Genomic DNA, 144,179 nt, shown 5'->3' with positions numbered 1-144,179 from the left:
CTCAACTGCCTACTACCCTCTATTGTGTAGATGAGCAATTAGACAAATGTATGCATGATGCTTATCAAACCATCACTCATGCCGTCCTTCTCTTTGACCCCCACATGATCAGACCATGACAGCGAGGTGTGGGACTCACCCCCACAGCCAACCACACCCCAAAAAAGGCCATGGAATGAGGCCAACAGGCCTTCGACCTCAAAAGCCCAAAACAAGGCTTGCCATGCACCACAGAGGAAACCACCTCTGGATGCCACGGCAATGGTGCCGCCAAGGGCCGTCGAGACAGAACCCGCAACACCAGTCACACTGGCACAGGACACAGCTGAAGCAATACTCTCAGTAGAGTCCAGTTCAGTCGGGGAGGGGGCAGCCACAGCACCCCTGGCTGAGCAGGAGGCTCAGGAAGAGGTGTGGGTGCCCGTGGAGGATGACTAATCCGAACTGCCTCGCATCCCCACAGCTCACATCATTAGACTCCGACCACGCCACACCACGGAGCATTCTGGGGGGAGTTCAACCAAGGGGTCATGAGCCGATAGAAATTGTACATGACACCCAAGCACCCTCCAGCTCCACAGGTGTACCAGCGGGGGCGCAGCAGCAGGAGGAGCTAACTGCCCTGGTGCCACAATTTGTAAGTGACAATGCCCAAGCAAGGCAGGAGGGGCACGAAAACACCACCTCTCTGGGCAAGATCATTGCCGATAACACCACCTCCCTGGGCAAGATCTTTGCCGAAAACACAAGTAGACTGTGCGAGGAGGTATCACCCCTGTGGCAGGTCCTCGACTGCATTGCTGATGCATTGAGGCTGAGCGTCAGCCCCCCCAAATGGAGCAGGCGGCCTCCCCATCTTCCTCCAGCTCAACACAGACAAGCCCACTCCGCAGGGTGTCGCGCACCCAGCGCTGCCCGGACATGCCGCCACCAGGTGCAGGGAGTGGCAGGAAGTAGACTGGCCAGCCTGATGAAGGCATTATACACTTTTTGGGACATGTGTGGGGGAGTTGTGGGGGGAGTGGGAGGGGGCGAGGGTGTGTGGGGAGTTGTGGGGGGAGGGGGCAAGGGTGTGCGGGGGAGTTGTGGGGGGAGGTGGAGGGGCGATGGGGTGAGGGTGTGTGGGGGAGTTGTGGGGGGAAAGGGAGTGGGGTTAGGGTGGTGAGTGTTAGTACACTTTCATTTTCATTGTACATTTCAATACATCCGTTGTGTTAGAAAATGACTTGAGTGTACATTCATCATTGCACATGTGTCATTTATTCATATACAGTGCATAGTGTACATGTACCCCACATCCAGTGCCCTCTATCCAACTATCATGCCACCCTCTGCAGCCATGTGTGTCAGATATATTGTGCAATGACTGACTGACTCACAGCACGTTCCTCCTGTGCATCGGCACCGCGATGATGTGCAGCCACATCTTCTTCATCCCCTTCATAATCACCAGGTGGTAGCAGTTCAATGTCAAGGGGCAGGGGCACGTTCCATCGGATGCACATGTTGTGTAGCACGACACATGCAATGATGATCTTGGCCACCTTCTCATGCCCCACCCAACCGGCTAAGGGAGTGAAACCGTGCCTTCAAGAGGCCAAATGTCTTCTCGATGACCACATGGGTACGGGTGTGGGATCGATTGTAGTCCTCCTTGTGCCTGTTCTGTGGGGATAGCCACTGTCACCTGCATGGGAGGCAAAAAAAGGTATATGTCAGTGGATTCATGATGGACAGCTGTACTAGTCACACATGCCTGCAGATTATTGTTGGTCACATGCACATGTCCCTGGTTGTATGCACGCCATGTTTAGGCCCGCAATGTGTCCTGTCCCATGGAATAATGTTGTGGGTTGCATCTTCAAGATGATACACGGTGTGCACTGCCGTCTTGTTGGTCATGCATTGTGTACGCATACAGCTGTGTTTGTGTCAAATGTGTGATGTGTTGTGTTCTATATGAATTTCTGGCTGGGAGCGTTGACAGTAGGCTCTGCGATATTAGGCATTCAGCGCTGATTTTTCCCATGGTGGCATGCAGCATTCCTGTGGTTGTGGCGGCCCTGTGACAGACAGTGGATTTCCTTGGTGGTTTTGTTCAATGTACTCCCATGGATGCTTGTCCTGTGTGGTTATTTGCTGGAGACAGCAACATAGTGCATATACACTGCATGTTGCTGGATGGTGTTACGGAGGGTGAGGTCCGCCGATGAATGGAGCACATGTTGTGGGATGTGGGGTGGTTTACTGATTGTCATGTTGTGATACGTTTCGACCTTACTTCATTCCTATGGGATTTGGGTGTCATGTTCTGTTTGGGATGCTTTGAGGCACAGTGTTTAGTGATGTGCACATCGTACTGTCACATCAACATTGACACCATGGTGGTGTGTGCATCTCTCCCCCATTTAAGTGCCATGTGCCTGTCATGCAATTTACCAAGCAGCTAGGAACGTCGTCTAGCATGTCGCTCCATGAAGTGTGGTAGCGTGGATTTCCGCAGGACCATAGAGTCATGAGTTGATCCAGGATATTGGGCCCAACAATGTGTGATGATCTTGCTGGCGTTGCATACCATCTGCACATTGGTGGAGTGGTATTGCTTGCGGTTGTGGTACACCACCTCCATGGCATGTGGGACCACCAACTCTACGTGGTGCAATCGAGGGCACCTATACAATTTGGCATGCCTGGCAGTGCATGGAAGCCAACTTTTGTATCAAAAATCTCCTGGGGAGTCCATGGTAGGGATATGTAGTCCCTTGTGTGCTTGAGGAGGGCATCTAGCACTTGGTTCAGAATGTGAGAAAATAAGAGTTGTGATATGCCATGCATGTGCCCCACTGTGTGCTGGTAGGTGCCTGTGGCAAGGAAGTGGAGCACCGACACTACCCTCAGTAGACGGGGGATGGCGGTGCGTATTTCAATGAGGCTGCAATGTCGTTGTGTATCATCTCCACGATGGTGGTGAAGGTGTCCCGGTCCAGACGGTACATGGTGTGGATCTGCTCTGGGGTAAGGTTGAAAGGACTGGCTCTGATGCGAGGGAATGGGGGCTGCCTGCGTGGTCCCGCTGGCTGCACTGGTGGGGCATGCTGGGCATGTCTCACCCTCCTTCTCCTCCTGCGTCTCCTCTGTGGTGCCTGTTGTTGCAGTTGTTGTTGTTGCTGGTGTTGCAATGCAAGCATGTCCTCCAGCTCCAGTATTGTTACTACTATTGGAATGATCTTGGTGTGGGAAGGGGTGTGGTGTGTGGGTGTGCTTCTTTTGTACTGGCCCAGACTCCATTGCCTCCACCTGGGCTGATTGTGTGCACCTGTGGCAGTTGGGAACACTGCACATAGCATTTTAGGGTTGGTTTGTGATGCCGGTATTACCGGCATGTCAGTATCCCCTATTAGCGCCTTCATGATGCCGGTAGTTGCTTGTCCGCCTGACTTGTGATTTCCTCCCATTAGAGGCATGGCGGTATTGCCGGTATGATGGGGCGTGTGCCCGCGCCCATGCTGCTATTAGAGGCACCATTTTTAACGGTGCCTCTAATAGCAGGGTAATAGGTAGGAATAGCCCGGAGCGGTATGCAATGTCCGTGATCCTTTACCGGCATCATTTTTCCATTACCTCCAACCTCGGAATGACCCCCATAGCCCTGATAGTCCTTTTCCTTTCATAAACCATTTGGACCCCGCTCCTCAACTAACAGAGCATGTAGCTCTTTCTAGATCGACCCAAACGTATGATATGGAAAAGAGAAGCTTTCCTTTAAAGTGAAAGCATTCCCCTACAATTGCCAAAGGTAACGAGTGGATAGAGGATGTAGTAACCTTAATTGAGACATTCAAGAACATTCATCCAATGGCTTGCAGACTCTGCGGTTAACCATAAAGAATGTGGGGGCGGGGGGAGCGCGCTCTAGAGCTTGCAACCAAGAAGGCCACTGGTCACTGAGTTCCGAGAGTGAGGACCAAGAGGAGGAGGCCTGGGGTCCACTCTAGTCCAGCGGTAGATGCTCTGGTTGGCAGGAAATGTGCAGATGGCTGTGGGGCTCCTGCCACCAAAGTTGGCGAGCTTACCCTTGCCGAGATGGTGGCCAGCTGACAGGGTGCTCCTGTGCTTCAGCGAGGGAGAGTAGGCTGTGTGCAGCTGAGCTGCTGGAGGAGTGGGGGCTGGGTGCGGAGGCTGTGGAAATACAGGGCCTCTGTGACTGTGGTGCCCCCGCAGTGCAGTACAGCCAAACTGCTTCAGGGCAGTAAGTGGAGCAGTGAGGCCAGTGGAGCACCGGAGCACAGAGCCTGTTGAATCGGGTGCTCCTCCCCCACCCAGTGTTGGAGCTTGAGCTGGGCTAAGGGGGGGAGTTGGTCGGCGGAGTAAGGCCTTGCTGGTTTGTTCTCTATTGTCCTGCTTCTTCAACGTCTCAGTGTGCTGCTGGGCTTGGAGCTGACTTTTACCCTGTGGATGGTTGGATCCCCGGCAGGGTCTACACAGTGTTTCGGGGCTGAGGCGGTTGTGGAGCCATATGGGGTCAGTGAATTGCAGAGGACAGCGCCCCATCTCATTGGCAAAGAGGCAGAGGCAGGGCCTGGTGGAACAGCCTAGTGTGTGCTGGTAATGAAGACAGCCTGAAAACTCTATTTGCACCATTGTTACATGGGCTGGGGCTGCTGTGCTTTGGTGTGGTGGGGCAGCTCCACTGGCTGACTGGGCACACTCCCTGAGACCCCTGTGGGGCAAGCAGAAGGGTCATTGTCCCATGTGCCAAGCTGTTGGGGGACGCTTAAGCCCAAGTGTCGCTCTGGGCATAGCAGTGTGAGGCCAGGCTTTGAAGCTGATGCTGAGGGCCAAGAGTACTGGCAACGGTGAATACAACTTTCTGGCTGTGGGGCACTGGGCAGATTTGCTTTGAAGACCTGTTGGTATCTGTTGGAGGAGGAAATAGCGGAGCAGAGTGTACTGATTGCTAATGTACGATCACTCTGTGCCCCTGCAGTCTCCATCCCCTGGCTGAAGACAGTGTGGAGTGACTGTGCTGAGGAGGTGGGTGTCAACTGTTGGAATCTGTGAACAGCTGCTGGATGGCCAAGAGGAATAAGAAGCAGGGTCGTCTGCAGTTTACGCAGAAGGATTGATTAGCTTTGTGCAAGGGCACTATGGCTGCCTCCAAGCCGTTGGGGCTGGAGGAGGTGGCGTTGCCTGTTCCGGCTCCGACTACACCTGGCAGTGGCAATTGTGCTGAACTCTCCCGTGTAATCAGGGCAACAGACAATGGGGTAGTCAATGGGGCTCTGAGGCACTCCGAGCATGAGGATGCTGGACCCAGATGAGGTATACAGGGGATCACCAGGATCCCCACACCAAGGCAGGTGGCAGTCATAGAAGGTTTTGCAACATCACCTTCCCTATAGACACCCATGGTCACTTTTATGGGCCGGCACCCCTCCTGCATTGTACGTACAGCACAAACACAGGAGCGAGTGAGTTGCTGTGATAACTGGCAGACGGGAAGCCATGCACCCCTTTTATTGAGACCGTGAAATGCAGTACCAGGTGATGCCAAACACGTGACACGGCGCAATCCCTGGGAGAGGTTGGAATCACAACATTCCATGCCATGGATACATGATAAGAACGTTATTAATCACCACACATTACAATAACCAATACTTCGGTGAAATGCACTGGGGTTTCCACATACATCAGTATCACATACATTTAAACTTCATCCCCTGGGCATTGACACAACACACAAAATCCACCTTAAGTTCAGGGTCGTTGGTACAACAATAGCATGCACCTTTTTTAATGGGCACATTTTAGCAGGACCGCAGCTTCAGGCTAACACTTCACTGTGTTTCAATTTAAGTGTGCCGCGCATATGCCTGCACTGAGCTCCAAAAGTATGTCACTGCTCGCAGGGAACCTTGAGTCAAACCTCTTGGGGCAACGACATTTTATTAGTCCAGAAGGATTGAGATTAACAGGCTGCCTGTGTGGCAAGCAAAAACCTGCATTTCTTTTTTTTTGTTATTAGATTTATAATTTGAAATCAAACTTTTATCATTCAAACATATATACAATCCACTCAACAAAAAAATAGAAAAAACAAAAAAGCAAAAAAGAGAATTCAACCATTTACAAATGTTCGAAAGAAGCAAAACAAGCCATCGTGCCCAGGCCCCGCGCATAGAGCGCGCATAGAGCGATTTTCCTCTTGGATTTCATCTCACATAATTTTGCTAAAGCAACCCCCCTTTATTCCTGGAGGTTCTTCTGGAGCAGTGGTCGAACTTAGTGGAGCATATTTTAGAAAAGCAAGTAAGGCCAATGTCAATGATAATTTTGTCCCTGTTACCAATGTGTACCGCAGGAGTTCAGCATATCAAATTCTGTAGTCAGTAAGAAATGTTCCCAACCACTGGGTACGCTGGACCCTTAAAGCTTGTCAAAGCACCACTAAGTGGTGAAGGGTTTCATTGTCTATACCACACATGGTATGGCTTGAACTGGTGTGGCATTAGGCAAGCTAAGAACCTGCCTCGAAAAGAGCCCCTCAAGTTTGGGCCAGATGGCGTAAGGTAGAGCCAAGAGTGCTTCTGAACTGTAGGTTAAGACTGGGGTGACCTTTTTTTAGTAAAATTCAATAACGGGTAGGAGTGAAAGTGTGCAGTACCTTCGCAAGATGACTTTGGCCTATGCAGCTAGATTTCGCATACCCGGCTCTGCAGCATATTTTCGTGGCGCACATCCGTCTCGCTGTTACTGAGTTCAACACCAAGGTATTTAAGTGAGGCAACCTCCAAAATTATTTCCTTTTTCAGGTGCCAAGTGTGACGTTTGGAATTGCATCCCCTCCTTCCCCTCAAGGTCAAAATCCTTGGCTAGTCTATGTTGCCTTTTAGGCCATTTGCTTCGATGTAACATTCCAAGACATTTAGTTGGCGTTGGAGTCCAATCTGAGTTTGGTCCATCAAGATGAGGTCGTCGGCGCACAGAAGACAATTAAGACGGACTCCCATGTTCATGAAGGCTGTGCCGATGTCAGAAATATACATATTGAAGATATGTTTCGATTGGGGGAGACAGGTTGCCAATATTGTCCAGTCTGACTACAATAGTGGTTTTAGAGTGTAATGCCTTAATAGGTTTGAGTATGCTCATTGGACATTGCCAGCGGACCAACTTTGACCATGGAATACTTCTGTCCACTCAGACGAATGCTTAGGCGAGGTCTATGGATGCCAGATATATTTGACTTTTGCCTTCCTTTTGGTCCTTATTTTCAACAGGTATATTATAAACAAGTTGAGTGCCGTTCCTACACCTTTGATGAAGCCGGCCAGCCAGATGTCTTGATGGTTAGTAGAGAAGCTCCATTCTGTGAGATCTTTTAAAATTGCTGCAGCAAGTAGTTTGCCAATAACATCCAAGAAGGCGATAGGCCTGTAGTTTTCAGGATCAGATCTATCGCCCATCTTGAAGATTGGTATGATAATGGAATGGGACCAACAACTGGGTATACTCTTTGTGGCTTTGATGGTAAAAAATAATTCCACTATAAATGATGCCCATTCCTCGGAGCAGACTTACATTTTTTAGTGATGCCATCAGGGCTGGCTGCCCTAGATGAACTGGCAGAGTTTATCAGGCTCATGATCTCCTTTTTGTCGATGTTAAATGTCCAATGATCAGAGGAAGGTCGAATTTGCAGCTGGTGACCTGGCCCCGGAAGTGCAAATAATGCCTTAAAATATTCTCCAGTTATTAAGACTGTTAAGAATGTTAAGGATTTTATATCTTTCCCCAGTGTTTTTTGAGGCTACCAGTTTAAGCATCTTCTCCACAGCTCTTTGAGTGGTAAGGTATTTGTGCGAGCTGATCCAATTGTTGTAAGTTTGATTCCGTTTTTTTAATCTCTTTCATGCCATCAAGTGCACCAGTCTTCCTCAGCTGCCTCACTTGTCTGCAGAGGTTCAGTTTCCAGGTTGCCACCTCTGGATCGAAGGAGTGGCATGTGATGAATGTGGGCTTCATGCCACCAGCTGTTTATTCTACATATGAAGAAAGAACAGATGTGTATTCTTCTGCTTTTGTTAAATCGGTCTGATTCTGAGTTGGGTATCCTTCATGAGTCATTGTTAAGAGGTTCGCTGAAGTGAATTTCAGCCTCGAAAGGCTTGTGTTTGTTTCCATGGCTTGCATCATTTGTGTTAGTTTATGTGTAGGCCAGTGGTCGAAGAGATTTCTAGGATGTTGTGGTCACTGTTCTGGGTTATCACGACCTCCATGGACTTGAGTCTTTCAAACACGAAGTCTGAGGTAAAAAAGTAGGGCAGTATCTTCTCGTCGTCCCCCTCTTCTAAGTCGGTCCTGGGGGAATATCACCACTCAGGTGGCCATTCACCAGCCAGATGATACGAGTGGCCAGTTCCTCTCTGCATCTGAGTCCTCTAACTTCCACAGGACTGGCTTTCAGGGTGAGAGCTTTTATGGGCTTTCCTGAAGGTTGAAAACAGCAAATGTTCATGTCAACACATACAAAAAAGTCCAAGTTCGGCCTTTTGCCCAATGCTTCGTCTATAAGTTGTAGAACCTGAGTCTGATATGAGTTCACTAATATTGAAGTGAAGTTCCAATACAGATTCAAAGCCATGATGGTTTTCAATGGGTGTCCGTAAGTGTCGGTCAATTGTAACATCAGTGCCTGGATTAGGGGCGTCGGCTGCAGAATTTCCAATACCTTGAGTCCCCCCTTGTGTCTAATTGTTGTCAGGAGACCTGCCATGGGTCTGCCCTTAACACCCTTTCTAGCAGGGTTCAAATAAGATGTAAAGTCCTCCCAGACTGGTGTCTATCACAGCCAAGTCTCCTGTAGGAAGATGATATCAAAGAGTTCAAAGTTGAGGTCTCTCGGTCCAAATAGATGCCAGAAATCTCTGGTGTTCCAACATCCCAAAGTAAGGGCTGATTACTCACTCAATGACAGTGGTCAAAGTGAGCGGGAGCGGTTGGGAGCGGTGCTCCTCTACATTTTTAGATTAAGTTTTACCGGAATGGTTTCGTTTTAAAATAAAAGTATTGGAAGATGTTGAAACTTGCACTTTCACTGCAACACACGCAACGTTTCCTTAAGAAGCAGGTACATGTGTTTGGGTTTGTATTGTGTGTGGGAGAGGGCGTGGTGATGGGATTTTTCGGGAGTGGGATCAGGCCTGCAGGGAACATAGTTCCACTACTTCTTTTTGTACACTTCGATCACTGCTCAACGATGAATGCTTTTGGCGTTATGACCTCTAATTCCCCAAAGCTAAGGCTCCCGCAAGCCATCTTCAGTCTTCTTCTTGAGAGCCTCTTTTATTAAGATCTTACTTGGGCCTTTTTTCTTTGCACACATTGTGACCTACCACAGTGATGTTCAATTCGAGCTTAGGCCTATCCACTGATATGTGGTTATTTCTTGTTGGCACAGTGACTCTTCTTTGTGATGTTGGTCCATGTTTCATATTAGTTTCAAAGGAAGCTTTTTTCATTGAGGACTGAGTGCTTCATTGCCTAGATGATCCTCATCGCTTGATATGTACATTGATTTTACGTGGGTTTTAGCTTTGAGTAATGGAACATCTATCTTTGAGGAGTGTCTGCCTCGTTTCGCCTGCGTTCCTGGATCCCCTTGCTTGGATTGTATAATGTAACTGAGAATCCATACATTTTTGATTCTTTCGGAGGATAATAAAGAACAACTTTATCCAAGTAGTCTTCCTCTAGGAATTCTATCAGATGCATCGCTCCTGAGTCTGCTACTCTTAAGGCTGGAATGGAGTGTAAGAGTCTTAGGACGTTAGTCCTGTTCAGGGTGAGATCCTCGTTGATAATGAGCACTCTTTGTAGGAGTATTTGATGTGTTTCACTTCTGTTTTCGGTTTGCTTGTCCTCCAGAACGGTGTCATGTTTACTTCTTTTCCGATGCCTAGTGGGCAAAGAGGGTGTTTTCTATTAGACAAGGCCATCATTCTTTTCTCTAATGTTAAGAAGGCATCGCCTGGGTGTGTAATCGCTTTAACCTCTTTGGTACTGTTCCCATCACCGTGCCGGTGTACTCTGGATACATATTTTGTCGTAGATTTTCGCCTTGTTTCTGTACTCCCATTTAACTTTTTGGGTGGCCATTTTTCCTGTTTCTTCCATTAGATCCTTGTGCCAATGTGATGTTCTGTTTCACTTTTGCTAGACAATGTGTCATGTCCAGTGTGCCCTACTGAACCCATGTGGTCGCTGATGTTATTTGAGGATATGGATACAATAGATGCATCAGATTCATTTAGGTCAACTTCCTCCTGGTAGGATTCATCCATGTTGGAATAGGTTGATAAAATGATTAGCTCCTCGAAGACTTTATCGTTGGTTTGTTTCACAGAATTCTCTTGCCCCTGAGATACTAGTTTCAGGGGTACAAGTGGTTTGGGTGAAGACCCCTTTGGCAGGCCATTTTTTGAAGCAGTGATTGCATGCATCTGAATGTGGCTACAAGCAGGAGGAGCAAGGTTTCTGAGAAAGCTTTTTCTTCGTAAGAGCTTACAAATCCGGTGGAGAAGGGGGGGTCAGAGTGCAGATGGGTTAAGCCTTGTGTTCTGTTGTTGGAAAGTTTGGTTTTTAACGCCCTTCTTTTTGTGAGTGGAGACTCTGAGTCGAATCCATCGCGTTGCCCATTTTCGCTTTTGCAAATATGTTGAATTGTTTCACAACAGGGATCTTTGTTTTTGTCATCACCTTTCGGTGGCCTGCCACTGGGGCCTGCTCTATGTGATCGTTCAAATCGATAGGTACTGTACTCGTTATCTCTGGGCAGGCACTCAAATTCTCCACACAGGGTTCTTGCTCTGCCTGTTCCAAGGCGATATTTGCGCTGACTTTGAGACTTTTGCAGGCCCTCCTCCCATCTGCCTGGAATATATGTCTTCTTTAGTCAGAATTGCAGCGTTGTCCAAGCCAGTGAGGATTATAATTTCCTCACCAACGGTGATTAGTTCCACCATGTTATTTATGCGCTCTTTTCTGCTTTCATTTTGTCCTATATAATAGGATCTATTATAGAATCTGTGGTCTCTGTGATCTTGGTTTTGTTATTGTACAAATTGAATTGTATGGCTGAGACAAAGCCTTCTAAAAAGATCAGTTTGGAGTGGAGCATGGATGTCACTGTTATCTGATCTTTTAGTGCGTCGTTAAGTGATTCGTAAAGCTTGATTAGTGGAAGCATAGAAATTGTAATGGCGGCAACGCTGTTAGGATTGATTCCAGTATTGGAGGAAGATTGAATCGAAGGCTGAGCCTCTACTTCGTCAATCTACAAATCCATCAAAAGGTCCTTGTCTGTCGGTAAAGAATCTATTACAAGCTGGGAGGTTGCCGATTGATTTTATAGACCCGTTTCAGCCCGCTCACCCTAATGTAACTTGTGGGCGGTGTGATCTTCATTATTCAAGCCCATTTTTACTCTATTGCCTTTATCCTGGTTTTAATGGATGAGGTCTGAATGGGTTGATCGCAATCTTTTCCTGGTGGCGTATGGGTCTCCCGCCCCTTTCTTTCAGGGCTTTTAATGTATAAGATTCGCCACAAGGCCGTTCGCCTTGGCCTCTCACACCACATTGGCTGTAGGTATGCTTCTCAGTGCCTCTTGCTTCTGAGTCGGAGTCTAGCCCTAGTGGCCCTTCAGTGAAAGGCTGGGCCTCATTAAAGGTCGGAGACACTTCTGCTATGTCCTCAGACCTCGTATCAGAGTCCACGGTACTCAGCCTTTTATCAAGAAGATAATCAATGGCCACAAGGCCATCTTTCAGTGTGCCTGGAGCGCCGGCTGGTGCAGGATATTTGTAAAGGATCCTTTGTAGTGTCGAGTGTCCCATTGAGAGGCCACTCGGGCACTACAAGTTTTTTTAGGAAGCCTGGTGATATTATATTTTTTGAGGAGACTTAATCCTACATTGAACGGCAAACATAAATGGCCTTGTGTCTACTGCCCTTTTTTCCATAGAATCACTTGAATTGCAGGTTGTAAATCTATATTGGACTGGAGTAAGTCTGCGTCCAAAATCGGGAGCAAATTAGTGAACACCTGATCTTTTGGTGGCTCTTGCTCCGTGGTGGAACATGTTGCTTCTGTGGCTAGTGTGAAAAGGAGACCAAGTTGCACAGTGCTTAGAGAATGCTTATAGCTGTGCGCTCTATGCGGAAGCGATTAAGGTGGCTGAAAATGCCAAAAGGGCCGAAAAGGCAAAGGGACCAAGGCTGAGTGAGCCATCAATGTCAGAATGCTCACCTGGGCGTTGGCACAATCAGACCCAGCACACAAAAGTGTGGGTGGGCGCAGGAGAGTATGTGTCGTCAGGAGCCCCAACAGACCGGCACTGCCTCAAGTCTGTGTCTTTGAGCCCCCAGTTCAACACTCCAGGTTCCAGGCTCTCTGCTTGAATCTCTGAATCTCTTCTCCACTCCACTCTACTCTGCTCTCACTCTTGCTCACTCTTGCCTGAACTGGAGACTGAAGACTGAAGACTGCAGAGAAAAGGACCCATGAAGCATAGGAAAGTGTGCCTTTGGAACCAGCAAGCCGCACCTCGTTGAGCACAGTTCAGTCACGTAAAAATCACGTTAAGAGGCCGCTTCCGACACCGCTTCCTACTCAGAGGTCTTCTTCTTATTAGTCCAGAAGGTTTGAGATTTACAGGCTGTCTTTGCTTTGTGGCAAGCAAAGACCTGCATTTTTTCTGCATCAATTGTCAATGGCAGGCAAAGTCGCACACAGGTGTACTGGGTCCCCATCTGCTGCAGGGCTTGGTTCATGGTGGTCTATCCAGCAGTAGTTCAGGGTCCTTGATTACCCTCACTCCTCGAGCCAGGAGCTTGTGTTAAATCAGGGCAGCAGCAGCTGAGGCAGCACCACCATCTCCTCCAGGCAGGAGCTTTCTTTTTGTCTGTGCTGTTGCGGAAGCAGCAGCGTGCCACTTCTCAATCTCCCTCACTGCGGTTGCTATGCCGATCATCTCCCCCAGGTAGGAGACTTGAGTGGACAGAGGCGCGTGTCAGCCCCCCCCGAAGCAGGGCTCCCCCAGGCCACGGTACTTACCGGATCATTGTGTGGAGTGGGTGTGCAACATTGAAGGTAACAAACTTGGCTGCGCCTCGTTGTTCTCAGTCAATCGGGAGCCAGCAATCAACAGGACCAAGTTCTCCTGCAGTGTAAGTCCATCAAAGACAGGGCATAGCCGACAGTCATCAGGCTGGGCTCGACCTCAAAGGGGAGCTGACCTGAATACAATGTTGGTGCTCTCCCAGAAATCCTGGGGACTCTGGGAGCAGGAGCCCACATTGCACAGGTCCTCGTCCCTGTAAGCAGCCGGTCGTCGAGGAAAGACCGGACAGGATCTGTGAGATTCGCATGGGGAGCATGTGCAGTGGCGTGCTCCAGCACGGCTGGCTGCACGTGGGATCTTATCTCGTCCCTCGTTGCTAGTTGTTATAGGGCCGGGTAAGGCAAGCACCCCTCTTGGAATGTGACCGAAACACAGATACAGGAGCCAGTGAGTTGCTGTGATAACAGTGCACAGAAAGACACGTACCCCTTTTATTGAGACCATGACATGGTGTACCAGGTTACACCAAACATATGACATGGCACGAGCCCCAGGAGCGGCTTGAAGTCAAAACAGTCACCTGGGGTATGGTCACATGAGCTTTCATGCCCCCTACCACTCATACTAGAATGGAGAAACCCCAACGAGAAGGTTATACATGCATTTACACCACACTATTCCTACCAATGAGTGGGACTACTGAGGTGGCAGCCACAGGGGCATTCACCCCCTTCAGATTGTGCTGAGATGAAGGACCCCAAAGGGGGTAGTCACATAGGCATTGACATCCCCCTGACTGCTGCCTCGTCCAGTGACCTACACAAGGGGATAGGGATCCCCAAAACCTCTGAAGACAATCCTTTCCATAGGGTGAACACACTTACAGAGCAACTCAATCTCTCTAGTCAGGTTCAAACATCCAGCATAGGAAAGGAAGACTCTCCCTTTAAGGGAACACATCATTGCACCATTTCAAAGCACCAGATGAGTAAGGAAATACATGTTTTCCCTTGATGGAAGTGATGCTGAACATTGAGACATCTGCTCTGGCAGCTCACTAAAGCCCCATGTTATAAAGCTACACTTAAATAATGAGGAAGGAACGTGTAAGAACAAGAAAGCAAAGCCCATTCTGCCCGTGTTGCATGTAGAATGTTTAAATGTAACAGACATCATCCAATCCTAATGAGAGGATTTTCTAACCCTAGATCACATGCTGGAAGACCAAAGGCAGCAGGGGCTGCTGATGGATGGAGGGAGACTGCACCTGTTCAAATTCTTTCTGGAATACAAGATTGTAGCAGGCCTTCATGCAATCTTAGGTTAGCACCCTTCCAAGCCACATGACTACTGACACCTGGTCCAAACACAGAACAGTGCACAGGTGTTCTCAGTATGATAAGGCACTACCCAAGCAGAGAGATCAAACTATAAAAGCAATCAGATTGGTCTGCCAGGATGGGGGAGTGGGTGTGTGATAGGAGTTGGAAGAAGCAGTTTGGCAGAGATTGGTGAGGCAACACCAGGAGGATGGCTCTTGGTGCGAAATATTAGTGTCAGTCCTGTACACATTTGCAAAGCCAGCTGTTTTGGATTTCTTTTGGATTTCTTGTCAGTATTGACCAGGCCTTGCCATCATATACAGTATTACTCACAGTACTTACCTGCTCTGGGAAACTTTGTATCTGGTAGTACCATCAATTGTCATGCTATGTGTAGGTACTCACATCATATGGCACTTTGCATGCCATTTAGTCTTACTATACGATGCAGTGCTATCATATACTCAGATGCTAACAGCAGGGGTACTTATTGTAAATGAATGTCAGGTTTCCACACCACTATAATGTAAATGGCCTTGAGCTAGTTCATGAACATCGCAATGGGTGTATGGATGTTTTATGCTGAAGAACAGTGCATTCAATTTCTTTAAAGGTTTTAACACCAATTTGTTATTAATACGTTAATTTGAGACAGAACACCACCAGACATTCAAATAAAATGCACAAGGTTCAAATAGTAGGTTTCACAAAGTTCAAAGGAGAGGGAGGTTTTTTTGTTACAAGAGCAACATCTCTGCAGACACCTTAAGATATTAGTGATCTCCAGTAAATGGCTCCTCTATAGATGTCCGTGTTGCTCTAAGGAGATGCTTATAAAGTAGGTGGAGGGACTCATAACCCCAGCAGTGTCACTTTAGAGGACGGTGCTAAGAGACCCCTTTGGTTGCACTTGAGTACAAAACATATAATTAGAAATACCCATTAATTCAATAACATTGATCCCATGGTGGTAGATAAAAATATAATTTTGCAACATGTTATAGTATTTTGGCACCTGAATATGACAACTTGTCTCTGATTGACTGTTAGAAACTTTGGCCATCAATTAACACATGCTATGTAAAACGTTGGCCTTTGAGCTTTGTGCTTGCCTTCCCATTGTGTCAATATGCCCGTCTGTCTTCTTTAGAGGGCTTTAAAGTAAAACATTATAGGTACTTACTTAGAAGTAGGGTATATATAGTTGGTAAGAAATCTATTGATTTTGATGTATTAAAAGCATTACACTGAAGTAGTAAAGGATGTTACCTGTAATCATCAAGCTAAGCAGGTTTCCAAGCCCCGCTAGACAGGATATCCCGCCCATCTGAGGTCACAGGCCAGAAGAAACGTCATGCGGATCGCCCCGGAAGTTCCGCCTGAGCGAAAATCCCATCCTGGAACTGATGTAGTGGTGTTTAACAGGAACTTGGGCCATAGCGGGAGTGTCCCACCAGATGTGACATCGTAGGGACTAGCAGGAAGGTCCCCCCAGGGCCTGAAGTCCCTTGGGGTCCGCATGGGGGCTTCCCCCAGATGTCCCCACAAAGCCCACAAGTGTGGTGCAGGGTTTTGCATGATGGGGCGCATGTAGATGATGGCAGTGTGGTGTCCATCTTTAGGGCTGTGCCGTGCAAGGTGTGCATATATACAGCAGGGAGTTTGGTCTGTAGGTACAAGTCACTCCTGAAGCCCTGGAAAAACCTGAAAACTCAGCGACCACATTACTGGGAATTATGAAAAGCAACAGCTACTACTCGAATAATGCAGAGGCAGATGACTTGAACACCCTTCAAAAACACTACAGCCCTGAAAGTCTGCCGGCCACTTCGATGGCCATTGACGGGGAATCTGATGATGCCGCGGCTATGCATAAGACTTGTGAAAGCCAGCTGGTGATCACGTTTGATTACCTGACCGTGAATATTTCTACTAGCAAGACCTCTGTTGGATGTGGGGATGTTGTAGATGTCCCCTACACCGATGCAGACTATGTGCATATGGATGAGTCTGTTAAGGCTCTTGAGGAGTCTCGGTATGAGGATCTGGATGTTTTAGAGCAGCTTTTTCCAGAGGCCGCAACGACACAGGCATTAGACACAGCAACCGATGAAGACAAGTTGTTTATGGACGCCGAACAAATCTTATTCTTGAGTGACTAATTCTGATATATGTTTAATCCCAATTGCCATTGACACTTTTTAAAGCATTTCTTTCCTATTTATTCTGTTTTTTGATGAAGAGACTATTGTGATTTGATAAGTTTGTCTGGCCTTTTTCTTGGATTTTGCAGACCAGCATCCCTTTGACTCCAGCTCGCATCTCCCTACTTCCAAACAAAGTGAGCACGAGAGGTGTTACCCATCATTGATATCACATTGAGAAAAGTACTGAGGTATTCAAAGGGCATGTGCTTCAATGGAGATTGCCAAGCAAGAGTTGTGAGATTGCCTAGTGAAACCTGGTGAGGCAGGTAGTTCTTGTTAAGGTGGCTATGATATCTTGGAGAAGGTTGATCAGTCTTAGTCTTGAGTAGATATAGAGGCAATAACAATGATTGCTGCCTATTCATTAATGACGTTTTGCATTTTAAGTGTATTTTGTCTAGTGAACATAATGGTAGCAATGTTTATTACTTATTCCTCATAATTAAAAGATTTACATTATGCATGAGAGTGTAAGACGCATTCATTGAATGTTCTTTACTGAGCATTTTGTCAGAAATAGTTTAACATGAAAATTGTATGTATGGCATTTATTTGCAGTGTTATGTATTAATATGTTACAGTTGATGCATGTCCTTTTTACATATATAAAGGGTAACTAAAAGGCATGAGCAGTGTACTATCAATTAAATATAATGTGACACTGGTAAACCTCTCCTGTGCTGATGATTTGGAGAAGTCGTCCACTGCAGAGAACTATTGCCTGCTCTCTCTTTACTGATACACATTGACAGGTGTATGCTTTCCCCACCTCTACTCCTACCAGAGCCCCTGCTGGTGGGAGGGGCTGGACACTGCCCTGGGTTTGGAGGAAAGGCTCTGAGACAGGGCTTATTTAAATCACGTCACTATTGGGTACTTGGAAGCGGAAGAGGGATGTGCGGTAAAGGTTAGATTACAATATAAGTTTCTCCAAACCTAAACTCTTGAAATCCACCTGCTCACAAACTGCTCAAACTGAGCTACAACTGTAGGTTACAATCTATTCACATGGGCCATTATATTGTTACTCAATGTTCACACATGGGTACAAACGATAAAAAAGTGCACACATATATCATATGCCCACTTATAGTGCATTCCTTAACCTTGAGTCTGGGTGTTTTCAAAGTTCTCCTTATACATATATTTGGATAACATTAAAGAATTTAACTACATGACATTAAATGGTAAACCACAGGTGGTGCCCACCTTTTATAATTTGTAAAGGTTAGATTACCATTAAGTACTAGGATGAAGAAGATGAATGTGGGAATAATGAGATGGATTTCTGTTGGCTGCTGGGACGAAGCAGTATAATTGTTAGGTACTGGGACGAGCAAGGGGGAGTTGAGGATAATGCTAGTGTTTATGATTGTGGTACTGTGACAAGGAAGCATGAGGTGTGTGTAGTTGGGTACTGTGATGAGAAGATTGAGGTGGGGTAGAGGGAGACTATGATGGGGAAGAGGGTGATGGGTTTACTGTGATGTGGATGAGTGAGGTGGGGTAGTGTGGGACCTGGATGAGCAAGAAAGAGGTGGAGTAGCAGTGGACTGTCACAGAGAAGAATGAGATAGAGATAGCAAGGGACTGTGATGAGGTTGAGTGAGGTGGGGTAGTGGGGGACTGTGATGAGGAAGAGTGAAGTGGAGGAATGGTGGGATTGTGACATGGATGTGTGATGGGGTATTGGGAAACAATGATGAGCAACAGTGACGTGGGGATAGTGCAGGACTGTGACAGTAAAGAATCAGGTTGGGCAGTGGTGGGCGGTGGTGAGGATGAGTGAGGTGAAGGTAGTGGGGGACTGTGACAAGGAAGCATGAGGTGTGTGTAGTTGGGTACTGTGATGAGAAGATTGAGGTGGGGTAGAGGGAGACTATGATGGGGAAGAGGGTGATGGGTTTACTGTGATGTGGATGAGTGAGGTGGGGTAGTGTGGGACCTGGATGAGCAAGAAAGAGGTGGAGTAGCAGTGGACTGTCACAGAGAAGAATGAGATAGAGATAGCAAGGGACTGTGATGAGGTTGAGTGAGGTGGGGTAGTGGGGGACTGTGATGAGGAAGAGTGAAGTGGAGGAATGGTGGGATTGTGACATGGATGTGTGATGGGATATTGGGAAACAATGATGAGCAACAGTGACGTGGGGATAGTGCAGGACTGTGACAGTAAAGAATCAGGTTGGGCAGTGGTGGGCGGTGGTGAGGATGAGTGAGGTGAAGGTAGTGGGGGACTGTGACATGGAAGAGTGTGGTGTGTAAGTGGTGGACTATGATGAGGAAGAGTGAAGTTGGTTTATTATGGGGCTGTGAAGAAGATGATGGGGGTGGGGGTAGTGGAGGGCTGTGATGAGGAAGAATCAGTTGGGGTAGTGGCAGACAGACAGTGATAAGGAAGAATGGGGAGTGGGTAGTGAGGGACTGCAATGAGGAAGAGTGAGGTGGGGTAGTGCAGGAATATAATGAGGTAGAGTGAGGGGGGAGACGTGAGCCACTGTGAATGGGGAGTGGGTAGTGGGGGACTGCAATGAGGACGTCTGAGATGGGGTGATGGGGCATTGTGATGAGGAAGACTAAGATGAAGGTAGAGGGGGACTGAGTCAGGGAAGACTGAGGTGGGGTATTTAAGTATTGTGATGAGGAAATGTGGGATGGGGTATTGTGGAACTGTGATGAGGAAGAATGATGTGGGGAAAGGTAAGACTGCAACTGGGTACTGGAAAGGGGACGAGATTTGTGGGATAAAGTTTAGATTACCCTTGCGTACTGGGATAAGGAACAGGGATGGAGGTGAATATATGAATACCACTGGGTACTGAAGCTAGAAATTGGGATGTGGGGATAACGACATAGATTACTACTGGCTACTGGGACCAAGAAGAATTACTAATTATGTACTGTGATTAGGAAGAGGGAGGTTTGGGTAATGCTAGAGATTACGATTGTGGTACTGTGACAAGGAACAGTGATGTGTGTGTAGTGGGGGACTGTGATGAGGCAGAGTGAGGTGGGGTAGTTGGAGACTATGATGGGGAAGGAGGAGGTGGGAGTAGTGCAGCTTTATGGTGAGCATGAGTGGGCTGGGGGTAGTGCCAGAATGGGAGAAGCAAAAGTGAGGTGAGGTAGTGGTAGTACTTTGAAAAGGACATGTAAGGTGGGGTATTGAGGACAGTGATGAGAGTAAGGTGGGGATAATGGGGGAATATAATATGGAAGGGTGAGGCAGAGGTAGTGTGGGACTGTGACAAGGAAGAGTGTTGTGGTTAATTGTGGACCGTGATGAGGAAGACTGAGTTCACTGTAGTGGGTAACTCGGGTGCAGAAGAGTGATGTGGGTTAGTGCGGGACCTTGAGGAGGAGGAGGGACATGGAGTACCAGGGGACTTTGATGATGAAGAGTGAGGTTGGGTTAATATGGGACTGTGAAGAGGAAATGAGAAGTGGGGTAATTATTATAATTCTAATTGTTTTTTAATAACATGCTTAATACCGAAGAGCACAGACCTGGGATTCGAACCAGTGTTGTTCTGTGTCATCTTGCTTCCAAGACAAGCGCATTCCAACTGACCTATACTACCTGCGCTGGAGAAAGTTGACAAGTAAGAATGTGCTGGGTGTTTGAGGGCCTGTGATGAGTAAGGGTGAGATTTGGATAGTGGGGGACAGTGAAAAGGACGCATGAAGTATGGATAGTGGAGGACAGTGACAAGAAAAAGAGTGGGGGGAAGTTAGTTGGGGACTGTGATGAGGAAGAGGGATCTAGGGGTTAATGTAGTATCACTAAGTACGTACTTGCACGAAGATGAGGGAGGGGCAGTAATGTAGAGATCTTCACTGCCGAGATCAGGAGAAAATTGACTCGTATGTCACATGAAAAGCTTTTCCAATCAAAACAATGGATATAGTAAACATGCAATGGCTACTCTCGATTTTAAGTTGAGAGCTTTTATTTCAATGTAATTAAACAATGAAACGTTTTTAAGCAAATGTAACATCCCAAACACGTATAGTCCCCTAACACCTGCTCCCACACCTTTTACCTTAATTTAGGAAGCAATCACTCTCACTCCTTTCATATATATTAAACACACAATGGCTTCCTACATTAACTTAAAATACTCCTCTTCCCCTAACTAGCAATCAGTGTGATGCCACATCTCAATATATTATAGTTTTAAAGTATTTACTTTTTTTTGTGCCAATGATGATAATGATTAGGAGTGATGACAGAATCATCCAAGGCAGAGGAGAGTTCTGTTCCCTAAACATCCCAGGGGAATCATGGAAATCAACTGCGTTGGGACATGGCCTAATTTGATGGGCCACTACAAACAGGACCTTTTTACAGGAGGTGAATGAACCCTGTAGTCGCCAGCCAAGGTCCCGGGTTTGGGAGTGCATCAGAAGGACTCATCTGAAATGGGACTCACATCAACCCAGAAGTATAGGAGCAGCTGGTATCCTGTTTCAGTTTCAACCATCTTCAAGCTGCTTTGACACATTTGGTGCTGACACAGAACTTAGGGAGCTGTTTTCGGCATTCCACAAACTTTACCCTTCTTACTTGAGTGTTAAGAGCCGACGCGTATGAGACTTTGAATTACAATCACGGAAACACAGGGATTTATCCCTTGATACAACAAGTATCTAACAATCCTTTGAAACATAAGAACCACGATTACGACTATGCCCTAATTTGAAAAAGGCTGTTATCAGCCGAAACACGTGTCAGCGCAAGGGCACTATACAGTGAATAAAATTGATTTATCCAAATTTATTAAGATCTTGTGATAGCATTTTTTTTGGCGCAGTCCCGAAGAGCCATCTCTTTCTTGGTTGTTTGTTTGTTTATTCATTTATAATGCACGCCAGACCCAAAGGTATCAGGGCGCAACAGAACAGAATATGCGAGGCTTAAGTTACAAAGTATGAAAAGCAGAGGTGTATATACATAGCAATAGTAGGTCAAATAAATAGATACATATGAGAAAGCGTACATGATAGACAAATGGATACATGTTGTATATACAAGCAAGGTGCAACAGGGAGTCTTGTATACACTACATCTTCTTCCTCTATCAAGACGCGACAAATCATCAGTTTTTATTAGAGACCAAATACGATTTTGGTAGCTACATATTGCAAAAGGTTCACTAAGGAGTCACTGTTTGACCAGCTTCCACCAAAGTCAGCCTCTACTCTATTCCCCTAAAATCCCTGTTTAGAGTGAGAGCCCTTTTAATAAAACTTGACATTGTATTAACTTGTATGCAACATTGTATTAACTTGTATTAACTTGTATGCAGAATCTATTTATGTGTGCTCCTCAAATGTGAAAACCTGTTGGAGTTCCAGAAAATGACATGGTAAAACAGGAAATGTAAGGGTAATTCCTTGGCTATGTGCATGCAAAATAGCTTGTAAAATATGAGAACATTTGGGAATAGGATGCCAATCGTAATCCGATGATACATCATGATTAAATTCTGACGAGTACATTTGCAAAAACGGATTGTGTTAATCATTATATGATTGAAAATGCATTATTAGCACATTGCATCATTGACTCATGTTGCTGAAAATGAATAGATCAGGCTTGTAACACCCTAGCAACAGGATGAAAGGTCAGCAGATGCAAAGTTGACAGTGATGGTAACCTGTCGATAAGCACAACGAGATGCAGAGACAAGATGCAGGATATGCTGGACAATTCTAAAGTGATGACACCAGATTCATTATGGGGTGAATTGTCATGGCTGGGCCGAGGAGCGAAGGCAGATCTGGTGGCATGAAGGGGCTTGAGGGTGTTCCCCCAATTCTTTAAATATGGTAAATAACCACTGCTTCTGTGGGATCTAAAGGAACACTGTAAACCTACCAGGGTTCATTATTCCCCTACTCGCAGCCCTATGTATTTGTTGTTCCCTAGTGAGCCATTAAAGTAGCATAGGGATAAGATTTTCTCGATAAGGATAAATTACAGCCTGCTTGAAGCTTATCCAGCTTTGTCACAATTTATTAGGTGGTCACTCTGGAATCAGGGAGTTCCCCCCCACCCTAAGCAAGTGGTTATAGAGATTCAACTTTAGTGAGTCCTCCAACCTGTCTCACACCACCCCAACAAATACCCTCTAGACCACCAGAGCTAGGAACCATGCTGGTGTATAGTAAGAATATATATTTATTTAAGGGTTGAAAATAATAATAGCAGCCAGAACATCAGCCACCAATGCCGTGGCACAATTAGAAATTACTTGCACCAATTGACTGACTTGTATTTCTAATGAATTTACAGATAATACAACATGCAGGAACAATTTAGAGACTGCATCAAACACACCCAGAGGATTTTTTGCACATTAACAATTATGAAATTTGAAAAAAAAAAGTGATTGCTTGGGTTATCACAATGCTCTTCTCTCGTAGCAACCCCCAACCCCAGGCATCAGTTATGTATGACCCCTTAATTTGAAGGCAAGGTACAGGGAGTGGGAATACAGTAGCAACATTGTTTTGATTTTTTAGTGAGATGCTGCTTTAGACAAATAGACACAATGATTTGATGGGTTTTTTTAATTGAAAGGTAAAGCCTGGAAAGGAACTCAAATGGAAAATTGTTTTGGGCTTTTTATTTGCATGAAAGGCAGGGCTTTGGGAAAATCGTTTTGGCATCAAAGTAAATACATGGGACATTTCATCTTGCACACACTACATTCACTTGAATGGCAGAGTTTTGGGATTACTTACTTTGGGATTATGGACACCCACCTTCGGTACAGAAGACAGGGGTTTCAGAAAGGGAGAGTCATCCAAGTACTTTATTGTCTATACTGGCTCTAACACAATGGCCATGAACTTTGTTAGTTTTGAACTCTAACAACAATCATCCTGTGATTTTCTATGTGGGAATTCATTGATTTAACTTCAATTCAATGCGCTAAGTATCTACACAGCTTCCCCCTCCCCACAGTTTAATGGAAAGGATTAAGGCATGCAGTTTCTAACACAATTCAATTTAATTGGATAGGGTGATTTTATATAGTTGAATTAATTTGAGTTGGATTTAATATAATGTGTCAAAGGTCTCCAGAGTTCCACCTCCGTACCCACTATGTGAGATGCAGGTTATTGCTGGCAGACCCCCCCACACTTTTGGTGGCATTTAGATGAATCTACTTACATGGGAGGCCTTGGTTATGGGGCATCCAGGGAAACAGCAGGGCTCCTCTGAGGACAGCACAGATCTGCTCAAAGGCTTCGGTCAAGGATAGTCCGCAGCATCTAGACTTCCTCTGGCCCCTCAAATGGCAGGCCTAGCTAGCTTCTAGATTTCCCAGTCTCCATCTCCCATGCAATGTTTAAGGCCTGGGTAGCTCTTCCTGTCTCTCTGTTAGTTCTTTGCTAGAGTCCAGAAGCAGACTAACTCCAGCAATAGAGTGGGAAAGTCAAGGGAAAAATCAAAAGTCCCAAAAAGATCCCAAGAGTCAAACAGTCAAAGAAAGATCAGACAGTCCCTCTCAGATTGAAAACTGACATTGTATAGGGTTGGTAACACTCTATTATTATCATAATTCCTATGTTACCAATTGGCCAGCTCTCTCCCTCTCCCTCCTCCAATACGCACACTGCCTGATAATAGGACAATGAGTTAGGGGGGTGAATGATGGAGGCTGAGGGAGGAGAAACATTCATCATCCCAAAATGACAAGTGGGTTTAACTTTTTCAGTGTCCTTAAAATCTAACAACATGGCCGTTACCCTAATTTTTCAGATAACTGCAGGCACATATATATTTTTGAGTTCTATATTAAAAATTAATAATCATATCTCTGCAATCTGTTTTATACACAATGTTTGATCACCCATTAGTGGGTCTGAAGCCATTTCTTGAGGTCGAGTTGGCTCTGAAAAGGTGATTTCTGTTGGCCACTAATGCACAGTTAATGGGGAAGATTGACCTGAAAGGTCATTTCTGCTGGCTCTATTATCTGCAGCTCCGACAATTTTGATCTAATGCTCTGTTAATTCTTTGTGTGTATAACTGAACTGGGCCTGCTTTTCCTGGTGGGCCTAGCCCACAGGTCTTGAGGTCAAGGTTTCATAGGCACAGATATTTCAGTTCAGTGGGAAAGACACCAGCTGCATCCATAATTCAGAAAATACAGCTTTAAATCGACAAGATGTGATTAGATGTAACATTTTAGCATTGTATATGGGCATGTTGTTTGAATTAAATCTTTGTTGACAGGCGGTTTGGACAGATATTAGTTCACTTTAGGTATGATTCACACATAGGGCACAGTTACATATACATGTCTTTCTCCGAAATATGTCATTTGACTCCACTTTTTGCATTTAAGGCATAATTATTCCTTAGTATCCTTTTCATGTACACTTTACCATGTGTACTGCTGCAGTTTTGTATCTGTCCAAAGGTGCCTTTTCCCAGTTTACACAAAGTCAGCGTCTGCAGCAGCACAGGTTATGTCACATTCATTGTGCATATGCAGCAGTTTTAAGCTCTCAGGTAAATTCCCTTTCACTTTCGCACCGGTCCATTTTAGTGGCGCTGACTAGGCCCATTTCTTTCCATTTCACTAGGCATTATGTCGAAAATCATTGTTTTGTACTGGCTTTTATATTTCAATGGAACTCTACATTAGCCAGCTTCACTTTCATACCAGGGCCTAGCATGGACTCTCCATCTCTGTCACTCTGGGGCTGTATTTTTACCCCATAGACTCTAATGTATGTTTTTATGTTTGAACAATATATTTGGGGTGATCTCTTTAATGATTACTTTTGTAAATTAATCCACAGATGAATCTTCCAATAATCTATTTTGGAGTAAGCGGTTGACCGCTTGTGAAAAAAACCCAGCGAGTACATGAATCAAACTAATGTCTATACATCTATTAAAACTATTCACTTTGCCGTTGCTTGTTTAGTATAGTTTCCTTATATGGTTAAATATTGGCTGTGCAGAACTGTTAGGCAGAATCATATGCAGTACCCTTAGGGAACATGACATAAGATTAGGACTACACGTGATAGTACAATTTCACCTTTGGTACAAGCCTGTACTACACAGTAAAGTGGTAGCGATGGCTGAGCAGCCATCCTTATCTCAAGAGTGAATGAGCAGTAATAGGGATTACACAAAGGACTACAATTACTGTGACTCAAGCAAACACTGAATCAAGGTTTCTGGTTAGAAAATATAAGTACATTTATTTTTGAACCATCTGTTCACAAAAAACTTCACTTCTACTAAATTAAAGCACACTTTAAATATATTACACACAACCAATTCCTTTTGTTCAGGGCATTTCAAAGTAAGTGCATTAGGATTTGACATAGCAGTGTTTTGAAACAAAGACGTTACCGGGAGTTAATACGCAATCACTTTTTGACAGTAATGATAGTTTGGCCTTACGAAAGAAAAACTTAACCACGGGAAGAAATGCAACCGTAGTCAAACACACTTAGCATATAGAATTAAAACAAGGGAGTAGTGGATAAAAATCATAGGCAATACTTTTGTCAAGGCAATAGAATCAGAGAACATGTTCTAAGAGGCAGATAAAAGTCAATAGGTCTGCGCCAGTGTCAAATGGAGTTGGGCTCTGTTGTCAAGGATCAAACGGTGAGAGCAGTTCAAGATTAACATTGCCAGGAGTACTGGGTATTGTCAAAGGGAGGCAAAAGTTATAAGACGGAAGGAAGAAAGGACAAGCCTTCGGGAAGGAAAAAGGGTTCACCCCAATTCCTCAAGGTCGGACGTAGAGAACGACCACATGGACACAGTACCTTATTCGGATGAAGAAAGCTGGTGCTACAGCAGTTGTTCCTGGTAGTTCCTGCAGACTCACAGTTCCTGAAGCTTCAGTCGTGGGGACAAGAAGGTGGACGCCTGGAGTGATCTGCACTACCCAGAGATGAAGCCAGCTGCAGCAAAGCAACAATGAATAAAAGATGCACTCCTTAAAAAGAGGAGCGGGTTCTTCTGATGGTTATCCGGACCAGTACAGCTCAGTCCAGTGATTTAGACCCAGAAGAGGATTCTCTGGCTGTAAAAGGTGAGCTGGTTGATCCCACCAGGCTCAAGGGATGCAGACTCCGGACTGGATCTTCTCTGTCGTTGAAGAGTAGATAGCTCAGGACTGCTGCAGGGCTTCACCAGGTTCCAGGAGTTTCAGCAGCCGTCTTCTTCTCCACTTATCTTCGGTTGTAGTTCCAGTGGCGACTCTGACTTCCAGCCCAAGAGTCAACCACCTCAGCCAGTCGACACAAAGTGCGACTTGGGTCTCCAAGGAGACCCTGTGCAGGTGGTGACTAAACCCCTCCCTCACATTCAGTCCACCTAGACACCCAGAAGCCAAAGGAGGGCTTCTTCGCAGAAGCCCGCCAAAGGACGGGGTACAAGGAAACCAAACCTGGTTTGGAGGGAAAAGCAAACAACAAGAAAGACCTTTCCAACACGAAATGGCAAAAACCACACTAGGACCCAAGATAAAAATGATATGGGGTAGTGGGTTTTATGTTCAAGTCTGTCACCACGCCCAGAACTCCTTCACTGGAATCAGTGTAAAAATTATAGTTACCACTGCCACCAGCCATGTCGAGTCGGGAAGGGGGACACAAAAGTGCCCCTTGAGGTACAGAAGGACAGGAGAAATATATTCCCCTCCAGTACTCCATTGTACGATGGTTTGCACTGGATCTGTATTTAAAAGGACTAGTAAAGCCAATGGTGACATCCCCAGAAATGGATTCATAAGGGAAGTCTAAAAGACATACCTGTGTCACTCCACTAAATGTGCTGTGTGACACATAAGTAACAAGATGATGCCTAGGGAGTTGGTGACACTCCATAGCCCATGAGCACAAAAAAGTACAACACACACAAAATTACACTGTAAGAGTGGGAAAAGGGCTCACACTCTTACCAGGTGAAAGACATAAAAAAAACAGAAATCCAGCAAAGCTGCTGAGGGACTCACTAGGTAAGGGAAATTAGCCATAAATGAGAATTCTCCCTAACAAGAATAATAACCCATTTTGTGAAAGAAAGCTGTTGTCCTTAGTTCCAATAAATAAGCATAATCAGCACTGTTAAGGAGTGCTCAGTCTCCATAGCAGGCTTAATTGGGGGTTATGGACACGAAGCACATTACCACTATTGTAGCAGGTTTCATTTGCAAGATTTTGAGCACAAGGTTAATACATCATAATACATCATTGCACCTCTTGGGATATGTGCTCTACGAACAGAGAGAATGTACAACTCTGTAACGCTGCCACAGGACGGCCAGCGTCTAAACACTGCAAAGCTATCTCTAGATGGCAGGTGCCTCTTTTAGAAGCATAATGCACTGCTTCTTAAAATGAGAAGGGGGCAGGTGGCCTATTGGTTTAATTGGTTTAGCTCTAATCCCAGTTTTGGTACTTTACCCACAATGTGCGTGGGTGAGCAGGGGTGGACTGGTTGATATGGCACTCTAGAGATTTCCCTGTAGACCTCTGCAGCCTGGGCCTCTTTTGTCTGTTAACTTATTTTATTTCCACATTTTCCCATAAGAAAATAGTTGGGCTTGCTGAAAATGTGTAATATAGGGCCAGATTGATAATTATTTACAGGGCCTCGTTTCCAGTCCACCCCTGCCTATGAGAAATCTAACATAAGTGTCTTAACCCAACTGTATAGTGTGACTTCTAGTGCTGCACTTTCACAAAAGCAAATGTACAATTATTTTCTCTGATAGGTAAAGATTCTGCAGCCTGGCCCCCACCTGTTGCATACTGTTTCATTTCCCCATACAAAAACCTCACGAGAGGTTTACCTCCTCTCACGCGGTATGCCCTGATCTGTCCATGTATTGACAGACAGCCTGCCAGCACACAAGGCTGAATCACTGTAACCTCCCTCCTATTACTTAATTCTGTGCACATACACCTGCACCTGCAGCTATGCATATTTACACATCAGTGTGGTTTTTCCTGTTCTGGGCTACAGTCGTCAGAGAAAAGATGGCTCTCCTCACTGTGGTCGCCTGTGTGTTAGCTGCCTTTCTTCAAGGTCAGAGGTGTTCAGAAAATTCTGGCTTAAATCGAAAAGAGGACTGTGTTGTCTATTGTGTGCATATTCTTTTTTAACTTAATCCAATATGCTTTCCCTCTCCAGGAATCAATGGAGCGATTGTTGCGACTCAGAATCCGGATTCCTTATCTATGACTCTTGACGAAGGGGTACAAATAAACTGTGACTTGACTCTCACCACCAGCGGAGCCCCAGCAGAGGATCATGCAGATTTCTACTGTCAGGTTGTTAACCCGCTCACTTTCGGAAGCCGCAACACACTTGAGAAAAAACGTGAGCATATTTCTTTGCCTTCCACGTACAATAACGATTCCTAGTTTATTAATATTTAATGTTTCTGTAGTTATTTCTGCTACATGTCATTTTTTCTATAAGAGCTTAATTGCCAACAATGAGACAGTGATTGCTTTGTTCTTATGGACATAAAACTCCGGACAAGTTCTTCTACTATATTTATTTATTCATATACAGGAGGATCACAAAAGGAACATATGCATATTGTTATCCCTGGTTTAGGAATAGTGATTGCATTATGATTTGTAAACAGTAGATTGTCTACAGATGGGCTGCAGGTAAGTAAAAAAAGTCAGAGCACACTTGCAGTCAAGGAAACACTTGCACACTGTAGTTATATACAACTATGGTTATTTATCATATACTCTAAAGCAATACTAAACACAATACTAGGCTTTAGGTAAGTAATGGTTCACACATATATATATATATACACGGTAAGATATTTGCATTCATTACTCGGTTTTCAATAGTAGACCGTAGATGGAACGAAGGTAAGCAGTCAGAGTAGCTTAAGGTTAGCAAATTGCAATAGTAAGTATCGTGGCGTGGGAAGTGTATGTGATTTTCATGCTATTTTGAACTATATTTGCCAGTCTGAATGTAACTTGTTTTAATTGTATTTGCGCATCCTTTACCTAAATGTCCTATTTGTATGTACAGTGGCATTTCATTTTAAACCTCTGTTGGCTTTGGATTTATTTGTGTATTTACTTCTAGCTTCTGTCTTTGCCAATGTTTTGCTGAGGTAGTGCCAATATGCCTCTTTTGGTGAATGTTGCACTTCACAAATATTGGTAACATAGCAAATGATATCAACCAACATTTGATGCAAGAGCAGATCAATCCTGGGATAACCTTTAAGCAGCTAATACTTAGGAAGTCAATCCCTATCTGGGGATGAGAGGCTCAAAGACAGTCAGATGGGGCACAGGGAGACCAGGGGCTGTGGGCAGGAGAACAGAGGAAGGCAGACACTATGAAAGTATTCAGAAGATTCTTCTGCGTTGCAGGTTAGTAAATTTGATGGAATAAGGAGGTTTCATGGAGGTTAGATAGACCCCCTGAAGGATCGCAGCCCCAAGGACCACTGTCCTTATGTCAGGCAGAACATGATTGGGTTGTCCACCCCAACACGTCTTGGGATCCTCGGGAGGAGCATGAATCAACATAGCAAGCACCCAAGTAAGCCTCTAGGAGCAGAACAATACCTTTGGTGAAGAAGAAGCAATGTCACCAGCGGTCCCCAAGGAGAGGTGACAGCATGCTCCGGTTCACATTCCTTGGCCTTGGCAGCTGAAGAAAAGCTTTTGGCAGGAGCAGATAGTCACCTTCTTGCGATGGGATATCCAGCAGATGATCCTCTACCCCTTACATTGCGTAAAACGCATTGTGTTAATAATTATATAATTGAAAATGCACTATTAGCACAGTGCATCATTGATGCATTTTTCTGCAAATTAATAGATCAGGCTTGTAACACCCTAGCAACAGGATGAAAGGTCAGCAGATACGAAGATGACAGTGATGGTAACCGTCGATAAGCACAACGAGATGCAGCGAAAAGCTGCAGGATATGCTGTAAAATGTTAAAGTGAAGACACCAGACAGGTAGTGGCACAAATTGAAGCCAGATTCATTATGGGGTAATTGTCATGGTTGGGCCGAAGAGCGAGGGCAGGTATGGGGGCATGAAGGGAGTTGAGGCTGTTGTTCCAATTTTTCTAATATGGAGAATAACCACTACTTCTGTGTGATCTAAAGTAACACTGTTAACCTATCAGGGTGCATTATTTCCCCCTTGCAGCCCTATCTATTTGTTGTTCCCTAGTGAGCCATTAAAGTGGCATAGGGATAGGAGTTTCTCGATAAGGATAATTTACAGCCTGCTTGAAGCTTATTTAGCTTTGTCACGATTTATTAGGCAGTTACTCTCAACTCAGGGAGTGCCTCCCCCTCAAGCATGGTGGCACGCACCTAAGCGGTTACACAGATTCAACTTTAGTGAGTCCTTCAACCTGTCTCGCACAAACCCAACAAATAGCCTCTGTACCACCAGAGCTAGGATTCAGGCCAATGTATAGAAATAATTTATATTTATTTAAGGTTTGACAAATAATAATAGCAACCAGAACATCAGTCACCAATGCGTGGCACAACACAATGTCACAATTTCCAATTACTTGCACCAATTGACTGTCTTGAATTTCTAATGAGCGTACAGATCCTACAACACACAGGTCAAATTTAGAGGCTCTACATCAAACACACCCAGAGGATTTCTTACACATTAACAATTATGAAATTTGAATAGCCCCCAGTGATTGCTTGGGTTATCACAATGCTCCTCTCTCCCAGCAACCCCCTCGCCCCCAGGCATCAGTTATAAATGACCCCTTAATTTGAAGGAAAGGTACAGGGAGTGGGAATACAGTAGAAACAATGTTTTGGCGTTTTATTAAGAGGCAGGGTTAGACAAATAGACACAATGAAAAAAATTGTTTTGGGTTTTTTAATAGAAAGCTAAAGCCAGGAAAGAAACTCAAACAGAACATAGGTTTGGGCTTTTTATTAGCATGAAAGGCAGAGCTTTGGGAAAATCATATTGGGATGCAAGTAAATACAGGGGAAATCTCATTTTGCAAACTCTACATTCACTTGACTGGCAGAGTTTTACGATTACTTATTTTGGGATTATGGACACCCACCTTTGGTACAGAAGACAGGGGTTTCAGAATGGTAGAGCCATCCAAGTACCGTATTGTCTATACTGGCTCTAACACAATGTGCATGAATTTGATAGTTTTGCAATCAAACAACACTCATCCTGTGATTTTTTATATGGGAATTAATTGATTTAACTTCAATTCAATGCGCTAAGGATCTACACAGCTTCCCCCCTCCCCAGAATTTAATGGAAAGGATTAAGGCATGCAGTTCCCAACGCAATTCAATTTGAATGGATAGGGTGATTTTTCTAAAGTGGGATTAATTTGAGTTGGATTCTATAAAATGTGCCACGGGTCTCCTCAATTCCACCCCCCTACCCTCTATGCAAGATGGAGATTATGGCTGGCAGATCCACCCACACGTTTATTGGCATTTAGATTAATCTACTTACATGGGAGGCTTTGGCTATGGGGCATCCAGGGAAACAGCATGGCTCCTCTGAGGACAGGGCAGATCTGGTCAAAGCTTCTAGATTTCCCAGTCTCCATCTCCCATGCAATGTGTAAGGCCTGGGTAGCTATTCCTGTCTCTCTGCTAGTTCTTTGCAAGAGTCCAGAAGCAGACTACCTCCAACAATAGAGTGGAAAAGTCAAGGGAAAAATCAAAGGTCCAAAGAAAGGTCCCAAGAGTCAAATAGTCAAAGAAAGATCAGCCAGTACTGATCTTTTATGGGGCTGGTGACACTCCATTATTATCATAATTCCCATGCTACGGATTGGCCAGCTCTCTCCCTTTCCCTACCCCCAATATGCACACTGCCTGCTAATAGTACAAGGAGTTAGGGTGTGGGAATGTTGGTGGCTGAGGGAGGAGAAAGATGCATCATCCAAAATGACAAGTTTTCAGTGTCCTTAAAATCTAACAACGTGGCAGTTACCCTCATTTTTCAGATAACTGCAGGCACTTATATGTTTTTGAGTTCTATAATAAAATACTAATCATAACTCGGCATGCCCTTCATAGGAGGAGCTACTATTTTTATCGATTTACTCCTGAGCCGAAATAGTCACAAATCTGCCCCTTCCTGATTCAAACCATACTTCCATAACCTATAATCACACCAACTTTCTATTCCCTCAGAATTATGGGTAGGCCGGAATCGTAATTGGCTTCATAACTTAAATTGCATACATCACACAGGATTCATATTTACATGGTACCAACAGGCTTTTTCTCCCCTTTACCATGAGTCTGGGTTGCACTGGGAAAAATGATTCTCTTTTTATTAAATAAAAGGTGGCCCAATGTTAATCGTATGGCAAGGCATCACATGGGTCCCCAGTTTCACATAGCCCCCAAGTATTCCTAAGTTGCATTTCTCCATCGTCACCTGGCCCGAATATCTGCTTATCAGCAATCTGTTTTATACACAATGTTTAATCTCCCATTAGTGGCACTGAAGCCATTTCTTGAGGTCGAATTAGCCCTGAAAAGGTAATTTCTGTTTCCCACTAATGCACAGATAATGGGGAGGACTAACCTGAAAGGTAATTTCTGCTGGCTGTATTATCTGCAATTCGAACAATTTTGATCTAATTCTTTGTGTGTATAACTGAACCGAGCCTGCTTTTCCTGGTAGGCTGAGCCCACAGTTCTTGAGGTGAAAGTTTCATAGGCACTAACATTTCAGTTCAGTGTCAAAAACTCCAGCTGCATCCAAACTTCAGAAAATACAGCTTTAAATCTACAAGATGTGCTTACATGTAACATTTTAGCATTGTATCTGGGCATGTTGTTTGAATTACAACCTTTCTTGACAGACGGATTGGACAGATATAAGTTCACTTTAGGTATTATTCACAGATAGGCCACAGTTACATAAAAAAATCCAACAAGTAGGCCTTTTACATTTGAATCTCTGTTTTTTTGTGAAAAATAAGTGTCTTTCTCTGAAATATGTCTCTTGACTCAACTTTTTACTCCTCTTTGGTATTTTTCACATGCCTATCCTTTTCATGTACATTTCCCATGTGTACTGCTGCAGTTTTGAATCTGCCCAAAGGAGCCTTTTCCCAGTTTACACGAAGTCAGCATCTGCAGCACCACAGGTCATGTCACATTCATTGGGCATATCAGCAGTTTTAAGCTCTCAGGTAGAGTCCCTTTCACTTGCAACCGGTCCATTTAGGGGAGCTTGCTAGGCCCATTTCTTTCCATTTCACAAGGCCTTATGTCGAAAAATGACTGTTTATATTTCAATGGAACTCCACATTAGTCAGCTTCACTCTCACAACAGGGCCTAGCATGGCCTCTCCATCTCTGTCACTCTCCGGCTGTATTTTCACCCCACAGTCTGTAATGTATATTTTTATGTTTGAATAATATATTACATTAATGATTTATTTTTGTAAATTAATCCACAGATGAATCTCCCAATAACCTATTTTGGAGGAAGCGGTTGACCGTTTATAAAAGAAAACGCGGTGAGTGACATAAATCAAACTTGTCTGTGCATCAGTTAAAACTATTGACTTTGCAATTTAGTATAGTTTCCTTATATGGTTACATTTGGCTGTGCAGAACAATAATCCATTTTGTGGGTGAAAGCTGTTGTCCCTATGCCCAAAAAATACATATGATCCGTACTGTTAAGGAGTGCTCAGTCTCCATAGCAGGCTTAAATGGGGGTTATGAACGCGAATCGCATTACCACTATTGTAGCATGTTTCATTTGCATCAATCCAACAGAACCTAGATTCGACCCGACTCAACCACACAATTGAACAGCTGGAAGCTATCTTGTCACTCAGGACTTGACCCAGCAGAAGAATCCATTTAACACGAATCAACTGCCAACTGGAACCCTTTGTAACCTATCAAACGGCGTTGGCTCAAATGCTTACTTGTTCCAAACTGAGCCCCATCTCAATGCCAACTCAGTATCTACTAGTTGCTGAACCAGTGTGATGTGAACCCCCCACAAGACTGCAAGAAAGCGCACAGATAAACTACTCAATACTTTACAAACCCCCATGGTCATGAAATAAGATTCAATGAAGAGATGTTGTCCCCCTGTTCCACGATTTGGACTGTACTAATGTATAAGCTCCCCATCTCTGCGTTTGTCTTACAAGACACGTTCTTGAACACTGACATTATGGCAATTTAGTACCTGAACACCCCTTCTCATCTATCCAGTGTGCTATTCTACACTTGAGTTTTGTTTATGTGTTTCTTTACGTGGGTGGGTTTGTGCAGGTGTTTTGGTTTATTTAATTTCATTTCTTTTGTTTTATTAGAAGTCTTCTATTTTATCATTTTATAGACTACTGCTATCACCTCACAAATCGTTGAACCGTCTAACATTGGAATCAGGTATTTTCAAGTGAATCTCTTCTCCTGGTCTGCCTTTGTGGATCTAGACAATGATTAAAGCCCTTTTGCACCTTTTAACATCAAGATATATCTTTTTGGATTTCCTGCCTGTTTTCCTCCATGCCTAATTTTCCAGAGAGCTTCTACACATACCTATTCTGCATCTTGTGTATTCTTTTATAGGGATGGGTTGTTGACACAGTTTTTAATAATTATAAAATTGATGTATTTTATTAATGTATACATATTATTTATTAAACCTTCAATGGACAGTTTTTTATTTTCAAACTGTTGTACTATTGCTTTTTCGGGGAAGTGTAGCCATCCCTTGGCTAACAGTATCGCAAAAGGAGAAGGATATATATCTCTTAGCTATGCCCATTGTACCTTTATGATTGGGATCACTGTTAGTTTGTAGAGGTGCGGTGGCTATTATGCAGTTCAGAGTCTACCTTTCCTTGTGTTCTTGCAGACCAGACGTCATTTTGTCACAGCCACCTTGGTAGAAACCCCAAAAAATCCCTGTTTATAGTGAGAGCCCTTTTAATAAAATTTGACTTTGTATTAACTTGTATGCAGAATCTATTCATGTGTGCTCCTCAAATGTGAAAACCTGTTGGCATTCCCAAGCCGGTTGGAAATCTTCCATGGTGGATGATAGATGATAGCAATCATTTTCATATGATGGGAGTTCCAGAAAATGACATGGTAAAACAGGAAATGTAAGGGTAATTCCTTGGTTTTGTGCTGGCAATAGATTGTAAAATATGAGAACACTTGGGGATAGGATTCCAATCATAATCGGATGATACATTATGATTAAATTGATTTCTGACCATTACATAACGAAAAACGGATTGTGTTAATCATTATTTCATTGAAAATGCATTATTAGCACATTGCATAATTAGCACATTTTTCTGCAAATGAATAGATCAGGCTTGTAACACCCTAGCAACAGGATGAAATGTGAGCAGATGCAAAGTTGACGTTTACCTGTCGATAAGAACAACGATATGCAGAGACAAGCTGCAGGATATGCTGTAAAATTTTAAAGTGATGTCACCAGAAAGCAAGTGGCGCACATTGAAGCCAGATTCATTATAGGGTGAATTGTCATGGTTGGGCCGATGAGCGTGTTAGGCAGAATCACCTGCAGTACCCTTTCGGAACACTACAGGTAATTAGTACTACAAGTGTAAGCACAATTTCACCTTTGGTACAAGCCTGTACTTCATAGTAAAGTGGTAGCGATGGCTGAGCCCGCAGACTTATCTCAAGGGTTTAAGTGAGCAGTAGAACAAGTTACACAAATGACCAACCAATACAGTGATTCAAGTAAACACTTCCTCAAGGTTTCTTAGTAAAATAATATACATTTATTTACTCAATCATTTATAAAACATTACACCAGCATAAGCAGCTCAATATCACACACTAATGCACCACAAAAATCCAACCGGTAAGTAACTGAACAAGTTTAACTAAAAAATGAAGTAGGCCTTAAATCGAAAATCACTGTTTTGTACTGGCTTTTATATTTCAATGGAACTCCACATTGGCCAGCTTCACTTTCACAACAGGGCATCGCATTGGCCTCTCCATCTCTGTCACTCTGGGGCTGTATTTTCACCCCATAGACTCTAATGTATGTTTTTATGTTTGAACAATATATTTGGGGTCTTATTTATTTTTGTAAATTAATCCACAGATGAATCTTCCCATATCCTGTTTTGGAGGAAGCGGTTGACCGCTTATAAAAAAAAACCTAGCGAGTGACATCAATCAAACTAATGTCTCTACATCTGTTACAACTATTGACTTTGCCATTGTGTGTTTAGTATAGTTTCCTTATATGGTTAAATATTGGCTGTGCATAACAATAACACATTTTGTGGGTGAAAGCTGTTGTCCTTATGTCCAATAAATACACATAATCCGCACTGTTAAGGAGTGCTCAGTCTGCATAGCAGGCCTAGTTGGGGGTTATGGACACGAAGCACATTTCCACTATTCTAGCATGTTTGATTTGCAAGATTTTTAGCACAAGGTTATTACATCATAATTCATCATTGAACCTCTTGGTATATGTGCTCTACAAACAGAGAGAATGTACAACTCTGAATACGCTGCCACAGAAGGGGGCAGGTGGTCTATTGGTTTAATTGGTTACCTTGGACATTTATCTCCAATCCCAGTTTTGGTACTTTACCCAGAATGTGCGTGGGTGATCAGGGGTGGACTGGTCTATATGGAAATCTAGAGATTTCCCTGTAGGCCTCTGCAGCCTGGGCCTCTTTTGTCTGTTAACCTATTTAATTTCCAAATTTTCACATAGGAAAATGGTTGGGCTTGCTGAAAATGTGTAATATGGGGCCACTTTGATAATTATTTCCAGGGCCTCATTTGGCTCCCAGTCCACCCCTGCCTATGAGCAATCTAACATAAGTGTCTTAACCTAACTGTATAGTGTGACTTCTAGTGCTGCACTGTTCTATGCGCAACACCTCATACCCACATGTTCCTATTGTGTGCTCTATCCTTATTACTCAGCTGTATTAATGTGTGTAAGAAAAGACGCTTTTTTACAAAAGCAAATGTATAATTATTTTCTCTGATAGGTAAATGTTCTGCAGCCTGTCTCCCACCTATTGCATACTGATTCATTCTCCGATACAAAATCCTCACAAGAGGTTTACCTCCTCTCACGCGGTATGCCCTGATCTGTCCATGCATTGACAGACAGCCTGCCAGCACACAAGGCTGAATCACGGTAACCTTCCTCCTATTACTTAATTCTGTGTGCATACACCTGCACCGGCAGCTATGCATCAGTGTGGTTTTTCCAGTTCTGGGCTACAGTCGTTAGAGAAAATATGGCTCGCTTCACTGTGGTTGCCTGTGTGTTAGCTGCATTTCTTCAAGGTCAGATGTGTTCAGGAAATGCTGCCTTAAATCGTAGAGAGGACTGTCTGTGTTGTCTATTGTGTGCATATTATTTTTTTAACTTAATCCTATATGTTTTCCATCTCCAGGACTCAATGGAGCGATTGTTGCGACTCAGACTCCGGATTCCTTATCTGTGACTCTTGGCAAAGGGGTAAAAATAAACTGTCAAATGAGTAGTGGATCTATCTTTGACTTCACTCTCACCATCACCAGAGTCCTAGCAGATGATGACGTAGATTACTACTGTCGGGTTGTAAACCCGCTCACTTTCGGAAGCAGTAGCACACTTGAGAAAAAACGTGAGTATATTTCCTTGCCTTCTACGTACAATAACGATTCCTAGTTTCTTAAATGTTCGTTTCCTGTATTTATGTCTGTTACATGTCATTTATTATATAAGAGCTTAATTGACAACCACGAGACAGTGTTTCTGTTGTTCTTATGGACAAAAACCTCTACACAAGTTCTTCTATCATATTTATTTAATCACATACAGGAGGATTACAAAAGAACATATGCATATTGCGATCGCTGGTTTAGGAATAGTGATTGCATTATGCATTGTAAACAGTAGAGTTTGTACAGATGGGCTTCAGGTAAGTAAAAAAATCAGAGCACACTTGCAGTCAAGGAAACACTTGTACACTGTTGTTATATACAACTGTGGTTATTCATCTATACTCTAAAGCAATACTGAACACAATACTCGGCTTTAGGTAAGTAATGGTTCACACATATATACACAGTAAGAAATTTGCATTCATTACTCGGTTTTGAATAGTAGACCCTAGATGGAACACAGGTAAGCAGTCAGAGTAGCTTAAGATTAGAAAATTGCAATAGTAAGTATCATGGTGTGTGAAGCACATGTGATTTTCACGCTATTTTTAGCTATATTTGCCAGTCTGTCTGTTAACGTGTTTTAATTGTTTTTGTGCATCCTTTACCTAAATGTCCTATTTGTATGTACAGTAACATTTCATTTAAACCTCTTTGTTGGTTTTGGATTTATTTGTGTATTAATTTCTGACTTCTGACGGGAGTGAACTTCTTCTTTGCTCACTATCTCCATGCCCTCGCATTGCAGGTCACCTGACTCCTTTATTCAGCATTCATGTAGCGTAAGTCCTGAATGCACAGCATTAGCAAGTATCATGGTGTTTGAAGCATGTGTAGTTTTCCCACTATTTTTAGATATATTTGCCAGTCTGTTTGTTTTAACTTGTTCTAATTGTATTTGTAAATCCGTTTGCTAAATTTCTCTAAATCTCCTCTTTATATGTACGATGACATTTAATTTTAAACCTATCATTGTATGTCTTCTCTATTCACTAACCCCACGGCCTGACTCCTTTATTCATCATTTATGTCCCGGGAGCCAACACTGTGAGTAATGCATATACAATGCTTTTGCGCAAGCAGTTGTTACTACTCGCCCCACCTGCTACTATAGTCATTAATGGCTTTTCTGATATTGATAATATTAGCTCTATTTCATATATACCTGATCTTTTATGAAGTGTTTGCTTTTTAATGCACTCTCACTAGTGGCGCAAGCTAGACAGTGTAAAGATGTGTTATCGGATTACAGCCCTGATTTTGTGTATGTGACAGAAACTTGGTTGTGTAATACTTCGGACCCTGCCCTAGTCCAACTATTGCCCCTTAATTTCAAGATCTTTCCCTAGTTCAGCTATTGCCCCTTAATTTCAAGATCTTGCACCTTGTTCATCGTAAACCTCATATTCATTGGTGTGATGCTACGTGTATCCACTCTCGCTTCACTGGCTCATTGTGAACACTGAATCACCATATGCAGATGCTGCTCGTTCGCTTTTCAGTGTTCTCTAATCTTTGTATTCACTTGCTGGCCATGTATTCCCCTCCCCGGCTAGGATCCAATCTTTTGTGATGCTTTTCTTGATCTAGCAGCCGACCGACAGTTTCGGCACGGCCATCATCATAAAAATAATATCATGACATTCATAGTGGTTCTCCTAATTACAAAGGGTCCTTGTCTTAGTTTTTTTCTTGTGCCCTATTGGATTTCCTTTGCTTGATATCTCTGAGGGGCAAACGCTGAAATAATTCAATGATTATTTACCTACGAGTTGTAGTCCGGAATTTATCTATCACTTATCTTGATGGTGATTAAGAATGGATTAGTGCTTTTTCAACAGATAAATTGCCCACTTATGGCCTAGGAAACACGATGGGCCTATTATGTGCACATGTGTCTGAGGTCTCTGTATATCCTGCTCTCCCAATCTTCTGGTCTGACCATTTTATTGTCCATTTTCTTAGGACTTAACACACATCATACTGGTGCCCCAATTACAGCCCAGGGCTGGCACTCAGTGTTAAAGTAGTACATTATTGACCAGATAAAAGTGTGGCATGTTGACCCCAGTTTGGTGGATTTAGGCACCTTTGTGAGAGAGGCCGATTTCCTGGCTCCTCTCAAAATATTTCAAACCAAAAGCTTGTCCGTCTGTGCCCTGATTCTCTGATGATCTACATGCTCTCCACCCTCAACACAGGCAAATTCGGTTTCAATGGCATCCTAGCTAAGATACAGCTAATAAAAAGTCCCTTCAGCAAGTCTCTGCTGCTTACCATGAAGCTATTTCCATGCCCAAAGCAGACTATTTTTCATTGGACATAGAAGCATCTATTAACCACTCTAAAGTGCTGTTCAAAACTGTGTGTTCACTATCTTCTTGTACACTTGATTCCATCCTGCTTTCCAAGACTCTGTGTGACTCCCTTTTGGTCTATTTTGTCGAGAAGATTGATATAATCTGTTCCGGTTTCCATTCGTCTGGAGCCAGGACGCAACTTCTAAAGCAGCAGTCATCTCGGCCTCTATGACTCTATGGTCATTGTTCCCTATATCACCTACTGAGGATAGCATAGTGTCTGTTTCCAAATGGAAATCTACGTCCTCTATGGACGCTATCCCACTTGGAATTCTTAAGGACATCCTGCCATAAATGGCACCTTTGCTCAGGGAAGCAATGAATGCCTCCTGTCAAAGTGGAACAATTCCAGCCTCTCTTATACATGTTACAGTAATCTCCTTGCTGAAAAAAACATCCTTGGCCCTCTTATTCCTACCAACTTCCAGCCCATTTTTCTTCTTCCATTCTTAATGAAGCTCTTAGAATCTTTGGTCTGTCCACTGCTTAGTTCCTGTCTTGAAAAATACTTATTTTTTCAGTCACAGTCTGGGTTTCACCAAGATGCAGAACTGAGTGTGCTGGTCTCCGCTGTGGATGATCTGGCATGGATTTATAATCCAGATGGCATTGGTGCTCTTCTGTTGTTTGACTTCTCTGCCGCCTTTGACATGGCCTACCATTCCATCTTGCTCGACCGTCTGACAGGGGCTGACCGCTCTGGTACCGTATTAACTTGGTTTTCTTCTTTTCTCTCTGATCGCTGTCAAACTCTCTCTCTTCCACTTTTTCGTTCTAAGCCTATGGCTCTCACTTGTGGTGTTCCTCAAGGGTCTGCCATCTCACCAGTGCTGTTCAATGTGTATATTCAACCTCTGGCAAAACTAATTTTCTCCAATGGCTTTCTCTGCTATTCATATGCAGCTGACACCCAGATACTGATTCGCCTTGACCTCTCTCTTCCTGAGTCAGCAGCCAGGTGGTTCAGGAGACTTCTAGAGGTGGGGGAGCCCAGCGATTTCATGGGTAGGGCCGAGCCAGGGCCGAGCCTGGAAGCCAGGCCTGGCTCTAGGAGTCCACCAAGGACCAAGTACGAGAAAGGTTTGCACAAAACAAGGGAGGCGTGAGGGGGCCAGAGCACAGTCAGCTCAATGGTGTTCCACCACGGCATGTGCTTGACTTGTAAATATAACTTTCATAAATAGGCATGCTAAGCACACCTGCAAAGCATAAACTTGTTGGACATCTGAAGCAAGGCAGAAAATACACAACAGTATATCCAGAACAGGACAAGATCAAAGACAGTCCTTTCTCTACAAATGCCTAAAAGCAAAAGCACGAAGCATGAAGGGCCTCTTTTTCTAATGTTTTTCACACTTGTTTCCTATTGCTGTGACTCTGCTTTATATCGCACCTTTACTAGATCCCCATGATACTGGCAGTCAGGCAGCTGGAACAATTCTGCCTATGCCTCTCTGAAACAGCACAAAACTTCATTCATAATAGCTTCTTCACCGCCAGCCATCGGACTGTAGTCCTTTTATTTCAAGACAGATTTTATCCATTCATTTTCCAAACCTTAACTGGTCAGAGCCACATTTCATCTGGGCCCAGTAACCAAGGCAGATTCTAGGGGAAGCAAAGCAGGCAGCCACCAGCGGAGCAGAAGTGGAAGTCTCTGGAGCAGAGGTGGAAGTCTCTGGAGGATAGCTCAGGGGTAACATACTCACCTTGGAAACAAGACGACATGGAGCAAAACAGGTTTGATCCACGGGTCTGCTCTTAGAAACCTCTGGGTATTAAACGCGTTATAAATAACCTATTTTTTTTGTTTTTATTTGGTTTATTACAAACCTTTAAAAGAAAGAAAAATATATAAATTTATAAAGACCATCCCAAAGAAATTACAAGCCAACCATAGTATGTCCAGAAGACTTCATCTGTTTTGATCCAATCCGTGAAATACAAGGCTAGGTAAATAGGCTCAGTACATTGATTGTTTCCCAACAAAATGTTAACGCTTTCGTCAATTTTCGATCAGTTTCATCGAAACGAACTTGCCACCAGTCTTCTAAGCTTAACGATGGTCTTGACCTAATAAAGTTCCATAAGTGGTTTGACCGTTCAGTAGATAATGCACTACACAACATTATTTTATGTTTAAGTGTTTCGTCCAGAATCGTTGCACAGTCTACATAGTTCCGTAGAAGGAGCATCATTCACCCATAAGTTTGTACGTTCTCTGGACTGGAAAAGGTTCAACCGAAATTTCATATAAAGTTTCTTTCGGTGTTGATCTGGAAACTTTACTAGATAGTCCTGAATTTCGTTTACACCTCTTTTTTGCATTCGCACATTTTTCATTATTCGATGTTTGCAACATTGTTCACCTGTTAGAATCCAATCCTGCCTCCACAGTTTTTTCTTAATGTAATTAGGAATAGTCTGCAGGGTGATCAGATCAGTGCCCAGATCCACAAAAATTTCTTTGGAACGCTCAACCCACATTGAAAGAACAGATGAGGTCTTCATTTTATTTGCTTGATTCAGTATCTCGAATTGTGGGCATAACAAGGCCATTGACACATTTTGATAGAGATTAAGCGTGAGCCAACAAACTCTTGCATTGAGTGAAGTCAAGCTAAGCTCGTAGCTAATGCAAGCTGTCAGGTACCATTTGGAAGACAAAGAACCCATGACCAAAACATGTTTTCCAGACTGTTCCATATCTCGGAGGAACATTCCAAGGCACTTTCTGTGCCATACATGAGAGCAGGAACAGCTTTTTGTTTGTAGAATAATAAAACTGGTAAGATTGAAAATGCACCATATTTTTTGTTGAGCCAGGCGGCTTGAATTGCCAATTTCTTACATTTCATTTTGATGTTATTAACCCAAGGGCAATCATTAATGTTTGAGTTGAAAATAGTTCCCAGATATTTAATTTGTGATGTGGTTGCCAATGTTTTGTCACCCGAAAATGTTGTCGACTTTGAGTATAAGATCTCTGTAACTTTTGTAGCACTATAATCTCGGATTTGGTGATATTTACTGCAAGGGCGTTTTGTTTGACATATTTTTCGAGAGCGTTTAAACGGTATATATCATATGACCAATATGGAAACCGTTGATTTTAGGAGGAAATGAGGTGGATTCCTTTAGACTTTGTTCGACATCTGACAAGAATAGGTTAAAGATTATAGCAGCAGCCTTGTTTGACCCCACAAAAGGTTTGAATGGTGGTTGAAAGCCTTCCCATCTTGTCAAGTCTAATTCAAATGTTTGTATTTGTGCGGAGGTCATTGATGGCTAAAAATAGACTTGCTAGACAATTCTATTTCAACAGCTTGTTCCATAATAAGTGGCGGTTGATACTATCAAAGGCATGTGATAGATCTATAAAAGCAATACAGACTTTTCCACCAGTTTGCATATTGTCCATTTTTAACAGGTTGATTATCAGGAGGTTCAGGCTACAGCCCACACCCTTTATAAACCCAGTTTGTCTGATGTCTATATGCCTGCTAGACCAAGGCCACCTCTGCAGATCGCGCTCCAAAAGCATTGTGTAGATCTTACCCAAAACATCTAATAAGGCAATTGGGTGGTATTGACTTGGATGTACACGGTTGCTCCTTTTAAAGATGGGCACAATGATTGCACTTTTCCACGAAGTTGGTTTTGTGGCAGTAGAAGCAACCTTTGTGAAAAGTTGATGACAAAATTCAGCCCACTCCACAGGATTTTGCTTCAAGGTAAAATTGGTCAAACCGTCTGGTCCTGGGGCTCTAGATAGACTTAGTTTTGTGATAATCTCTAGGATATCAGATTTCTCAAATTTTAGGTCCCACTGGTTTAGATCTTGAAAGGATAATTCACTCATTTCACCATTCTTGCAGTAAAGTTTGTTTGCCAATTTGGACATCATGGCCTCTGCATCTTGTTGAAAGAGGTGTGCTCTGTGTACTTTTAACCAATTTTTGTAGGACTGCTTTATTTTTTCTTTTGCAAGATGTAGACAGTAATCGGAACTCTTGAGCAACGTCGAATCTCCATTCTCATCTTAAGTTTGCGTTTCAAGATGTTCAAACCAAATGAAAGGGTCCATTGAAAGGTTTGACGCTGGGAACCTTTATTAGTTTCCTTATGTTGCTTTAGAAGGTGTTGATATTCGATTTGGTTAGGTCCGCTGAAAAGGCTTGGTTTAGTGTCCTTTGTTTTCAAGACACAGACAAATTCTACGGGATTCTTCTGAGACTTTATGTTCCCAGTATTCGCATGTTTTATCACCCAAACTGATTATCAGTTTTATGAGGTTATGGTCACTCTCTTCTTTATCGATCACATTGAGAGACTGGACACGAACATGCAATTCATCTGAAAAATAGAAATAGTCGAGGTTGGATTTCTGGTTTTGCCTTTTCCAGATAATTTTTGGGCCAAGCAATACAACCAATTCTTTTTCAGGGAGTGGCATAGTTTTGATAATCTGATCTTAAGGAGGCCGTTTATCTTCTCTACAATCCTATTCACTTGCAGGTGATGAATCGAGGAAAGTTTGTGTTTAACACCCAGCAATGTGGTTACTTCTTTGAAGAGGTAATTTACAAAGTGAGTGCCATTGTCTCAACATATTACCTCACAAACCCCCCACCTGGGGAACACCTCCCTCACCAGGAATGTTGCTGTGCACCTGGCTTCTGGTCCTGCTTCTACCAAGCGTGAAAAGGGGCACACTACAACTATGAGATATCTGGCCCCGTTCTCCCATATCGGCATAGTCAATGAGTAATCCTTGGAATGGCTATGATCAGCGTGGCAGTGTTTCTCGCAGCGTTCAGAGGGTCATACCTGAACTATATGTTTGGCATGTCATGCACTCTATCATGAATTTTGTTAAGTGTTCCTGCAAATTGGGGACAAACCAGACCTCTTGAATATTTGCTTCCACGTGTTACGTTTGCAGGGAAGTGACGCTGTTGGAATGCAATTTGAAAGAACTCTAGCAGCATTACTACTTTCCCTGTCATTTCCTGATGCCAGAGGAGGTCTGTGGGTGATTGTTTGCACCCTCTCTTTGTCCATATTTCCTGCTCATCTGATGAGGTGCGTTTCTGTAACTCTATTATTTGAATTATGGGTGTGGCACCATACCCTTCTTCCTTGTCGTCTTGTGTGGGTGTCTTTACTACACATTCTACTACTTGGGGAATGTTAAAATATGCAGCTTCTTTTGCAGCAGTGTCCAAATCTTCTCACTGTACAGGGGGAGGTACGGGCAAATATGGGTTAATGGTGTATTTCCCCCCATGGCTCCCCTCTTTACTTTTGGGTTCACTCGTGTACGTGTTGTGCATCAAAAATATATTTGAGAAATACTTCTATTTAGCTTATACTACTTCAAAAAATACTTTTCACTTACACCTCCTCAACTCCGCATAAACAAAAAACACATTTTATACTACTTTGATATATAACAGTTACACATATACTTTTTGGACACACCAACATAATTAACTTTGAGAACAATCAACATATAACATAGAATCGCTTTGTTTCTAGCTGTACTCCCGCTCTATCCTGGTTCACACTATCATAGTCTTCTCCCACTCACTCTCCCTGCCCCCTTCCCTGAGCCCCTTCAGGCTTCCCTCTAAAAGAGTTATGCTCACAAGACAGAGAATTTGCTAATATCTCCTGAGTCTATTCACTACACAAGGCTCCTATGTTTTTTTCGATTTTATCGCCACTTATTTCCTGCACTGCTCGAGACAATGCTATGCAGCGCTGCCTTCCACCCCCTTTTGGAGCTAGCTTCCCGTACTCTTCCCGTATTCCGTTACTTCTATATTCACAACCTAATGGCCATATAAAGGAAAGAGAAGAAAAAAGCCTACCAGTTACACTCACACGAGCCCTAGGCCCTAAATTTATTCCCCACTATTCTTTCACCTTTACCCTTACACCCATTACCATCTTTTAAATTTCCCTCCCTTGAGAATCACGCAACCAATACTCAGTTGTCTAGTTTGATCTGAGAGCTTCCGTTCACAGTCTATCCACAATCGGGGCCGCATCTGACCTGCCCTGGCGAACAGTCAGGTATTCACAATGGCCGGGAGCCTTGGAACCTCTCTTTGTGTGCGCACTGGTCAGCCGCAGTGAAAGGGGCCCCTATGGGTCCCTCGTGCTATGGAAACAAGGCAATAACCATACACAAAAGATGTGCCAGACACAATGTTCAAATTCCCAATGCTAGGGTTTATTGCAAGCAAAAAATAGTATGAATTGGCCAATTCTGATCTCACGCCCCGCGACGTGAGTTTCCTAGACCTCGAGGGACGCAAGAGAGCAGTTACATATATACAAAAAGCATATAATACAATCAGCAATGTCATGTTTAACACTCCTCTTTATTAAGTTCCTTTGAACTTGGGATGACGATGGACATATCTGACAAGTATGACGATTATGACACTTTCGATGTCTATTCTAGTAACAATGTGCAATTAGAAAGTGCGGAGGCATCTTTTAGTTGTTGAACAGAACACGATGGTTCTGTTCTTGGAGCAAGCTGCACACGGGGGAAGAGCCACATTCCAAGCTTTGCTATCTATGAGGTACTATTCGTGTCCTGGGAGCTGACACGTTCTAAAGGGTTTTATAAAGGGGGGCCGTAGGAAGAGCATAACTCTTTAGCTGTTTTATCCTAACATATTCTACCATCGTACGAGACTGGCTGGCAGCTGTGAAGTGATTAAATGCCCTGCAGCTCTCTCCCAAGGCTACAGAGAGGGAGCGTGGGCATTCCTCTCTGGGCTACTCATGAGGAGTTTCAACAAACTCTTCAGTCCCGCAACCTTGTCCTTTCATATTCAGACAACAATGTTAAAAGTTGAGCAGAGTAAGCAGAATCCGCAAGAATTGCAAGCTGCAAAGCAGATTTTAGACAGAAAGCAATGAGCAATGGTTAACAAGCAAAATGGCGATTCTTGCTACATTTAAAATGGCCGCTCATTGGTCAAGCATAGCAGTTTATATTTCTATAATTCGGTGCATAAGACGGTTGGCCCACAGCCATCAAGTTACGTCTATCATTCAAATGAAGGGTATTAATTTTTCCAGATTGACAAACCCTCCCTTTGGCCGTATGCCAAACATCTTATTTATTCATTGTATCCTCCTCCAATGAGGATAAGTCTGGGGTATCTATGTCTGAACCATCTTCATCATTAATGTCTATCGCCATGAATTGTTTTACTGTTTTTGTTTCCTCAGTGTCTCTGTTATTTCGCGTTTGTTTTCCTCTCGACACCATGTGCATACATCCCTTAGTACATCCATCAGTTATTTCAGTGCAGACTATTGGTAAGCATTGTATGCAACAGCAGCATGTTATGAATATCCCAAGTACCATCATTAGTATCGAAATTAACTTCCATCCCCAAGACCGCAATAATCCCCAAAACCAGGATCCTATCCCCCAACCCCCTTGTTTAGTAGAGAGTCTGGAACTTATGACATGTAATTTCCGGATTGCTTTAAATATCATAGGGGAGTAGTCATCTATATACACACAGCATGCAGTTTTTACGAGTTTGCAAACTCCCCCACAATCAACTAATATGATATCGAGAGCCATTCTGTTTTGAAGTGCATTAGTCTTCTAACGTCATATTCAATAAAATATCCGTTGTGGAATCTATTGTTTTTGTAATATTCCAGACAGTTTTCTTATATTGTAAGAATTTTCTATTTGGGACAAGAACGGTATAAATGATTTGGCTATATCCATTGCTATCATTCCATCTTCGCTACTCCTTTGAGTTCTACCTTTTGTTCGTTTGGCTACTTCTGCTGTCTCCAAGAGGAACACTCCTGGAAACAGTAGACCTAGATAGCATGTTCCTCCCCAGTTCCTAGGTAACCATGGATATGCTTTTTCTCCACATATAAAGTAAACAGGGTCTCCTACGTACACAGGTTCTATTTTGTGTTTTAAAACAACTGTGTTCAGGCAGTTGCTAAACGTTCCTTCTTTATAGGAACCCTTTTTCTGTAGACATAGGGGAGCAGTTTTGGGGCTGTGATCCACTGTATAGGCAGGGGGCACAGCATCTTTGTTCCATTCATCCCTCATTCGAAATGTCATTACTGATGTTTTTTCTGCTGGCGGGGTTGGTCTATTTTGCCTATGTAATCTATCTAGTCTTGTTATCTTTTGTGTATTCTTTCTCATGGGTTCTAGTGCAAACACGCGAGCTTTTTGGAATATGGAACAACCAACAGGTCTCATGATCACTTCCTCTAATTCATTCATATTGGTCTCATCTAGCTGACCCGTATTACTCTTGTTCCATTTTCCAAAGAACATTGCACTTAATGTTACCGCACATGAATAAATCAATGGCAACGGTTGTACATACCAGCCTATCCCTTTCCCACCATGCTGTGGTAAATGGGCGCAAACTCAGCAAACCTTTTTCTTTAAAACCGCATGGGTCATGTTCATGATGAGCAACAATGTATTGTTGCCATATCCTTCTCTATGTCTCTCTTCCATTGGGGGCAAAGTACAAGTGATTACATGAACCGGGCTTTCAGTAGCTGCTTTTGGCAAAAGTGTTTCTAATGGGTGTACGTACTCCAGGAACCATACTGTAATAGCTGTTATTGTTGGTACTATCATACTTAAGAAACACAGGACCAATGACCAAATCAGTACCTTATTCCTTTTACCATGCTTTTTCCCTAAATTTACAGTCTCTAAAACTATCATCTTTTCAGCAGGGATGCAGGAGGAAGCTGAAACCGGTCTTGACTTGTTCTTCATCGTCCTTCTTCTTGCTGGCAAAGTTTGTCGCAAATGTCTCTCGTTCTTGATGCCAGAAAAGTTCAACGAAAAATGCCACAGTTCAATTCTGCCAGCCTTTTCACAGCCTAGATCATTTATCCAAATCGAGCAAGATTAGTTGTTCTTTATCCCACTGCTCAGACAATTTCTGAACAGTTATTTATTGATAGAGTACTATGTGCATCCAGCTTGTCCCGCTCTGGCTTAGGACACATGTACTCTATCAGCCTTAGTACTTATGTGCGTCCAGCTTGTCCTGCTCTGGCTCCTGACACATGTACTTTTATAAGTGCACTGAGGAGCCGTGAGTCTTGAATTGTCCGACTTGCACAATTCTCACACTTCTCTCCTCTATGCCCCTGGCTCCTACTCCATCCGTGAGTGGAACCAAAGGCAAAAAGAAAAGCACCAAAGATCTGTGGATCACTTTGCCTGTCGAGGCCGCAAATTATACCGATTCACTCCTGGTATTGTATGATCCGTGAATAGTGCCGTTGCATTTCCAGTATTAGGCTCAGAGTCAGCCTGTGGAACAATAATGGGTAGCGATGAGCGCCGTGGTAATAATGTAGTTTCTTTTTTGGCTTTGGTGCATTTGCAGAAACTGGTGGGCGCCAAAGGGGTACACGCGTTGTTTCTGCTTGTGTTTGCCATCCAGGGTTTGTGTTGCTCGGCAGTGATGTTGTTTCTGTTGAGCACCGTTGGGGCACTTTTCGCCCTTTCCCCTTACTGGCAGCCTCCTCAGGCTCTGTTTCGAGTTTCACTTCTCGCTTGCGCTTTGTTTCAACTTTCACATCTCGCTCAGGCTGATGCTGTGGCATTGGACTGGCAACAGTTTCTTTAGTTTCCGGGACCGTTTCCTTTCTCTGGTCGTCGGAAGTTGTCAGCAGTCCTGGGAATCTTTTTGTATGTGTTGCATGGATCCATGCCTTCCGTCTGTCTACTCATATGGCCGTTTGCGTTGCCAAAAGTACTTGATAGGGGCCGCGCCACCTGGGTGCTAATGCTGTCTTCCGTTCGAAGTTTTTAATCAAGACCCAGCTTCCAGGCTCCAGCGAGTGCCCCGGTCCGGTATATCGCACTGGTAACGCCTCCTGCACCTGCTGACGAATCAAACGCAACTTTTGTATTAGAAGCCCACAGTACGTGCTTAACATAGGATGCTCAAACTCACATAATCTTTTGGGCTGTGGTGCGCACCATACATTTGCTGGTCCCCCATTATAATCTCATAGAGGGAGAGCCCAGTCGTAGCCTGCACAGACGTGCGCATACACAACAGCGCTAGGGGTAATGCATCCACCCAACTCCCAGCGCAAATTTTTGCTATCTTTGACTTCAAGATTCTGTTATGTCTCTCCACAAGCCCGGCAGAACTGGGATGCCTGGAACTGTGGAATCTTTTCTCTATCTGCAGACCTGCACAGATCTGTAGCACTACTGCACCCACAAAGTGGGGGCCGTTGTCTGACCACAGGACACAGGGCAACCCAAACTGGCAGAAATACTCTTTTAACATTACTTTTGCTGTGGACATGGCAGTACAGTCTTTTAAAGTATATGACCCCACCCACTTGCTGAATGCACAAATTACCACTAACACATATTTGTAGTTCAGGCACCTTTCCATTTCTATGAAATCAAAATGGACCACCTCAAATGGCATGGAGGGAGGGCTGAAACTACCTGCTGGAGTCACGTTCCCTTGCCTACATTGTGTTGCAGGCACGTAATACAATTCTGCACTAGTCTTTCTGCATTCTTTTTTATGTGCTCATTCTTCCATACTGTGGATAAATGCTGTACCATCTTCTTTGCGCAAATGTGGGTAGGGCTATGCACCATTATAACCATTGCAGTCATGTAACAATTTGGCAGCATCCAGTTCTTTGTTTCCTTGTCCACCCAACATCCTTCCAAATCTAACTCAGCAGAGCCCTCAGCCCACCCCTAAATCTCTTCGGTCGTGGCCTCAACCTGCATTTCTTTGACTGTGGCAACTCCATTCTCTATCACACAAGGTACTTCCTCAGTCTGTACTGCCATAATTTTATTCCCCAAATCTGTGGCTGTTTGCTTCGCAATCCTGTCTGCAAATGCGTTACCCTCTCCCACTCTACATGTTACTTTCTTATGCGCCTCGCACTTCATTATAGCTAGGCGCTTTGGAAACGTGAGTGCAGACAACAATCGCACAATCAAAGGGCCATGCTAAATCCTGGCCCCATGTGATGTCAAGAAACCCCTCTCAGCCCAAAGTCGGCCAAAGTTGTGAACCACGCCAAAGGCGTACTGGCTGTCAGTATAAATATTCGTGTTCAAATTCTCAGAGAGTTCACAGGCTCGGGTCAGTGCTATTATTTCTGCGGCTTGCGCTGAATTGTAAGGGATTCTTCTGTATTCTACAACACTCTTTAGGGTAGTAATTGCATATGCGGCCGTTGATGTGCCATCAGGTAATTTAAAACAAGAGCCATCACAAAATAACTCCCCATCTGGCTCTTTCTGTGAGATATCACTCAAATCAATCCTTCCCTTTGTTTCTTCTTCAGTGTTCATTAAACAATCATGGGGTGGTGATTCGTTGTCATCAATTTCTGCTATGGGCAGTGGCATTCATTCTGCAGGATTCAATGCACTACACCTCATAATTTGGATGTGGGGTGCAAACAAGATGAGCTCATATCTTGTCATTCTAGCTGAGGTGAGGTGTTGCGTCTGTGTCCTATTTAATATAACTTCTATAGCATGTGGCACCATCAGAATTAAAGTGTGCCCCAATACCATTCCTTCCGTTTGTTTCACTGACGCAGCAGCCGCTGCGACAGATCACAAAGATCGTGGTAGTGCGCGTGCTACAGGGTCCAACGCGCAAGAAAAATAGCCGCACGGCCTATTTCTTCCACCTTGTTCCTGTGTCAAAACCGCCAATGCACATCCTTCACTCCCACTCACAAATAGTCTAAAGATCTTTTTATAGTTAGGAATGCCTAAAACTGGCGCAGCACACAATGCAGCTTTCAATTGTCCAAACGCTTTCTGACATTCCTCATCCCACTGTAAAGGCATCTCTGCATCCTTTTTAGTCAACATTATCATCGGCTTCACAATGAACGCAAAATTACTGATCCACTGCCGACAATAAGAGGCCATGCCTATTACAGCTCTCACTCCTTTTTCAGTTTTTGGAATAAGCATACTAGAAGTACTTTCTATGCGTTCTGGTGTTAATCTTCTCCCTTCTTTCGAAAGTAGGTAACTCAAATCAGACACCTCCTTTTGATTATACTGGAATTTCTTCAAACTTGCCTTATGACCATGGGTCGCTAAGTGTGTCAATAGTAATAGGCCGGGAAAGAGTTGCCCCAACAGAGGCATGAATGGGAGGAGGAGATGGGTGGACTCATGATGGAGGGTCAGTGGGAAAGGGTCCTGGGGTATCATAAAAAGGTGTCCCGAAATGCACGGCTCCAACAACTCCAGTTCTACATTACTCACAGGGCCTACCTGACTCCCCAGAAGATCGCACGGTTCGGAGGCTCGATCACTCAAAAATGCCCCAGATGTGGGGAGGTGGACGCTGGGTTGCTACACATGTTTTGGGCCTGCCCGGAAGTGTATAGATTTTGGGAGGAGGTTAAGATGAAGCTCGCAGGTGGGGGAGTGGTGTTGGACGTGGGATCTGCCTGGTCGTGTATGCTTGGGATCTTCCCCAGGCCCAGACACTTTAGGCACCTGAGTAAGCTGAGGGACCTGGCATATGTTCTGGCCAAACGCAGGATCGCCATGAACTGGAAATCGGCTAGCAGGCCGAGAGTGGAATTATGGTGGGCGGACCTTATGAGGTGGGCGGAGGCTGAATCCGTGGTATGGTTTGAAGCGGTCACTAGAGGGGGCGAGGAGGAGATAGGGCCCTTGCTGGCCTGGCGACAATTGGTGGCCTCTCTGACCAACCCACAACAGGGTTTGGACGAATCTGAGAATTCGGAAGATGAGCCTACGGACAATGTTCCACCTGACAGTGCCCCGACTGAGGATACAAGGGAGCCGGCTCTGGCTTGATGGGGGGTGGGGGGAGTTTTTTCGTATTTTCTTTTGTGTTTCTGTAAATAATTAACAGTTGTATTGTGTTGTGTGTTGTTTGTTTTTCTAAAATATAAAATCAATAAAATATTTATAAAAAAAAAAAAAAAAAAGTGTCAATAGTAATATAGTACTTTCTTTACAGATCTCTTTCGTGTCAGCAGCTAATAACAAGTCATCTATGTACTGCAAGAGTACGCAACCTTCGGGTAATTCTAACATGTTTAGCTGCTCTTTTAGCGCTCTGCTGTAAATGCTCGGGCTTTCTGTGTATCCTTGTGGAATGCGTGTGAATGTGAATGATCGACCTCCTAGAGTGAACGCGAACAGATATCTACTGCTTTTATCCACTGGAATGCTAAAGAATGCGTTCTTCAAATCAACTACACTAAAGTATTCTGCAGTGGCTGGTATCATTGTCAGTATTGTTGTGACATCTGGGACCAAAGGGAATTGTGGGTCTACCACTTTGTTTAATGCACGCAGATCAATTATGAAACGATAGGGTACCTCATTGCCTCCTTTCTTGTAAACTGGAAGAATCGGGCTGTTGCACATGCTACCTGCAATTTCCTCTACCACCCCCAATCTCACCAGGTCAGTAACAATGCTTTTCAATCCCTTCTCACCTTCAACAGAAATTTTATACTGGGGAATTTGTGGTAGTGTGACACCTTCTTTCAAAGTTATTTTTGCTGTCTCTATTTTCAAGCATCCTACATCGTTATCATGCATTGCCCACAGACAGGTTGGTACTCTACTTAGCTCTTCTGGCAACTCTTTTGACATAAATTCCATCACTGGTGCATCGTGAGGCCACATCGTGAGGAACACCCCGTCTGCCGTGCAATGTATGACTGCCCCCAATTTTCTCAGCAAATTTAATCCTAGCAAGTTCCCTCCACAATTTTCTGTCAAAAGAAATGGACACTGTTCCGTAAATGGTCCTATTGTAATTGGGACAGCTTCGGACATGGGGTTATTTACTGGTGTACCTGCGAACCCTACAGAAACATTCTTCTGCCCCGACAGTGGTATCTCCGGAACCAAGTGGTGGTCTATCGAGCACTTCTGTGCCCCTGTATCTACAAGGAAACAGTGCTCCTTATTCCCGACTCGCATTTCTACGTAGGGTCCTCTCTGATTCACGGGAATAAACACTGGTTCCAACCCCTGCCGTGGGCTGTCCTATCGCGAAAATAACACATTGTCTGATGTGTAGTCACCGCTACTGCTATAATACGTGTTTGGTTGTGTATCAAAAATATTCCCATTTCCCCCTCAATGTCCTCCAATCTGATCATTTCTCTGTTGGCCCTGCCTGCCCTGATTTTGGTTCAAAACACTTTGGTTCAATGCCTGGTTCTGTTGCGCTTGGTTTTGACCATAGGATTGGGTTTGAGTAGCTCCATTGGTATATCCCTGCTGCTGATGCTGCATGTTATTTCTGCTTGGGCCGTTTGACTCCTGATGTCCTCGATGAGGCCTTCTCTGACCAAACCCACCTCTATTCTGTAGGTATGGGCATTGCACTCGCCAGTGTCCTTCCTCCTTACAATACGCACATTGATTTAATCCCAATGACACCCCATGCATATTATTCAAATTTCCTCTGCCTTGTGCGTTTCCTCTACCTCTATTGTATCCAATGACCTGCTGCAGTAACACCCTTGTTTTTAATTTACTCTATCCTTCACCTCTCTTTCTTTCGCCACATTTACCCTGTTCTCGTAATACTGGTCTATGTGTAATATCTCACTCACCGGTTTTGCTGCCCAGGAACTTTCCGACGTCATTAACATATCTTGAATTGGTGATATTAGTCCCCTCACATATTTATCAACAAATAGCCTTTTCCCCGACTCCGTGTTCACATCCTGCCCACTGAACTCTGTGAATACTCCTTCAAATCTATTGAAATAATCCGTTACTGGCTCATCCTTGCCCTGTACACATGTAGTTAATTTGTCCCACTGAATCCTTTTTTCTGGAATTATTTCCCTCAATCTCTGCGTTATCCGTTCTGGGAGGTCTGCCATGCGGGTTCCTGGATTTTCCCCTACTTTCCTATTCTTGTCCTCCAAAAGTTACTCCGCCCATGTGGCGCCAAAAGCCCTTGCGTCATCTACCATCCTCATCTGTTTCCATATATCTGCTGGCAAAATGACTGGGAAAATCAAATCTATATCGCTCATAGTAAGCACTGCTGATCTCAGGGTTGACTCTACTTCCTTGTAGAAACCTGCTGGATTCTTTCTTAAATCGGGAATCGTCTGTTTTATAGTATTCACCTCTTGCCTGGAAAAGGGGACATGCACATACTGAGCGGTGAAATGGGCTGGTGTTATCTGCGCTCCTACTGTACCCGTCGCAGGTATCTCTACTTTTGGTACAAACGTGGGCGGGACCTCTCTCATTGGAAATGCCCCACTCACGATCCCTCCCCCTTCTCTTAAGTTCAATAGTATTCCTAAATCCAGTGATAAGTCCGTTTCTCCTGTACTTCGCTCGAATGCTCTCCTGTATACTGCTAGTAACTCAGGTGGGCTAGCCTTATTATTTTTTATATCCTTCTCCATCAAATGTTCAGCCATCGATTGCAGTGCTTTTCTTTTCATTGGCATGGAATATTCGTCAAATATATCATGTATAACCATTGTTGGAATACTAGGATTTGATACCCATTTTACCGCTTCTCGTATACATACTTTCAACTTCTCGCCCTTCTGTACAGATGACGTTGAATGTCTCCGCTCTATGTATGATTCTACCGTCCCTCTCCCCTCTCTTCTAATATCCCAACCCCTGTACCCAGGTGCAGCAAACATTTCGGCATATTCATTATCCAACTCATTTTTAAGATCAAAAAGTCTATTCACATGTTCCTTCACTTCTTCATCTTTTATCCTACAACATGCTAATTGGTTCAAATCTAACAATCGTTGTGGTGGTAATTTGTCAAGTAACTTTTTCCATTCTCCCACCAAAAATTTCAGCATGCATTCCAACACTACCTGTCTCTCGTTGCTTCTTCGGTACCCATACAATGAGGCCAATGCTGCCGTCTCATCATTTCCTTCTATGTACATTTCTGCCTCTTGCCGTAATTCAATCTTTCTTTCTCTGCTGATCGCGCTTCGAGTTACCCGTCCAAATCCTGTTCCTTCAGCCCCGCCTCTCGCCTCCCCGGTCTCAATTTCGACTTCGGGAGGGGCGGATGGTGCTGAATCTGTCTCTGGAGCGGGAGGTGCAGATGGGACAAGTGACACAGGTGGCATCTGTGAAGGGCCTTCCTGGATGCTGGGAAATTGTGTGTCCGCGGTCTGCACTTGTGGGAGTGCTCGCGCTGTGGGCGGGGTTTGGGTTAATGCTTGCGTGAGGGGAAGTGCTTGGGCTACGGGAAGGGGTATGAGTGATACTGGTTGGGCCTGCGCAGTCACTGCTGGCATGTTTGGTTTTGATTCTGGTTTTGGGCCTCGATCCGTGTTAGTTAACAAATGTTCCATTAATTCGTATGCTATGTGTAGTTCCCGCTGCAGGTATATTCTTTCTATGTTCATCTGGTCACGTCTCCCTTCCCGTCTTAGACTTGCCGTCCACTCTTCCTCTTCCTTCTCTTCTGTTACCTCAAGCTTCGTTTTGTGCCTACACGCATGCTTCTCTCTACTCCTACATCGGAGCATTGCTTCCCTCCTCCAATCTTTGAGTCTCAAAAGCTGCAGGTCGCGCTTTCTTTGTAATTAGCACCCTTTCTAGGTTATCTATCCTCCCAATCTCAAAACTACCATTAATCGGCCACTGATGGTCGGGTTGCTTTCTAGTTTGCCTATGCCAAATTTCACAAAATATTATCGCACCCACACATATTTTGCATACATATCATAAGCCGGTGTTCCCCCAGGCGGTGCACTTTGGCCATATTCCAAGGACTGTCTACCGCAGCTGAAAAGCCTGCTAAAGTGGACAGTACTCGAGGCATGTTTCTTTAACCTTCCCCTTTGGTTAGCCAACTTTTACCTGGACGTTTGAGTTTGCAAAATCAACACTCTACCAAAAATCAGGTTTCTCTTTGAATCGGGGAATGACTCACCTCATAAAACAAGTCACCTGTTCTAACGCAACCTCTCCCAATGTCGTGTTTGCACTTCTCTGGCTTCTGCCTCGTCTCGGGACCCTCGCCTCCTTTGCCCTCTGTCCCGGTACGTCGATCAGGGATCAGATGTGTGCAGATCTGCGGAAGGAATCTCTCCTCACTTCTACAGGGCGCCCCGCACACTTCTTCCGCCTTACTCCATTACAACGTATATGATGGGGCAAGTGGGGGAGGGTCCCTATTCGGGCGCCATCTTGAAAGGGGTCCCTAGGGGTCCCTCGTGCTATGGAAACAAGGCAATAACCATACACGAAAAGATGCGCCAGACACGAGATTCAAATTCCCAATGCTAGGGTTTATTGCAAGCAAAAAATAGTATCAATTGGCCAATTCTGATCTCACGCCCCGCGACGTGAGTTTCCTAGACCTCGAGGGACGCAAGAGAGCTAATTACCATCAGTTACATATATACAAAATGCATATCATACAATCAGTAATTTCATGTTTAACACCCCTCTTTATTAATTTCCTTTGAACTCGGGGATGACGATCGACATATCCGACAAGTATGACGATTATGACACTTTCGATGTCTATTCTAGTAACAATGTGTAATTAGAAAGTGCAGAGGCATCTTTTAGTTGTTGAACAGAACACGGTGGTTCTGTTCTTGGAAGCAAGCTGCACACGGGGGAAGAGCCACATTCCAAGCTTTGCTATCTATGAGGTACTATTCGTGTCCTGTGAGCCGACACGGTCTAAAGGGTTTTGCGAAGGGGGGCCGTAGGAAGAGCATAATTCAAGCCTTTAGCTGTTTTATCCTAACATATTCTACCATCGTACGAGACTGGCTGGCAGCTGTGAAGTGATTAAATGCCCTGCAGCTCTCCCCCAAGGCTACAGAGAGGGAGCGTGGGCATTCCTCTCTGGGCTACTCATGAGGAGTTTCAACAAACTCTTCAGTCCCACAACCTTGTCCTTTCATATTCAGACAACAATGTTAACAGTTGAGCAGAGTAAGCACAATCCGCAAGAATTGCAAGCTGCAAAGCAGTTTTTAGACATAAAGCAATGAGCAATGGTTAACAAGCAAAATGGTGATTCTTGTTACATTTAAAATGGCCGCTCGTTGGTCAAGCATAGCAGTTTATATTTCTATAATTCGGTGCATAAGACGGTTGGCCCATGGCCATCAAGTTACGTCTATCATTCCAATGAAGGGTATTCATTTTTCCAGATTGACAGCAGGAGGCAATGTTTTTTTTCTGGGGGCCATCATGAATCTCGCCGAATGACATGGGATAGTATCTCGGTGCACCCTCAAACCACGTTCCAGGGGTCACCAGAGAACTCTGCTGCCTTGAGAGTGCTCTGGTTACATTTCCCTTGGTCAGGGAGGCGGTGCACATATAGTTCTGTAAGGGCCGGCTCCACCTGATTGGCTGATGATTTGGCGGGAGGTTGGATATCACGTGGCTCAGCTGGGCCGGTCCGTGCAAGGTGAAGATTGGGTCAGGTCTGGAGAGGCGGCCTGTTCTAGCTAAGATAATACATACTCTTATTCTAGACATGCAGTAAAGAAGGATCATCCCAATACCTTTTAAGTGTGTAATAATGACCTATAAGTCGTACATGGAGGTGGGCACCATCCCACCTAGGGTCACTTGTGGGGTGGTTGTTATGGGGGTCTTGACTCTGAAGTAACCTGTGGGACGTCTGGATTGATAGCTTTCAGGTCTGGCACATCAGAGCAGGAATGGGGTGGAGTGATACATATTAGTTTAGGACAGAACATACTGTGGCAAGGGTCTGGTTTTATTGGGGGCACTCCAGGGTGGTCAGCAAGGAAGGGTCACACTTCTGGCACATCAAGAGAATAGCTTAGAAGGGGCGTAAGGTTGATCAAGCAGTAATTTTCCAACAGCGGGAGGGAGAGGTGCAGTAGCAGGTTTGTTGAGATGGATGAACTACAAGTCATGGTTCAGCCCGGTCACACACAGGACAGTGATCTCAGAGGAAGAATGAAATGAATACTTTGGTTGTTTGCAATGAGAAAGGGACTTGGGAGGCACTGGCGCAGGAGGAAAAAGGTGGGGGCTGTCAGTGCACACTGTGTGCCTGGCGCTGCTTAGGGGAAAGGAGGGACCACCCTCTTCGACTTATTTCTGGACCCCTGCATTTTGGGCATCTTTCCTAAGTCCCATTCCTTATGCTGTTCCTGTAGTTAAGGATCTGATAGTGTGAATATCTGCTTCACTGTCAATGGAGCATTAAGTTGGTGCAGGGTGTCAGCAGGGATATTTTCACTTCCAAATGCCCAGCAGAGCCTTACCTTTTATCGCAGTTCATTTTTGCTCCCAGTTGTCTAGGCTTTGAGTACATCTTCTATTAATTAGTGCAATTCTTTGTTTCTGACCCAGCATGCCTACTTATGGTGACATCTACAATTTATTCAAAATTCAGCAGCACGAGTGGCTACTTCTATATCTTCTCATACTTATTTACTTCTCATATCTCGCCTGTACTGCAGAAACTACATTGGCTTCATGTAGTGAAGTGCTTTAAATTTAAAGCATTATGCTTAGTGCAGCGTTCCTTCTATGTGTGCGGTGTTGAGTACCTCTAGATGAAATTTCACCCATATGGTCCTGGGTGAGCACTGCAATTGGCGGATGCCTGCTTTGTTCCCATTCCTAGATTAAACGTAGCCCCATTAGTTGACATTCTTTCTCTGATGCAACTGCTTCTTTGTGGAATTCTCTCCCTTGCGCACTAGGGATACTTCTAATCATCTCTCTTTCCATCAGGTGCTGAAAACATATAATTTTAGTATGTCTTTCCCAATGTTTTGCTGAGTAGTGCCAAGATGCCTCTTTTGAATGTTGCACTTTACAAATACTGGTAACATAAGAGATCATATCTACCAACATTTCATGCAATAGCAGATCAATTCTGGGATAAACCTTAAGCAGCTTATACTTAGGAATTCCAACCCTATCTGGGGATGAGAGTCTCAAAGTCAGTCAGATGGGGCACTGGGAGACCAGGGCCCGTGGGCAGAAGAACAGAGGAATGCGGACACGGTCAACGTGGTCAGAAGATTCTTCTGAGTTGCAGGTTATTAAAGGTGTTGGAATAAGGAGCGTTCATTGAGGTTAAGTAGACGCCACCTGAGTGGGGCATTTCATCACCCACGCTCTTGTACCCGCACACATGTGTAGGGGCTAGGAAGCTTTTTATTCCTGATTACTGTTCATGCTATGCTGGGGCTGGAGCGCTGGGAGGAAACTTCAGGACTGGGCCAGAAGGTATGTTTATGCTCATTTATTTTTTAAATATGTGTATGGATGAGTGTATGCTAGTGTTATGAGTGAGTGTATGATGGGTTTGTGTGTGAATGAGGGAGTGCATGCTGTGAGAAAGTTGTAGCCCCAAGGACCAATGTTTTAATGCCAGGGAGACCACAATAGGGTGTCCACCCCAAAACGTCTTGGGATCCTTGGGGGGTGCATGCATGAACATAGCAAGCAATCAGGTAACCACGTAGGAGCAGAACAATACCTTTGGTGAAGAAGAAGCGATGTCACCGGCGGTCCTCAAGGAGAGGTGACAGCAAGCTCTGGTTCACATTTCTTCGCCTTGGCAGTTGAAGAAGAGCTTTTGGCAGGAGCAGATAATCACCTTCTTGCGATGGGATGCCCAGCAGATGATAATATGCCCATTACATTGCATAAAACGCATTGTGTTAATCATTATATCATTGAAAATGCATTATAAGCACATTGCATCTTTGATGCATTTTTCTGCAAATGAATAGATCAGGCTTGCAACACCCTAGCCTATTCGAACAAAAAGAGAAATTAAGGCTATATGGCACCAGCCTACCCTAAGTATGAAGGGGTTAACCCTTAAAAAATTGCAACAATCGAACTGGTGCTAGACGTCACTCTATTCTCTGTGTGGATTATATTCATATGTCCTTATTTATTTTCGGGCGAATGAGGAACAACACCATCTACTTAGACATAGATTTGTAAAAAAAATATATATGCATATTTTATTGTTCATTTACACACAAATATTAAAACACGCACCCTTAAGGTGCAGAATTAAAATGATTTTGTCAGTTCCTATATTAGGAGTATGGATCTCACATTAACAATCATGTATGCACAACACTAGATCCCTTTCCATCAGTGATTCAGTTAATTTGAATTTTGAACCGTTAGAGTGTTTTGTGCTGTGTTGTTTTAGAATCAATCCTTCTTCTTAATCAATCCTTGTCTTGCACGTCCCACTCGAACACATTCCATTTGTTCTTTCCATCAATCACTATTATCATCTCATTCTACACACATACACAACTAGTGCCCGACATGTTTCTTTCCGTTTTAGTGTTTCTGTGATTAATACTCGGAAATTCTTCAGGGGCTTTTTTAGTAAAGGGTTAGTGAAAAGTGCACACTATTATGTCAATGTCGTAACTTAAAAACAAACATCAATTACTACAAGCAGAGTCATGTCCACTATTTGTGTTGGAGTCTTAGTGGTATCTTCTTCTTACGGGTTTAAATTACCCTTGCCTTCCACCTGTCAGAGAATAGTGACAAAAAAATAGGCAATTACTAACCTATTTACTATACTCTTTCAAACATCTATAAACAAATGATAGAGTTTTAAACTTCAGTCTGAAAATATCTACATTATCGAGGAGAGTTTTGGAGATGTTTACTATATCAACAAGATTATTGGAACCTCAGACACATAACTAACTGTGCCGTATCTGGATTATATATTCTTGGTAATGTGACTTAGGGGTAGAGATATGATCTAATTACAACCCCCGTTAGTTAATAGAGCATGAGATACACTGACACTCACCCGTTTTGGTGAATGTTTGGTCCATGGCTTTTTGGCCTACGTGGTCATGGGATGAGAGTTGTTTCACTCGTGCGGATAGGTCCGTTTACGCTAGTTCGGGAAAAAGGTGTACAAGAAAAGGTATGTGATGATCTAAATCATCCAATCCCATGTTATTAATTATACAACTTCTCCTGTCCGCTTACCCTCGGAGTGTGCTTCGTTTCCATAGTTTTCCGAAAGTGTGTCTGAAGACGCTGTTGCCTTCTACTGGGTTTTCTGTATGGGTGCTAGTTCCATCCAGCTCGGATTTGGGGTTTCTGGGGAAACAACAGCACATGGATTCTTGTTGTTAAGTTTATAAGTCGAAAATATAGTCTACAAACGTATTCAGTTGTGTAACTCACTTTGGTTACTTCCCAATCTGGGCATCCTGCTCATGCGCGTTGTGTTGTTTACACTCGAAGCGATCTACGGCGCCAGATGTTTTCCCCGTTTTCATTCGTCAAGCAGTTATTAATTAAACAGGTTTGTTCTCACCTGCATGGAAGGAGTCAGAGAGGGGATATGTGTTAGTTCCTTCTGTCTATGGAGAGTTGACTGAGTTATTAAGTGAGTCATGCGTCACAGACTTTTCATCCCGTACGTAACAAAATTTGATATTTACACATTTTTGTTGTAATTCAGTTGGTAAATTCAAATTCCTGTATATTTGAGTCTGGCCTACCAACAATGAAATGGAACAGTGGACAAATTCCATTTTTTAGAGCATACAATCATGAACATTTACGATCCCATATGCGTTTATCGTTAATCAGGGGCAAGTCCTCACGCATTCTCTTACCGCCGTTATTGGATGTTGATTCCTCGTTCAAGTGTGGCTACGGCGCTGTGTTTCGGTACCCGTTCCGCGTTCGAATGTAAAAGGAACTTCTGCGTTCTCACTGCCGTCAAGCACTTCCGGGTTCACGTCTGTTCATTTTCTGGCATGCCGGGTTTTTAATACGTCAATGTTGGTGATTGACGCATGCGCCGTGGGCTTCGGCATGATGTTCGATTTTTTAAGAGATTGGTGTTGCTCTAGTTCATTCATTATGTCTGTGATCTTTTCAAGCAGGTAAATGCACCCTATTTCGGCATTATTTTAACATATCCATTTCGTTCACGTTCAGTTGCCTCATGATGTTATGATTCTAGTTAAGGGGCTAAATTATCATGTTGATGTTTTCTGTGTTTCAGGCCCACCAATCGATTTTCTCGTTGAGTCCTGTGTTCATACTATTCGTGAGAAAAATGAGCTGTTGTTCTTTTTTCAAAAGGGCCCTTTTGTCTTTGTTGCTGTCCAGCCCTAACTTTTGTTTGTATAGAACTGTCCAGCTTATCTCTTCCACCCTATAGTTGTGCTCAATCCAGTTTTCCACCAGAGGTGCATTTCGAGTTTTATTTCTTATTCAGCTTTTGTGTTCCCCAATCCGGATCTTGATTTTTATGTCAGTTTTTCCCACATAGATTGTTGTGGTAATGTCATTTGTTTCATTGGTTTTTTTACTGATGTCATTTTTAGATAAGTGTTCTTTGACATTTCGACTTCTTTTGAAGTCTATAATGGGTTTTGCGATTGGGTGGTAACTGTTCTCCAGCAAATGCCAATTATTGCCAATGATTTTTGTTGATTCCATTTGAAAGAAGGTTGTAGGTGTTAAAAAAGACAGGTCTTTCATTGATGTCTGTCTGTGTCCGCTGTTCCCTATATTCCAGGAGGGCTTCTCTGTTGTTGTTATTAGCCCGTTTCCAGGCATTCTGAGTGATTTTTCTAGGATAGCCTCTGTTCTCCAATTTGCATTTCATTTTAACTGCTTCTTTCTGGTAGTCTGTGGTGTTTGTGCTATTCCTTTTCAGTCTAAGAAACTGACCCAGTGGTAGATTATTCCGTACATGGCGAAGATGAAAACTGGAGTAGTGTAGCAAGGAATTCTTGTCTGTTGGTTTATTAAATGGTTTCACATGTAGTATTTTTGTCTCTGGTTCAGCACAGATGGTAATGTCTAGAAAGTTTAGAGCGATCGTGCTGAATTGATATGTACATTTCAGGAATCCGTTCTGCAAGTTAATCCACTTGAAAAAGTCTTCCAGTTCTTTTTTACTGCCAGTCCAGATGATAGAAATATCATCTATATATCTTCGCCATTTTCTAATCTGGCTTTTAAATGGGTTGGAATCTTTCATGATGATGTTCATTTCAAAACCCTCCTCATAGAGGTTAGCCACACTAGGTGCCAGGATGGTGCCCATGGCTGTTCCTTGTATTTGTTTGAAAAACTCACCATTAAAATGGAAGTAGCTTTCCACTAGGGCCATTTCCGCACACCAAACGATGAAGGAGACGGGGGTGTTCTTCACGGTGTGGTCTCGTAGGAGGTTTTCTTCTAGCACTTCCAAAGACAATTGTTGGGGAATGCTAGTGTACAGGGCCACTACGTCTAACCCCACCAAAAACTCAATTAGTGGATCAAAATCCAAGTCTTCTACTTCAGATATGATTTGGGTGGTGTCTAGAACGAACAAAGTCATCTTTTTCACCATTGGTTGAAGGAATTTGTCTGAAAATCGTGATAGAGGTTCTAAGACAGAATTCACTCCTGAGACTATTGGTCTCCCTGGTGGGTTGATCATCGCTTTATGTATTTTTGGTAACACATAAAATTGTGGGATTTGTGGTTTGTCTTTGATGAGAAAGTCACTTTCTTTCTGACTGATCCAACCTCTTTCTTTTGCTTTTATGACTTTATGGGTAATCATTTTCAAGAGGCGTGGTGTAGGGTCCTCTGTGAGTTGTTGGTAGCACGTAAGGTCTAGCAGTTGACGGTCGCATTCCCTTATGTAGTCTGCTCGATTTAGAATCACTGTGGCTCCTCCTTTGTCTGCTCTACGTATTATGATTTCTTGATTATTAGACAGTTGTTGCATCGCTTGGGATTCGTTGTTACTGATATGTTGGAAGATCTGTTTTCCTTTGGCTTGTTGTTCTAAAGTTTTAATCTCTTTAAGTACCCGTTTGTGGAATACTAGTGCTTCTGGAGTTTGGGCTGCTGTTGGCACACAGAAGGTAGATTTATTACTGAGTCCAGAATCAGAGGTTTCTTGTGCATAAGCATGGTCCTCAAAAAATTGGTGTAGGTGGATTTTCCTCATAAAGTCACTGAATTCCTGTCTGAATGTGAAAGGGCTGTGCAGATTAGTTGGTACATAGCCCATCCCTTTTTCCAGAACTTGCATTTCTTGTTCAGTGGGTTGGTAATCTGAGAGGTTCACCACAAGGCTGCCATGCTCCGAGTGACTCGGGGTTCCAAATCCCAGGCCTCTGCACCCTTCTCTAAAAAATGCTGCTGTTGGTTATGTGGTCTATTACCCTGATTGCCTCTTCCTCTATTACCTATCTGGCCTCTAGAGTTGTTTCCTCTCCTCATATTGCGCCGGTTGAGTCGGCCACGGTATGGGGTATTATCACCAAAAGTGCTTCCATCGCTTGAGCTGAATGAGGTGTTTTTGAAAGAGACTTCATTCCTTCCTTGCCCTCCTCGAATGCAACACCCTAGCAACAGGATAAAAGGTCAGCAGATGCGAAGTTGACAGTGATGGTAACCGGTCGATAAGCACAACGATATGCAGAGACAAGCTGCAGGATATTCTGTAAAATGTTAAAGTGAAGACACCAGACAGGAAGTGGCGCACATTGAAGCCAGATTCATTATGGGGTGAATTGTCATGGTTGAGCCGAGGAGTGAAGGGAGTTGACGGATATTCCCCCAATTTGTAAATATGGTGAATAAACACTGCTTCTGTGATATCTAAAGGAACACTGTTACCCTATCAGCGTGCATTATTTCTCCACTCGCAGCCCTATTTATTTGTTGTTCCCTAGTGAGCCATTAAAGTGGCATAGGGATAGGATTTTCTCGATATAGATAATTTACAGCCTGCTTGAAGCTTATTTCCTTTTGTCATGATTTATTAGGCTGTCACTCTCGACTCAGGGAGTTCCTTTCCCCCACAAGAAAAGTGGCACACACCCAAAGTGGTTATACAGATTCAACTTTAGTGAGTCCTCCAACCTGTCTTGCACCACCCCAACAAATACCCTTTGTACCACCAGAGCTAGGAAATAGGCCTGAGTACAGTAAGAATATATTTTTATTTAAGGTTTGACGAATAATAATAGCAACCAGAACATCAGCGACCAACGCCGTGGCACAGCACAATGTCACAATTTCAAATTACTTGCACCAATTGACTGACTTGAACTTACAGATACTACAACACATAGTTAAAATTTAGAGACTGTACATCATAAACACCCAGAGTATTTCTTGCACATTAACAATTATGAAATTTGAACAACCCCCAGTGATTGCTTGGGTTATCAAAATGCTCTTCTCTCCCAGCAACCCCCACCCCCAGACATCAGTTATATATGACCCCTTAATTTGAAGGCAAGGTCCAGGGAGTGGAAATACAACAGAAACATGGTTTTGGCTTTTTCTTAGCAGGCAGGGTTAGACAAACAGACACAATGAATAAGTAAAATGTTGGGTTGTTTTTAAAATTGAAAGATGAAGTCAGGAAAGCAACTTATTTTCACAAAAGGCAGGACTTTGGGAAAATCGTTTTGGGATGTAAGTAAATACATGGGAAATGTCATTTTGCACACTCAACATTAACTTGAATGGCAGAAATTTAGGATTACTTATTTTGCGAATATGGACACCCCCCTTCGGTACAGAAGACAGGGATTTCAGAAAGGTAGAGTAATACAAGTACTTTATTGTCTATTCTGGCTCTAAAACAATGGGCATGAACTGTGTTAATTTTGAGCTCTAACAACAATCATCCTGTGATTTTCTCTATTGGAATTAATTGATTTTACTTCAATTCAATGCATATGGATCTACACAGCTTCCCCTCTCCCCCCAATTTAATGGAAAGAATTAAGGCATGCAGTTCCCAACACAATTCAATTTAAATGGATTGTTTGATTTTCTATAGTGGAATTAATTAATTTGAGTTGGATTTAATAAAATGTGCCAAGGGTCTCCCCAGTTCCACCCCCTACCTACTATGTGAGATGGAGATTATGGCTTGCAGATGCCCCCACACTTTTGTTGGCAGTTAGATCAATCCACTTACATGGGAGGCCGTGGTTATGGGGTATCCAGGGAAATAGCAGGGCTCCTCTGAAGACAGCACAGGTCTGGTCATAGGCTTCAGTCAAGGGTAGTCTGTGCACACACACCTCCTCTGGCCGCTCAAATGGCAGGCCTAGCTAGCTTCTAGATTTCCCAGGCTCCATCTCCCATGCAATGTTTCAGGCCTGGGTAGCTCTTGCTGTCTCTCTGCTAGTTCTCTGCCAGAGTCCAGAAGCAGACTAACTCCAGCAATAGAGTGGGAAAGTACTAGCTTTACGCGTTTACCTATCAGATCATTATCTACTCTCAGTATCAGTTCTATCAGTTCTATCCTGAATCTCTCAGAGTTCCCCTGCCCTCTCTCCTCCAAAAACATTTTTTGGGGTGATGTACAAAACTTTAATCCTAAACTATTTAATGCTACCTGTACTGCTATTCTTCATCCTCTTTCACTCCTCTCCACCCTCAATGGGCAGCATCTGCTATTTCCTCATCTCTTTCTCTCTATCTTGACCAACTCTATCCTTCGTCTGCTTTCCATCATACCTGGAAACCTTCTCAACCTTGACTATCCCCTTACCTCCGCTCAATGTGGTGTCTTCTTCACCGACTTGAAAGGCATTGGCTTAAATCTAAATCCACATCTGAACATTCTTCCTATTTCTCCTATCATGCTTTTTATGACAACTGTACACTCTCTGCAAAGTGTGTCTATTTCTCTGATCTTTGTCCGCTTGTGATTTTGCAAATTTCTACTCATCGAAAGTCCTCTCTCCGTCAAGATACTGAACCCTCTGAAGCCTCTCTTCCCCTAGACACATAACCTCCCTCTCCTTCTACTACTATTTCTCACTTTATCCCTGTTTTTAATACTGATGTTCTTCTTCTACTTGCCAATGGCCACCCTACTGCTTCTCCCAATGATCCAATCCCCTTTTGCTCTCATACCCAAGGTTTATCCTCTTCTTATAACTTATCTTGTCCATTTGTTTAACAAAGGTGGGGATTGCCTTTTTACTAAAAGATACTTGGCAACATCATCTTGGACACATGAGTCCCTGGATGAATGTGAATCCTTGGTAGTTAAAATTAAGATTAATGATAATAGAACTCTTAAGGTTATTCTCATTTGCCATCCTTCTCGCAACTTGCCTATGTTTGAGGAACAACTCTTCATTTGCTCAGCAGTGTTACCAACAACAAAGCCCTTGTGGTCCTGCTAGGAGACTTCAATCTGTGGACCAAAGTTTTTTCTGACAAGGTTGCTCAATCTTTTCTGGCTGCCTTGTCTGCCATTGGCTAAATTCAACAAGTCACTGAGTCCAATCATGTGGGAGGTCATACCCTCAACTGGGTCTTGTTGCATAAGGTTACTGCATCAAGCCCTTTCATCAATTCCTTATGCCGCTAGTCTGATCATGTCTGGCTCACCTTTTCCATCATGATGCCCGTTGACTCTATTAGAATTGACGTTCCACCTAGACTTTCTGTCACAAATAGATTGTTTAAAAAACATACTCCTGATAGATTATCTCGGGAGCTTGAAGACAGATTAGGCAACATGCTGAACTTTGAAAATTCCTCTGCCATATCATCTGTAAGTGATTTCAATCCGGCACTCCACCTAAGTCAATGCCTAGCATGTGGTGCACACTTGGAACCCTTAATTATATATTTTTGTCTATAGGTTCTTTTATTTCTGAATGATGTACCCTTATATCGCGCCCTTCTCTTTGAACACCCCCCGGTCTCACTGAACCAGGAAGCAGGCTGTTTTGCAAAATTAAAAGCTTTATGTTTATGAATTTGAACAAGATACATATCTACTTTTATGAATTTGAACAATATATATCACACTATTAATATGTATACAATGATCAGCATTGGGTGATATCACAACAATTAACAATCTCTTTAATCAGAATGAGTATGGATAAGAAAAATAATGCAGCATGGAATAATACTTGATATGGATAGGAAAACAATGCAGCATAAAATAATACTTGATATGGATAGGAAAACAATGCAATGTCACTTTTTCCCCCCTGTACACTGCCCAATCCCCCCTAATATGCAAGATGAAGAGATGGAAGGGGAGAACACAGATTTCAGGAATAAACAATGTCAACCAATGCAGTTTCAATCCCAGCCCCCTTCCCCCAGCAAGCAGAGAGAAACAGGAATGATTTAAAAACAGTTCAAATGCTTTTGAATGTGGTTTGCAATGAATGGGAAAAATCACTGAAAAATTGATTTAATTCTCTAAATTGGATTAAAAACTAGTGGGAGCCGCTTTGTATAGTTTCAGGTAAACACTAGCAATGATGATTGAATAACTAGCAGGTTGAAAACTGAATTCTGAGGTTGGATGCAAAGAATACCTGTTTCGGAATAGATTTGTTTGAAAGCTGGGGATGTTAGCTTCAATTTGACACTTAAATTTCATTTCTAGAATGTACGGTTCAGAAGTTATGAAGGTTTTAGTAGAGGTTGGTTTTTCTCAAAAAGAGTCAAGATTTTCAAATGAAAGATGCGCTTTTGAAATACAAACAATGATTTTCTTTACACTAGGGAGTCTCTGAAGCCACAAGCTACTTGACAGCACAGACACCAATCCAGTCACGACCCCGGGTGGTTTCTACCTGCCGAGACGCTTGCCTTTCTTCAGCAAATATATTAGCACAAAGATGAATTCATCACTACAATTAGCAAGGACTATATGGATGGGGGAAAAGACAAAAGAGATTCTAAAATGCAGTTCTGGATATGATAGAATGGGTTGGATAGGATTACTTAAGGATAAGATACTGGCTATGGACAATTCTATGCTATGGATACCCACAACTATTGTTTGGAATAGGCCCGTCAGGCTCTGGTCAAAGGGTTCTGGACTGGAATTCTGCTAGCCCACCAGACAGGAGTCAGGGCACCTGGATTCTGCACTCGGATTGTTACTCTGGACTATGCACGGCCTCTGGAATGGATCTGACAATAGGCAAAATGTGCCTATTAAAATAATCCTATAGTCCAAGCAAAATCGAGTTCAAAGGAGCTTTTTTCGATCCTCCAGGAATTCAACTCCAACACACAGACCACTGTCCAGGCATCACCCGATGCCACCTGGTATCAAACCATTCACAATGCCGTTTCTGCAAAGATTGCTTCTCATTTGAAGGCGAATGTCTCACCACCGACCAATGTCATTCGGGTCCCTTCTTTGCCTGCATCAGTTCCTATGTGCACCGCCATCCCCGAACAGTTCCATTCCCCGCCACCAGCCACCAGCACTAGCGCTTCCTGAGCAGCTTTGCTCCAATCCTATGTTCCCACCTTCCTCTTCACCCTTGCCTGGCCTAGTTGACACCACTTCCACTGATAAGCCCTCCTTTTCTTTTACCTCTTGTACTGTATCTGAAGTGAACAAGATCATTCTCGACATGAAACCAACCTCTTGTAAGTGCCATGGCAGCCCTTCCAGGCTGTTGGTCCAGTGCCTTGATACCATTGGGCCATGAACAACCAAACTGACGAACAAGGCCTTTCTTGAGTGTCGGGTACCTATTGATCTAAAGGAAGCTTGGATCACCCCTTTGCTCAAGAAAGCTAATCTCGTTCCACTTCTACCTAAGCATTATCGGCTGATAACCAATATCCCTTTTTTACTGAAGGCTATGGACCGTGTTGCTGACCTTCAGCTAAAAGAATTCATTGAGGACAATGCTGTACTTGGACCTCGCTGATCAGGCTTTCGTGCCCATCATGGCACGGAAACAGCCATGCTCGATTTAAAATCTAATCTGTCCTCTATTATCGATCGCGGCCACCGGCCCTCCTTATGTTGTTAGATCTTTCCACCGCGTTCCATTTAGTCAACCACAAGCTTATGGTCTCTAGGCTGCAATTCCTTGTTGGCTGCACTGAATTAACCACCCAATGGTTAGTTTCTTTCTTGGAGCCCCATAACACCTGTGTTGTTATTCATAACTCCTTGTCTATTCCATATTTGTTGACACGAGGCATTCCTCAAGGATCTTCCCTTTCTCCCACTCTTTTTAACATTTATATACTCCCTCTCCTCTGTTGCTTGATGACCTGGGTGTCTTGTATACCAGCTATGCAGATTGATACCCAGGTCATCCTTGAACATTCTGGCTATTACGCAAAGGCTATCTCAGCTATTTACTCAGTCATTCACTCTGGATGGCTCAGAACTCTATGAACTTGAATGCTGATAAAACTGAGCTTCTTATAGCTACCTCCAGTCACATGTTAAAGAATCTCTCTGTGGACTATGGTTCATTTCTAATTGCTAACGTTTGCATTCCCGTTGTTCAAAGCGGCAAGGCGCTTGGGGTCACTATTGACGCTGAACTCTCTATGCGCTCTCATGTGGCTAAAACTTGTGCCACATGTGGCTGGATTAACAAACAGCTCTGCTCACTGCGCCCCTTCTTATCCATAAACTATATGTCTCTCCTTGCTTCTGCCCTTATTAACTCAAGGCTAGACATTATCTGGTTATTCCATCGAAATTACTTTCATCTATGACTGTTCCATTGAGTTCTATCCAATGAAAAGTATTTCCATCGAAATGCCTTTTCATTGAATACAATTAGATGGAAATTCAATGGATTTTTTAAATTTCAAATTAGGGTTAGGGTATGGGGTAGGGCAAGGGTAAGGGCAAGAGTTATATTTAGGGTTTGGTTTAGGGTTAGATTAAGGGTTAGATTAGTGTTAGGGTTTGGGGTTAGGGTTTGGGCTAGGGTTAGATTTAGGGTTAGAATAATGGTTAGAATAGGGGTTAGTTTAAGGTTAGGGGTTAGGGTTGGGGCTAGGTTTAGATTTAGGGTTAGATGTAGGGTTACATTAAGGGTTAGATTTAGGTTTAGGGTTGGTTTAGGGTTCGGGTTAGGGCTAGGTGTAGGGTTATGGTTAGGGTTGGAGTTAGGGTTAGGGTTGGGGTTAGGTTAGGGTTAAGGTGGGGAGTGCGTTGGGGTCAGGAGGACTGGGGGGAACCCTCCTAATATACAATAAACATTAAAATGTTACAAGGTGCTGACCAGTTTCGTAATTTCAGCACTGGACGTTTTAACGTTACAAAAAATGCATCAAAATACTATTTTTTACATTTTAAAGTGCATATCCATGTAAACTTGTCCACTTATATATTCGATGGATTGGTTTCAATGGAAATGCACCTTTACTTGTAAAAGATAGCATTTCGATGCAATGGCATTCGATGGATTTCCATCGATGGATTTCCATGTTGATGCATTTCCATCAATGGAAAGACCATAAACCAGCTCGACTATTGTAATAGTCTTCTGGCCGCTACATCTTCCGCCAACATTGAAGCTCTTCAGACCACCCAAAATGGCACGGTAAGAGCGGCGCTTGGTTTATCAAGGCAGCATTCCATTTCTGAAGCTGGAAAAAATTACACTGGCTTCCAATCAGGCATATGGTATCCTTCAAGATACTCACACTCACGTTCAAATGCCTGAATGACCTTGAACCTAGTACCTCTCAGCACAGATCCAACGTTACGTCCCAGGACGTTCACTCAGGTCAGTTAAACAGGCTAGAATCTCCCAGCCTTCTGCGGTCTTGCCAAATTTGGAAAAAAATATTTTGACGTCATCGCTCCAGCACTGTGGAATTCTATCGCACTTCACCTCAAGTCCCCTCCTATGGTTGACTTTAAAAAAAACCTGAAGACCGTCCTCTTCAACGTCCCTTAGTTTTGTGCTCTTGGATCTTGATTTTCTTACTCATATCCCACTGTCTGTCTTGTTTTTGTTTCATGTGCGCCGTGTGGCCTGTGGGCTATTTGGCGTTCTATCAAGAATTAAAATAAATAAAGAAATAACTCTGTCTCTCTATGTCCATTTTTCCTGCATCCTTTAAACATGCATCTATTATTCCTATCTTAAAAAAAACCTACAGCTAATCCCTTGATTGTCTCCAATTTCCGTCCTATTTATCTTTTACCCTATCTTTCTAAACTCTTAGAGCCTCTTGTTTATTCCTCAGATCTCGTCATTTGTCACTGATCTTTCTCATCTTCCTCGATTTCAGTCTGGTTTTCATCCCCTCCACTCTACTGAAACTGCCTTGATCTCTGTGCACAATTCCCTTCTCTCAGCTCGTTATTCCAAACACTTCTCTTTTCTTATTCTTCTTGATTTATCTGCTGCATTCAACACTGTGGATCACTCTTTGCTTCTGGCGTCGCTTTCTTCTTTTGGTCTTAAGGTTTCTTTTCCATCTTGGATTAACTCCTATTTGACTCATTGAGCTTTTTCTGTCTCATGAGCGGGTAAGACCTCTACGTCTCTCCCCCTTGATTGTGGGGTACCTCAAGGGTCAGTTCCAGGCCTCTTTCTTTTCTCATTATACACATCAAAGCTTACTGTTATTATCTCCTCTTTTTCTCTTTTACATCATTTCTATACGGATGATACTCAACTATTTCGATCCTTTTCTTCTTTCACTCCGGATATTCATCACACCTTGTCTCACTGCTATCAAATCTTGGATGTATTCTCATTTTCTCACCCTTAATGCAGGGAAGAAGGAGGTCCTGATCTTCCCTGCAAACACTCTTCCACCTCGTCTTCCACCTCCGTTCATATTCTTTCCACCCTCTAACTTCCCAATTTCTACTACAGCTCGTAATCTTGGTCTCCTCTTTGACTCAAATCTTTCTTTTTCTCATCATATTTCTCTCACCTCGTGTTACTGTCATTTCCATCTTCACAATATCCACAAAGCGTGTCCCTTCCTCACCTTCCAAGCATCTAAACTCTTAATTTCCTCACTGAACTTTTCCTGACTCATAAACTATTCCACTACTCCATTCGGTCTTCCAAGCTTCCGTCTTACCCCTCTAAAATCAGTGTTTAACTCTTCTATCCGTCTACTCTGTCTTCTTAACTATTGAAATTCTATTTCCTCTTCTCTCGCCACACTTGGATTGATGCCTTTCCACTCTCAAATTAAATTTCACTTCCTTTGTCTCATTTTCAAATCCCTCTGTGGACTTGTTCCTAGCTACCTTTGCTGTGCTCTTATCCTTCTATATTCCCTCTTGTTAGCTCTGGTCTTCTTCTATCTTTAGACTTGTGGTTCCTCATCCCCTATATGCCCAGTCTTGTTTCAGATAACTTGAGCATCTTGCTCCTCTCAACTGGAAAGCTCGCCCACTTTCTCTTAATTCTATTACTATCTACTCTCTTTTTCGTGCCTCTTTAAAAACTTACCTACTTCAACATCCCTGACTGATTGTTATCTGGATTTGATTGTTTGATTGCTTATCCATTTTTATTGTACCGTATTCTATTTTAAATGTTCAGCGCTTTGGCTTTAGACACTTTAAAAAACACAAATAAAATGAAAAAGTCCAAAGAAAGGTCCCAAGAGTCAAACAGTCAAAGAAAGTTCAGCCAGGCCTTCTCAGATTGAAAACTGATCATGTATAGGGCTTGTGACACTCAATTATCATAATTCCCATGCTACGTATTGGCCAGCTCTCTCCCTCTGCCTCCTCCCAATACACCCACTGCCTGCTAATTGGACAGGAGTTAGGGGGTGTGAATGATGGAGGCTGAGTGAGGAGAAAGATTCATCATCCCAAAATGACAAGTGGGTTTAACTTTTTCAGTGTCCTTAAAATCTAACAACATGGCGGTTACCCGACTTTTTCAGATAACTGCAAGCACATATATGTTTTTGAGTTCTATATTAAAAATACTAATCATCTCTCGGCATGCCCTTCCTGGGAGTAGCTGCTGTTTTTATAGATTTACTCCTGAGCCAAAATAGTCACAAATCTGCCCCTTCCTGATTCAAACCTTACTACCATTACGTATCTTCACACCAACGTTCTATTCCCTCAGAATTATGGGAAGGCCGGAATCATAATTGTCTTCATAACTTAAATTGTATATATCACACAGGATTCATATTTACATGGTACCAACAGGTTTTTCTCCCCTTTACCATGAGTCTGGGATGCACTGGGACATACCATTCTATTTTTATTAAATAAAAGGTATCCCAATATTAATAGTATGGCAAGGCATCACATGGATCCTTCAGTTTCACATAGCCCCCCCACCGATTCCTAAATTGCATTTCTCCATCGTCACCTGACCCGAAAATCTGCCTATGAGAAATCTGTTTTATACACAATATTTGATCATTAGTGGCTCTGAAGCCATTTCTTGAGGTCGAGTTAGCTCTGAAAATGTAATTTTTGTTGGCGACTAATGCACAGTTTTTGGGAATCTGGCCTGAAAGGTCAATTCTGCTAGCTGCATTATCTGCAACTCCCACAATTTTGATCTAATGCTCAGGTAATTCTTTGTGTGTATAACTGAACCAGGCCTGTTTTTCCTGGTGGACCTAGCCCACAGGTCTTGACGTCAAAGTTTCATGGGCACAGGCCTTTTCAGTTCAGTGGGAAAGACACCAGCTGCATTGACATCTCTGAAAATACAGCTTTAAATCGACAAGGCGTGCTTACATGTAACATTTTAGCATTATATCGGGGCATGTTGTTTGAATTACAATCTTTCGTGACAGACGGTTTGGACAGATATGAATTCACTTTAGGTATTATTCACACATAGGCAACAGTTACATAGAAAGATCCAACAAATAGGCCTTTTCCATTTGAATGTAGTTTATTTGTAAACAATAAGTGTTCTCCAAAATATGCCACTTTTTACATGTAAGGCACAATTCCATCTTGGCATTTTTCACATGCCTATCCTTTTCATGAATATTTTCCCATGTAAACTGCTGCAGTTCTGAATCTGTCCAAAGGTGCCTTTTCCCAGTTTACAGGAAGTCAGCATCTGCAGCACCACATCCTACAGTTTTAAGCTCTCAGGTAGATCCCCTTTCATTTGCGCACCGGTCCATTTCAGTGGAGCTGGCTAGGCCCATTTCTTTCCATTTCACTAGGTCTTATGTCGAAAATCACTGTTTTGTACTGGCTTTTTTATTTCAATGGAACTCCACATTAGCCAGCTTCACTCACAACAGCGCCTAGCATGGCCTCTCCATCTCCATCATTCTGGGGCTGTATTTTCACCCCACAGTCTCTAATGTATATTTTTATGTTTGAACAATATATTTGGGGAGATCATTTTAATTATTTCTTTTTGTAAATTAATACACATATGAATCTTCCAATAACCTATTTTGGAGTTCACTGCTTACAAAAAAAAAACAGAGTGACATAAATAAAACTAATGTCTATACATCAGCTAAAACTATTGACTTTGCCATTGCTTGTTTAGTATAGTTTCCTTATATAGTGAAACATTGGCTGTGCAGAACAATAACCCATTTTTTGAGTGAAAGCTGTTGTCCTTATGTCCAAGAAATATGAATAATCTGCACTGTTAATGAATGCTCAGTCTCCATAGCAGGCTTAAATGGGAGTTAAGGATGGGAAGAACTTTACAACAGTTGTAGCATATTTCATTTGCAAGATTCTGAGCACAAGCTTAATACATCATAATACATCATTGCACCTCTTTGGATATGTGTTGTAGGAACACAGAGAATGCACAACTCTGCATATGATGCCACAGGACGGCCATCCTTTAAACACTGTAAAGCTATCAGTAGATGGAGGGTGCCGCTTTTAGAAGCATAATGCACTGCTTCTAAAAATGAAAAAGGGGCAGATGGCTTATTGGTTTAATTGTCTACTAATCCAAGTGTTGCTACTTCGTCCACAATATGAGTGTTATTCTCCCTGTGAGCAATCTAACATAAGTATCTCAACCCACTGTATAGTGTGACATCTGGTGCTGCACTGTTCTATGCACAACACCTCATACTGACATGTTCCTATTGTGTGTTCTATCCCTCCTTCTCCGTTGTATTAAAGTGTGTAAAAAAAGATGTTTTTTCACAAAAGCGAAAGTATAATTATTTTCTCTGATAGGTAAATATTCTGCAGCCTCCGATCCACCTATTGCATACTGTTTCATTCCCCGATACAACATCCTCACAAGAGGTTTACCACCTCTCGTGCTGTATGCCCTGATCTGTCCATGCATTGACAGACAGCCTGCCGGCACACAAGACGGAATCACTGTAACCTTCCTCCTCTTAACACTATGTACATGCCCATGCACCTGCTGCTTTGCATATTTACTCATCAGTGTTGTCTTTCCTGTTGTTCTGAGCTACAAATAGTCGTCAGAGAAAAGATGGCTCTCGTCACTGTGGTTGCCTGTGTGTTGGCTGCCCTTCTTCAGACGCGTTCAGGAAATTCTGGTTTAAATAGAAAAGAGGACTGTGTTGTCTATTGCGTGCATATTCTTTTTTAACTTAATCCAGAATGCTTTACCTCTCCAGGACACAGTAGAGAGATTGTTGCGACTCAGACTCTGGATTCCTTATCTGCGACTCTTGGAAAAGGGCTAATAATAAAGTGCAACATGAATAGGGGATCTAACTATGACTCCACTCTCACCTTCACCGGAGTCCTAGCAGAAGATCATGCATTTTACGACTGTCGTGTTGTTAAACCGCTCATTTTCGGAGGCGGTACCACACTTACGATAAAACGTGAGTATATTTCATTGCCTTCCACGTACAATAACGATTCCTAGTTTCTTAACATTTAATTTTTCTGTAGTTATGTTTGTTAGATGTAATTTTTTCTATAACAGCTTAAATGCCACAGAGACAGTGATTTTGTTGTTCTTATTGACAAAAACCTCTACACAAGTTCTTCTACCATATTTATTTATTCATGTACAAAAATCACAAAAAAACATTTGCATTTTGTTATACCAGGTTTAGGATTAGTGATTGCATTATGCATTGTAAACAGTAGATTTTGTACAGATGGGCTTCAGGTAAATAAAACAACATCAGGGCACACTTGCAGTCAAGGAAACACTTGCACACTGTAGTTATATACAACTATGGGTATTTATCATATACACTAAATCAATACTAAAAATAATACTTGGCATTAGGTAGGTAATGGTTCACACATATATACACAGTAAGATATTTGCATTCATTACTTGGTTTTCAATAGTAGACCGTAGATGGAACACAGGTAAGCAGTCAGAGTAGCTTAAGGTTAGCAAATTGTATTAGTAAGTGTTGGGGGCTGCTCCGGTCCACCGGGCAGCCCCATGCTCGGGTCGGGTGGCACCCGACAGTATGCACACTTCGGCGGCTCCCATGCCGCGTACTCAGGGGTGGGGGTTCTGCCCACCCCGCTCCAGATCACCGGAGCTCCGCACACGTGGCCAGGTCCACCTGGCCACCGCGGCCCCGGCTCTGGGGGCACCCAGGCCGAGGACGCATCCCCAACCCGCCTCACATGGCTGGGGGACCCACAGGGACGGCGTTGCCCGGCAGGGGCACCGTCCTTAAGCTGGGCCCCGTCCGTGGGCCCAGAACCAACAGTGCAGCACCAGCCTGGTGCAACAGGAACGACGCTGGAGCCAGAATGGGTGTGACTGGCGAGCCGGAAGCGGCTCGCCTCTTTTTATATGTTGGTCGCGTGGCTACTGCCACGTGACCCATTACAACATCCTGGGAGCTCCCATGCTCCCAGGAGGGGTTCACATGCAACACCACTCCTTTTTTTAATAAACAACAAAACAAAACACACACCGCTAATTACCCACTACTACTCCTACAACCACTCTACTAATGCACCCTTTATTAACCTGGGTGAGTGGTTTCACTATTGCTGAATGCCGCCATTGTTGATCCCCCCTGGCACCATTTAAAGCATGGCCACACTATGCAGGATCACAGCTTCCCATCGCCACTTGAATGGGCCATTTTAAGCAAATCCAGGGTCTGCAGGATCCCAGTCTTCATGGGGGTGGCTACTGAGTACACATTAAGCAACTGCGGGTCTGCAGGAGACCACTCCGACATCATCCATGGGCAGCTATTCAGGACAGTTCAGTTCACAATTCAGGGCCGGCAAAGCTGCACCTGGGGAAACCCAAGGGCCACATCGGCCAAGTCCAGAGTCAGGGGGCAAGCCCGCAGCAGGGCACCAATGACGGACAAACAGGCCACCTTTCGCACCTCCCCCTTCACATGGGGGTTGCTGGCGTTATGTTTGGCCAGCATTACAGCTTTTCCATTCCCCGCCGTGGGCCCAGTTGTTTCACTGCAGCCACCTCGCTGCTCTTTGCCCGGGGTGGGGGAGGGGCCGGCGGCTCACTTCTTTGTTGCGGCAGAGGCGCATCTTCCTCCTCACAGCGGGGGCAGGGAGGTGGCACCGGTCTTATTTCATTTGCGGGCCCAGTTGGAGTTGGGCCCGCATCCGTTTTCCCATGCGGCGATGTGTGCCGCTCTTCATTGTTGCAGGGCAGAGACCACCGCGTGCGGCTCCAGACAGTAGGGGGGGGGCAGCTTCTCCTCATTGCTGCAGCCTTCCTGTGAGGCAGTATGACTTTGTGCCCCTTGACTTTCGGGTGTGGGTGGACCGCTCGCCCCTCCATTGCGGCCCCAGCCACTTCATGTCCTCTGGGAGGGGCACACCTCTCCTGCTCTCCTCCCCATCGCGGGCCGCAACCTGGGCTGTTCATATTGCCTGGGCCCACCGGGCAGGAGAGGGGCAGGCAGCTCACCTCACACTCTTCTTTTCTTTTTTTTTCACAGGCCCAGTTGGTGTTGGGCCCGCCTCCCATGGGGGCCGTGTCAGCTGTTTGGCGGCCTCCCCTTTTCTGGCGACATTCCCTGTCTCCGTGGGGCTGGCACCCACCGAGGCCAGCACGGCCACCGTGAGCTCTGCGCATATTGCGGGTGGGGGAGGGGCAGGCAACCCGCCCCTTCGTTGCAGGTCACCGCCGCCTTATGGTGGGGGAGGGACAGCACGTCCGCGCTGCAGCACAGCCACTAGCATGTTCCCTCACCTTTGGGGGAAAGGGCCGCAGATCCACTCTCCATGGAGGCCAACTCAGCCGGTGCACGGCCCCAGCACTCCCTCACCGCGGCGGCTGACGCCGCTCATCCTCCTTCACACGGGGAGGGCAGCCGTCCCCTTCCCGGGGCCACATCTCTTCATTCATGTGGCACAGCCGCCGACCCGTTCCGTCTCCCGCGGGGGACAGGGCGGGCAGCTTGCCACCCTCCGTCTTTGCCGGCCCAGTTGGAGATGGGCCCGCCTCACCATTTCTTGCTGGGGCGCGCAGGGCCCCTCTTCCTCCTACACGGTGGTGCAGCTGCCAACACATTCCCTCTCCCTCGGGGACAGGGCGGGCAGCTCGCCGTCCCCATCTTCATTGCAGGCCCAGTTGGTGATGGGCCCACCCTTGCACACGACCGTCGGGGCACGCAGGGCCGACTTCCTCGTCGCCATTGTTGGGGGCTGCTCCGGTCCACCGGGCAGCCCCATGCTCGGGTCGGGTGGCACCAGACAGTATGCACAATTCGGCGGATCCCATGCCGCGTACTTAGGGGTGGGGGTTCTGCCCACCCCGCTCCAGATCACCGGAGCTCCGCACACGTGGCCAGGTCCACCTGGCCACCGCGGCCCCGGCTCTGGGGGCACCCAGGCCGGGGTCACATCCCCAACCCGCCTCACATGGCTGGGGGACCCATAGGGACGGCGTTGCCCGGCAGGGGCACCGTCCTTAAGCTGGGCCCCGTCCGTGGGCCCAGCACCAACAGCGCAGCACCAGCCTGGTGCAACAGGAACGACGCTGGAGCCAGAATGGGAGTGACTGGCGAGCCGGAAGCGGCTCGCCTCTTTTATTATGTTGGTCACATGGCTACTGCCACGTGACCCATTACAACATCCTGGGATCTCCCATGCTCCCAGGAGGGGTTCACATGCAACAGTAAGTATCATGGTGTGTGAAGGGCTTGTGATTTTCATGCTATTTTTAGCTATATTTGCCACTCTCTTTACTTGTTTTCATTGTATTTGTGCACCCTTTACCTAAATGTCCTATTTGTATGCACAGTGACATTTCATTTTAAACCTCTTTGTTGGTTTTGGATTTATTTGTGTATTTACTTCAGCCTTCTGACGGGAGTACCTCTTCTCTGTTCACTATCTCCATGCATTCGCTCTGCGGGTCACCTGACTCCTTTATTCGGCATTCATGTAGGGGAAGCCATGACTGTGCAGCATTAGCAAGTATCAAGGTGTGTGAAGCATGTGTAATATTCACGCTTTTTTTAGATATATTTGCCAGTCCATCTGTTTTAACTTGTTTTAATTGTATTTGTGCATCCTTTCTCTAAATTTCTCTAAATCTCCTCTTTGTATGTATGGTGACATTTAATTTTAAATCTATCATTGTACCTATTCCCTGTTCATTAACCCCACGCCCTGACTCCTTTATTTATCATTTATGTCCCGGGAACCACGACTGTAAGCAATGCACATGCAATGCTTTTACGCGAGCAGTTTTACAACTGGTCCCACCGGCCATTATATTCCTCAGTGGCTTTTCTGAATTGATAATATTAGCTCTATTCCATTTTTCAAAAAAAGTACCAGGTGCCCCTCTCCAGAAAGAACATGGCATGATAGCATGTTCTGTGTTTTTTTCCCACTTTGAGAGTTCGTAGCCATCGCCTTTTGCTCACTGTTCCTTTCACAGATTGGAAATATCCATTTGTATGTCAATCTTTGTCCTGCCTACATGGGCAGCTATGGCAATTCCCTTCCGCACAAGAGTACCAACAGCACCCCATACACGTGTTTCATTCTTGTTGGGCCTCATCAGTCAGGTGGAGCTGTGCCTCTCTGAGCACAGTGAGAAGGTAGTCTACATCTGGGTTCCCCCAGGTAATTCAGGGTGACCAACCCCAAGTTCCTTGCAAGACATTTTTCAAAAAAGGTAGCAGGCGCCCGTCTCCAGAAAGAACATGACATGAAGAACTGTTCTGTGGTTTTTTCACACTTTCAGAGTTCACAGCCATCTCTTTTTGGCCACTCTACCTTTCACAGAATGGAAATTTCGCCATTTGCATATCAGACTTTGTCCCACCCACATGGGCAATCCAGCACAGAAATGCTATGGCAATTCCCTTCTAAACAAGAGTACCAACAGCAACTCCATACATGTGTTTCAGCCTTGTTGGGCCTCATCAATGAGGTGGAGCTGTGCCTCTCTGAGCACAGTGATCAGGGAGTTCACGTCTGGGTCCCAGGTAACTCAGGGTGACAAACCACAAGTTCCTTGCAAAACATTTTTTTAAAAAAGGTAGCAGGCGCCCCTCTCCAGAAAGAACATGGAATTATAACCTGTTCTGTTTTCTGAGAGAGGCACAGCTCCACCTCACTAATGAGGCCCAACAAGGCTGAAACACGTGTATTGGGTTGCTGTTGGTACTCTTGTTCCTGGGGAGTTTTTTTGGGGGGGCCAAGAAAGGTCAGCTCAATGATGTTCCAACACAGCGTGGGCTGGACTTGTAAAAATATCTTTCCTGAATAGGCATGCTAGGCACACGTGCAAAGCATAAACTTGTAGGACAGCTGTAGCAAGGTAGAAAATACATAACAGTATATCCAGAACAGGACAAGATCAAAGACAGACCTTTCTCTACAAATGCCTAATTAAAGCAAAAGCTACTCACTTTAGCATTTGGAAGGATGCTGAGTAGACACGTTTCAACACGAAGCATGAAGGGCCTCTTTTTCTAAAGTTGTTTCTCACTTGTTTCCCAGTGCTGTGACTCTGCTTTATATCGCCCCTTAACTAGACCCTCATGATGCTGGCAGTCAGGCGGCCGGAATATTTGTTCCTATGCCTCTCTGAAACAGCACAAACCTTTTCATTCATTCATAATAGCTTCTTCACCTCTGGCCAGCGGACTGTAGTCCTTTTATTTCAAGACAGATTTCATCCATTCATTTTCTAAACCTTAACTGGTCAGAGACACATCTCATCTGGGACCAGTAACCAAGGCAGATTCTAGAGGCGGGGAAGCGGGCATCCACCTGTGGAGCGGAGGTGGAAGTCTCACTGATTTAGATGCAAATCAGTCCTCTACTGATGTTTTTACTTAATTTACATCCTAATGGGGCAGCTGCAGACCGCTAAAGCCTGTTTTGGCCAGTATATTTCAATGGCTCCCCATGGCTCCTCCCACACCCAGCACATGCTTTGTTTAGCAACAGCCTACACATTAGCTGATTTTTGAGATTCTATATAGCACCTTGACTTAGACTGCCTGGGTCAAGGTGTGGCTATTAGTCCCCCACAGCTGTGTTGGGGTGCTTGGGTCAGGGCAGAAGGATGGATCAGGAGTTGGCAAAAAGGGGCTGATAACAGGACTCAAAGAAAAGAAAGCAAAGTGAGAACGGGAGGAGACAAGAGGGTTAGTGAGAGAAAGGGGAGGAGATGAGACTGACAGGATGAGGTTTGAGAAAAGCAAAAGCAAAGAACAAGAGAGAAGCAAGGTGACCGGGAATGTGAGGGAAAGAAAGAGAGCGGGTGAAAATGTGACACAAAAAAAGCAAAAGAAATGGGAGTGAATTGAAGAGAAAACATGGGGAGAAAAAGCACAGGAAAGCAGCAGAATTGCAAGAAAGTGGTTAGAAGTGGACCAGGCAAGAGCAGGCAGAAGATAGAGAGTGAGAGATGAGGGGGTGACATCTGTCCAGCAAAAAAGGCATGTGGAGTTCTAAATGAAACCAAAAAAGTAAATGGAGTGTGTGGTATGATAGATGAAACAGACAAAATACTGGCAGACGTGAGCGTGTCTTTTGAATTTTTTTATTTGAAGGAGTCTGCGAGCACCCGATGGGGCTCGTGGATGGCCCGAGCATGGTGCAGGCACTGGCCCGAGAGGGTGGTGAGACAAGAGCACAAAGTGGGGCTTGGGCAGGCCGGAGTTGGACCTGGCTCGCCCTCCTCTGAGATGTCTGGAGGACGTGGCGGAATGTATGAGTAACCATTAGCTCAAGTTGAATGGCAACAGAACTGAAGTGCTTGTGGTGGACCACACTGGTGCAGTGTGTCAGCAGGGCTATTTTCTCTTACAAATGCTCTGCAGGGCCTTTCTTTTTATCCCAGTGCAAACCGCGCCCTGGTGGTCTGGGCTTTGGTTACATCTTCTATTAATTAGTACAATTCTTTGTTTCTGACCCAGCATGCCTACTTATTTTGATATCTACAAGTTATTCAAAGTTCATCAGCACAAGTGGCTACTTCTATGCCATATCTTGCATGTGCTGCAGAAACTACTTTGGCTTCATATAGCCCAGCACATTTAATTTAATGCATTATGCTTAGTGCATCGTGCCTTCTATGGGTGCAGTGCTGAGTACCTCCAGATGAAATTTCTTCCATATGTTCCTGGGCAATCACTGTAATCGGCGGACGCCTGCCTTGTTCCCATTCCTAGGTTAAATTTAGCTGGATTGATTGACGTTCTTTCTCTGTTGCAGCTGCTCTTTTGTGGAATTTTCTTCCGTGTGCACTTAGGGCTACTGCTAATCATCTCTCTTTCCATCAGCTGCTATAAACATATCGTTTTAGTTTGTCTTTTCCAATGTTTTACTGAGTAGTGCTAAGATGCCTCTTTTGATGAATGTTGCACTTTACAAATACTGGTAACATAACAAATCATATCTACCAACATTTGATGCAATAGCAGATCAATTCTCGGATAACCCGTAAGCAGCTTATACTTAGGAAGTCCAACTCTATTGTAGAGGAGGAACCAAGTACCCCCACCTCAGCCACTTCGCCTATATTGCCTATTTGGTGGAAAACAAAGTATGTGACATACACAGCACAATTGAATCAACAAAGGTCAGAGTATGAAAACCGTGCAGTATCATTGGGGATACCAATACCTCAGCGAATCCTAGAAGCAAGATTCCCATTGAGGAAACCATATCTGCATTTAAAGGAGATTCCTGAAGAAGCAGAGCAAATAAACGGTAAAGGCGAATGGTGACATCACACTGAGTTAAGTTGACGTATATAGAGGATGCAGAGATATAAGAGAATGAAGATATTCCAAAAGGCATCAAGAAAGTTTCATGGATAAGTGACATCTTGGGATCAAGGTGGAGAAACGTATGCCATAGAACTGATGAAGATATCAAGTTATTTTACACATGTACAGATGCAAGAAATGCAAACAGACAAAGTAATCATGAGGCTTGCTTTATAGTGAATAGATTGCGGCAAGCGCCAATAAATACATATATGCAAGATGATCAAGTGAAGAATTAATGTTTCAACTGTGCTTTATAGCAGTGCTGGACCTTAACAAGAAGGCCTCATTTCAGTGCGTCGCAGTTAAAAAGCAACTTGAATTAATAAAGTGAATCTCAGAAGGCTAGGCTGGATGAGCCAAAGAAGCCATATTCTTATCAAACCGGAGCAAAATGACTTTAGATACAAATCGTGTGAAAGAACAGAACTCCTGTTGAGAAGGCATGAAAAAAATAACAAAGACGTCAGAAGTCTATTAGAAAATAGTATTTTAAAAGCACGAAAGGCTCGATTTCATGGTCTCAAGTCACATGGAAGGATGAAGTTGGATGAGCGAGACGGTCACACCTACGCATGAGGGCAGACCGTGCCTTCACTCCCTGAATTTCTCTGAGCTAAGAACACTCTCAAGGCCGAGCTTCAAAGCCTATTTGACAGTAGACCACTGAAGTGATGATGATCAGTATGCTAATTGGTGGGAAGCAATGGTTAAGGCAAGCTCACCAGCACCTGGACAGCCAGACTGCATGCTGCTAGACGTAGATGGAAAAGTGTTGACGGAGGTAAGAAGCCAACCAATTGTAGAGGACCGCTTAATTAAGGGTCCTATAGTTTGTGTAACCAGTGGGATGTCATACATTTAGTGACGTTCATAGTGGTCATTTTTAGGGGAGGCCTTAGTTGCCCCACCTGATGTTGAGTAGCCAATTACATTCACCCATTGTCCCATACTAATATAGATCATATACCTGGATGATTCACTGAAAACCTATCATCTTCCTTAGTAGGTTTTTGTAGTTTCCCATGTAGGATGACGTTAGTGGTACGCAGGTTACCGTTATTGATGACAAACTTTCTGTATGAGTCAGTTTTTTATTAAATGCTTTGAGTAAGAGGATCGAACGAGTCTGTTTATGTTCGTTATGCTCCCTGTTTTAGAAAATTGATATTAAAACATATGCACACACTTCCTGGATTACCGACGGATGGAGCCACAGAGAACTTCTCCTCGATAAACTACTCAGCTTAGAGCAAGGACTTTTAAACAGGCGGCTCTCAGACCACCAGATCTTGCTTCCAGCATCCATATCACCTAACCTATGTCTGCTTTGATAAAGACTTCGGTCGAAATGCGCATCGGCTCTGTGTTTCACCCATAAAGCTACCTTTGCCAGCTATTGTCACGTGTTACTCAGTACATAATAAACATGTACTTAAACAAAAATGTTTTGACTGATGTGCATACATTCCTCAACCAAGCACGCTCAATTAATGTTCAGATAAACGCACAGGAAGTAGACATCCACAAACTGCCAGCGCCCATTGCTAACAAGGTCTGTCAACCCTCCCAGTACACAAACTTCTGAGAACCTTGGAGTTGGTTCTGACAAACCGTGTGCCAGGCGGCAGGCAATATCACATTCCTGGACTATAACAGTGCGCAGGGGACCGCTGATTCCCAACCCTTACTCCAAGCCTTCTGAAAATTGATATTAAAACAGTTATCCTTTTACCAAACTACCTGATATGATATGATATGATATTTTATTTGTATCGCCCTCATACACAAGTGTTTCAGAGCACAACAAGGCAAGGGAGGGGAACAGGGGAGAACAAAACAATGATTTTACTAGGCCCAGTGACATTGAGATTGTGCAAGTGCATAGGAAAGGGAAAGGGGAAAAGTGCGTGGAAGGGGGAGAGTGGAAAGTGCAGAGCAGAGGATAAACAAATAAAATATAAATGGAGCAAAAAACAGGGGTAGTGCAGCCAGTAAGTGGCAAGTGCTGTGTTTACTGCAGCAGAACTGGGTAAGTCTGATAAGTACATAAAAATAAGAACATGGGGGGATGGGGACTGTATTGGTACAGATGCAGTCCCCAATGCAAGGGGTGGCCGGGAGGCAGTGCAGAAGAGTGACAGGGTGAGCAGGTTACTGGGCCAAGGGGGTGGAGGGTGGCCAGATGCACATTGCCAAGAGAGAGCAGATCAGCAAGGGAGAGGGGGAGCAAAGGCAGATGCAAAGAGGAAGGTTCTGAGGTGCTTCTGGAACCGGAGATGGTTCTCCTCAAGTTTTAGCGTGGCAAGGAGGCTGTTCCAGAGGGAGTCCCCGGCCAAAGACAGCGATCTACCCCCCAACTCATTTCTTTGAGAAACGACTGACCCTGATGGAGTTAGAGGTAGTGAAGTGAAAGCTCGAGAGGGGAGGTATTTGCTGAGGGATAGCTGAAGGTATTTTGGACCCAGACCCCAGAAAGCCTTGTGGACAATGTAGAGGTTTTTAAATGTAATCCTTGCATCCACTGGGAGCTAATGGAGAGATTTCAGAGCTGGAGATATACGATCCCAGGGCTTGAGGCCAATGACATGTCTTGCAGTCCTGTTCTGGATTAGTTGCTGAGGGCGAAGAATAGAGGCAAGTAGATTTATAAAGAGGCTGTTTCAATAGTCCAACCTAGAGAGAACTAGATCTTGGGAGACAGTGAGCTACTGGGGGAAGAAGAGGAAAGGAAGAGTGCCTCTGAGGAGGTGCAATAGGAAGTTTGACTTTTTAGAGACCTCATAGATGTGGGCGGAGAAGGAAAGTGTGGAGTCAAAGATGACCCTGAGGTTCTTAGCCTCATAGGTGGGGATAGGAGGAGGGCCAAGCGAGGCCAGCCAGAGAGAGAGGGGATAGGATTCAGAAGGGTTGCCGATAAAGAGGATCTCTGTCTTGCTGACCTTCAGACAAAGATCATTGGCAGCATACCAATCTTGAATGGCAGTTAGGCAATCAGCAATGAGGGAGGGAGAGGAGGTGGCCGAGGGCGGCCTGAAAATGAGTTGAGTGTCATCAGCGTAGCACTGGAAATTTGAGCATGGATTGGCAATGCACTGGGCTAGAGTTGCCAGGTATTGGTTGAAAAGCCATGGCGAGAGGATAGACCCCTGGGGAACACCACAGGTAGAGAGGAAGATAGAGGATAGGACGGACCCCAGTTGAATCTGGGAGGGTCGATCAGAGAGGAAGTCAGGCCAGAGCCTGATCAGTGATACCCAGGTTCTCCTGGAGACGGTTGAGCAGGATGGTATGGTTGACTGTGCCGAAGGCAGAAGAGAGATGGAGTAGGATGAGGACAGATGAAATGTTAGAGTCAAGGTTGGAGAGCAGATCTTCATGGATGTTTAGGAGAGCAGTTTCCGTGCTTCTGGCTGCTCTGAAACCAGACAAGTGGTCATGGTGACAGCCAACGGAATCAGAATGAAGGTTAAGCTGAGAGATGGCCAGATTTTCCAGGAGTTTGCCCAGAAAGGGAGTAATGGAGATTGGGCGATAGTTAGCCGGACAGGAAGGATCAGCTGTGGGTTTTTTGAGAAGAGGATGCACAAGGGAATGTTTCAGAGGGGAGATGAAGGATCCTGAAGCAAAGGAATGGTTGCATAAATCAGCAAGGGCCGGAGCGAGGGTGTCAATGTGGTCCTTTATGTTTTAGAGGAACAGGGATGAACTTGTTTTGACGAGACTTTCATAGATCGGACTTGTCTAGCGACCTCATCAGGGGAGAAGAGAGGAAAGGAAGAGAAGTGGGGGGTGGTCAATAGTGCTGCTAATAGTGGCTAGTCCGCGGGCGCGCAAACCTTCACCCCGTAAATTGTGGCATGGCGCTAATAGCACACCATCACAAGCCATGCGGACATGCTAATAGCGGCATGGTAAAGCCCCAAAACCCCTTACCGGCAAGGCGCTAATACCGGCATTGCGAACCACCTGTTAAGAGAACTGAGCATTGTTCCCACCTGCCACAGTTAGACACAATCAGCACAGGTGGCGGCAATGGAGACTGTGGCAGCACAAAAGGAGCACACCACACCCCTTCACACACCCCTTCCCACACCAAGATGGTTCCAATACTAGCAGCATTACATGGGCTGGAGGACATGATTGCAGTGCAGCAGCAACAACAACAGGCAGCACAGAGGAGACGCAGGAGGAGGAGGAGGAGGAGGGCAAGACAGGCGCAGCAAGCACCACCAGGGCACCTAGTAATACCACAGAGGCAGCCACCAATCCCCAGGATCAGACCCTGTCCATTTAACCTAACCCCTGAGCAGATACACACCCTGTACCGTCTGCACCGGGATACCATCACCAGCATCGTGGACATGATACATGACGACATTGTGAGTCTCATAGACATCAGAACTGCCATCCCCCCTCTACTGAAGGTGGTGACTATGCTCCACTTCCTGGCCACAGGCACCTACCAGCATACAGTAGGGCAGATGCATGGAATCTCACAACCAGTATTCTCACGCACGCTGAACCAGGTTCTCAATGCCCTCCTGAAGCACGCACGTGAACACATATCCCTGCCACGGACTGCCCAGGAGATCTCAAACACCAAAGTTGGCTTCTATTCACTGGCAGGCATCCCAAGTTGCATCGGGGCCATCGACTGTACCCATGTGGAATTGGTGGTCCCACATCACAATGAAGTAGTCTACCGAAACAGAAAGCAATTCCACTCTATCAATGTCCAAATGGTATGTGACGCAAACAAGATAATTACACATTGTTGTGCCCGATATCCCGGATTAACCCATGATTCAATGGTCCTGCGGAACTCAACGATACCACGCTACATGGAGCGACAAGCCGGACAACGTTCGTGGCTACTTGGTGAGTAGCAGGGCAAGCACATGGCAGTGTGATTGTGGGGGGGGGAGATACATACTCCAACTGGTTATGATTAGGGGGGAGAGATACATACTCCAACTGGTTGTGATTGGGAGGGGAGATATACATACTCCAACTGGTTGTGATTGGGGGGGCAGATACATACTCCAACTGGCTGTGATGGGGGGGGAGCGATACATACTCCAACTGGGTGTGATTGGGGGGGAGATACATACTCCAACTGGTTGTGATTGGGGGGGAGAGATACATACTCCAACTGGTTGTGATTGGGGGGGAGGAGAGATACATACTCCAACTGGGTGTGATTGTGGGGGGGAGAGATACATACTCCAACTGGTTGTGATTGGGTGGGGGGAGAGATACATATTCCAACTGGGTGTTGACTGTCATCCGTAGGAGAAATGGACATACAGATGTACGCCAATGTCCATCAGGGAAGGCCACAATGTACTTTAGAAAAACCCACATGTAATTTGAAGCTTCACAACATTGAGAACAATCCAGGTTGCCAGATATGACACATCCATTCACATCCACATTGCACATCATGCCACACCACATATTACACAAATCAGCAACATGGCTTCAAAATAGTAATACAGAATTAGCGCAGCACAACATCAATACAGCAATGTTCCCTTGAATGCATGAAAAGGGATCACCCCTAGTCATAGCACTGAACCACACACCTATAGCACCACTGAAGTGATGCTTCACAGCATGGCAACATCGGTGTTAGAATGGCAGTACATGTCATGATGCCTACCTCCAAGGAGCCAGGTCCGATCCAGCGACCCCAGAGGCAGGCATCATTTCCCCCAGGGGAGTGCCAAGGGCCCAAGCTAGGGCCCTTTGGACGCAGTCCTGGCGCCTTAGGCGCCAGGCTCATGTTGGACCTCTGTCCTGGCGCCGTAGGCGCCAGGCTCATAAAGCTAGACATGTGTTCAAGTGTTTTAATGTGCACTTACCTGATGCAGACCATGCTGCCACATCCAGGCACTCTTGAGGCCTGAATGGAACTACTTTACCTGTGGGACTACTTTCCACCCGGGTGTGGTCGGGGAAGGATACATACCTGATCGGAGGAAGGATACACACTTGGGACTTCTACCAAAGCTATTTAAACCACACCCGATCAGCAACTCACGCTTCGCGTTGTTCTGCTCCTCGCAGCTGGACGCTCACCGTGTCAGCTCCTGCATCTGGACTTCAGCCACGCCTGTCAGCATCCTGGGTCACCTGCAAAGGGAGACAAGAGACCTTACCAGCTAAATCTGCACCACGGAGACATCACCGAGATCCTGAAAGGGAAGACATTATTTTTAAAAGCATTTCCTTACGATCGCTGCAACACTGCATTTCACTCACCTTTCCTGGGTTCCTCCATCTTCAGCAGCGATCATCTGGATACACAGCCACTTCCCAGAGCCTAGAGAAAAATACAAGAATAAGAGGTGAGAGAAGGAAGGGAATAAGACTTACCTGTTGGGTCTTTCCCATTTCATTTTGGGTTTTGCCGCTTCCAGGCATTTTCCAGACCCCGGCCCCTATGGGGAAAAAAGACAAAGACATTGAATGAGCGTATGCAAAGTCGGTTCCCGAGCGCTCATCCAGAACTAACCTGCCATTTACTGGAACTGGAACTGCACGTTTCACTTCGGGTCGGTGCCATATCTCCGGCATTCCGAACCCCGGCCCCTACGGGGAAAAAAGACATAAGCATTAGCGCTTGCTGCAAAAAGACAATGAACATTATTATTAAGCTTGGACTTTTGAACTTGCAACAGAACTTTTACAGAGCCTTACCTGAATAGTCAAGCTTACCTGAACTCCCATCAATTCTCAATCCAGTGAAGTAACTGGGTTTCAACGCACCCCTGCATCAGAAGCAGGATGGAGAGCTCATCCTACCTGACCCTAAGGTGAGACTTCACGGGGAATCGTGGAAGGGTATCGTGGAGGGTTGGAAGAGAGTGGGAGGCTTGAGCATAACTCAGTCAGTAGGTAATACTCCCTTTTCACGCACAGGGGAATATTCCTGCAAGCCGGAGAAGCCAGAGTAGAGGGCCCATCCTGTCCATCTTCAGAGTCCTGCGCTTCACCATTGAAGAAGCATCAGCGCTCAAAGCCAGACCTGCGCCTCCGTGGGAATCAGGTGAGCGTTACAGAATGCGAAGCCTACCCACAATTTCCCACCCGGGCGCTATGGAGACTTCCGAGACTGACCAGCTGGCCCAGCTTTTGGGGGAATTACGGGCAGAGGTGCACTCAGCCCGCCAGGAGACTAACGCTCTCAAAAGAGGACTGATTTTATCAAAGGAAAGAACAGATGACCTAGCCAAAAGGTTATTACAGGCCCAGGCAGGGCACACTCCTTTATCTAATTCCGGAGACATTTCCACATCAATGGGTTTGAGTAACCCGGTACAAATTAATCTACCTGGACACATGCCTTTGGCCCCGCCTGAACGTTTTGCGGGGGATCCCAAGAAATATGCCATCTTTATGAACCAATGTCATTTACACTTTCTATGCAGACCCGGAGCCTTCCCTAATGACCAGACCAAGGTAGCCTTTATACTATCTTACCTCAGTGGCAGTGCTGCCGACTGGTCTATTCCATTGGTAAATCAGGATGATCCCATTCTCCAGAATTTTCAGGGCTTCCAGGCCAGCATGGAAAGATTGTTCGCTCGACACTCTCAAGGACAGGCCCTTGATAACGAACTGCTATCCTTACGACAAGGTAATCAGGATCTTCTGTCCTACATAGCCACCTTTAACAGACTGGTTGTGGAAACTGGATGGCCAGAAAGCAAAAAGATCACATTGTTTCATCGAGGCCTGCGCGGAGAGCTTAAGGATGTTCTAGCTCAGATAGTAAACCCACCCCCGGTCTGCGCAGACTACATTGACCTGGTGGTTCAACTTGATCACAGACTTCAAAATAGAAAAGCAGATCGGTTCAAGTATGAAAACCGAGCACCGATCAAAACCCACGCTAACTCCAAGAGTACCGACGTATCTGAACCTATGCAAATCGGTGGTGTTAAAGGACCATTAATGCAGAAAGAACGAGAGAGAAGGCGGCAAATGCAACTTTGTCTGTATTGCGGGACTTCCGGTCACTTTCTTCAAAATTGTCCAGTTAAACCACTTAAGAAGGTGGTTGGAGCTACTGATAACGAATTAGTGACACCTGATTCGGGAAACGACCTAGCCCGGCAAGCGTAGGGGTCCGCTTGCCGAGCTTGAAAACTAACTCTTTGACCTCGCATTTTGTCATGCCAATGGTGCTCGTGGACCCAAAACAGCTTCAGCAGTTGCATGCTATAAAAGCATACATCGACAGTGGAGCTATTGGAAATTACATAGATCGTGAATTGGCTTCCAGGATTAAGCTTCCTCTCTGCCCGAAAGTAATCCAAGATGTCATTACTACAGTAGATGGAACCGAAAAAGCCTCAGGGCCTGTAACGCATTCCACTGTTGAAGTGACACTGGTGGGTCAGGATGGACATCGGGAAGCAATCGTGTTTGATGTGATCAAGGCCCCACAATTTCAAGTAATTCTTGGAATTCCTTGGTTAGAAACACATAATCCCAGAATTAACTGGCGAGCAAAGAAGATAAGTTTTCCTGATTGTGAACCAACTTGTTATCCAAGAAATCCAGCTATGGGTCTAGCCTCAGCAACTTCCACTCCTGTACAGCTACCGTCAGAATACCAAGAATTCCAAGACGTTTTTCAGAAAGAACAGGCTAACACGTTACCTCCCCATCGGTCTTATGATTGCCAAATCGATCTGGTACCCAAAGCTCAACTTACTTGTAGTAGGATTTATGCTCTTACGGAACCTGAGAACCTGCATTTGCGTCAGTATTTAGATCAGTACCTAGCCAATGGTTTTATTCGTCCGTCCAAGTCTCCTGTCTCTTCAGCTCTGTTCTTCGTGCCAAAAAAAGAAGGCGACCTTAGAACGTGTATAGACTATCGTGCCCTAAATCAAATAACGATTAAGAATCGTTATCCTCTGCCCTTGATCCCTGAGCTTATCAACCATATTCATATGGTCGATTCAGACAATATTATCATATTCGTAATCACGTGCAATGTTAGTAACTCTTCTTCCCAACAAATCCACTTACAGTGTAAAATAATGTCCTCTCCTAGTACAATTATTTTGCCATTAACACACATACCTACACATTTTCTTCTTTTGCAATTGCAGTGAGAAACAGCCTCATGAAAGACAGAAAAGTGTCTACTAGACGATAAAGCCCAGAAGATAACTTCTCTTCACATCTAACTAAGTAAGTGCAGTAGTGTAGTAGTATTCTTCCTGTTACTCATACAGTGCAATGTTGTTGTATAGTAGCCTACACAATTCTATCCAATCATACATCATTTGCTTCACTCTTACTCATTGCAACTCAGCAGGTGCACTATTTGTATTGTCATCTGAACACCAGTTTCGTAACACCAACTAGTATTGTGAAAACATTGTAATATCCTTACTTATTCATACACAGTACACTCTCATACACACTGAAGCAAACCTTTCACACATCAACACACACAGCTACAAGTACAACCTTCCCAACCAGAACTAACAGCCCATTGCACAATCACGCACCCCTCTATTTATGCTTGCCCTGATATTCAGACACTGATGCACAGTGCATGCAAATACATTGCACAACTTTGAAACCCACACTTTCCTTTTTCCTCCAAAAGACATAAGAGAATGGCTACCAAAAAGCAACTCCATAGAAAACAAATACAAAAATAGAGCAGATAAAACTAAAAGGATGCAAAATAGTCATCCACCTCTAGCAGAGTTTGTAGCAAATGTTCAAACAAAAGAGCTAATACAGTCACTGAACAAAACTGAACCAGCTAGCAGGAAAAAAAAGGTATGGCCCCTCTTCCAAAATGTAAAAATAAAAAGAAATGTATTTAGAAGAATACAGCTACCAGTAGCGCTAGCACTGTATCTACCAATGTTAACGTAGCCACAGTTAAGCATTTCTAAAAAATACATTTTACAAAAAATTTTCCACCGTAGAGTCCTTCAGAATCTTATAAAAACAGCAGAGAAATCACGCTCAGCCCTTAAAACGTACCACAGAAAACTAATCCTGGACGCTCTCATTGACAGTGCAATGCTCTAAAAAGAATACAAAAATGCAAACGCATCCAAAGGAATCCAGGACAATGCGCCTTTTAAAATTTTGAAAAATTGTATATTTATTTTTGTTCATTATTTATTATTTTTTTGTTTATTATTTATTATGTTTTGTCATCATCTATGATCATAAATTGCCCCTTATGATGACATAATCATAAGGGCCATTTATGATGACATAATCATAAGGGGCAATTTATGATCATAGATGATGACAAAAAATAATAAATAATAAACAGAAATAAATATACAATTTTTCAAAATTTTAAAAGGCGCATTGTCCTGGATTCCTTTGGATGCGTTTGCATTTTTGTATTCCTATTTATGACGGGTTTCCTTCGGCTTACCGTCAATCCAGTGACCTGCGACGAAACGTGATAAATATGTGGAAATAAGGGGTTATTCATGTCTCCCTATCTTCTCCATGTTGACTTGGCTCTAATCATTTTTTCCAATTCTATGTAGAAAGAGTCACCCAATAGACCAGCCGTAACACTAACCCTTACACTTTTTCTTCATACGCTCCTCAAAAGAAAATTGTTTATATTAATTATAAACATAATGAAACCACTGCTTAAATTAATCAGTAATCTACAAAAAGTACAATATCAACATAGATACCGTTGCAAACCATCACAGATCCATATTTCAATGAAGAGGCATACAAACAAGACCAGACAAACCCCACTGCCATACAAAGCTTGATATTAACCAAATGCCTTTGCATGCTATCACTAATAACTTGGAAATATTCACACTTCCAAAACCAATCCAACAGCTTAATTTATATGAGAGCATTATAATCCAAACAGTAAACCCATTTCAAGAAATAATACGCCTTAAACTTAAAACAGCCAAGTTGCCTCCTTCTGAATTACTAAAAGGTATTTGTGCCAAAGTCGTTTTTATGCCATTAGATCTTAAAGAAAATATAGACACTCTGGGAGAGCAACATCCAATAGATCAATCTATCATTATCCTAGGGAAAGACAAAACAATTTGGCAACAACTATTAGACTTAAACAAAGTCAGAGAAGCCCTACATTATCTTATAGAGAACAATGAATACTACAAAGAAATAAACATTGAGGAAAACTTAAGGAAAGCCATTGAAATAATTTAGGATTCCTTATCAACTGGCCAATTTGAACTTATAGATCCTATTACAGCATCCAATATTTTAGACCAATATACAATTCACCCACTGCACTCCAAAGACAGCATAGACGAGCACTAGAAACATATCAAATGCAGCAAGCCAAAGGATCTCCAATCAGTATATGGAAAAAGTATAGAAGCACACGCCTTTCCTCAAAGGGGGAAGGTATGATGAAAGATGCACACAAATAACAGCATCTGAATACCGCTCTTTACAAATGTATTCTGAAGACCCCAGATTCAGACAAAACGTTGAATACATATTCCACCTCCTGTTTGAACGTGAACTAGCAACTCTATGTCATGGAGTTGCACACACATTGAAAACAGGTGCCAATTTGTTAAACATGTATGCTATGCAACTACTTTAAAAGGTACAAGACAAAGAAGACATTTTGCAGTCAAGTATCACAAATCTCTTGGCAAACATGCATAATACAAAATAACACTCGTTCTGACGTCACGCAGATGTACGTTGTATGCTACAGAACCTTGGCCCACCCACATGGTTTGTCACTTTAAGTTGTGCAGAGTATACATGGGAAGACTTGCACGACTTCCTGCGCATAGCAAACTAAAACAAAGCAGGGATAGACATAAAAACACCAGGAGAACTCTGCTCTCTTGACCCTGTAAATGTATCAAGGTACTTCCATCACCGCTTTATTGCCATGCTGTCATGGTCACAGGCCCAGAACACAAAAACCACTCCATCTAGTGATGGGGCCAATGGGTCACCTGACTCACTTATGTCCCTTTGGGACCTATAAACACATGGACCCTGGCTGGACTCAGTCCTGGCGCCTTAGGCGCCAGGCAATATAGATATGTGAGCAGGAACACTTTATTTCAGTGCAGGAGTGTTTTTATTTTACAAGAACTTTCCAAGAGCTGAAAGCCTTTATTCCATTGAACCTCCTCATGTGCTGACTCATCGGGTGTGGCCCCCTAGGCCTGGTCTTCATGTGCTGACTCATCGGGTGTGGCAGGATGTGGCAGGCAGGCTGAACCTGGTGGCCGTGGCTTCTGAAGCTCAGCTATATAAGCTGCTCCACCCTTAAGGCCGGTGCTTCGCGTTACTGTGCACTCGCATGCAACGTGATGCTCACCACCGCTTGGACCAGTTTACTTACCATTGAAACCAGGCGTTCTCCCTCCCGCATACTCACCTCCAGGAAACTGTTGCTTCATCGCTTCATCTGCAGACGCATCTCCTGACATCCAGTGATCTTGATCTCGACACCGCAGCACCGCACTCTGCATCCACGAACTCGGGCCCTATGAAGAAGAAGAAAGACAAGGTTAGAACATCCGTCCTAGGGCCGCACCGCATTTCAACCCTGCACGCCCCCCAGTTAACAACGTACCAGCTACTGTTCTGCTGCAGCTTCATTCCTCATTCCTCCTGGCTGTCGCCTCGAGCTCCGCAGCTTCAGCCGGGCAGGCAACATCACCTGCAAGAGTAGAAAGCAAAAGAGCAAACATCAAAAGTGGAACGAACAGCAATACAAGACAATGAACTTTACAATGAAACAAAAACAGATGAGGAAAGACAAAGGCAAGCAGGAACACTTATCTGAGGTATAGTGGCTTAGTCACAGCAGGACTGCACTACCACATGCAAGGGACCAGTGAAGGAACTCGGTTCAGATCATACAAGCACCCCTGCCAGAAGCAGCAGGACAGTGTCCTCGCCAAAACTAATCAACTAGTGAGCTTTGCAGGGACAGCGCATCCCATGGGTACCATGGTTTTGGAGAAGGGGTCTAGAGTGGGATCAGGCGCACAAGCTGGCATACTCACACCTCCTATTCTCCATGCAGGAGCAGTCCCGAGCAGCATCACCTATTACCACCAGTCACCACATAAGCGCAGAGGGCAAAGTCGGGCCCTAGCGACCTCACCCCCGGGAGGGCTGCAACTGTGCCCCAACACCTCTGCAGAGACCAGGTGAGTGTAACAGAACACAAAGCCTCTTTGAATCTCTGCCTGGGCGTTATGGAAACTTCTAAAACAGACCAGTTGGCCCGATTACTTGGAGAGTTAGGGGCTGAAGTTCATGCATCAAGACAGGAAACCAATGCCCTAAGGAGGGATCTAATTGTGAACCGGGAGTGGACAGATGAACAAGCACCTGCAGGCCAGGTCCCACTGCCGGGTTATGCCCCTCCTGCTGCACCTCCACAGCCCACGCCAGTACAGGTGGTTCTTCCAGGGGGGGTTCACCTGGCTCCTTCACAGGCGATCCAAATAAGTATACCATCTTTATGAATCATTGTTGCCTACATTTCATGTACAGACCTGTGGCATTCCCCAACGATCAAGCGAGAGTGGCATTTGTACTCTCATATTTGGGAGGTAGTGCAGCGGACTGGTCAATACCCTTGCTAAACCAGGATGATCCGTTGCTTTGAGACTTCAGAGGTTTCCAGCGTGAAATGGAGAAACTATTTGCACGGCATACTCAAGGGCGTGCTCTGGACAATGAACTGGTATCACTACGGCAGGGTAATCAACACCTACTAACATATATTGCTACCTTCAATCATCGGATAGCACAAACTAACTGGCAAGTGGAGAAAAGAACAAAGCTATTTTACCGTGGCTTGTGAGGGGAACTTAAGGACGTATTAGCCCAAGTAGTAAATCCCCGGAAAGATGTGCTGAATACATTGACCTGACAGTGCAGCTCGATCACAGATTGCAGGATCGGAAGATGGATCAGGCCAAAGCCGAGGGGCGGTCGTTCTATGTGCGACCCCGTGAGAATCAAACCAAATCACACGATCAGTCCGAGTCAATGCAAATCGGAGGCTTGCAGAGTCCACTCAGCAAGGCAGAAAGGGATAAAAGGAGACAGCAGCAGCTTTGTTTGTACTGTGGTAAGGCAGGTCACTATCTCCAAGAATGCCCGGTGAAACCACCCAGGAAAGCAGTTGGAGCAACTGACAAGGGTGAAGAAGAAGAACCGGGCTCGGGAAACTCCAACACCCGGCAAGCATAGGGGTCAAATTGTCGAGCAGTGAAAAGGAACCTATGCAGACCTCACATCTAACCAACCCTGTGCTCCTGCTAAACCACAAGCAAACAGTCGAAAATACATGCCTTGGAGGCATACATTGAAAGTGGGGCTGTGGGAAATTACATGGACCAAGATCTGGCTACCTGGATAGGCCTTCCTCTCCGAAAGAAGCAGGTTTCGGAAAACATCACAGCAGTTGATGGATCTCAAGCTACCATCCAGCCCAGTGACACATTACACTGAGAAGGTCACGCTTCTGTGTCAGGACGGTCATGAAGAGGACATCACCTGCGATCATCGGCACTCCTCAGTTCCAGATTATATTGGGAATGCCCTGGCTGGTGACCCACAATCCCAGGATTGACTGGCGTAAACGAGTTCTGATCTTTCCACAAGACTGTGCCGACACCTTTTATAGCAAGTGATTCTCATTAAAAGGTCTTACCAACCCAGGTTCCTCGAAGAACGAAACCATACTGGGCCTCACCATTTCACTACCACCTGAATACCTGGATTACCAAGATGTCTTTCAAAAAGAGCAAGTGAACAATCTACCTCCGCACAGACCGTATGACTGCCAAAGTGATCTGTTCCCTGGAGCTCAAGTTCCCTGCAGCCGGATTTACACCTTAACAGAACAGGAAAACCAGCATCTAAAAACCTACCTGGATCAGTATCTGGCAAATGGCTTCATTCATCCGTCCAAGTCCCCTGCATCCTCGCCCCTCTTTTTTGTGCCTAAAAAAGGAGGGAGACCTGAGAACTTGAATTGACTACAGAACACTTAACCAGATCACGGTAATAAAACGGTACCCGTTACCGCTTATCCCCGAGCTCTTGGATCACGTCAAAAATGCTCACATATATACAAAACTAGACTTACGAGGGGCCTACCATCTAGTAAGAGTCAAAAAAAGGAGACGATTGGAAGACGGCCTTTCGCATGAAATATGGCCTTTATGAATATCAGGTTATGCCCTTTGGACTATGTAATGCCCCGCAGCGTTCCAATTTTTCATAAATGTCGTGTCCGCTAACTGTAGGACGTATGCGCTCTTGTCTATATTTATGACATTCTTAGCTATTCAACCACCAGAGAGGACCATGTCACCCATGTCCGGGCAGTTTTGGAGAAACTGCGGCAACACCGGCTATATGCAAAATTGGAGAAATGCTTCTTTCATGTGACAGAGGTAGAATTCCTCAGCTTTATTCTCACACCATGGGGCGTACGCATGGACAGGTGCAAGGTAGAGGCTATCCTTAACTGGCCCTCACTGACATCCATAAAGGGAGTACAGAGTGTACTCGGATTCGCCAACTTTTATCGCCGGTTCATTCCCAGGTTCTTCCAGATCGTCCACCCAATCACCTCTTTACTATGGAAAAATAAACAATTGAATTGGTCCGCAAAGGCAGACAATGCCTTCCAGGAGCTAAAAGAAGTATTTACCACAGCATCAATTCTACGGCATCCTCAACCAGAACTACCATACGTGGTCAAATATGATGCTTTCAACATAGCAATGGGAGCAGTCCTGTCACAACAAGACCCCGAAACAGGTCAGTTGCATCCCATGGCATTCTGGTCTTGCAAGTTTTCAGCCCCTGAATTGAATTATGCAATCGCTGATAAAGAACTGCTAGCAATTCAGGCAGCATTCAAAGCCTGGAGACATTGGGGGTCATTCCGAGGTTGGAGGTAAGTAACGGTCCTTACCGGCATGGTGCAAATAGCGTGTCCATGTAGTCAATAGCCCGCTAATAGAGGGCTACTATGGCTTCGCTGGCATGAGCTTTGCGCCATGCTGGTAAGAGCATTACCGCCATGCCATTAAAGGCACAAAAAATGCCCTTAGCGGCATCATGCATAGCGCAGATTGCACTACCGGCATGAACCAATGCGGCATTAGCAGTGTCAGCTATTAGCGGTCACTGCTAATAACGGTCACCGTAAATAAGCAGAACCGGAAGTAGCAGCATCGCACAGGAACGGGAAGCACGGTGGCCATCTTTAAAAACACAATCCATTGCAATCCTCAGCACACAGGACCTGTGGGACTTTTCTGTTTGTTGGAAAACCTTCATCTAACACACCACAAGTCCCAAGGCCCTTAAAAAGGGAGCCTCCCACCAGCGCAAGGAGTGCTTCAATGAAGACAAGTTGGAGATGCTAGCTGGGACCGTGCAGGAACATGCTGAGATTGTGTTCACAAACAGCATGAAGATGGAGGCCATCATTAAAAAAAAAGATATCTGGGCACTTGTGGCGCAGAAAGTGAGTGCAGTCGGGAACACCCCACGCAACATAAAAGACTGTAGAAAGCGTTGGGACAACTTGTGGCTGCGAGTACGGAACATACTCTTCGTCAACAGGAGCCAGGCAAAGGGAACAGGTGGAGGAGCCAGCTCTCCCATCATGCTGACCCCATGGGAGGACATCTGCGCCAGCATGATTGGCATTGAGGGGATAGAAGGTATCGGTGACATGGAGTGTGGCGCCACAACATCAGTGGATGGAGGTGAGTGTCCTAAGAAAACGTAATGCAGAGTCTGATGAAAGTCAACCAATATGTCCGTCCAAAGGGGAAAGCCATGGCCCAACACACACACACTCCCAGGAAAGTTGTCGGACGCATCAAAGACACATGCAGATGCCTGCAGCAAGGCAATGCCTTACCTGACACATACCACACAAAATGTAAATGCCATAAGTCACACAGCATGCAGGCCCCAACAAATATGCATGTCACATACCATAGGTCTTGGCCAACATGAGTGACCCCGACGTATGCCTGCATAACACACCCATGTATCAAATAACGTGATCATCCAAACTCAAATGCATATAACCCTCGATTGTGTGGATGATCAATTGTACAAATGAATGTATGATGCCTATCGAAACATCACTCATGCCGTCCCTATCTTTGACCCCCACAGGCTCTCACCATGACAGTGATGCCCAGGACTCAACCCCTGTGAAAAGCACACCCCCAAAAAGGGCCCGGGATGAGGCTAACAAGCCTTCCACCATCGAAGGGCCAACCCAAGGGCCACCGTGCACCACAGTGAAGACACCCCAGGTTGCCAGTGCACCGGTGCTGCCAAGGGCCATAGAGGAGGAAGCGCCAACACCTATTGCACAGCCAGAGGAAACAGCTGAGGCACCACACTCGGAGGAGTCAAGTTTGGCTGGGGAGGTGGCAGCCACAGCACCCCAGGCTGTGGAGGAGGCACAGGATGAGGTATGGGTGCCCGTTGAGGACGATTCCTCTGAACTGCCCCGCACGCCCAGTCCACAGGCATCCCCCCAAATCTCATTCCTTGAGACAGACCACGCCACCACCCCGGAGCAGTCTAGGCGGGAGTTAATTGAAGGGCCCTTTAGTCCGATAGTGGTGAGTAGTGAGGCCGCGCAAGACACCCAGGAACCGTCCACCTCCACAGGTGCACCCGCAGGGCCGCAGCTTGCTGAGCAGCTGCCTGCCCTTGTGCGGCAGTTCGTGGAGGACAACACCCAGGCAAGGCAGGAGTGAAGGGAGAACATCGCCTCTCTAGGCAGGACCATCTCAGACAACACCACCTCCATGGGCAAGATATTTGCAGAGAACTCTAGCCGCCTGTGCGAGGAGCTATCCGCCCTGCGGCAGTTACTCGGCTGCATAGCCAATGCCATGGATCAGGGCATCCGGCAACCCAATTTGAGCATGCGGTCACACCATCCTTGTCTAGCTCTACCCAGACCAGGTCATCACGCACCCTGCGCCGGCCAGACATGCCGCCACCAGGTCCAGGGAGTGCTAATTAATATTCTGGGCAGCCTGATGTAGGCATTAGAGACTTGATGGGACATGTGTGTGGGAGTTGTGGGGGGAGATGGAGGGGGGTGAGGGTGTGTGGGGGAGTTATGTGGGAGTGGGAGGGGGGTGTGGGTGTGAGGGGAGTTGTAGGGGGAGGGGGAGGGTGGTGGACGGTTATTGCACATTGTTAAATTCAATAAACCCGTTGTGTCAAAATCAAGACCTGAGTGGACATTGATCATTGCGCATGTGTTATTTATTCCTATACAGTGCATAGTGTGCATGTACCCCCACACCCAGTGCCCTCTGTCAAACTATCATGTCACCCTCTGCAGCCATGTGTGTCAGTAATATTGTGCAATCACTGACTGATGCACAGCACGTCCCTCCTGTGCATCGGCACCGCAATGATGTGCAGCCACTTCTTCATCACCAGGTGGTTGCAGTTCAATGTCAGGGGGCAGGGCACGTTGCGTCAGATACACATGCCGCCAGATTATCGTTGGCCACATGCACATGTCCCTGGATGTATGCACGGCATTTTTAGGCCCTCCATGTATCCTGTGCCATGGAATAATGGTGTGGATTGCATCTTCAAGATGATAGCAAGTGTGCTCTGCCGTGTTGTTGCTCATGCATTGTATACGCATACAGCTGTGTCCGTGTCCATTTAGTGATGTGCAGCGTTATGTAGGATTTTCTGATGGGGTGCGTTGGAAGTAGGCTCTGCAATGTTAGGCATTCTGCGCTGATTTTTGCCATGGTGACATGCGGCATGCCTGTGGTTGATCCGGAATATCGGGCACAACAATGACCTGTGTGATGATCTTGCTTGCGTCACCTCCCATCTGCAACTGGTTGGAGTGGTATTGCTTGCGATTGTGGTAAACCACCTCCATGATATGGAGGCCACCTTTTGTTTCAAGAATCTCGTGGGTCTGCTTTTGGAGGGCATCCAGCACTTGCTTCAGGATGCGAGTGAATAAGGGTGGCGATATGCCATGCATGTGCCCCACTGTGTGCTGGTAGGTGGCTGTGGAAAGGAAGTGGAGCACCGACACTACCTTCAGTAGAGGGGGGATGGCGGTGCGTATTTCAATGAGGCTGACAATTGTGTATCATGTCCACAATGGTGTTGATGGTGTCCCTTTCCAGACGGTACAGGGTGTGGTTGTGCTCCTGGGTTGGGTTGGGTTGGAAGGACTGGCTCTGATGTTTGGGATTGGGGGCTGCATGCATGGTTACGCTGGCTGCACTGGTGAGGCATGCTGGGCCTTTCTCACCCTCCTTCTCCTGCTGCGTCTCCTCTGTGGTGCCTGCTGTTGGTGTTGTTGTTGTTGCTGGTGTTGCAATCCATGCATGTCCTCCAGCTGAAGTGTTGATGCTACTATTGGATTGATCTTGGTGTGGAAAGGGGTGTGGTGTGTGGGTGTGCTCCTTTTGTTCAGGCCCAGACTCCATTGCCTCTACATGTGCTGATGGTGTGCACCTGTGGCAGTTGGGAACACTGCACATGGCATTTTACGGTTGGTCAGCGATGCCCGTATTTACAGCATGCCGCAATCCACTTTTAGCGCCTTCATGATTCCGGTATTTGCATGTTCGCTTCACTTGTGGTGTCCTCCAGTTTACGGCATGCCGCTATTGCCGGTATGATGGGCCGCGTGCTCGCGCCCATGCAGCTATTAGAGGCACTGATATTTACGGTGCCGCTAATAGCGGTTTGGCTGGTCGGAATAGCCCGGAGCGGTAAGCGATGCTGGTAATAATTTACCGGCTTCGTTTATCCCTTACCTCCAACCTCGGAATGACCCCCATTATCTTCTGGGAGCTAGACATACAGTCACCGTCGTCATGGATCATCTCAATCTACAATATCTGAAGACTGCTAAAGCGCAATCATCATGCCAACTCTGCTGGGCTCTCTTCTTGGCGGAATACGACTTTGTCATCACCTATAGACCCGGAGTACGCAATCGAAAAGCGTATGCCCTGTCTCGCATGAGTGAGGGAGAGGAGGCATTCACTACAACAGACCCCATGGCCATCATCCCTGAAGGACGAATCCAAGGCATGATTGCCGCAACCACAACTCTAGACAACTTAAAATCTGACCTGCAATACTTGATGAGTCCACCAGCGCAACAGGAATGGCTAGGGAAGGGAAACCGGTATACAATTGTGGACAACCTACGATACTACCAATGACTTTTGTACATCCCGGATAAGAAATTACAGAATCAAATCATCGCAAACTATCACAATTCATTAGTAGAAGTGCATACAGGGAATAGCCAAAACCCAAGCTAAAAGAAAGAATATTTACTGGTAGCCAACTTGGCGAAAGGACATTATCCAGTTAATCGCAACATGTGGCACCTGTGCAAAACACAAGTCCCAAAAACAAAGTTCTGCAGGTCTGCCATGTCCTTTAGAAGTACCCCCAGCATATTGGCATATGCTATCAATGGATTTTATTACAGACCTTCCCTCCTGTAACAGATACAATACCATCTTAGTCGTCGTAGATCTGTTTTCCAAAATCGCCCACTTTATTCCCCTGAAAGGTCTCCCAACTGCTTCTACTCTGGCTACCATGTTTTTGGAACAGATTGTCAGGCTACACGGGTTCCCATCAATATTGATATCAGACTGAGGAACTCAGTTTGTCTCTGCAATCTGGAAAAGGTGTTGTAAAATTGCCAAAATCAACCTCCGGTTATCTACAACCCATAACCCCCAAACCAACAGCCTGACCGACCAGACTAACCAGACTCTCGAGCAATACATAAGGTGTATGCTGCACAAACCGAGGATACCTGGAAGGACATACTTTGGTTAGCAGAATACGCATATAACAACTCCATTCACACCAGTATGGGACAAAGCCCATTCTACATAGTGTACGGTCGACATCCACGGAAATCCATTTTCGACCCACCCGAATCATAAGAAATGCCCGCTGTAACAACCTTACTTTTTTTTATTTTTTATTAAAATGTTTTGTTTGATTTTACAAACTTTTCATTTCTACATAACAAAATGAAGTAATACATTTAAACAGAAGAATAGAAAAGAGAAAGAATAAAAAGAAAAAAGAGTGAAAAGGAAAATGAGAGTATCATAAAATCCATATTTATATTTCATGTATTCCGAATTTCATTTAGTAATTGCCAGCCAAAATTTAATTATTGTCAAAATTAGGTTTTTATCTTGACCCCTTAACAAATTGTCCCATCTTTCTTGAGTTGATAGCTGTTTCTGCGATAAGCCAAAATAGTCTCTGCGCAAGGATCTTTGGTCCTTCAGTGCTGGGCAAATCATAAACAAATGGAACAAAGTTTCTTTGCAATTTGCGACTTTACAAAAGCGACAGTAAGGAGTTATTTTTTTTTGTTTTGTCCATCATAGACTGATAGTCCTGCATTGGTAAGATGTTAAACCTAAATCGGAGAAACAGATCACGAATGTTGCAATCCGGAAAGAGGTTTAAATAAGCAGGTAATTCATGAAGAGCTCTTGTTTCTGTTTGGCATATTAGATGTCTTTTTTTATTTATTTTGATCAGCAATGGTTTGGATCCAATCATTAGTCTGTATTTTACACTTTGTGTGCTGAGGTCTATTGATCAACATTTCCTCAGAGATATCTTTGGCTTGCATTTTCATTTTGATTTCAGAAACCCATGCAGTGATGTGGAAAGATGATTTTTTTTCTCTCAATATTTCCAGTGACGGGATCTTGTCTTTTGAGATTATTTTCCTAAGAAGGTCCATTTGCTTCCACAAGACTATAGATTTGATGGACTGAATAGCTACTTCGTAACAAATTCTTGCCGGAAAGGAAATGACCTTGGGAGAGATAGAGTTTTCCTCCAAAACAACGCTTCATACCTGGTCCATTTTATGGTTTCTTGGTTGATCATGGACTCGGACGCATACGTTAGTATTGGGAGCACCTTTTGCTTATACAAGGCTATTGTGGGTTTTATAGAGTATGTTCCATACTTCCTATGAAAGAAACAGCCTTGTCTGGCCAGGGATCTGGCTTTTTCCTCGATATGATTCTTTCATTCTTGTTCATTTGCGGAAGAGTTGATCATCACACCCAAATATTTCATTGACGTTGTTATATTGATCTCGTTTCTTTCTAGATATATTTTAGAGTGGATTTATTATTTTTCTGCGAGGCAAGTTTCATCGTCTTCGTTTTGTTGCTGTTAATCACCAGGTCATTCTCATGCATAAATTCTTGAGTTTTATCTAGAGATTTTTGTAAGCCCGATACAGTTTTGTCCAAAATGATAATATCATCAGCATATATTGGTGTCTGGATAGATTCATTATTGATTTTTGGTGGATTGGCTGTTGAGTTTTGAATTTTTTTGCTAAAGTCATAAGTATACAAATTATAGAGGCATGCTGCCAATGTACATCCTTGTTTCAAACCATTGGAGGTGTGAATGGGAGGTGTAACCATTCCGTCATTGGTTAGCCGGACTCTAACAGAGGTATTTGAGTAGAGTTGCTTGATGGGATTCAAAATAGAGGCTGGACAGCCCCAGGCTGTGAGTTTGGACCAGAGCTTTGATCTGTTCACTGAATCGAAGGCCACCTTTAAATCTATGAAAATTGCATATACTTGTTGTTTCTTGATTATCGCCTCATGTTTTATCAGATTCAGTAACAGTAGATTAACGTTTGTTCCAATTTTCTTGACAAAGCCAGTTTGCCTTTGTTCTTGTTTTGCATTTTCCTCAGCCCAGTTGTTAAGTTTTTTGACAAGAAATCCCGCAAATAATTTACCCAAGGGATCCAGCAGGGCTATGGGTCTGTAGTTTGCGGGTCTTTTACGATCACCAGCTTTGAAGATAGGAATCAAAACAGCCATTGTCCAACTTCGAGGGATTTGTTTTGTTTTTTCGATGAGTTGGAGAAGAAGAAGGAAGAAGGATGCCCATTTGTTCGGATTTGCTTTGAGCATAGCATTTGATAGCCCATCGGGTCCTGGAGCTCTGGAAGGGTTCAGATCCATGATGGTATTTCTTATATCATTAACGTCCCAATTGAGATTCCAAGAATCCTCGTTTTGTGTTGTGGCATTTAATGAGACAATAGGATAAGGATTATAGAGTGTTGTGAAATGCTTAGTCCATTCCTGAGCTTCCATTTCTTGGATCATAGATGTTGTTTTGAGAGAAGCGTTCAGTAGAGACCATAAATGCCTTGTGTTTTTCTCTTTGAGTGCAGCTAAAATTGCTTCAGCATCATTCTGTTTTATTTGTGCCTTGATTGCTTTAATTGCATTTGAGTATTTTTGTTTTTCTTTTTTTATTTTGATTTCAAAATCATGCTCTTTCATTTTTTTTAGTTGTCTAATTTGTTTTTGAAGAAGCTTTTTCTTCAGTACAATTTCTGGGTTGAATTGATGTTTATGGAAGGTATTAGGTTTGTTTTTCTTATGGCATGGTTGATGATATTTCTCGAAGATCCAACCGTAGTTAAGTTTTGCTTGATCCTGAAGAGTGGACTCTTTAAAAGTTGATAATATGCCAGGTATTTGATGGTTTTTGATGCGAAGTTTATTAAGAGCATTATTAATCTCCAAAGCTGGCAAAGTTATTTGTGGATATTTTGTTTTTACTGTGTTCCATGTGATTCTTATTTGGTGGTGATCACTGGTGGATTGAGTAATATTGTCAGTAGAAATGATTAGGTTTCTTAGCCCTTCTGATGTAAAGATATAGTCAATAATTGATGTTGTGTTTTCGCTAGACCATGTTGGTATAGGCACTCCTTTATTGTTCACAGTGGGCTCAATTAATGAGATATTTCGGATGGATAATTCTTTGACCCATTTTTTGGCTCTGAGTGATAATGCATTTGACTCAAATTTTTGGCCTTCTTTGTCAAATAAATGGAAGTTGAAATCCCCTGTAATTATAAATTCAGCTCCTTGGTTTACTGAGGCGATATTATCGATTTCGTCGTATATAAATTCAAGGAACTTGTTGTCATTCATTGCAGTAGGATTCCAGTATATATTGAAAATGGTAGTGTAGATATTTTCTGTATGTTGTTCTTGATTTTTGTTAGGAGTTGGTATGAGAATGGACATATACTGTGCCCACGGGTGAATGTTCTTTCTTGATACAATTGTCCAAGAAGGGTTTATTTTAACAAGGATCAGCATGCCTGATGCTGGTCGGCCTTGTTGAGAAGACCTTACACAAAACCATCACTCCGGTTTTTAAGGAAGCAGCAGAGCATCTTGCCAGAGCCAAAGAGAAACAGAAGCAGTTTGCGGATCGACACCGAAGGGTAGATCCCAACTACCAAGTCTGAGACAAGGTTTGGTTAGCATCCAAAAACATCCCCCTGAAAGGACCACGGGCGTTCCGTCCCAGATATCTGGGTCCCTACACTAGCAAGGCTGTGATCAACCCTGCGGCCATGAAATTAGAATTACTGGCCATCATGCAGATCCACCCGGTGTTTCATGTCTCCCTCCTAAAACCATTGAGACCAGGTACGCATATCGATACTCCACCGGATCCCAAAATAGTTGAAGGAGAACCAGAATACAAAGTTAAAAGGATCCTAGACTATAAGATGGTCCTGTCCAAGTTATACTACCTTATAGACTGCAAAGGTTATGGACCCCAAGATCAGACCTGGGAACCCAGTGAGCATGTCCACGCTCCACGATTAATCAGGCAGTTCCACTGCAATAACCCCACTAACCATGACCAGGAGGGAAAACACCCATGAGAGGAGACTTAAGGGGGAGTGCTGTCATGGCCACAGGCCCCAGAACACAAAAACCACACCATCTAGTGATGGGGGCAATGGGTCACTTGACTCACGTATGTCACTTTGGGACCTATAAACACAGGGGCCCTGGCTGGACTCATATAGAGATGTGAGCAGGAACACTTTATTTCAGTGCAGGAGTGCTTTTACTTTATTTCAGTGCAGGAGTGCTTTAATTTTACAAGGACCTTTCAGGCGCTGAAAGCCTTTAATCCAGAGAACATCCTAATGTGCTGACTCATCAGGTGTGGCTCCCTAAGCCTGGTGTTCATATGCTGACTCATCAGTTGTGGCAGGTGTGGCAGGCAAGCTGAACCTGGTGGAAGTGGCTTCAGAAGCTCAGCTATATAAGCTGCGCCATCCTTAAGGCCGGTGCTTCGCGTTACTGTGCACTCGCGTGCAACGTGACGCTCACCGCCGCTTGCACCAGTTTACTTATCTTTGAAACCAGGCGTTCTCCTCCATGCTCACCTCCAGGAAACCGGTTCTTCATCGCTTCATCTGCAGACTCATCTCCTGACATCCAGTGATCTTGATCCCGACGCCGCAGCACCGCACTCTGCATCCACGAACTCGGACCCTGTGAAGAAGAAGAAAGACAAGGTTAGAACATCTGACCTAGGGCCGCGCCGCATTTGAACAATGCGCCCCCTAGTTAACAATATACCAGCTACTGTGTCGCTGCAGCTTCGTTCTTCATTCCCTCCGGCTGTTGCCTCTATCTCCGCAGCTTCTGCGATGCTGGCAACATCACCTGCAAGGGAAGAAAGCAAAAGAGCAAACATCAAAAGTGGAACAGACAGCAATACAAGAAAACAAACTTTACTACACAACAAAAACAGACGAGTAAAGACAAAGGCAAACAGGAAGACTTACCTGAAGTATATTGGCTTAGTTTCAGCAGGACTGGACTACCATGTGCAAGGGACTAGTGAAGGAACTCGGTCCAGATCATACAAGCGCCCCTGCAAGAAGCAGCAGGATGGAGTGCTCACCAAAGCTATACAACAGGTGAGCTTTCAGGTACAGCGCATCCCAAGGGTACCACGGTTTGGGAGAAGGGATCTGGAAGGGGATCAGGCGCACAAGATGGCATAATCACGCCCCCTATTCTCCACGCAGGAGCAGTCCCGAGCACCATCATCCCGAGACCAGCTAAGCGTAACACATGCTGCACTTCATCTGTAATAGAACAATTCCTCCTCTCAGAGAAGTGCAACACTTCTTTTGAACAAAAGAATATCAATATCTTTCAGCTGTTGTAACAGCCCCCACAGGTTTAGCTGCCTAGAAAATAAGGGGTGTTACTTTTCACTGACTGCTGCACCTTCCAGTAGAACACCGAAACAAATTAGAGTACTACAAACTTTCAACAGAAGCTGCTATGGAGCTACGCAGAATTCTGAAACAAATGAAAATGACCATGGTCTCCAACCTAATGTTGGCTTTGATTCACATCAGATTGCAGTAGGTCCTTAAAACTAACTACGAAGAACTAAGGACTCTGGGGAGGAAAACACGTTATTGTTTTTGAACATCTCCTACAATTAACACCAGTAAAAGGTGAACCTAGTTTTAAAACCTTAGGAGACTGTTCCGTAACACACTTGGCAGCATTGGAAATGTAAATCTCTGGCAACATTTCCAATACAGAGAACTAACTCAAAACATGCATCAGTCTGCAGACCTCACCTATGCTAACATTTTAAAAAGCATTTGGATTGGTCTTCTTTCTAAGGATGCACAATCTATCTTAAATAGTGTCCTCATCCGTGAGCTATATGCGTATAACACATCTGCTGCTGATGTGAAATGTTTGTCCTTAATGCCAACCCTAGCAAGCTGTACACAATTCAATGAGACAATGTTAAAAAAAGAAATGCAACCAATAGTGCAAATTAACTCCATGGACAACCTGGAAGTGCGCGGCATGACACCCCCTATGTGCCAACAATCGACAGCACGACTAAATAGCTTAGAAAATTGTATCTCCAACACAGCTTGTTTGGAGGAAATGTTAACATTGTGTTTAAACTGTAGAGTAATTCTAAAACAACCTTGACATGGAGCAAGGTTAAGTTAATGGAGCACTTGGTACAGTTATTGGCTTCCAGACATATGCACGTGACAACAACATTCAGTTTGTCAACATCCACTTTGACAAACTTTTATAAGTTACAACTGTGGACTACAGTCCATGCACCCAAGAGTCTATGGTCTGGCCACAACCACCACAGGATAATACACCCATGCACCCAATAATCTGCCCACTGACCATAACCAACACACAACAATTTGGCATTTTTCACCAAAGGCAATATCACAATTTCATCTATATTGCACTCCCCTACTCTAGCAAGCCAGCGTACAGTCACCAAATAACCCCAACCATGTTCCTCCAACTAGCCACCAAACACTACCCACTGAAATAGTTGGAAACAAATTCTTGGTCGCATGGCAAAGACACAGGGCCACATGCAAGTGGTCACAGGGGGATACGTGATATTGACAACAAAGAAGCAAACTGCTCTTAACATAGCTACAGCAGCCTTCATGTCCAACAGTTAAACAGAGGAGCTAGGCGAAGTCCTAACTTTACAAATGTGTTGTGTGACTTCAGTCTCCCCTTTTCAGCTTTATTCAATTTTTGTTTCATACTAAAAAGATTTTTAGTAGTATTTGTTGTTGAGTTTGTTTTATCATTTGTTTTGGTTGTACTCTATCAGAATACTTGTGGCATTTCCTATGAAGTAACTGATTGATTGAGTAAACCTATTGTTATGCCATTGTAGTGGTGTCTCTGTGGAATCTCTGCCTGTTGTACTGTGAGACCACACGTCACCTACCGTTACTGCAATGACAAAAAATATGCTGCCCAGTGAAACTCAATGACACAGAGAAACGATCATGCTTTTGTAAAGGAGAACTTCTTTGCAGATATAACCTGATACAATACTCCATGAAACAGCAGACACTGCAGGAAACAATTACATTTATGTATAACCCATCCCCCCACAGTTAGGAGAAGTAATTCAAAGCAGCACTGGAAGCTTGAACTGGATGAAAAAGTTCTCAACTCCACCCATGATAGACGTCTGTTTTTAAACAATGACACACATATTAATATAATCCCCATCAGTTTCCTTTTGGGTGCGGGTCAAAATAACTGATTGGTGAAGCTTTCTCTGCCCCTTATAGTTAAAATACATTGGGCCTCATTACGGGTCCGGCGGTAACACTGCCAGTGCTACCGGTGGGTTGCTGCCGGACCCGTCATAATTTACTGGCGCTTGATTTCCCGGTGCCACTGGCTCATTACGAGTCCTGCAGCCCTGGAAGTCAGGTGCCAGTAAATTGTAAGTTCCCATTTCCATAGAGTCCAATAGTACTCTATTGGGGTGGGGATACTGAAGCACCAGCACCGTTTCTAAAGGGGCCGGTGCTTCTATGACCGGTCTGCCTACTTTGGCCGCTGCGCCCGGCAGGGTCAGACCTGTTGGGCAGAGCGGCCAATTCAGGCAGACTCTGAGTTTGCCAATTCGGAAAAAAAGGGTGCTGGTGTGCTTACCTGCACCCTTGTTTCCAGACCGGCAAACTCCCAATGAGGCCCATTGTCCCCCTCTTACTGTGTACACACATTTTCTGAAACCAAAACCCACACCGCCCACTTCTGACATCACACCAGGAAATCTCCTTCTTTGTAGTGACATCACCATGTGCTGTGAGAAACCTGACAGTGTCTCCCTGGCTAGTCCCCAGGGATCTGTCATCCAGGTGCCCAGGACACAGCCATTGCTATTTCATTCAGTTCCTAGGGGTGGACCAGTGAGGGAGGATCACCTGGATGGAGGGTGCTTAGGGAGTGGGACACCGACAGGTGAGAAGCAGTATCCCTCTTCTCTCAGCACCTTTTCCCCATCCTAACACATAGAATATTCCAAAACACAGCCCCACCCCCCTTTTCCAACAAGAACACTTTCGCTCAACATGAAAGACAATGGATTAACACCAGAGCCATTTACCTGACATGTCCCAATACAAGGGTCAGGCAAATTCAGACAATTTATCAGAATTAAACACAACTGAAGGCCCTTTCCCTTCCCAACAGGGATAAAAGGTGGAGCATGACAAGCAAGGCATACTGCACACCGTGAGAGCTAACTCAGCACAGCAGTTCAAGAGGAGGAGAATGACGGCGCAGACTGAGAGGTGGACAAGGAGAGAGTCGACCTTGCCCTTTCTGACCAAGGCCTGTGAAGCCTCCGCAGATGGAATAATAAGTCCACGAACAATAGCAGAAGTGTGTTGCAGTAGATGTCTACAGTACATGAGACCATCCTCCGCTGATTATCAATCCGGGGAGAGATACTTCTCTCAGTGGTATCAACCTTGACTCCAAGGAGAAAGAAAGCCAAGCGGTTCATCACAGCCAATGAGTCGAGAGGAGAACTGATAAGAAACTAAACTGTGTTGATCGTAAAGTAGCAAGTGGCTGTTTGAACTTTGAACAAACAAAGAACTGTTAAAGTTTTAAAGGGGGAAAACCAGCAGTAGAGGATTTTGGCACAACGTGGCTGCTCACTCAAGAATTTCTGGGCGATTACCCAATGGTAGAGACTACCATAACCAGAATTCCTTGGAAGGAGGCGAAGAAAGGTCTTCTCAAATCCTCTGTACCGTCGAAAGTCTTTGACCAACAGATTATGAAAGTGAACAGAAGACGACAACGCAAATAGCGTGTGGAACGAAGTGAACCCGACTGAGGGGTGATCACATTGAATGATCTGTAAAAGATTGGCTGAAATTAACCCGACTGAGGGGTGTGCACAGTGAGCTGTCTGGAAAAGATTGGCAAGAGTGAACCAGGCAGAGGGAAGCCGATGACCAGTGGAAAAGCCCTAAGAACTGTTTAAAAAGGACAGTAGATTTGTGAAAGCAAGAAGTATTGTAAGACAATGGTAGTTGAGGTATCCCCTTTGGCTTTTGGGGTCCAAGCCCGGCCGATCCAGGGGTGGAGAGTCATCAACCAAAGTTCAGAACTGTTTTGTTAATTCATTGAAAATGACTTGAGAGGGGTCTGTGTCCAGAAGAGGGGGACCCAGGGGTGAAGCCATCACCCAAAGTGTTAGTAGAATAAGAACTGTATGTTTGTTTGTTGAACGCATCAGGCCTCGAAAGCAAGAGACTTTTATTGAAAGGAGACTTAACCTGCGAATAACCTGATTGCTGCTACGGAGATGTTAGCTTCTGCTGGGAAGGCTCCAGCTGTGCTGTGCTCCAAAGTCCTGGGAGAATAGCTCAGCAGCAAAGTGTTCACCTTGGAAGCAAGACGACTGTCATGATCCCTGCTTCCAAAAGGTCAGGGTTTCCCAACTCCCTTGGAAGCAGATCCATAACCCAGGTTCCGAGTGCCAACCAGTCCCAATTGGGACCTTTTGGACCCAGTCCTGGCGCCAGTGGCACCAGGCTCATAAATATGCCCAGTCCCAGCGCTGGAAGCGCCGGGCTCATAATGCTTGGGTGGACTTACCTGCAGCAGACCATGCTGCTTACTTGCCTGCCAGTTGAGCCTCTGATCCTCTTCTGTTTGGAACTACTTTTCCTGTTGGGTGGGGCTGGAGCCACTCCCTAGATTTAGAACACTGGAACTCTTCTGGAAGGCAGGAACTCTTTTCTTACCAGGAACTCTTTTCTTACTTAGGCGTGGCTGTGGAAGGAGACACCTAAGCACTACAGGAGGCTATTTAAACCACACCCGGTGGATGAATCTTGCTTTGCGTTATTCTGCACCCTCTGCAGCAGGACGCTCATCGTGTCTTCTGCATCCAGTCCTGGGCCTAAGGAAAAAGGCTTACCATCCTGAATCCAGTCTTCAGCAACACCTATAAAGACAAGAAAGAACATGTTAGCATTCCGGCATCTGAAAGGCAAAGGCTTACCTACTCTTCGTGCGCTCCGGAGGTCTTCACACTGCATTCCGGCATCTGAAAGGCAAAGGCTTACCTACTCTTCGCGCGCTCCGGAGGTCTTCATACTGCATTCCGGCATCTGAAAGACAAAAGCTCACCAACTCTTCGCACGCTCCGGAGGCCTTCGGCGCTGCATCCCGGATCGGAAAGACAAAACAAGGTGCGTTTAAAGACATTGGGGAACTTAAATACTCACGTGCCATTACTCCTTTCCGCATCTAATCCAGTGGGTATTCCGGCACCCTGCAGCCGCTCCGAACTCGTACCTGCAAAATAAAAAGACAGTTAGAGCGCATCGTGAAGCAGGCAACAAGCGCTTACTCACGTGCTTCCAGGCGCTTCTATTCATCACACGGGCTCCATCTTCAACTCACTTCAGCCCGTCATCCGCCATCGCCGGAACCCTGCAAAACAAGAGACATCATTACTAAAGACTTTAAAAAGACATTTGAATGACTCGAAACCTACCGTTCGTGCAGTAAACGACGGACAGCAGTCCTCTGAAGTCAAGAGGCCTGCGCTACCTATCCAGTGAAGAAACTGGCTACAGCACCCTGCCCTGAGGCAGATGGAGAGCTCGGCATTCACTTACCTAAGGTGAGAGCGTTAACCTTTGGGGGTCTACCGGAGAGGAGAAGAGGAAAGAGATAGGGACACCCCAATAACCCCAGTTCATTAACCCCATATTTTCTATCTGCAGACATCTTACTCTACACGTCAGGCATACAGTGCACAGAGGTCCAGCCCAAAGAGCCAACCGGGTGCTACACATCAACTTTGAAGATACGGTAGTCGCCCAGTCAAGACCGGCGCCTCTGCGAGAATCAGGTGAGCGTTACAGAACGCAAAGCCTACCGCAAAACTCTCGCCCAGGCGCTATGGAAACCTCGGATACTGACCCCCTAGCCCGGTTACTTGGGAACTAAGGGCAGAAGTGCATGCAGCTCGTCAGGAAACGAATGCTCTAAGAAGGGAACTAATTATTTCCAAGGAGAGAACAGACAATCTTGCTAGACAAGTGCTACAGTCACAAGCCGGACAGACCCCGTTACCCGCATCAGGGGCAAATCTTCCTTCAACATCCTCTATGAATCCAGTGCAGATCAACCTACCTGGGAATGTACCTCTGGCTCCACCCGAGCGATTTTCTGGTGACCCAAAGAGGTTTGCAGTATTTATCAATCAGTGCCGGTTGCACTTCTTATGCCGGCCAGCAGCCTTTCCAACTGATCAAGCTAAAGTAGCTTTTGTACTTTCGTACCTTAGTGGCAATGCGGCAGACTGGTCGATCCCTCTAGTTCATCAAGATGATCCGGTTCTCCATGATTTTCAAGCCTTTCAGCTTAGTATGGAAAAACTGTTCGCAAGACATTCACAGGGGCAGGCCTTGGACAATGAGCTTCTTTCGTTGCGACAGGGTAATCAAGACCTTTTGGCTTATATTGCATCTTTCAATAGACTAATAGTGGAAACTCAATGGCCTGAGGACAAAAGGATTACGCTGTTTTATAGAGGTCTACGTGGAGAGCTCAAAGACGTTTTAGCCCAAGTAGTGAATCCCCCACAGGACTGTTTGGATTACATAGACTTGGTCATTCAAATAGATCACAGGCTGCAGAACAGGAAGGCCGATCGTTCCAAGTTTGATGCTCGAGTATTTTCCAAACCGCCAACTCCTTCCAAAGGAGTAGACTCCGGGGAACCCCTGCAAATAGGGGGTCTGAAAGGTCCTCTAACACAACGGGAGCGGGAAAGGAGGAAACAGTTGCAATTATGCCTATATTGCGGAAACTCAGGGCACTTTCTTCGAGACTGTCCGGTGAAACCTGCCAAGAAGGCAGTAGGAGCTGCAGTTACCAAAGGTACAAACTCTGAGCAGGGAAACAACCTCGCCCGACAAGAATAGAGGTCCTCTTGCCGAGCGTAAAAACCAGTTCCGTGACCTCGCATTTCGTGATACCTATGGTCCTCATTAGCCCTGATAATCCGGATCGATTACATGCAATTGAAGCTTACGTCGACAGCGGTGCCATCGGCAATTATGTGGATCATGAAATGGTTTTGAGGATGAATCTAACTCTTTGTCCCAAGGCTGTAAAGGACGTCATTACTACGGTGGATGGTACGGAGATAGCCTCCGGGCTAGTAACGCATACCACTCAAGAAGTGACGCTAGTAAGTCAAGATGGACACCATGAGAAGATCGTGTTCGATGTGATCAAGGCCCCTCAGTTTCAGATTATTCTAGGAATACCTTGGTTAGAGAAACACAATCCTCTGATCGATTGGCGAGCAAGAACGGTCCAGTTTCCAGAATGTGTCTCTACTTGTCACCCTCCACCTGGTGTTGCACTGGCCGCAATTTCTTCAGAGACTCCCCAGTTACCTCCCGAATACCTAGAATACCAAGATGTTTTCCGGAAGGATCAGGCTAATTCTCTACCTCCTCATAGGTCTTATGACTGCCAGATAGACCTGATACCTGGATCTACTCCTCCTTGTAGTAGAATTTATGCCCTCACCGAGCCTGAGAACCTCCACCTTCGACAATACCTGGATCAATACCTGGCAAATGGGTTTATTCGTCCTTCCAAGTCCCCTGCTTCTTCAGCTTTGTTCTTCGTTCCAAAAAAGGAAGGAGACCTTAGAACTTGTATCGATTATCGCTCCCTGAACCAGATCACCGTTAAGAATAGATATCCGTTACCTTTGATCCCTGAACTCCTGGACCAAGTCAGAAAAGCATGCATATATACAAAGCTGGATCTTAGAGGAGCTTACCACTTGGTACGAGTAAAAGAGAGCGATGAATGGAAGACGGCCTTCCGCACCAAGTATGGGCTATTTGAATATCAGGTCATGCCCTTCGGACTTTGCAATGCCCCGGCCGCCTTTCAATATTTTATGAACGATGTCCTCAGAGAGCTCATAGATGTATGTGTTGTTGTTTACATTGACGACATCCTCGTTTATTCTTCATCGGAATCTGAACATCGGAAACACGTGAAAATGGTCCTCGAAAGATTGCGTCAACACAAACTTTTCGCTAAGTTGGAAAAATGTGTTTTCAACGTGACTGAAGTTGAATTCTTGGGATTCATATTATCACCTGGCGGAGTGCGTATGGATTCAAAGAAGGTCGATGCAGTTCTCAAATGGCCATCACCATCCTCCGTAAAAGGTGTGCAAAGCATGTTAGGATTCGCTAACTTTTACCGCAGGTTTATCCCTGAGTTCTCTCGAATAGTCCAGCCCATCACTGCCTTGTTAAAGAAAAACAAACATTTTGAATGGTCTACCGAGGCGGAACAAGCTTTCCAGGATTTGAAGACTAAATTTATCTCTGCACCAATCTTAAAACACCCTCGCCCCGAACTCCCCTACATCGTGGAAACTGATGCTTCAAGCCTTGCCATGGGGGCAGTTCTATCACAAAAGGACCCGGTAACCAATCAGTTGCATCCCGTGGCATTTTGGTTCCACAAATTCTCGCCTCCTGAAGTCAATTACACGATTACTGACAAGGAACTTCTGGCTATCAAGTCTGCCTTTAAGGCTTGGCGGCATTATCTGCTGGGGGCCCGACACACCGTTACTGTGATTACGGATCACCGAAACCTGCAATATTTGAAAACCGCAAAAGCCCAATCCTCTAGACAACTCCGTTGGTGTAACGCTCACCTGATTCTCGCAGAGGCGCCGGTCTTGACTGGGCGACTACCGTATCTTCAAAGGTGATGTGTAGCACCCGGTTGGCTCTTTGGGCTGGACCTCTGTGCACTGTATGCCTGACGTGTAGAGTAAGATGTCTGCAGATAGAAAATATGGGGTTAATGAACTGGGGTTATTGGGGTGTCCCTATCTCTTTCCTCTTCTCCTCTCCTGTAGACACCCAAAGGTTAACGCTCTCACCTTAGGTAAGTGAATGCCGAGCTCTCCATCTGCCTCGGGGCAGGGTGCTGTAACCAGTTTCTTCACTGGATAGGTAGCGCAGGCCTCTTCACTTCAGAGGACTGCTGTCCGTCGTTTACTGCACGAACGGTAAGTTTCGAGTCATTCAAATGTCTTTAAAGTCTTTAGTAATGATGTCTCTTGTTTTGCAGGGTTCCGGCGATGGCGGATGACGGGCTGAAGTGAGTTGAAGATGGTGCCCGTGTGATGAATAGAAGCGCCTGGAAGCACGTAAGTAAGCGCTTGTTGCCTGCTTCACTATGCGCTCTAACTGTCTTTTTATTTTGCAGGTACGAGTTCGGAGCGGCTGCAGGGTGCCGGAATACCCACTGGATTAGATGTGGAAAGGAGTAATGGCACGTGAGTATTAAAGTTCCCCAATGTCTTTAAACGCACCTTGTTTTGTCTTTCAGATGCGGGATGCAGCGCCGAAGAGTAGGTAAGCCTTTGCCTTTCAGATGCCGGAATGCTAACCTGTTCTTTCTTGTCTTTATAGGTGTTGCTGAAGACTGGATTCAGGATGGTAAGCCTTTGCCTTTCAGATGCCGGAATGCTAACCTGTTCTTTCTTGTCTTTATAGGTGTTGCTGAAGACTGGATTCAGGATGGTAAGCCTTTTTCCTTAGGCCCAGGACCGGATGCAGAAGACACGATGAGCGTTCTGCTGCAGAGGTTGCAGAATAACGCAAAGCAAGATTCATCCACCGGGTGTGGTTTAAATAGCCTCCTGTAGTGCTTAGGTGTCTCCTTCCACAGCCACGCCTAAGTAAGAAAAGAGTTCCTGGTAAGAAAAGAGTTCCTGCCTTCCAGAAGAGTTCCAGTGTTCTGAATCTAGGGAGTGGCTCCAGCCCCACCCAACAGGAAAAGTAGTTCCAAACAGAAGAGGATCAGAGGCTCAACTGGCAGGCAAGTAAGCAGCATGGTCTGCTGAAGGTAAGTCCACCCAAGCATTATGAGCCCGGCGCTTCCAGCGCTGGGACTGGGCATATTTATGAGCCTGGTGCCACTGGCGCCAGGACTGGGTCCAAAAGGTCCCAATTGGGACTGGTTGGCACTCGGAACCTGGGTTATGGATCTGCTTCCAAGGGAGATGGGAAAACCCTGACCTTTTGGAAGCAGAGATCATGACAGTTGGGCATTATTCTTTGCCGAGTTTGACTTCATAATTACCTATCGACCTGGTACAAAGAACGGTAAAGCCGATGCCCTTTCTCGGATGGGAGTGGAAGAACACTTGATCAACCCTAAACCGGTACCAATCATTCCCGAACAAAGAATTCTGGGTGTAATCGCCACAGAATCCATAGAGGAAGTTAAGGATAAAGCCAGGCAACTTGTATCTCCAGCAGATATACAGAATTGGCATCTGCAGGGAAAGGACTTTGCAGTAAAAGACAACTTATTGTATTTCCAAGAACGATTATACCTACCCAGCACAGATTTACAGAAAAAAGTAATCTCTTGTTATCACGACTCTTTAATGGAAGGTCATCCCGGTATAGCCAAGACCTCAGAAAAGATCAAGCGCTACTTCTGGTGGCCGTCTTGGAAAAAAGATATCAGAGACTTTATAATGTCCTGCGGAGTATGCGCCCAAAACAAGAGTCAAAAGGAAAGACCAGCAGGCCTCTTACGCCCTATTGACATCCCACCTCGCCCTTGGCATACGCTTTCTATGGACTTCATCACCGATCTACCTCCATGCTCCGGATACAATACGATTCTAGTAATCGTGGACTTATTCTCCAAGATGGCGCATTTCATTCCGCTCAAAGGCTTGCCAACAGCAGCAACTCTGGCCCGAGAATTTCTCGAAAACATCGTCCGACTGCACGGTTTTCCTTCGGTTCTAATTTCGGATCGAGGTAGTCAATTTATTTCTCATTTTTGGCGAAGTTGCTGTCGGTCAGCTCAAATTGATTTGAGACTATCGACCAGTCACCACCCTCAGACCGACGGACAAACCGAGAGGACCAATCAAACTCTGGAACAGTATTTACGCTGCATGCTGCAACAAACTGAAAAAACTTGGAAAGATATCCTTTGGATAGCCGAGTATGCCTACAATAACTCTGTCCATTCGGGAACTGGGAAAACCCCGTTTTTTCTTTTGTACGGCAGTCACCCTCGAACCTCGGAGTTGGATCCCCTCCAAGATCTTGAGACACCAGCAGTAGACTACCTGCATTCTACAATCACCCAAGCCTTTAAGGAAGCTGTTTCTCACCTTCAAAGGGCTAAAGAACAATACAAGAAAGGAGCAGATCAACATCGGAAGGAAGCCCCTCTCTATCAAGTAGGGGATCAAGTCTGGTTATCCACCAAATACCTATCTCTAAAAGGGCCACGCACATTCAACCCAAGATACCTTGGTCCCTATTCCATCACTACCATAGTAAACCCAGTAGCGGTCAAGTTGGACTTGCCCCCGCACATGAAGATACATCCGGTCTTCCACGTCTCTCTATTAAAACCCGTGCAACCTCAAACCCGACTAACCAAATCTCCAAAACCTATCCTAGTGGATGGAGAACTCGAGTTTGAAGTCAAAAGCATTCTGGACTCCAAGATCTCCAAATCTAAACTATTCTACCTAATTGACTGGAAAGGCTACGGCCCCCAAGAGAGATCCTGGGAACCTGCTGAATATGTCCACGCTCCTCGCCTAATCAAAAGATTTCACCGAACATTTCCTGACAAGCCAAAACCCCCGGAGAAGCCCGGTTTGGGAGGGGCCTTGAGGGGGGGTACTGTCATGATCCCTGCTTCCAAAAGGTCAGGGTTTTCCCAACTCCCTTGGAAGCAGATCCATAACCCAGGTTCCGAGTGCCAACCAGTCCCAATTGGGACCTTTTGGACCCAGTCCTGGCGCCAGTGGCACCAGGCTCATAAATATGCCCAGTCCCAGCGCTGGAAGCGCCGGGCTCATAATCCTTGGGTGGACTTACCTGCAGCAGACCATGCTGCTTACTTGCCTGCCAGTTGAGCCTCTGATCCTCTTCTGTTTGGAACTACTTTTCCTGTTGGGTGGGGCTGGAGCCACTCCCTAGATTTAGAACACTGGAACTCTTCTGGAAGGCAGGAACTCTTTTCTTACCAGGAACTCTTTTCTTACTTAGGCGTGGCTGTGGAAGGAGACACCTAAGCACTACAGGAGGCTATTTAAACCACACCCGGTGGATGAATCTTGCTTTGCGTTATTCTGCACCCTCTGCAGCAGGACGCTCATCGTGTCTTCTGCATCCAGTCCTGGGCCTAAGGAAAAAGGCTTACCATCCTGAATCCAGTCTTCAGCAACACCTATAAAGACAAGAAAGAACAGGTTAGTATTCCGGCATCTGAAAGGCAAAGGCTTACCTACTCTTCGTGCGCTCCGGAGGTCTTCACACTGCATTCCGGCATCTGAAAGGCAAAGGCTTACCTACTCTTCGTGCGCTCCGGAGGTCTTCATACTGCATTCCGGCATCTGAAAGACAAAAGCTTACCAACTCTTCGCACGCTCCGGAGGCCTTCGGCGCTGCATCCCGCATCGGAAAGACAAAACAAGGTGCGTTTAAAGACATTGGGGAACTTAAATACTCACGTGCCATTACTCCTTTCCGCATCTAATCCAGTGGGTATTCCGGAACCCTGCAGCCGCTCCGAACTCGTACCTGCAAAATAAAAAGACAGTTAGAGCGCATCGTGAAGCAGGCAACAAGCGCTTACTCACGTGCTTCCAGGCGCTTCTATTCATCACACGGGCTCCATCTTCAACTCACTTCAGCCCGTCATCCGCCATCGCCGGAACCCTGCAAAACAAGAGACATCATTACTAAAGACTTTAAAAAGACATTTGAATGACTCGAAACTTACCGTTCGTGCAGTAAACGACAGACAGCAGTCCTCTGAAGTCAAGAGGCCTGCGCTACCTATCCAGTGAAGAAACTGGCTACAGCACCCTGCCCCGAGGCAGATGGAGAGCTCGGCATTCACTTACCTAAGGTGAGAGCGTTAACCTTTGGGGGTCTACCGGAGAGGAGAAGAGGAAAGAGATAGGGACACCCCAATAACCCCAGTTCATTAACCCCATATTTTCTATCTGCAGACATCTTACTCTACATGTCAGGCATACAGTGCACAGAGGTCCAGCCCAAAGAGCCAACCGGGTGCTACACATCACCTTTGAAGATACGGTAGTCGCCCAGTCAAGACCGGCGCCTCTGTGAGAATCAGGTGAGCGTTACAACGACACGAAGCAACACAGGTTTGATCCCCGGGTCCGCGCAGAGAAACCTCTGGGTATTTAAGCGCATTATAAATAAGCAACTAAAAAAAATAAATAAAAACAATTACGCAACACAAAAACAATTCCTGTAACAGCGCCTCGATGCCCGCGGGCTGTGCGAGTGCTTTAAAATGCTAAAATAAATAAATAAAATTAAGTCCCACCTTCTCCCATCCTAAAAACATGGGGAAGGAAGACCTCAAGGCAATCACATCCTGACTTATTATTTGTGAAAAGTTTTTCCTTTATTTGAACACCCTATCCCACAATCTTTCTGTAATTAGTTGTAAGGAATTGGCAATCAATTTTTTTTTAGTATAGGCCTTTTTATTTTGACAAGATGCCACAAGGCTTGCCTTATTTTTCATTTGATTATTGACACTTGCTCCCATCTTAGATTTAGGTTTAGGTTAGGCGTTTTCCCACCCTGCATTTACAGTTTAATAAACAACCTTGAACTGTAATCACTTATGTCTGTCTTTATTGTTGTCACCATGTGTTCCTCAAAGTGCTGACCTGCAGAATAGCCGCAAGTTTTGAGTGGATTTTGTTTTGCATGTAGATAAAGAGTGGCCCGGCACCAAGGATAGTATACATCATCCCATTTTGGCCGGATTGGTTCCTTACACTTTGGTAAAACAAGCGCCTTAATGCCACCTTACATTCCATCCTTGATAGGAATATAAAAAAACGGGAAATGAAAATAGAAAAAGATAGGGCACTGTTGTCTGTGCGGGTCATCGAAATAATATCAAACGATGTTAAATCACAATTACTGCATGTTTCCATTTTTCTCTCCATAAGAAGATATGGTGAAAATAAATGTGTGGCAATTGCGTGAATACATTTTTATTGCAGAGAAGGCCCATACAAATAAAAGAATGGCTTTCACCTCATAAAATAGACTTCTTGCTTGTGTCAAAAAGTTGGCCCCTAAACGAACGTATCTCGATGGACAGTACTAACATAGCCTAAAAAAGCTATGCTTTTGCATTTTGCCAGTCATGATACAGACATTTCTTTTAATTTCCTGCAAGAAAAATGAGTCCAGCTGTTTCTCAGGCTGACAGGGTTCCAAAGTGCAGACCTGATTGCATTTTGTAAAGTTTCTATTTTAATCGAACTACCAATTAAACAATGAACTCTGCTTTGTTCAACAGAAACGCCGGATTCTGCTACTTCCACGTTCAACTCAATGAAGGAAAGCCACTGACACGTCAGCGACGAACAACGTCTCCCTGGGTGACATGACGACATGTTGCAAAAGGGATGGAACAGGCATAAGCAATAGACCTAACATGCCCGACAAAGACAGTCTGCACAGCTGGCACAGTAGGATCTCTTTCACTAAGCTGCAAGTTCCATAATATGAATCCATGTAAAGTAAAAAAACATCCATCACAAAAATCATCAACAGGTGTAAGTGCTCATAACCGTGGGCCTGATAATAAGGGCCCTCAACACAATTGTTCCTTACTATGCAATATTATGCATTGTTCTGCAAACTGTAACATAATGTCAACAATTAGAAGCCAGCATTGTACATGGTTGGTTGAGATATGGGGGCTCTTACCAAAGGGAGCTGTTTAGTCTGCTAGATATGACCAGTTTGTTTTCATGTTATTGGCATGTTGTGTATTCCATTTGTATCTGAAAGATGACTGACAGCATGTGGAGATGCAGCCTGAATACCTTTATTAAAAATCTTTAGTGTATACACATGGCAGTTGCAAAAGCCGAAGAGCAGAACACTGGAAGTAATCAGTGTGTGGAAACATGTTGAAAATGTATGTGTGGAAGCATAAGCTTCTTTTTCTTCAGCAAAGTATGTTGATATTATTGAAGCGATATATAGTGCAGGAATCGATCTATTGCAACCAGTAGTAGTAGCCTTGTATTGCTCTAAAATGACCGCAAGCGTTTGGCACATTTCATGTGTGTGATAAACAAGTGAGCCATTTAGCAACATACTGTACTCTTTCTCAAAAGGCACCATTATGCAACTGTCTCTGTATTAGATGTAGCACTTTTCCTATCTACTTTTCAGTGGTGCATTCCTTGGCAGAATAACCTTCCATTACCTGTGATCCATAGGAGATTGGCCATACACAGCATACTATTTACCCGGGGGTGTGGCTATGTTGCCCTTGTTGATCTCATGATACTCCTATAAACTCGAATGTTAATCATTGTCAGGCTTTCCTTGTTTTCCAGTCATTCCTCAAAACGTCATGTTCAAAACATAACCAAAGGAACTAACGCATCCAATGTCCTTTTAAATGAAAAGCTACATTATTAGGAGTTGTACAATCTTTATTTGTGAATCGTAATGTTTATATATGTCTGTCAATTATTTGGGGCTGCTATGCATCGGTTGCATTCCAATGTTTCATAACTTTATATTTCTGAAAATAAATGGAGAACCCATTATCAGCATTTGTATTATTATTACTTTAAACACTGCCTATAAAAGCACATGTTTAAGTTAAGATCAGAAATGCATACCGCAGAGTATGGTTGTGTAGTTGAGAACTGCTGTATTTCTAATGCACATTAAAGAAGTAGTGTTGTCTAATAAAATGTTTATACTGTGCTAATTACCACCAGAGTGGTTTCAGGTGTCTGAGAAAATGGCGCATTGTGGCCCTGTCCGAGGTAACAAGACTGTAGTGTATGGAGGGAGAGGAAAAGAAGTCAGTTACAGCACCAGTGCCAGAATCCATTATTCCCCTATAGCACTCTGGTGGCAATATCCTACATTAATAGTTACCACAGAAAAGCTAGTTCTCATGATGTCTAGAAAGCATAATCATTCCATATTCCAGCACTTCAAGGCCAGGTTCCACTGTATATGTATGAGGTGGTGGGGCAGTGTGTGAAGTGCTGGGGACAGTATTACTGTAGAGCTTATGGACTGTGTGTATGTATGTGCAGTTCTGTGGTGTGTATGTATGCAGCGCTGAGGGTGCTGTTAGTCCATTGCTCGTGTGGTGTTAGTCCAGTGCTTGGGTGGTGTTGCATGTGTTTGCATATTTGAAGTGCTGGGCGATGTGTGTGTGTGTGTGTTTTAGAGTTTGTACATATGCAGTTCTAGGGAGGTGTGCATTTGATATGATATGATAGGTAATTTATAACGTGCTTAATACCCAGGGGTTTCTAAGCGTGGACCCAGGGATCGAACCTATGGTTCTCCGTGTCATCTTGCTTCCAAGGCGAGCATGTTTCGCCTCAGCAGTCTTGTTTTGGGGACAGTGTGTCTTCTGAAGTGCTGAGGATAGTGTGCGTGGTGTGTATAGATGCTGCAACTGCACTGGATGGTTAGATACATACAATGAATAACAATTATCTTGACAAAACAAACAACTTTTTTATTTTATGTGATTCCCAACAGAGAATACTCCATTTCAACATAACTGCTCTATTTGCTGAATCTGAACACCACCTGCAAGTTGAGTATGTCTCATTCCTTGGCCAGCTCCTCTCTCTCTATATCTGCATGCTAATAGTTTTGCTAAATTAGGTGTTGTGTTGCAACACGTCTGACCTTGAGTTAAAACCCCTTCTACAGAGTCGTGCAATTCTCTCCATGATCACTGAAGAAATCTCTTTGCTTATTGAACAGTCTATGGGGCACCTCATGCCACTATCCCTCTACCTCCCACCCAGTAATCTGCAACTACGCACACTCCATTTGCGTGTTATTTTCTATGAACTATTAGCCAAATAATCTTCTAATATTGTTCCTATTCATGTTTACCACCAGCTTTGTATTCCTGATTTCTCTTCCCCAGAATTCTACAAAGTTCTTCTTTCAGTAACTAGAAGTATTTCAAGATCATGTGTTACTGCCGGTAAAATAGCTGAGCAATCTAAGAGCTCGTAGTTATGATCTGAGTTTGATCTGCAGGTCACAGGTCAATAAAGTGACTACAATTTCGATTGGGTAATAATGTATGTAAATATGTCCTATGTAAAGTGCTTTGGGTAAAAAAAAAACACAATATAAATATAAAATTATTATTAATATCTGCAGACATCATTGTAAGCAAACCAAAGCTACTTACATTATACACATGGGGCAAAGTCAGAGAAAGCCAGACCTCGTTGTCTGCGGGGTCCGTGGCTTTCTAAATTTGCCATCTCACTGAATGCGAAAAAAAAGGACTCTGCATTCCACCTGCCCGGTTGTGAGGACGTGAGGAGCACTTTGTTTTCCAGTTGTTTTCCAACCGGAGTACAGCCTTCAAGCTGTTGCCCACCTGTTCCTCCGGCGCATACACCAGCGTTTCCGTTGCTAGGCAATGCTTGGACCTCTCCTCCAGCCTCAGACTCACCCAGCTCTGCCTGCCCCATAACATCCGGCCTGGGTGAAGCCAGGGAAACTCCGACCTTACTAACTGCGGATGTCCTTGGCGGAATGCGGCACGTCACTAGCTTTTCCATTTCGCGAGTACACCTCATCTGCTCGCACCAAAGCAGCTTCCTGTGGATTCTCTGTCTCTCCTCATCCCAGCACACCCAGAATCCTCATTTCTGATTATTTCATGTGTGTCCCCTTTGTGCTTGATCAATTTTGTATCCTTCCTACAGTATCCGTTTTTCACTCTTATCTTGGGACCATGCCACCTGCGCATTCTCAACTCAACTTGCTTGGCTCTTCTCAACAGAAAATGCTAATCTTATCTATCCCCTTTGTACTGCTAACTCTACTGTTATCAATTTGATTGTCTGGAATGCCAGATCCTTATGTAATACATATACCTCTGTACTTAACTTATTTTTAAGGCAAAACATACACTTCCTGAGATGTGGATTCCCTCTTTTAATACTACTGTCTCTGATTCCCTTTCTACCTCTTTTACCTCATTTTGTCAACCCCCCGCATCGCTGCTCACGGCGGTAGTTCTGGTATCCTTTTTCATTAGTTATTCATACTTACTCCTTCTTCCCTTGCATTGCCCTCCTTTACCTCGTTTGAATTCTCATCGACTGTTTTTTCTAAGCCCTATCCAATTTAGTTTTACTTATTTACTGTCCACCTGGGCCCATTGCCTCATTTTGTGAGGATGTTGACACTCTTCTTTCCTCAGTTCTTCCTGCTGTTGCTCCCTTTATACTTTTCAGAGACTTTAATCTCCATCACTCTTCCACTCACTCTACTATCCCTCTGCTTGCATTACTGGACTCGAACTTTCTTACTCCTCTTCTCACCCCTCTGTCTCATATTTCTGGCTCCTGCCTTGATGTTAACTTTACCACTCCTCTCTCCACTTCTTCGGTCCCTTCCCTTCCATAAAGTCTATCTCTCTGATCACCATCTTCTTTCTGTTACTATCGTCCCTCCCTCCTCTGCTTCTGTTGCTCCCTCTCTTGTTTTTCCATCTTTTCTTTGTTGCGACTTGTACAAGTTTACTACTCCTCTTTTTGTTTCCTCTTGTACCTCTGCTCTTCCCTCGCATCATACTTTGCCACTTTGACTGCAGATGATGATGTGCCTACTCTTACTTCTTCTCTTTCTTCCTCACTTGAGAGTTTCTATACAGATTGTCCCTTTCAGCCTTCTCCTAAAACTCTGCAACCTTGCTTTTCTTCACATCTTCGCGCCATGCGTTGTGCTCTTCATCACCTTGAGAGGTGCTGGCTTAAGTCTAAGACTGCTGGGAATTATAACTCATACTCCTCTTATCATGCTCTCTATGGTGATTCCTTCCTCTCTGCTAAACGCTCCTAGTTTTCTGATCTTCTGTATACTCAATCAATTCATACTAGGCGTCTTTCTCCGCGATCACCAATGAAGAAACCTCTCTTCTATTGGTTCTGTGTACTTATTCCTAAAGCCTATCCCTCCTATGTTTCTTATCTTATATCCTCTACTTTCCCAACTTTATTTAAACATGCCTCAATCATTCCTATCCTGAAGAAACCTTCTGCTGACCCTTGTTTGAATTCATTTTTGACCTATTTCTTTGCTACCTTATCTTTCAAAAATTATTGAGCCTATTGTTTATTCTCAAGTTTCTAGTTTTGTTTCTGACAACACTATTCTTCCCTGCTTTCAATCTAGATTTCACCCTTTTCACTCTACTGAATCGGCCCTTCTTTATGTTCTTGACTCTCTTTTATCTGCTCGTTACTCTAAACATTAATCTCTTCTTATTCTTCTCGAATTATGCACTGCTTTCGACACTGTTGATCACTCTCTTCTCCTTGCTTCCCTTTCTTCCTTTGACTTCACTGGGTCGTTCTTTCCTGGTTAAAATCACACCTGTCCCAAAGAATGTTCTCAGTCTCTTGGTCTGGGTCTTCTTCTACGCTTCAACTCACTCACGGTGTCCTTCAAGGCTCAGCCCTTGGCCCCTTACTTTTCTCTCTCTATACTTCCCGCTTGGCTGAGGTAATTTCCTCTTCAGGGTTTTCACATCACTTTTATGTTGATGATACTCAGCTATTTCTCTCTGTCTCTTCATTCTCCACCGATATTCACTCAGCTCTCCACAGTTGTACTGGCCATCTAATCCTGGACATCTCTAAAACGGGGGTACTTATCTTTCCAGCAAATACTATTCTCTCCCCTCTGCCGTCTTCCTTTATTTCTTTTCCTCCTTACCAATTATCTATTTCTCTTACGGCCTTTAAGCTAGGGCTCTACTTCAATTCGGAACTGTCCTTTAAGCATCACATTTTATTATCTGCACATGCTTGTCGCTTTCATCTTTACAATATCCAGAAAGCTTGTCTATTTCAAAATTTTGACGCTACTACGCTTTGTTATCTCCGTCAATCTTTTATCGTCTCTTTTAGTGTTCTTCTACCCTGTTTGTTGTTCCTCTTAGCTGTCTGGCACCTCTTAAATCTATTTTCAATGCCACTTCATTCTTGTTACCAATTTCGCGTTGTCACTCTTATGATATGATATGATATGGCATTTGTAACGCGCCTATACACAAGTGTTTCAAGCCCTGTGCGTGCAATTACATTTCAACTTTTTTGCCTTGCTGCCCCTCCCAGCATTGGAATGCTCTTCCCCTTTCCCTTCACTCTATAAATGTGCTTTGTTTGTTCCGTGACTCTCTTATGTCCTACTTACTTCCCTCTGGTTAATATGGTTGCTAACATTTTGTTACCTCTGATTTTACATACCAGCTGGTTCTATGTACACCTCCTTGGTGTAAAGCGCTTTATAAAATTCAAATAACATTTTAAATAATGATTAAAATAGGAAATGGTTTGGTGTTTTAGTGGAATTTCTTTATGTGACAACATAACCTGCCTTCAGTTCCTAGACCTAGGATGAAAACTAGGGGGCACTCACACCCCTAAGGGATCTTCACATGTATTGGGAGATTTTCTCAGAGCCGTTTGGACAGCACCTGCCTGTAAATCTTCTGATTTACTAGAAAATATCGGACTTCAATTGTGAGCAGCATTTATCCATGGCCTTACCATGCACAATAAAGAAATAAAATTGTTTAATAAAATGTTAATTCTGTTTTAATTACCACGGGAGGGGTCTTACACACCGGTACCTTGTCTGAGAAAATGGTGCTGCTCGAGATTACAAGACCGTAGTCTATTGTGGAAAAAGACCAAAAAAAACAGGGCAAAAAGTGGGGGTGGAAAGAAGGAGGAATAGGACAGGAAAGCACAGAACTAACAACGTTGGACAATATGATGGGACTGTAGTGGAGGTCATATGATTGTACATGTAGGGGTGCAGGTGTAATGGTAAGCAGTGGTTAAATCACAATGCTGATCTAGAAGAGGGAATATGAGAATATAATGAAAGTGAATGAGCATTTTCCAGTGATAGTGGTTTCTGGTATCTAGGAAGAAGTACAAGGATTCATAGAAGCATGGTTGTGTAATGGCGCAGAGGCAGCCTTGGCAACATACTGAAGTTATACAATTTGAGAATGCCAAGCCAATTATTTGAAGTGACAGAGCCAAATATTGGCTGTCTAAAAATTGGAATGCAGGGAACCAACATGTGAACAAGGGATTAGGGAAGAAGCAAGTGAAAAGCAGGATCTATATGCTTAATTTGGTGCAAATAATTTGCCATAATATAACAACCATGCAAACTCTCCTCTTTACAATATTACAATGGATGTTATAGATCACATGACAATGCCTCCAAACTCATCTTTTGGCCTTAACAAACACATGATATCTTCAATATCTAGTATTTGTTATTACATCACACAAAGGGTGCACTTTGTAAAGCTGTGCCATTTCCAGAACATTTATCCACTGGTGCCACCAGAGTACCTTAGCAAGATTGTTTGTCTATATGAGCAAACCAGATGCCTGGAGCATCCTCTCATAGGGCTTTGCATCTACTCAGTGCGTTGCAAATATTTAGGGACAGATCTTGCCTCTCTTAACCGTCCACCGTCATGTAACTCACTACCACTCTCTCTATGCATTGAGGAAGACTACCGATATTTTTGAAAAGATTGAAAACCTCTGTATTCTGTCAAACACATAGGCGGCGTGCCCTCCATCTGTCCAGTGTTCAGTGAATCCCTTTTGCTGCACTTAAGAAGTCAAATAAATGAAGCATTGCAGCTCAGTCTGAAGAAAAGGAGTGTCTTCAGGCAAAGGATGAACAGCGATATCCCTCAAAGCTGCCCATTTCACGATTCAGTTTGATGTGTATGTCTGCACATTAAACAACTCACCACGCTAAAGATATCCATTTCTGTTTATCCTATTAGATCATACTACATCTACACAAGCACTTTAAGACAGGACAGGATATTAGTTTAAGTCCATCAAAGAACATCTGGACTTAATGGATACTTTATTTTAGTTTAAAACATTGGTTGATAGGTATCAGAGGAAATACTGAAAGAAAAAAGTTAACGCGCACATGGCACGAGTGGAACCTGCCGTTAGGCAATGGCTAGGGTTTGAGAAGTGTGATTTGCTGCACTGCAATCCTGGATCCAAAGCATTGGTTACAGAGAGTTACCGCCAGGATTTTGGGCATTACACCGGTTCCACATGTGAGAAGTGTGATTTGCCGCACTGCAATCCTGGAGCCAAAGCATTTATCACAGAGAGTTGCCACCAGGATTTGGGGCATTAAACCGGCTCCACATATGAGCAGTGTGATTTGTCACACTGCAATCCTGGATCCAAAGCATTGGTTACAGAGAGTTGCCACCAGTATTTGGGGCATTACACTGGCACCACATATGAGCAGTATGATATGTTGTACTGCAATCCTGGATCCAAAGCATTGGTTACAGAGAGTTGCCACCAGGATTTGGAGCATTACACCATCTCCATATATGAGCAGTGTGATTTGTCACACTGCAATCCTGGATCCAAAGCATTGGTTACAGAGAGTTGCCACCAGTATTTGGGGCATTACACTGGCACCACATATGAGCAATGTGATCTGCTGCACTGCAATCCTGGATCCAAAGAATTGGTTACAGAGAGTTGCCACCAGGATTTGGAGAATTACACCATCTCCATATATGAGCAGTGTGATTTGCTGCTCTGCCATCCTGTATCCAAAGCATTGGTTAAAGAGAGGAGCCTCCAGGATTTGGGGCATTACACCGGCTCCACATATACCTGCCCAGCATGTGAAAGGCAGCTGCAATTGTGAGCCGAGGGAAAGGAGAGGCGTGGTGGACGCGACCTATAGTTACGTATCTTACCATAACGGTCCACATCTCTATGGTTATTAGACTTTGCACTGCAACCATAAACTCACTTAAGCAAAGCTTACTCATTGAATTTGCATGTTTTTTTTAAGCAATAGTTTAACCATATTGTCCCTTTAATAAAGTGCTTTCACTAACTTTCATAGTTTTTAATACTTGCATGTCTTTCAGAATACACATGCACTATACAGCTATTTTTAAAAGCCTGTCTTTTTTCAAACATTCCTTAAACATAATATCCTCTTAATAAAGTGTATGTTCACTGAATGTCAATGCTTTTTGAAACGATATACCTTTAACATGTACACGACATAAAATAATTAAGCAAAGCCTCAAAAGATGAACCTAGTTAACAGATACGCACAACAGTCACACAGTTGCACTTTTTTACTAATTTTAAATTGGCATTATTGTTTTACAGCACAATAAAGAGTGAGCCATATTATACTTATATGATGAACATGATATGCTTGTTTAAAGACTGTTCTTTGCATTTAAAAGGTCGAATAGGCTAGTAAACGATTTGCGAACATTATTACAATAAAGTCCCATCAAAAAGACCAGGGATGGGAGCAAACCGAGTCATGCTCTTTGAGAACAGAATTGAAAGTTGGAAAATTCTGCTCTCCAACAGAGAGGACCTTCCCCCACGCTCCAAAGGTTATTATGTTACTCCTGAGGGCATGCACCATCTCCGCGAATGCCTGCAAGGCACTTGGGGGAACAGCATTGAGTAATTGTACCCCAAAAGTGCATTTTCCTCTGTGATTTCGTCAGATCGAGCATGTAGGTGTTTTTACCTCTATAATTCCAATACTGCCTGAATTCTGTTTTAGGTTGTGTTCTCATGTGCGTATGCATTGACGATGCTCCAAACGAGCATGGCGGGGGCTGTTAAAAGGGGTATTAGTACTTAGCCACAACCACACTCCAAGAACCGCTTGTGGATATAGCGTATATAGCGTATGACCGTGGCCTATTTTATATAAGTGTTCGCAAAGTATTATGTAGATTATGTGTGCAATTTATTTATTTATTTGTATTGTTTTATTTATTTATTTATACATTTGTACAGCAGACCTAACCCATAGGCATCTGGGCGCTAACATGTTAAATTTTCATTGAGCTTAAGAATATAGTTGCAGGTTTACAAGTCTTCAATACAGATAAAACATTGAGTATAATATTTATAAAATATACATGGCAGAACTTATGTATTTATTTATTTACTTATACATTTATACATGTGTGTGTATATATAATTTAGAATGCATATCCTGTTACTTTAATTTTTATTAAGGATGATTAAGTTTTATGAGTTTGAACAATAAAGAGTATTATTTGGTACTAAAATGAGCACTGGGAAGGTCCATTATTTCAGGATAGATCCAGACATGTGTTACCAGTATTAGTACCTTTCTTTATGATATTACACCAAAGGAATAAGCACCAGAGAGTCTGTGGCTTGTGATAGCCTCCTACTTGTTGAAAACCACCTATCTGACCTTACCACCCCCAAAACTCACCGCCTTGCCTGGAGGGTTCAGCAGACCTCCACTTTCTACCCCTTTCTCAACCACCACCTCCTCCATCTCCACACTGGAATCCTGCTTCATGAACAAGCTGTGACTGTGCCCTCAAGAACGCAACCACCTTCACTGTAGTTATGGAAGCAAAGCAGAAATTATAGTCAACCCGCAAACTGGAAACCACAATTGGTAAACATCAATCAATGGTACAAACTTTTTACAGCCCTCCCATGACAAGGAACTGAATCGATAGATCTGGTTGAAAATCTGTGGATCAGTGTTTTTTCTGGATCTACTTCATACAGGATTATGTGTTGGGAAGCAATCATGTGCCATGACTCCCATTTGCAAGATTCATCATGTTTTGAAAGCAAATAGCCACTTTTTAACTTCAAGAAATCTGAAGATCCGCATCTGACTCATGGTTCCAGCTTCCTTAGATAAAAACTACTGCTTATTTATTGCTACGTACACAGACACCTACACTGTCACTCAGGCATTGCAATAGGAAACAGGAAGTATGTGCTCATTTGATCTGATTTGATGCTCAAATTTAGAGTAACGTGGCTGCTTTGTCTCACGCTTGAGGCACTTTGGGCCTTAATTGAAATGTGACAGTGTAAAAGAAAGGCGTTACTTCGTTTGCCTCTGTTTTTCTTTTATATTAGCTTTTTATTTGTTTTTCATCAAATTAATCGTCAACAAAACAACTTACAATGACATTATAATGCACATCAATACGACAGCATGGTCCCTTCAAAGTAGCAATTCCGTCATGCTCGTCCTTTACCAACTTGCCTGTGTGCTGTGAAAAGAAAATTATAACACCTCCAGCGGCAAAGACGCAATATTAATAACTTTGATACGTATTGGAAGCTAACAAGGCAATGAACCCCCCTAGCCCCACCCACTTCCTCAAACTTTAACGTAGCATGATTATGGTTACATTGTGCTGATAAGTAAACAACTTAAGAAGGCAAATTGGCAAGTCAGGTTTCTCATGTCACTTATCAGAGCTTTCTGGTGTTTCAACGCTGTTGTACCACTGTAGGGGCAGCAATGGAGTAATTGTAGATCATTCCATGAAGGAGAGCCATTCGATCTCCACATGTATGTGCTTTTCAATGAGGGTTGCCGTGAATCTCTCTATTTCATACATGTCAAATGCTTTATTAAGTCAGTCCACTTTGGATGATAAGGTGTTTCTGTTCCATTGTTGCGCTAAGCATACCCTTGCTGCCAAAAAAGTTTCAGAGGCATATGGGATAGCAAATAGTAGTCCTCGTCTCTCTTCTCAACCCTGAATAGCAACAGTAGAGGAGCATACTCTCTGTCTATTTTTTCGGATACATGAACCCAACCCAACACCTCCTTCCAATAAGTCTGTGCTTTTGGGCAAGCCCACCATTGATGCCATTAGTCTGGGACCTATGTACATCCCCTCCAACAAACCGGGCACGCAAAGGGGATTAAGGGCTGCTCCATTTGGATTTGCCAACAATGGTCTAATAGAACCTCTCTAAGCTGTAGATAGATAACTGGAGGGATGTTTTGTACCTGAGCTTGCATAGTGCTTGTTCTCAGACATTCGGCCGGTCCTAGTGAAACTCTATCATACAATTCTTGCAATGTCCTAAGTCTACCACTGTGTCCCTTATTGGAGGTGTCCCTATGCAGGACTGCTCTGGGGGACCGATAACCATTCTCCGACCGTGACTTGGGCAAAAAGAATATTTTCAAGGGTGACCCATTGTTTCTCTTTATTTTCCCTCAAGTGGTCCACCATTATCCTGAGCTCAGCTGCTCTATAGTACTCGCTTATATCCGAGTAGCTCATCCGGGCTACTTGCTTGGGAAGAACAAGAGCGTTGTATGCAATTTGTGGTCTTTGCCCTGTCCAGAGAAAGAAAATAAGTTCCTGTTTCATCTTTAGAAAGATCTCCTCAGGGACCGCTGCTGTTGGAAGGGCTTGAAATAGAAACAATATCTATGGAGCAGTTTATTTTTAATGATGTAAAACATGCCAGCCAGATAGAGTCATTCGTGACCATCTATTGAGATCTCGAGTGATGGCGGCACACAGTGGCAGATAGTTGGTTTCATATAGATCGCCTACCTGTTTTGTGAGAGATACACCCAGCTACCTTAAGCTAGTGTGCTAATTTGTAGACCATGACACTGTATGTTATGTTTGGTGTCGAGGTTGTCTGTCGACAAGGGCTGTTTTATGAATGTTGATGCGAAACCCTCAGTGTAGGCCATAATTATCGACTATTTGCAACAAGTTTGAGACCGAGAGCTCAGGGGATGTAATGTATCTTATGATGGCATCTGCAAACATGGCAAGTTTATATTCTCTACCACGCCTTTAAAAATCTTTCACACTGAAACCAACATATCTTTCACACTGAACCAAGGCTGCCTTGTTTAGAAAAGATGGCTTGCACAGTACACACACCATAGTAAGGTACGCACACAAATATATAACATTTATATATATATATATGTGTGCATACCCTACGGTTTGCCTAGTTTTCAGGCCATCTTTTTTAAACATTTCGGGTTTATACAAGATGGCTTTGAAAGTACACCATTCAAGCCATCTTTTATAAAGCTTTGACTACGGACAAAATTGTCCGTCGGCAAAGCTTTATAAAAGATGGCTTGAAATGAGTACTTTCAAAGCCATCTTTTATAAACCTCGAAATATGTCGAGGAATCCCCAGGTTCGCCGAGGGTTAAAGACGCCTCGGCGACCTGGGGAAACAAAGGGACAGTAACCGCCTCTGGTGACCTCTCGCGCGAGGGGTCACCAGATGCAGTTAATATGACTGACAGAAGTGGCAGCCAGTCACAGCATCGCTGTGGTTAGCTGCCACTTTTGTCAGATCGCCTGACTTCATGGCAGGCGCATGCATCTCCCGTCACAGCTGCGGCCGCGACGGGATAATGCATCCTGCCAATGTTGCGGGCGGTGGGACGGGGCCCCGGCAGGGCCCCGGCTCAGCCCCACTTTTTGGAGACTGCCGGGGCCCGGCCCCGGCAGGCCCCGGCCCACTTTAAGCACTGGTTGAGAGGTACATAGAAGCATGGAACATCTTCATCAACTATAGACTATAGATTACATTGCATTATTATAGGAATCGTTTGAAAAATGTACATACTTTTCCATTATAGGGGAAGGTTCAAGTGACATAATGCTCTGAAAGGGTGGTTTATTCTCCCAGTTTTATTAAGAGATTATTAAAAATGTGGAGTCGCAGGGAATCATCAGGCCCATTCATAGCACATCCAATACACCTATTTTAGGTGTGTTAAAACCAAACGGTCAATGGCGACTGTGTGCAGATTTGAGAGAGTTAAATAAAAGAGTGCCAGTATCCAGATGGCCACTGCCATTCATTGATCAGGGATTAGCTCAGGTACATGGTTCAAAAGTGTTCACCACATTAGATCTCACCTCTGGATATTGGTGTGTGCCATTGGCAGAGGAGACACAGAATTTATTTTCCTTTTCATTTGTGAAGACTCAATACGCATGGGTTAGAACTCCATTCGGGTACGTCAATAGTGGGAGTGAATTTGGCATATATTTGAGGAAGGCTATGCCTGATGCAGCAGAAAGAGGAACCATAATTTATATGGATGATGTCCTGATAAAAAATGATAGCTTGAAAAGCCATTTTGATGAAATAAGACATGTTCTTGGCCAATTGCAGAAAGCAGGTGCCAAAGTATGTTTACAAAAAGCACAATGGTGCAAGAAAAAGGTGAATCTTCTAGGCCATGAAGTGACTGAACATGGACTAAATCCACAAAAGAAGAAAATAGAGGCCATACAGAAACTAAAAGATCCTAAACATGTGAAAGGGGTAAAAAGTTTATTAGGAATGACAGGCTATAACGGAAAGTTCATTGAAAATTATGCTGAAATCACTCAACCATTGACTAAACTACTAAAACTGAATATACCCTGGAAATGGGAAAAAGAGCAGTCTGAGGCAGTGGCTAAATTAAAGGAATGTCTTGTAAAGGCACCATGTTAAGCATGCCCCATAAAGGATAGGGATTTCTTTATATAAATAGGTTTCTCCAAACATTGCAGATCAGCAGTGTTATCACAAAAACATGATTTGAATCACAAAACCATTGCATATGCAAGTAAGGCATTTTCCCAAGTTGAAATTAAATTCAATGAATGTGAAAAGGCCCTATTAACCACTGTGTGGGCGCTACAACTTTTCCACCCCATTGTTCAGGGAGAAAAGGTGATTATTGAGACAAATCATCAACCTTTGCAATTTTTAGAGAGTAAAAGAATTAGGTCAGGTAATTTAGCGCAGTCCAGAATCACTTCATGGACGCTAGCATTACAGGGTTTTCCTGTAGAAGTGAGATATGGCCAAAATAAAAAAAGCCCAATTGCTCAAGGTTTAGCAGATTTACATGATTGTGCAGCTGAACCAGTATCAAACGAAATAGAAGTGGAACCTAATTTGCAGGAATTTAAACAATCACCACACAAAGCTTTTGATGAAAAAACATGCAAGGACTTGCCAACTTTATATGTTGATGATTGTGCCTTTCATTTTGAAAATGACAGTGATAAATAATTAGTGTCACAAATAGGAAATGTCTGGTTGAAGTGTGAAGGTATCCCAAGTATAGGGATGAGAATTGGTGCTAGGAGCAGTCAGGTAGCGGAATTGGCAGCCATTTATAAAGCAATTGCTACTGCAGTTGATAATAAATTCAGTGAAATTGTCCTGGTGACTGATTCTGATTACGAACGAAATAGCTTTGTGGGACATTTACCTGGCTGGAAAGCGAGAGGCATGATTACATACAACAAAAAGCCACTTAAACATGGAAAAATTATACAAGCCATAGACAAATTGGTGTCAGAAAATGATTTAACAATATACTGGAGGAAAATTCGTGGGCATTTAAAAACTCCAGGAGAGGATAAGGAGGGAAATGATAAGGCAGATCACCTGGCTAAAATTGGGGCTGTGATGGGAGAATTGCTACCTATTGAACGTTTACTGGGTGAAATACAAATTGATGCAGTAACACGTTCTAAAGCACCAAAGGAGACAGATCAACCAGTGGTACAGTGGAGTTATGATACACCAGACCAAGATCTGATTGAGGCACAAAAGAATGATCGAATTTTGGGAATCTATTATAATCATTTGATAGATCCTGAACAAAACACTTTAACAGAAAATGATTGTATGGGAAAAGAAGAGTTGAGGGTGCTATTAAAGAATAAAAAACAAATAAGACTACAAGATGGACTCATGATTAGAGAGTCCATAACAGGACAGATACAGTGGGTGGTACCCCTTTCATTCAGAGGGTTAATGCTTGTTAGGGAGAATTCTCTGTTTAGGCTGAATTTCCTAACCTAGTGAGTCCCCCAGCAGCTTTGTTGGATTTCTGGAGTTTGTTTTTTTCCATCCTGCCAAGAGTGAGACTCTTTTCCTCCCACTCTTGGACATGAATGTGTGTAATTCCTTTGAATGTCAATGGCCCTCATTATGACCTTGGCGGAGAACCATGGTGCTATTAGCACCATGGTCCATGCCGCTAAGGGTGCAATTCCGCCATGGTGGTTGGCGGACTTACCGCCCCATTCCGACCTTGGCGGGGCGGTAAGTCCCCAATCCCCATTTACCCTTCCCCATTCCCATTTTTGCCCCATAGGGCATAATGGGAGTGGGAAAGGCGTTAATTACGCCACCGTAAATTACGGTGGCGTAATTAACAACAAGGTCCCTTAGCGCCATGGATTTTAACACCTGCTAAAAGCAGGTGTTAAATCCGCCATGGCGCTAAGGGAACTCGTACTCAGGCGGTAGGGGTCGGCGATGTTTACGCCGGCGTAAACCCCTTACCGCCTGGGTCGTAATGAGGGCCAATGTGTTCTATGGGCTATGGGGTCTTTTACTCCATAGGGTCTCATATGTTTTTCTATGCGTGTTACACCGCACCCTCCGTGCCGTAACACTGGGGCGTCCAAGCGGACCTCCACCATAGACTCCATACCCGGGGACTGACTACTATCTCCCCGGGCATGTAAAGTCACCATTGGCTTTACTAGACCTAAATTTACTAACAGAACTAGTACAAACCATCTTATTGTGGACGTACTAGTAGGGGTAATTCGAGTACTCCTGGACCTGTTATTCGAGGGGGCACTGTCCCGTCCCCCCTCGTCGAGTTTTGGCTGGTGGCAGTGGAAACTACTTGTTATGTTCGACCCCGGACATAACCCTATGGGATTCGTCCCATTGTTGGAGATTGATACTTTTTCTCGTTAATCTCTAACGTACCACCGGTCTACTTATCTTAAATAAGTTTATCGGATGGTATTTTCTGCCAGAACTCGGTTTGTAAAATGGCGTCTGTGTTCGTCTCTGTGACTCCTAAACCAAAGGTCGAGTCCTTTGTTCCACTTTTGGCGGGCTCTGTACAGAGACCCTCCAAAGTGGTGCCATTCTGTCTGGGTTACCGCAGGGGTGTGGGAGGGTGTTTAGGCACCCTGGACCGAGTTGCCTTGCCAACTCCGGTCGCACTCTGGAGTGATTCGCCCAAGTAGTGAGCCTTCCCGCTCACCACTTAGCATGTGTTGAGTGGCAGCTAGGATGAATGAATGGGGGTTGTCTGCATAAACGCAGGGCTTTTGGGACTGGATCTTTAGAAGTCGCCACAGGACCTAAGAATCCGACGAGGGTAACGCTGAGCCGACCTGCACGACGACACCTCCGGTGGAGCCCTGCGGAACCGACTCACCACTTCCGGACGACAGAGGAGATCTCCCTGCCGGAGAGTCTCTTCCCCTGGCTGGTGGGAACAACCAGTCCCCTTTGCTTTTTATTCGCCTCAGGACGCAGTGTTCGAATTGCCCGTGCAGAGCACCTCGGCAACCGGATAGCCACTGTCCCTGTACCGCGACCAAAAGGTGGTGCCTTGTGACGGAGCACTCCGCGGCTGGTCTCTTCCCTGGTGGTGCACCGGACTTCACTTTTCTTCGACAACGAGATCATCCCTACTCTTCGCAAAGACCCGACGTGCATCCACCACCAGGAACAACTGCCCCCGCCGGAGTTGCCCTCCACAACAAGGTACCGTGTCCGCCTGGCTTCCCTTTCGATCGGTTCGAGTGAGGTGTCTTAATCCTCTCCGTTCCGTTGGGTCGCCTCCAAACTTTTCTCATTTATTGTTCTGAACTGTTTCAATCTGCCGATAACAATTTGCTACAAAGACTTGAATGCATCTCCACTAGAGACTTTTTGGGACATCGCGCCTTGCCTCTCTCCGAGTGGGCCTGGCCTCTGAACTTTATGACCTATTGTGATTCTTGCCTTCCTGCCTTGCATTTTATCCGCGAAGGATTGAACTGTGTTGATTTCATAAACTGCCTATCTTTTTCTCTCCCGTCCTAACTAATATTCGAGTGTCATCTAGGTTGAGGTATACACCTCTGTCTGTAAATAAGTGGTACCGGTAGAACCTAGACTTGTCGAAGTATTGCTAGGGGTTATTGATCGTTTCTTCTTCGTAGAGTAATTGTGTTTGATTTGTTTGCCGTGATAGTGCCATAGTGTTTTTCATAGATGTTTTGTTATAAATAAATACCTTAATATCTTTACACTAAGCCTCGTTGCGTGTTTGCTTGTCTTGCTGTGAAGAATTGCCCTATTGTGTATACTTCACATACTGCTCAACTCTTCTTGAGGGAAGTCTGACTGCTCAGCCACAGCTACCAAGTGAATCTGTGTGGTACAGACTGCTACCAAGTGGGTTCACCGCCAAACACCCGTAGTCCTAAATCTTTTGCAGTGGTCCCAGAGGGAACTGCACAGGTTTCCGCCTAACATTGGTGTACAGCGGTGGGATTTGTATCGAGTATACAGTTTAGAGTGCTTTTCGACACTGTATGATAACTAACCACAAAACTTTGCACAAAAAGCAACTTTCAAAAAACCCTGTCTACGATGGAAACTTACAGTCAAGAGTCCTTGTCAGGTGAAAATACTGAGAGTCTGCGAGCTCTCTGTAGGCAAGAGAATCTTCCTGTAAAAGGCAAGAAGCTAGAACTAATAGAGAGATTGCTGGCGAACT

At 44.4% G+C, this 144,179-nt stretch overlaps 1 protein-coding gene across 1 annotated transcript; it reads left to right on the top strand.

Annotated features, from left to right (window-relative positions):
* Positions 1–28,629: 28,629 nt before the first annotated feature.
* On the top strand, positions 28,630–127,268 carry LOC138516801 (uncharacterized). Its single transcript, XM_069632209.1, has 6 exons — positions 28,630–28,735; positions 28,841–29,029; positions 34,144–34,203; positions 38,131–38,343; positions 78,179–78,391; positions 126,001–127,268. Exons 1-6 carry the CDS (start codon positions 28,687–28,689, stop codon positions 126,051–126,053), a joined length of 777 nt encoding a protein of 258 aa, XP_069488310.1. The 5' UTR covers positions 28,630–28,686; the 3' UTR covers positions 126,054–127,268.
* The last annotated feature ends 16,911 nt before the right edge of the window (positions 127,269–144,179 follow it).

This window comes from Ambystoma mexicanum, chromosome 6q (assembly GCF_040938575.1).
Source record: "Ambystoma mexicanum isolate Mex_15411 chromosome 6q, UKY_AmexF1_1, whole genome shotgun sequence".
NCBI classification, from domain to species: domain Eukaryota; kingdom Metazoa; phylum Chordata; class Amphibia; order Caudata; family Ambystomatidae; genus Ambystoma; species Ambystoma mexicanum.
This window is presented reverse-complemented; position numbering and strand designations above follow the sequence as displayed.

What these genes read in the sequence shown, in the direction of transcription:
- LOC138516801 (XM_069632209.1), top strand. Translation starts at nt 28,687, where the DNA reads ATGGCTCTCCTCACTGTGGTCGCCTGTGTGTTAGCTGCCTTTCTTCAA. An exon ending in GTTAGCTGCCTTTCTTCAAG is followed by an intron (nt 28,736 to 28,840) that starts GTCAGAGGTGTT and finishes TTCCCTCTCCAG; the next exon opens with GAATCAATGGAGCGATTGTT. An exon ending in TAGCACACTTGAGAAAAAAC is followed by an intron (nt 38,344 to 78,178) that starts GTGAGTATATTT and finishes TTACCTCTCCAG; the next exon opens with GACACAGTAGAGAGATTGTT.